General features: G+C 43.9%; 3 protein-coding genes and 2 long non-coding RNA genes across 6 annotated transcripts; 4 read left to right on the top strand and 1 right to left on the bottom strand.

The window, feature by feature from the left end:
* The first annotated feature begins 10352 nt into the window (after positions 1 to 10352).
* LMO2 (LIM domain only 2) lies at positions 10353 to 18152 on the top strand. The gene is made up of 3 exons (XM_006258461.4): positions 10353 to 10591; positions 14523 to 14738; positions 17138 to 18152. Exons 1-3 carry the CDS (start codon positions 10551 to 10553, stop codon positions 17355 to 17357), a joined length of 477 nt encoding a protein of 158 aa, XP_006258523.1. The 5' UTR covers positions 10353 to 10550; the 3' UTR covers positions 17358 to 18152.
* Positions 18153 to 22158: 4006 nt separating this feature from the next.
* LOC109280542 (uncharacterized) lies at positions 22159 to 37315 on the bottom strand. 2 transcript variants are annotated; one of them, XR_002086911.2, is made up of 4 exons: positions 37227 to 37312; positions 35364 to 35449; positions 24777 to 24907; positions 22159 to 22778 (listed from the first exon to the last, which is right to left on the bottom strand). It is a non-coding gene; the product is annotated as an uncharacterized LOC109280542 (long non-coding RNA). The 2 variants fall into 2 exon arrangements; XR_002086909.2 differs by lacking the exon at positions 35364 to 35449 and having other exon boundaries at positions 37227 to 37315.
* Positions 37242 to 70609, top strand: FBXO3 (F-box protein 3). The gene is made up of 11 exons (XM_006258462.4): positions 37242 to 37446; positions 44185 to 44274; positions 46864 to 47027; positions 50135 to 50249; positions 53845 to 54049; positions 57891 to 57936; positions 60412 to 60496; positions 61426 to 61548; positions 62470 to 62585; positions 63964 to 64154; positions 69496 to 70609. Exons 1-11 carry the CDS (start codon positions 37349 to 37351, stop codon positions 69619 to 69621), a joined length of 1359 nt encoding a protein of 452 aa, XP_006258524.1. The 5' UTR covers positions 37242 to 37348; the 3' UTR covers positions 69622 to 70609.
* A 3184-nt stretch (positions 70610 to 73793) lies between these two features.
* On the top strand, positions 73794 to 94453 carry LOC132248733 (uncharacterized). The gene is made up of 2 exons (XR_009460086.1): positions 73794 to 84768; positions 92218 to 94453. It is a non-coding gene; the product is annotated as an uncharacterized LOC132248733 (long non-coding RNA).
* An 8112-nt stretch (positions 94454 to 102565) lies between these two features.
* CD59 (CD59 molecule (CD59 blood group)) lies at positions 102566 to 119728 on the top strand. Its single transcript, XM_059722753.1, has 5 exons — positions 102566 to 102660; positions 106352 to 106381; positions 112474 to 112551; positions 115903 to 116004; positions 118418 to 119728. The coding sequence occupies exons 1-5, from the start codon at positions 102579 to 102581 to the stop codon at positions 118612 to 118614; spliced, it is 489 nt and encodes a 162-aa protein (XP_059578736.1). The 5' UTR covers positions 102566 to 102578; the 3' UTR covers positions 118615 to 119728.
* The last annotated feature ends 4124 nt before the right edge of the window (positions 119729 to 123852 follow it).

Genomic DNA, 123852 nt, shown 5'->3' with positions numbered 1-123852 from the left:
AGATTTCTGTCCTGTTAAGAAGTGTTAGAAGATCAGTTGAAAATAGGCTGGTGGAATAATATGTGTTAGTGAAGATAAAGAGCTGCAGTGCAGTAGCCTGAGTATAAAGCTGCAACAGGCACACAGCATAATGGGGTGTTCAGTGTGTGGTGGGTGAATTGATAGAGGGAACATAGAAAGTGAATAATGGGGTTTGAAAAATTAAAGGGCCATGAGGATGCTGAGCTCTAGAATCTGAATCTGAAGGAATTAACTTGGCTCCTCTCTGCTGTTTGTTTGAGCTGCCCTAGTGACCTACTGGTAACACAGTCAGGATGCTCACCTATGTTACTGTCCATAATAATAGTAGTAGTTGTAGTAGTAGTAGTAGTAATAATAAGGCTTTGCATAGCAATTTTCATTAGTACATCTCAAAGTGCTTTGCAAAGGTAATCACTATTATAACCCAATTTTATAGATGGGAAAACCGAGGCACAGAAAAGTGCAGTGACTTACCTAGGATCACCCATCAGACCTGTGGCAGAGCTGGGAATAGAATTTAGGTCTCATCAGCTATTGTCTATCTGCTAAATGACTTTGTCTCTTTAATGACTCTAGGATGAATGTACATATATATCTGGTGATACCAGGAGTGGTGCTTCTAACTAGTATCTAGAAGGGTGCTAAGAGCTGATGAGTAATTAACAGTAAGAATAAAAATGGTATATAAGGTACCAGCAATGTTTCTGTGAGTTTCAGGTGATGACTGTTATTGTGAATATTACCAGACGATGCCAGTGTTAATGCAACTACCAGCTAATGTCAAAGTTGTTATGTCTACCAGGTGACTCCATCTACTAACTGATATACTGGATACTAGGTGTACTAACTAGTACCAGGGATATGTTTGTAAATATGCTTTTTAACAAAGATCCTGGCAAGGAGTCATGTAAAGTCACCTAGGCTGTGTGAACATGAATGCATCCATTGTTTGCCAGACAGCTGGAAGATGAACACTACTGTGTGTGTGTTGTTCATCATTATTCTAAAAGACGGAGTCTTCCCAGCAAAGGTTTAACTACAGAGTCTTTACTTATTCAATAATTTCCCTTGGCATTTCACTTGAGAGAGATTCACTGTTTTGTATTCCCAGTGACTGGTCATTGTCTAAGGGCAAATCTTTTAGGACCTGAATAGAAGCCTATTTAAGTCAGAAGGTGTCTTTCCTTTAACTTTAGTGGATTTCAGGGCAGGCTGCTACTGAAATGAAAGATGCTTTTGCCCATTAACCAGAAAGTGCTCTCTCTCTAACAGACTGTCTGTACCCTAGTGGGGTTAATTTACCCTAGTGTCCATGACTTGTGTATGGGCAGTGCCACACCAGAAAAAAACTTCTTTACAGAGGGAAGGTACAAATTACTTGAAACACAACACAAAAGAGCAATGGCCTTGAGGAGGAAGGAGCTTACAGTAATTGATCTTGCTTGTGTGCAAGACAGTAAGGTCTTGATGGGAGCAAGAGAAATCAATAAAAAAGAGAAAAATAAAAAAACAAACTTTATACATTTCTCTGATGAAATATCCCTTCATCTGGCTGCCTGTAACTTAGTTTTCATCATCTGCCATGTGACCTGCAGTGGAAGATTTCTCTCAGCTGTAAAAACAAGCTGATTTCATCTTTGTTGCCAGTTGAAGGAAATAAGACAAAAATGTAGTCCCTAGATCTTCTTTATGCACCAAACTTCTTATCTGGAAAGCTAGATTCCACAGTAAACCTCACCCAAAGTAGGTATTCTTGTTTTCTTCAGTGTCTTAGAAGGTAGATTCAGCTGAAAGAGAAGGTTAATCCTGAATAAGACAAGTGTATTCTTGGTCAGGGGGGGATTCAATCATGATTTACCAAGAGACTTAAAGCCAATTATGGCTCTTCTCACTCATGGAAACTCCCTAACAGCCTATCACCATTTCCAGCTGTAGGAAACTTAAAAAGAATGATAGCAACTAGTTCCTTTTAAACTTCAGGAGAAAAGCGTAGAATCCTGTGTAGAAATGAAACCGTGCTTTGAAAGATGCAGTGCACATTATGAAAGTTACTCAATAAAAGAGCTTTCCAGATCCTTGACAAGATAGCAAGTAAAAAGAAAAAGGAATTGGTTTTATAGGTTGCTTTCACCTCTCACACATCCCCTTGCAGCACTTTACAATATCAATATCAACTGCGTTACATTGCAATATTATAGCCAACAGGTACTCAGCATTTTGTCTCACTTAGTTTTCATAAACTACCCTGAATTCTTTTGTTGACTCCAGAGGTAGACAGCTAGGACTTCAGTTAAACCTTTAATCAGAAGGTCTGTACTTCTGTACAGTTTAGGCCGGTGTCAAGTTTGGACATGAAAAAAAACTTTACTTTTTTATAACACCTTCATCCAGGGATCTCAAAGGAGTATGCAAACACCAAAGCATTAAGCTTCAGAACAGGTCATCTAAAATAGGCCAACCCTATTGCAGATAGAGAAACTAAGGAACCAAAAGGTGAGATGACATGCCCAAAGCCAGAGAATTAAGCTGTGGCAGAATAAAGCATAGAACTCAGGAGTCCTAGCCACCCAGTGCCTTGTGCTAGTCATCAGACACCTAGACTTGGCTTTGGAAGCTAATGGAATGCTAACATTAAATTCAGACTACAATCAGAATGAATTCTTGTAGCATCAGTTCATTAAGCTGCACCTTAGGATACAAAGCAACATCATGTTCAGCCATTATTGTTGAAAAAGCAAAGTTCCTCTTTGTTACTTACAGACTTCTCTAGAAAGGTGCTATCTTAAGTGGTTCAACACTGTTGGGTAATCTGTGGATAATGCTTAGATGCTGTCAGGTTGAAGATAATGCCAGGATCTACCTAGGCTAAGCTCTGTAACTGCAAAAAAGAGTCCTGGGATCCTATCTGTGGCAGAACACCATTGGGATGCTCACCACTTAGTGTGCTGCTGTAAGCTATGGAGAAGCCTGCAAGGTGAGCATCAGGGAGACCCTTCTGCCGCTGTAGTCATTTTAAGGGGAGAGGTGAGTGGCAGAGCACCTTTGGTAAGTGCCACTTTAAGGCTGAGAGCGGGCAGCTGGCAGGTGTGGGCCAGCCCTGGTGAGGCGGCTGTTTTAAGATCCAGGCTCTCAGGGCTGAGGTAGCAGTCTGTTGCAAGCAGCTGGGGAGCAACAACACCTGACTGAGCTGCTGCTCACAACATTGGTGGTAAGGGAGGAACTATGGGGATGGCAGGACGTTCCTACAGGCGTAGTGGGGCCCAGAGCCCCAGGAAGAAGGCTTTGGCCTAGTGAGAGCAAGGCCCAGGCTAACAAGGGGGCTAACAGCTAGTAGGCCTACAGAAGGGGTTAGGCAAGCCCCAAGTAGATCTGGCAGGGGCCAAGCCAGGGGCTCTGTGGTGAGACCCAGGAGGGATCCCTTTGGAGAATGGGGGTCAGCAGCTACTAGACTGACTTTCTGATCCCTCACACTGGTCAATCCAAGAGGACCCGGGCCAAAGGGTAGTTATGCATAACACGAGGGGCAGGCCAGGACCAAGGTGAGCTATCTGGCACCCTGATTGGCCTGGAGATGGGGTCAGAGCCCATGTGGGCTGAAGGTCCCTTTGATGGAAGGGATATCACAGCTGAAGAGGGTAGGGGTTAGCCAGCATGCAGGCTCCAATAATATTGGAATGGGATCAGAGTGAGAAGGGACATCAGCCAGGTGCCTTAATGAGGGAACTAGACTAGGACAGGTAGGCCTGCTTGATCTTGGGTAAGACCGAAAACTGTACCCTGCCAGGAAAGGGTGGTCTGGTGGGGCTATCCATGGCAGGACAGCTTCCCAGAAATGTCAGGCCAGTTATGTCGCCAGTGAAAGGTCGGTAGGGGTGCCTGATAACCCCAGCTCCCACCTTCTGGTGGGTCATTATGACTAGAGGGTAGTGGGGCCAGGCACACCCAGGAAAGAGGTTCCCGAGCCCATGGGAGTGTAAGACCCTGGAAGATAGTGGGGCCAAGTACACCTATCGAGAGGCACGAGTGTCTGTCGGGGTGTAATACCCTGAAGCCCCAGCATAGGGACAGAGTGTGGGCCTCAGAGAAGAGGCATGTGTGTTGAGGCCCCGGAGGCGGGGGACAGTGGGGGTATTGGAAAGAAGCAGCTAGGCCCAGGTAAGTCTTCAAGTGCCTGAGGCCGCAAGTGGGCCTGAGGCCAAGTGGGTGAGTAATTAGACCTAGTGAGGGAAAGAGAGTAATGAGTTACCTAATAAGGGGCTTTGGGTCAGAATTCCATCCAGGGAGAGGTGAATTGGCTGGTTACTGTTTGGATGAGTGTCGCGAGAGGGCCCAAGAGATTTCTCATTGGCTAGTCAAGGCACGTGAGTAGGCAAGCCTGATGGTCTATGGGAGCCACTCAAGGGAGCAGGGCAAGTTGAGTGTGGCCCAGTGTGGGGCAGCATGTAAGAGGCCCAGTGAGAGTGGGCAGAGTGCTAGAGGCCTGGTGAGAGTGGGTGGTGTGAATGAGGCCCATTAAGGTAGAGAGAGAAAGGACGAATGTATGAGGCTAAGCAAAGGGCTGTGTTTAGCCCAGCCACGAGCTGCCATTGAGAGCAATTCAAAAGGAGACATCTGTGAGGCATGGGAATTGATAAGGGAGGGTTGGAGTCATGGACAAACCCCTAGGCATTGGGGTCTTAAATGGGCAGCCTTCTGCTTTATTACAACCATTATTGTAACAAAAAGGCATGGCAGGAGAGACCAGGCAGACTGCCCTAGACAGGTGGGCAGGCTGATACTGTGACCGGGACTGGGAGATTGCTCCCTGTCACACCATCCGAGAGGAGATACAAAGCAGTAATTTTAAAAAAATGTTCCTCAAATTCCAACATAGGATGTGTTTTTTTTGGAAATGCACAAATTTACGTTTTTGCATGACTGACATTGCTGACAGGAGCTCTGCAATTTTACATATAATGCACTCACTAAGAAATATGCAGACAGGGGCAGCCTGTTTATTTGCAGCCCTTTAGTCCAAATGCTGCATGCTGAATGCAGTCAATAACATTGGATTTGATCTAGGCCTTGTTTCAAGAGCAAATCTACAGTGTCATCTATCTTAATGAAAGTTAATTGAAACCAACACTCATCCCTCATGAGTTTCAAGCTATCGATAGATATAAAAATTTGTTTTAAACAACATTAGAAAATGTGACAGCAAGCAGAAAGATACAATAACAAGAAAATGGAACACTAAAAATAGTACTGGTCTTTTGTCCCCATGCAGGAAATGTAGGCACCTCAATGCCTTGTATAAGAACATTTTTTTCAGATACAGAATTGGAATAAACTTGCATTCCACATTTTACAGATGGGGAAACTGAGCCACAGAGATATTAAGCAACCTGCCCACAGCACATGATAAACCAGCCTTAATCCCCAGGTCCTTCCTTATCCATTCCTTCTCACATGAGTGCATTGAAATATCCAGTTCCACTGTTCATAATCAGTAGTTATCATTTACAAACCTGACATAATATGGAGAAATTGAGTTGTCCCAGGAAATCAGTTACTTTGCTATATGCATTTTCCTCAGCCAAAAGGAGATGCTAGAAATCTGGCTCTTTCTTAGGAGGCTGAGAATTTCTTTACTTGGGTTTTTGCCTCTTAATTCACTGAGGGTTGGTTTAGGGAAGTTTAGGGAAAGGCATTTATTTTAGATGGAAATTCTACTCAACCATCTTGTTAATGCCAACTGTAGTTTGGTACATGCCCATCAGTACAGGACACTTCTTCCTGACAGTTTCTGTTAACCTTCTATCATTGTGCTGCTTGCTAAATGACCATCTCTGGTGCAGTTTGAAATCCCACCTGCCATAGGGGGTCAAGTGTTACCTTATGTCTTTACAGTGTAGTCTGTTTAAGGTGCCATGCCAAATTTAATCCTCATGCAGTAGTTTTTGATCACTAGTTGTTGTTTAATCAGATTGAGTTGGAGCTTTCTGCCAGTTAAGCACAGTGGAGTGATACCTGCATTATTTTATGCACCACCCAGATGATTCCTGTTTTTTCTCCCCTTGATTTAATCCTCATCTGCTGGCATCTTACTTCCATGGAAAAGAAGGAGAATAAGACAGCTTCTTCTCCTGGTCATTGCCCCACTATTCTAAAGATCTGTATGTAGGTAGTATCTATATGATTCATGTGGCACTGCCAGCACTTTTACATACCCTCCAATTAACGAACTGATTATGTCACCTTTGGACAATTTGTCCATGATGTGAAAGCCTGACCAGGACCTGTACCTGGCAGACAGCACAATGACAAAACATGTAAAAAGCTTCCTCCGGTATATTCACCATTAACCAGCTGCTTCCCACTTTCTTCAGTCTTTCATTTGTGGTAGAGGTTCCTATTAGTTAAATCCAGAAAAAGCATTTCAGTGAGCTTAACTTCAAGAACATGAGGGGCATAGTCCTATTTCATTTATGTGCCCAAATAGCATTTACCTTGCCATGTAACTGCAGTTTTTGACCCTTATGCATAGTTTGCGGTCCTCTTCTACATGTAGCCTAGACGTATAAGTGTTCACAAAGATGCTAAGTATTCTTAGTAGGTTGTGCCCTGGCCAGGCATCATATTCATGTAAATCCTCAATTTATATCTGGGAAAAAGCCAATAACTAATGGCTGTTAGATGTTGGAAGAGGGTCTCCACCAGGTTTTAGCATAATAAGCAAATCATTGAGGCTCTTATCAAGGAAACAGGGGTTACAGGTTATAGTCCCCTCCCTCCATCTCTTGGTTATTAGCAAAGTGGTCTACCACCTGGCCATGGGTTAGACATTATACAATTCTCTCTTCTGCCTCTTCTTCCCTGGGCAGCCAAGAAATAAAGAGCTATGTAGGGCCAGGAGGAAGAAAACAAGCTGGAGGCTATATGGTTCAGTGACATGCCTGATTCCCTGGAAAAGAGAAGTCCCTAGATTCTACTTTGGCACTTTGTGCCCAGTGGGACACAAACTTTTCCACTGTTCTCCATCCATCCACTTTGCCAAGTGATAAATGCAAGGTGCAGTGGCTCAGCTTTAAGGAGAGCAATGTGCATAATACCTAACCTGCAACCTGGTGCTTAGAGCACTGTTGGAAACAGAAGGTATAGACTCAACCTCCGTCTGAGTGAGGAAGCCCTGCAACCTAGATCTACCACTTTTTGGGGGAGTTCCATAACCCCTAGTCTATTGGGCTAAAACATGGGAGGTTACCCATTCTCCCTTCTTCAAATACCTACTTGCCACCAGTTTTTATCTGCCTACAGTTTTAGGGTTTTTGCTCACCCAGGTATACACGTATGGTGCTACATAGCTGCACAACCAGAATATAACCTACAGAGTATGCTCAGTAGCCATGTGGGTGCTTGGTCATCCTGTGTGTAAGCATCAAGTGTCACAAACTGTTGTTACACAGCTGGGTAAGTGCCATTTGAGGGCATACAGTGAAATAGGTTCCTGCCCAAAGTGTCTCACTGACTTGAAGGAGTTTTCTCTGCTTGACATCTACGTCCAGACCAGGGCAGAGATGCTCCATTTGAGGTCAATGATGTCCAGTGAGAAGTTTCTGCACCTTGCAGGATTCAACCCTACATATTTTGTTTGAAGGTTTTCACCCATTGTTAGGTTTAGACTGTGGCTGGACTGTATCCAATAGGTCCTTCCTTTATATTGGCATTTCCTTGTTTTTTGAAATAAGAAACACATTTTTTTTTATTATTAAAAAGACTTTTAGAACAAACACTTTGATCATTGGCCCACCTTGGGAGTAAAACCCCTTGGAAAAATCCTACTCTACACATACTTTGTGTTGAGTATGGAACTGTGAATCTGTATGATCTGTTTTCAGATTTAGAGTTTCAAATTCAACCAGGTTCAAGTGCATTATATTATATAAAAATAATAAGATACACTAGGCCAAATTCTGCTTTTCTGCTTTTATACCTGTGCAATTCTCTGGAGTCTGGCATTTAATTATGGAAACAGTTATTGCACAAAATTAACTGATGGCTGAATCTGGCCCCTTCCATTTATTGTAAAAAGTTAATTTTTTCCCCACAATCCTTGGTCCTTTTATTTTAACCATGATTTTTTTTTTAATTGCAGTCCTTATATATATTCTTAATCCCCCTTTAAACTTTGTTTCTAATCCATAAAGCTGCCATCAAGTTCAGGCAGCTGAATTATTCTGGCTTTTAATAGTTTAATTATTCTGTCTCTCAGAAAGGTTTATTTTTTACTCCTGATCATAAAGTCAATATATGTGACATTAAGTATTCAGAATATAATTCAATCCTGCCTATAAAGCTATTTTTCTTTGACCAAAAATATTTGATTAGCAGAGTGGTTATCACACTGTAAGAGTTTAAAGTGTATTAGAGACAGGCTATTTAAGGAAACAGGGTGGCATTTCCTAATGATCAATGATGGCTCTAAAGCTGTGGTTTTCAACTTTTTTTCATTTGCAGACCCTTAAAAAAACTTGCAAACAGAGGTGCAGACCCCTTTGGAAATTTTGAATGGAGGTGCTTTGAATTGTAAGTGTGGGTGTTCACATACTTTTGATTGATCATAATTATTTTTTATGGACCCCTTGGACATAGCCTGTGGACCACCAGGGGTCTGTGGACCACAGGTTGAAAACCAGCGCTCTAAAGATTTGATAAAGCCTGGTCCAAGCCCCTTGAATTCAGCAGGAGTGTTTCCCTTGACATCACTGGACTTTGAACTTAGCCCTTTAATGTGTTTCAGGTTCTTATTCCCCTGGTTGCCAAAGAACTGGGTCAGGGGGTGGAGAAAAGATTAGAAAAAAGTCACAAAATAGACTTTAGATGAAATTTCTGAAATGGGAATAATAGATAAATGAGGTATTCCTTGGAGTCACTAGTGCTTTCCACTGTATTTATAGGAATTACTGGAGCAGACAGTTCACCTACTCCAGGACCTTGCCCCCAGCAACAGCCAACACCTCATGCTTCATTCACAGGACAAAAAAAAAGGGCTGTAATTGCAATAATAGGTTTAATTTCAATAGCATAAATCACTTGGCACCAGAACAGGCTGGAGAGAACCATCCTGCCTTGCTAGGGAGTTGGGGTGAAGAGGGACAAGAGGCAGGAGAGAGGTGGCAGGTTCCGAAGGGTCTTCCCCATTTCTAGCTTAGGCATGATTCATTTCACATCAAGCCTTTCCATGCCAGAGCTTTTATAGCTCATTAGTGGCAAACACCGGCAAGATATAAATTTCTTATATTGCTACTAAGCAGGACAATTGTGCAGACACCAGTGACTATATGAGGCACAGAGGAGAGACACAGGCACGGATGACACAGATCAGGGTAGGCTTGGTTCTGCTGTAGTGTGTGCTTTATGCCCTCATCTCAAAGCCCTGAGCAAAGGGGGTTGGATGGGGAGGGCACTTAAGTGTCTTTGGCTGTGCCAAAGTAGGGGGTGTTTTATGCCCTGATCTGAAAGCCTTGGGCAAAGGTGTTGGATGAAGAGGGCATTTTGATGCCTTTGGCTGTGCCAGTAACATTGTAGGGGGTGCTTTATGCCTTGATCTCAAAGCCTTGGGCAAAGGGATTGGGTGAAGAGAGCATTTCAGTAAAATAGTAGGGGATGCTTCATTCCCTGATCTCAAGGCCTTGGGCAAAGGGGTTTGTATGAGGAAGACACTTAATGCCTTTGGCTGTGCCAGTAACATAGTAGGGGGTGCTTTATGCCCTGATCTCGAAGCCTGGGGCAAAGGGGTTGGATGCAGAGGGCATTTCGGTGAAATAATAGTGGGTGCTTCATGCCCTGATCTCGAAGCCTTGAGCAAAGGGGGGTGGATGGAGAGGGCACCTAAGTGCCTTTGGCCAGTAACGTAGTAGGGGGCGCTTTAAAAGCAAACCAGCCCTGAGGGGCATTTCCCAGAAGTGTTGCCCTCCGTTGCGGAGCACCCCCCGCCCCGCTGCGGTCCCAGCCCTGGCTCAGGCAGAGCCCGCCTGGCCCTTTAAGCCGGCGGCCCCGCGGGATGCTGCTGCGTGCGCGGCCGCCCCCGCCCGCGGGCCAGGGGGAGCCGAGCCGGGCCGGGCAGCTGTGTGTCGGAGCGTGATTTCCTTCCATTGTATCGGAGTCGTGCCGGGGGAAGAGGAAATGAAAGCGGGGGCTCGGGGCTGCGCTCGCTCGCCCTCATGATGCTGGGGCTGGGCGCCGCCTCTGCAGAGAGCCCGCTCGGCCCGGCGTGCCCAGAGCTGCCCGGGCGGGGGGCGCGGCAGTGACAGCTGGGCGCGGAGATGGGAGGGTAGCCGGCTCCGGAGGGTCAGCCCCGCGGACGCCCCGGCCCAGCCCAGCCCAGCCCAGCCCAGCCCAGCCCGCTTTGTGTGCGCGTCTGTGGTGCGGCAGGAGGAAATCCCGCCCGTGCCCTTGGGGGGCGGAGGGGAAACTCCGCGGGCGACCAGGCACCGGAGCACACCGCCTTGCCTTTGTGGGGGCGCATCCCACCGCCGCCCAGCCTGCCAATGTCCTCGGCCATCGAGAGGAAAAGCCTCGACCCCTCCGAGTAAGTGCCAGCTCCCCCTCACCCCTTTTCTTTCCCGGGGTGCCGGTGCTGTCCGGGACCTGGCGAGCTCCGGAGGGAGAGGTGAGAGAGCCCGGCTGCCTTTGCCTCCCCCGGCTGCCTGACAGCGCGCAGGGCTCTGGCGTGCGAGGATGGCGGGTGGGGACCGGCGTGCAGCCCAGCTTCTCCATTTGGAGCCGAAGCCAGGTCCTGGCTTCATCCCAGCACACGGGCTTTGGGAGGGGGGGAGCCACCAGCCATCCCTCCCCATCTCTTTCCCTTCTCTCCTGGAGATCCAGCGAAGCCCCAGCCAGACTTCCCCAAAGCTTGAGGAGTGTTGCAGTCTGCCCCATGTTTGATCTGCCCCCCCTCCCCAGCTGACTAGACTGAAAGGTCAGAGCTGTTATCTGATGGGTGCTCAACTTCCACATTTTCATCAGGCCAGAGGCAGTTTGAAACTTTCGAGAGATGGTATTAACTGCCTGGCTGGGGGGTGGCTGAAAAGAGGGTTGGAAAGGAGCTCAGGGAGGACATCTAGTCCATCCCCCCCCCCCCCTCAAAGCAGGGCTGTCCCCAGCTAGATCATTCCAGCGGAGGCTCTGTCTGCCTGGGTCTGCAAAACCTCTAAGGATGGAGATGCCAAAATGGACCAGGGATCTTGAGAAGAGCAAAGAATTGTAGGTAGGGGGAAGTCTAAAGGGAGCCTTGTCTTTCTTTTTGACTAGGTTTGTGGAAAGAGGGTGGTTACATTCAGGATCTGACAGGAGCCTTCTGAGCTGGCTCTTCCAGTGTATTTCCTGCAGGCATCCCTTCAGACCCAAGCACACGCAGACCCACGCTTGTGAGAAGCGTGTTAATTCAGCCCAACCATGTGGTGTCATGGCACTCAATTCCAGGGCTGCGCATCTCCATTGCAGCAGTGCCTCAGACTTGGTCTGTGCCTCCTTGGCATCGTGACAGCACAGAATAAAAACCAAAACTTCAACAATTCTAGTGTCCAAAGTAAAGCTTAAATCATTGTTTCCCTCCCTCCTATAAAAGGCTTCATTAATCTGGGATTTGTTTCCTGCAAAGCATTTAAGAATATCATCTTTTGAAGCCCTCCTCTCATGCATTGCTCACAGGGATGCTAAGGTAGTTAGCTAGTTTTTCCTCATATTCTGCTTTTTAAGGAATTATAATGTAACCTCTGTGGTAGTTTCCCCCCTCTGTCCTACCTGAATTTCAGCTACAAAATTGAAACATTTTTTTTTTATTTAGTTGGTGTTCTGGTGAATTATTACAGGCGGTGACAGTCAAATTCATAAAAAAAAATCTCCCCCTGAAATCCAATTCCAAATAAACTTCTACTAGGCTATTTCAGAATTTAGGATGCTAGTAGCCAAAATAGGGTTTCAAATAACTCAGTCGTAGATCCTGAACTGACAAGAAAAGGGACAAGAATAATATAAAATATCATAGGGCACACAAATCTTACAAAGAGAGATACATTTATGGTAGAGGAACTGCTACAGTATAAGTCCATTGGATTTGCTTTAGACAAATGCTGTGTTCTGTGTTCTTTAGAACATGATGTTTTCAAGTCGGCATAAAATTCCTTTGTAGTTCTATATGCAGTGTCGGTTGCACTGAATGGACCAGAGAAACAGAGCGTATGCTCTGAAAATCTAGGGCCTGATCCTCTGCTTGTAGCAACTCCCTATGACTCTGCTAGCAATGCCACGTGTAGTGGGCTGTGGGGAGAGAGGGGAAGGTGGGGGCTGGTAGTCATGAGACAGTAAGAGGACAGAACAGCATGCACTGTGACAGTGAAAAATAGAAGTGCTTGCAGGCAGACAGATTCTTTATCGGCACCAAATCCTGACTGCTCTGGGAGTTCTGCTTGCATAAAAACAGCAGGATCAGGCCTTGTTGGGAAGTCAGGGAGCACAGTACATATTTCAGACCCTGAAGAAAGTCCTTTTTACTTGAAAGCTATTTTCCCAGTAAATAAAGTCTGATGAAGTCCTGCATAATATAACTCGAGGGGATCGAAAAATGTTAGTATCTGCAGCCTGCGGGAAGTGCTGACTGCACTCAGAGTAGTTGTGCTGACTTCTCTCAGTATAGTTATGCTCTGTTTCCTCCCCCCCCCCCAGGTTTGGCAGGGTACAGGCCGCCAGCAAATTGTCAACAGACCGTTGGCTATACCAATAACTGAATGATGTACCTAAGAATTTAGGGCTAATTTCTGCAAGGCGTTGGGCACTGTCTGACCCCAATCCAGCAAACTACTTGAGTAAATGGATGGCACAAGTCACATGCTTAAAGTTAAGTGTGTGCTTAAAGTTCTGATCCAATGGAATCATTCCATTGGCTTTACTGAGCTTTGGATGTGGCCCTAAATGCTTGGTGGGAGTGGGGCCAGCATGCTCTGCTCCTTGCTGGATTGAGTCCACAGTCTAGTCTTGTAATTTTTGCTCATAGTATTGCTAGAACTTGCAAAAAGGCAACACTGAGACTTTCTTAAGTAAACATATTTGCAAAAAAAGTATAGCTTTAGCCCTCTTGTATTAGTGCATCTGCTCTTTATTTTAGTGCTTGTTACAAATGATAGGATAGGAATAAAATGTTACTTTGGAATTGTGCAAAAGTGCCCTTTAATATAGTACTACAAAAAAGAATGGGGAGGAGGTGGGTGGCTGATTTTCTTTCCCCGGTGTGTAAATCAGCCATAACTCCTTGAAATTCATAGAACTATGGTGGTCTAAAGTCCATGTAGTACACTGGGATCAGAATCAGGTCCTTAGTTGTTTTACTCAGAATAAAAGATAAATTCTGCATTAAGTCTGGGTGAAATTCGGGCCCTGCTGAAGTCCATGACAGGACTATTATTGGGTTCAATAGGGCCAGAGTCTCACCTGTTGTGTAAATTCATTTTTGTGCTATTAGAACAGATGCCATCACAAGGCTTAGACTTCAAATTTACCTTCCCTAGAGAGAGGTTAATCCCATGTGACCTCATGCTTGGAGGATACTTTCATATAACTCTCCCAAACTTGTAGCCCCTATTGAGGCAATATTCCCATTGATTGTGGCAACACTGAAGAGGGAGAGTTTCAAGATGAGGCCAGCAATATGGGAAGTGTGTATTCCTAAAAACAAATGCAATTGTTTTACAATAATGTTTGGGGTTCTCAGTCACCTAACACACACATCCTGGGGTTTAAACAGGTTCATGAAGTTGGGTTTTTGATGTTTACTGGTAAATATACAAACCCTTTTGAAGACACCACAAAAGCTGTTCTGTCATGAATACTTCTGCATTTTAATCTGGACAAAGAGAGCTATTTGAAAATGTCAAGAATATTGTAACAAATCTTTGGACTTTATAGCTATCACTATGCTATCTATCAGCATATGTAGACAAGAACGAAACATTTTTTTTTTTAAACAGAAACTCCAGATCTCTTGCTGCAAAAGTACAGTCCCCCAATCCCTTAGGTTAAGAAGAATCTCATGTATTTTGTAGCACTTGTATAGGAATTAGACTCAAACTGGGCAATTCTAATTCTGTCCAGTAGAGGAAAACAATACATGTCCATAGAAAATTAATTAACAATACATTCAATGTTTTTACACCAAGGAACAGACTGGAAGGTTGTATAGATTGTCATGTTCACATGCAACTCTTTGAACCAGAAGAAATGAAGAGCAAATATTTTTTTCCACTTGGGTGATTTCAGAAATATTAGCTATTCTCCTTTTTAAAAACAAAATTAAAGTGTACCCTTGTTCCCAGTGATATCAAGAGGAGGGCAGGGGACTGCCACTGACTTTAGCTGGAGGAAAAACTGGCCATAAATCCTGTTCTAATTTGGTCATGAGCTTTTTTTCTTCCTATTTAGTTGGTTTAAAGGGTTTTTCCTTCTCCAACGATTGCTCATTCTCTCAGGGAGCCGGTGGATGAGGTGCTCCAAATTCCCCCTTCACTGTTGACATGTGGAGGTTGCCAACAGAACATCGGGGACCGCTATTTCCTGAAAGCCATTGATCAGTACTGGCATGAAGACTGCCTCAGCTGTGACCTGTGTGGGTGCAGACTCGGAGAGGTGGGGAGACGACTGTACTATAAACTGGGCAGGAAACTCTGCAGGAGAGACTATCTCAGGTACAGAGTCCCTCTATCTGACAACATTCTGCTCTTGTTTGCTTTCTTTCTGCAGTTTCAAAGTTAGTTACAAATTTAGAATGAAGGTTGGATCCCCAGTGATGCTGCTGCATAAGAACTGTAAGGAATTTGCCATGATTAATTTATTCCTAAAATATAAAGGCTGAGGGCAGTTACAGATATGGTACCATGTTTGAGTGGTGCTGCCCAGATCCACAGCTTCAGCATAACTAGGTGGTTTTGGTGCCTGCATGGGAACACCTTCAGTAGATGTCATAGGAAATGGTGTTGGAAATTCAATAAGCAGACTCTTTCCTTTTAGTTGGTAATGAGCCAATGTCCTACAATGGTTTGAAGAGTATTTTGGTTCTGCAGGTGTTGCCTTTTGGATTCAAGGATATTATAACTGAAGCCCTGAGGACAATTGGTGATGAAAGATCTTTTGGCAAATTTGTAAAAATAAGGTGTCTTGGTGCCTTGGCCAAATTCCATATCTGCCATTACCATAATACCACTTAGATAAGAGATTCTTTACTTAACTGAACTACTGTGTGATGCTTCTGTGCATTTATTATCTAGTGGAGTGGCTGTCTTTCAGCAGTGAGTGAATTAATCCCTGTTTCTAATTTTGTGCTTCAATTTGTAGGTTTTTAGGATTCCTCAGGCTGCAAGGCACTACACTTACACAGTCCTATCATATTAAAATAATTACGGTCCCAGTTTAAGAAAGCATCCTGTTAACTTGAAGTCAGAAGGATAAGAATGTACTTAAACATTGCCTTGTGTACAAATGTTTTGTTTTTTTTTGTCAATCCGATCTTAATAGTTTGTGTGTTAGTAAATCACTGTCCATTTTGCACTTACAAGTATTGATAAATAAGATGAGTTCAATTTTATATATTTTCCATTAACTTGATTATAAAGAGCTTGCATGTTCCATGTTCTTGATTACAGTTAAAGCATATTGATTTTTGATATGCTAGGTATATATGCTTTTGCTCTGCTAGGCTTGCTGTGCTAGGCATATATGCTTGTTATAATGGACAAATTGGCCCCAATAATGAGACAGGCTGTAAATCTCCTGTGTATGTAATATTCTAACAACGATCCAGTCCTACTTCCACTAGCTGAATACTTGGTAACTTTTTAAATGAAAGAGTAACAGACCAAAGGAACAAGATTACTAAATCTCTATGCTATTTTCTATGCTGGGTGTTTTCAGTTATTTAAGTGTAATGTGTTCATCAGCTGTCTTGAGTTAATGAAAAATTTCACAACCTTCAGGTAATGTTAACATTACTTTTATTGGCAGAAGTGAACAGTGACATCTTCTGGCAGAGAAAATAAATGATTTCTTTTTCTTTTAGATCTCTTAGTTATTTTTAAGAGTTATTTTTTGAAGCAGGCTGTGTCTATAAGCACAGTAAAAAATATGTGAGGACAAATGGTTCTAAAATTAGTATGGCAACACAGAGAATGTAATTACATGAGAAAATATTTCAAACAAGTAATATTCAGCGTTTCCTCTACTTTATCAAACGTAATAAAAACACATTCTGCTTGTTTACTAATAGCAGGATTTATAAACTCCACAAGCTTCAACCTGCATTAGAAGATGACATTCATTATGTTGTCACACACAGTTGAACAGGTCATACTGTTCCAGTTGAGAGCAGCAATACATGCTGTGAGAGGGATATATATGTAGAGCATTCATTACAGGGTCCTTTTAATAGACAACATAATAATGTCTCAACAGGGTTTCTTAATATGGATGAAAAAGCAAGCCAGATAAGAAAATCCTTTGGGCTAGAATAGATTTCTAAAGGGTCATAGAGTCCATCTTTCTGAAACATAGCAGTCATTCATGAGTATATAAGTCTTTGAATCCGAAGGGATCTCAGAAAGGCAACAAAACTAGATTGTGTGTTACGATCACAGCGTCTGGCAACCCTGTCTTTTAACTGCATAGTAAGGAATAATAGTAATATTTATCAACCATAATGTAATTTCTGTTGCTGGATGAGGGGAGATGCAAGTATTAGGATGGTACACATTTGTTTTGAGATTCAGATAGGTGTCACTCCCATTGAAGTAACTCGTAATCTTTCAGGATCAGGCTTTTTTTACTTTTTATCATAAAAAAGCAAGTATATTCTTTTGAAAAGTAGGCAAGATGTATGATTCTGACAAATTTTCACTCCTGCCTTTGGGACCACAAGTTTTGAGTACCCTTGGTTGAAAGATTTTACCAAACAAATGTTTAAACTTCTATGTATCCTTGTAATGCAAGTGTAACAGTGCAACACTGGTTTCTGATGTTGTGTCTAAATTTTGCTTTGATTCCCACCCCACTTTTCTTCAAGAGTACCTTGCTCAACTCTTTGTTGTTTCTTTAGGCTCTTTGGCCAAGATGGCCTCTGTGCTTCCTGTGACAAGAGAATCCGAGCCTATGAGATGACCATGAGGGTGAAGGACAAGGTATACCATCTGGAATGCTTCAAATGTGCTGCTTGCCAGAAACATTTTTGCGTTGGTGATAGATATCTCCTCATCAACTCGGACATAGTATGTGAACAGGACATCTATGAGTGGACTAAGATAAATGGGATGATATAGCCAAGACATGCCTCATGGTCTTCAAAAGGCAGTTCACAGGTGACACAAATTCATAGCTACAGTGAGGAGATAATCACTTAAGCTATGTTTTTTGTCTAGAGTGTGTGTGTGGGGGGGGGATAGGGGGGGAGTACTGCAGAGTAGACCCTTATCAGGCAGTGCTACATAGAATCTAAACTACATATAAATAAAGAAAAGAGGCTGAAGCAATAGCAAATAGACTGACTTCTATTAGCAAAGGTGTATCGACAATAACTGACATTATCAGCCATGTGGGGTGAGTCAGGGAACAAATAGGGTGTGATAATTCTCATAACTGGAAATTCAGTAGTGACTTGTTATGTAAAAAGATATTATGACTTTGATACCTGCAGACTAGGATTGTGCAATTGATCTATATTTTTTTTTAATCTTTTTTTTAGTTATACAGTTTAGACAATAGTTCCCAGTGTAGACAGGAAGGATACTGGAGAGAGAGGGCCAGTCATTTATTTGGTCAGATTCCCCAAGGCCTTAAATTATGGATGGGACAGCAAGTGACTTTTCTGCATGGTACTTTTTCCCCTGAGAATGAAAAATGCATCCTTTAGCTCCAAACAATTCTTTAAGTAAATTCTAATGAATGGCTGTTTCCAGACACCACTGTTTCAAGATGAGATGTTCCACAGATCATTTCTATACAAATATAAATCTAAAGAGTTGTTCAACTATTTTATTAACGTAGATTATATCAATAAAGTATTTGTTGTGTGTAGTAATAATCTGCAGCTTTAATAAAAATGACAGAAAGTTTAAGTGTTGTTTCTTTTGACAACATACAATGGCTTGAACCTGATTTGGATGTAGTAGGCCTATTATTCATTTCATTTATTTGCAGTAGGATTCATACATTTGGAGCATTCTTGACTCTTATTAAACTTCCCAAGTGTGTGTTCCAAAGCACTAGTCTAAAGCAATGACATAGGAACCTAAACTGGCCTGAGTGGGTTTCATGGAACTCTTCTTTATGAGGAAGAAGTGATGTGACACAAAGGATATTCTGGAGTTGGCTGTCAAGCAGAGAAGGCCATTGTTGAGTTGCCTCACAATAAAAGCCAGAGGCTGTGTGAATGCAAAGGAGTTCATGAGGAAGAAAGGTCTCCAAAGAATCTGGCCGGACCTGCTTTCTTTCAGATTGGCTTGTAAGAGATCTACAGGCAATCAGAACCTCACGGTGTTTAGAAAGAATTACATTCAGGTCCCTTCCTTCAAAGCTATAGGCTCCTCACCAGATTTGTTCAAAGATTTATCATCATCTGTGCTACTGTTATAGGAAAGAAGACTAACCAGTATGTGATCTACTCAGAAGAAGATAGATGTTCATGCCTACACTGGCCAACACTAGAGTTTAGGTAGAATTCAGGGTCCTAACCACTTGGACAACTCCTTGCCCAATTGTTTTTACTATAGTCATCATCAATGGGCTCACTTGTTTATCACAAGTTGTAACTAGTCCCTACATATAATGTTTTACAATGAATGTTGTCAGAGTCAAGTTCTCTTCCTGGATAGAGTCTATAGTGCAAAGGAGCAGAAAGCTAGCAAATCTTTTTTCTTACCTTAGAAGGATGGATCCAAGTATAGGGACAAAATAAAAACGTGGTAGTGGAAAGAAAGTGTGGTAAGAGTCCTGTTTGGTCAAGTTGTTTTCAAGGGGTTATGCTGACATCTGAGTCCGTAGGGAGCTGATGTAATTAAACAATTCTTTGTACTCTTAAAACCCTTTGAACTATTTCCCAGACTAAGGCAGAAACATAACTAGCCACAGGTCAGGGATTTATAGCTGTGACCTTGCCACAATATCAATGGCTTCTATCAAGTGTTGAGCAAAGATGGACTTCTCTGCCAGCCTACACATCTGACTGATTAGCATTTCCTAATAAGCGTGAGAGAGGAGTGCTAGAGATCCTGGATCTTGGTGTACATAATGACTTTCAAACTGGAGGGTCCCTGAATTGTTGCTACATGTTTTCACTACGTTGTACCTTGCAGATGGTTACAAACTTCAGTTGACAGATTTGTTTATGTTAGTGGAAACCTGTAACAAAGTTAGGATTTTGACTTCTCTCTACTGCCACAAAAAGAGTTGTTGTGCCAGATACAGATCTTATTTTAAATAATGTAAATCTGTAGTAACTTCCTGGAAGTCATTGGAGTTATACCAGTATAATACCAGTGTTGGGGAATTCAGGAGAATGATTTTGTTTAATCCAAATAGATGAAAGTGTGGGTACTTAATTTCTTCTCACTTCATAGTGTATATTTTATGTATCTGGCTAATACATCTGATATCCTTAAACAGGTTTTGTTTCAGTCTTCCTCATCATGTCTCCAGTCCAACCTTTCTATATAGCCTGCTCCCAATATTCTGTACAGGCCTCTGCTTCTGGTGTTGGTGTCTTGTGGGATGCTTCAGCCACTTGCCACCCCTTGGCCCTGCATGGGCTGATATGCCTCACAAACCCCAAGGGATGGCTCTGGCTACAGGGCATCTCAGATGATCCATGATTTTTCTGACAAGCGCATTGGTTGGTTGCATAGAGGTCCCATGATTTCATGAGAGAGTTTCATCTGCCAAGACCCACTATCAATCTGTTCAGGCTCTGCCATGTGTGCCATTTGTAGCCAGAACTGGATGCTAACTCCTCACTGGGGTTAATTACTTCTGACTCCATTCAATAGCTTTGTTGCCTAGTTTCTCTCATTCTTTTTGCCAGAAGGTAGTTCTGGCTGATTCTGATGATGTGGTCAATGGTATGGTAGAAGGCAAAAATTTGTTTCTCTATGAGAAACAACAGTGTGCTGGTTAATGTACATATAGCGGGTAGTGGTTGTCTGAGTCGTGTACCTGCCAGTCAACATCACCTGCTACTTTCCTTCTGATGTAAGGGGGTGCTATGTTAGATAGTGTGTATAGGCAGGGAACTGGTGGATTATGCAACCTGTTATCATTCTGCATGTATCATTTAGGGTGGTGTCAATGTTTATTGTGATTTAGTTTCAATGATACTATATAATAAAGAGGCTTATCTGAGATGCCAGTACAAATTATTTCACTATCAGCTGAATTGATATTAAGTAGATTAATACTGAACAATGTTTTCAATAGCCCAGGGACATTGTGTATGGTTTTATGTTGTAAATAGGGGGATGGAATTTAGAAGATCTGTATTTTCTTCACTCCTCTAAGAGAGATTTCTCGTGTGACCCTTTGTAAATCATTTAAATATTCTATCTTGAATCTCACTATACAAAATATTCTTAGGCATAGGTGACTGGTGCCTCCTAAGTCTGGGGGGGGCACCAGGTTGACGACCGGGAGGGTGGGGGTCCCCAGCAGCTGATCGCTGAGCACGGAACTACCAGCGGTGAAAACAGTGAAACCCGAAGTGGACTTCTGCCAGCACTTCTGGTTTAGTGGCTGGGACTTCCAGGGGGTGTACGACCAATCTTGGGGGGGGGGGGGGTGTCTCACCCCTTACACATCACCATTGCTCTTGGAGATACAGTCTTCTCCCATTCTTCTGACGTGGCTGATGCATTGCAACCTTTTCTTCTTGACAGTGGTTTCTAGGTGTGTCAATCCTACACACTTCAATACCTCTGTATTTGGTATTTTGTCCTCCCACTTTATTTTCAGGATTTGACAGAGACATCTCATGTGGCTGTAGAAGGCGGGGTTGCCATCTACGGTGGTACCACGATGTGTGCAAAAATGATATGAAGTCATTCAACATCAGTGTAGAAAGCTGGGAGGTGCGTGCAGAATTCTGTCTGATCTGGAGGGAACATCTGGGTGCAACTCCACATGAAGTGGCTTTGATCCAGAAGACAGAAGTAAAGCAAAAAAGAAAGCAGCATGCTATAAATTGGACTCCAATTTAGACAATATATGGACCTGTGAAACTTGTAACAAGCTGTGTCACTTTCAAATTGAGTTTGTCAGTCACAAACAGATTAATCAGGCATCCAACTAGACCTCTTCCATGTACACCATGATCCAGAGGATTGACGTTGCCTGCTAGGAAATATTCTATACCATGAGTTTCCAAACTATAAAATGGGAATAATAACATTTCTTTTGTTATAGTCCTTTACCATCCATAAAAGGGCATTCAAACAAGTAAAACTTGATCCTTATTTATTTGGGAAGTTTTTTCATTGTAATATAAAACATAAATTTAAACCACTAATGTATTTATATTGTTATGGCATTGTGTGTGTGTGTGTGTGTGTGTGGGTATATGCACACCAAACAAAAGTCACTTGTGCCAGAATAGAGGCATCCAGATAGGTAGTTATACTGCTATGAGAGTAATTGTGTAACTATGTCAGTATAACTGGGAAGATTTTCCCCATGTAGATAACCACTAACACAACATGAAACAGGTCACGTGTATGAGGAGTTGGGGATTAGATAAGAGGAAAATAAGCAACTATGAAATATTAAAAGCATAAGAGAATGCCACCCTCCCCTCTGTGAACTGCCTTATTCGAGGTACTTTCTCCCTTCCACATTCCTTCCCCATTCCTGTAAGTTGCTTTGACTGTTATTACTGCTCTCTGTGTAAGCTACATGCATTTGCTCACTATTTGGTAAATCAGTGTAAATTGTGGTTTATAACCCACACTGGTTTTTCTACTCACTTTCCTTTCAGGCATAACTGAAATTACTCTTAAGTCATTGGTGAACTTAGTTTCCTTAATCCATGGAGAAAGGGATTCCTATCCCCTTAAGAAAAAGAAGCATTACCGGGATGGGTTAATTTAACACGCATTTTATTTCCAGCCCCTCTGCAACTATATTCTTTAAAGCAGGACATCTCTCCAGCAATTACAGGAAAAGAAAATGTTCCATCAACAATGGCAAAAATAAAAACAAATGATTTTAAAATGGCAAGAGGGCATATATAATGCTATGAACATTACTTCATCAGCTGCTATTCAAATGCACTGTCCTTTAGACATATTTAATATCAGCATTATTTTAAAAGGCATATTATCATTCAAGATTTTATTTCATTGTCCCCATTATTCAGTCGTGGTAAGAAGATGAGAGCATTACCATCAATATCACTTTTTAATTCCATGCCCTTGAATAAGGGCAATAAGAACCCAGCATAATAGAGTTTTCAGCAGAGAGAGTAAATGGGAAGCAGTTGTTAATGCAATATCTTTCCTGAGTGCGGGGTACAGCAGCTGTCTCTCCCATCTCTTTTCTCAAGGTAATACTGTGCTTCCAATTGTCATTATATCCAAGAATCAAATTATTTGAATTCAGAACACATCAGCACAAAACTGAAGACTCCCTGCCAATTTTGTAGCCTGCTTGGAAGAGAACATCACGGAGCATCACTCATTTATATGACTGCCAGTCTGATGCTGTAAATTCAGAAAACAAGAAGGCTTCAGGTGCTATACTTTAACATGTATTTCGGCTCCTAAATCACTCTTCTACCCCCACACCTACCACACATAAGGTAAGATTTCATCTCCAAGAGCCAAGGCTTTCAAATACATGTTAAAGAGGCTTTCAGACTCTTAATGGACTGAATGTAAATTGAAAATGAGAATATTAAGTCTATTAATTGATAGCAGTAACTTGTAATGGTAGGAGATTCATGACACATGGACAAGTAATCTGCAAAGATTTTTGTTGCTTTAAAAATACAAAGCAATAGCAATTGATTTAATTTGTAGCAGATTCATTTTATTCATAGAGGATACTGCACTGCAGGCAATGGTCATTTTAATGGATGTTGGAACAAATCATGTATCCTTCTGTTGCAAGCCAAAATAGAAATTATAATAAGCTCTGGAATAGAGATACTATATCAGAGAGATACTGTATCAGAGAAAATTTGAAAAAAAGGTCATCAAATTAAGATTCAAAAGTGGTATCAATCAGATGAAGGTTAAACTGCTGCAAGGTTAAGCCTAATCACAAGCAACCTGTGTCATCCTGCTGGGAGTCGTTCTGTAACAGTCTAATGAGAGGCCGTCTCCTTGAAAAGTACATAATATCGCAGAAGAACTCTGAGAGAATCATTAAGTAAAACAATTTGCATGTCCATAACACAGTCCATCCAAGGATCTCTAAGCATTTTACAGATGTTAATGCATTATGCTTCCAGCTGTAAAGATTATAACTGCCACCTTTGGATGACAAAACCAAGGCACAAACCCAGTGCTACCCAACCTGCCAGCCCTGTAGGCTGGACGAGGGGTGTGTTGTCTGTCTACAGGCCAGATTCCGTGTGGGACTGGCACATAGGGTTGGTCTACGGGTATGCCTGCCTGACCTTGAATGCCCAGATCTAGCCTTAGACCAACATGGCTACAACCTGCACCCCTGCAGATCTAGCCATGCATTGGAGCAACTCCATACAGTACATTCTAGCATACATTATCCAGCCCACAGAGCTCCCCACAGGTCTGGAAATTTGGGGTGAGGGAGCCATGGCAGCATTCATTGATGCTTTCCTGCTGCCAAATTTCCAGACCTGTGGGGACCCCTGTAGGCCAGGTAACAGCTCCACAGTTTTGAGTGGAGCAACAAAGCAATATTGCACAGCAAGTTTATAGCATTGCTGAAAAGAAAACATAGAACACTTGACTCTCAGGGCTTGTTTATGCTGTAGCTGTAGCCTGTCCCAGCACTGGAGGGCCTGAGCATACCCTGCCCATCTGATAGGGCAGGGTGACCAAGGCAACCACCCTAGGCACCAATTTGGGGGTGGGGGTGGGTGAAAAAAATGGCTGCTACTGGTAGCCACGCAACAGTGATCACAATTGTGTTGGTGGTGCAGCAGCAACTGCAATTTGCTGCCTGGCCGCATCACTATGCTGCCGCATCTGAGCCTGCAGACTTGCTCCAGGCCTGGATATTCCCTAGTGAGTGTGCTCCAGGCTTGTTCTCAGCATCTGGTCTCAGCTCAGGGGCTGAAAACTGAGGTGCTGGAAAAAAGGTGGTAAAGAAGAGCCCAGAGCAGCCACTGTCAAACACTTTCATCTCTAGAGCTTGTGGACTAAAGGGGGCAGGTCATAAGCAAGGTGTGCTCAGGTCGTCCAACACTGGGATCCACCACTGCTACAATATAGACAAGCCTGAGTTAAACTACTAAACCAAATACTGTATTTTTTTGGATCTCTGGTTATAAGGATATTGTTATTTGCATAGCCTCACGTGCTCTGTATCATTGCGGATGTTAATCCTGCAGCAAGTTTCCTGAATTCTGCAATATGCTGGTGGACATATTGTGGCAGCTGCAAACATTTTAAATAGAGACTTTTAGTGCATTAACTATGACAGTGAATAATGCACCAATATATACTCAGCTACTAGCAGAACAGGTCACCTGATGAAAACGATTGACTCACCTGGGTAAAGCTGAGCAAGTACATAAGTGTGTACAGAGTATCCATGAGGGCAGATGACTGTGGAGTGATATGGTTGAGAACTGCCCAGGTTTAGTGGTTCTTGCACTCATAGGGAACTAGAGGTTCATCTTCTGCTAGAACAAACAAGCATAATGATAGCATCTGATGAAGTAACCTCTTGTTCACAAAGGCTATGCATCTCTGATTCAGTTAGTCTATAGGTGCATCTCTACCCTGCTTTCTGCCTGACTTCAGGCTAACACAGCTAACTACTTCTCTCACCTAATGAACTGTACTACTTGAGTTGTTTTACACAGGAGTAGTCATATTTTATTACTGTAATACCCCCCATGATCTGTTCTTCTAGTGAAGAATTTGGAACAGTTGAAGAAGAGGTTATTGTTAAGGGATCCATCCAACCTTTACTCAGTGCTATGGCTAGTAAAAAATTTCCATCTACAACATTTTCCCATTTAAAATGGAATTTTTACCTAATCTAAATTTTCCATGAAGAACACTTTGCACTAAAATAACTAAACATTCAAATTTCAGATTTCCATCCCTAAAGCCTTCTTTTTTTAAACAAAAGCTGAAATTTATGTGAATAAACAAACACTACACTATCTTACCATCTCTATTCATTTATGAGTATACTCTGAGGGAGCGCCTACACGAGACGCTATGCTACCATAGGGATGAGCTACGGTGACGTAGCTTGTTGCTGTGGCAATGTAGTGTCAGTGGGCATGAACTGTGATGCTGATGCTACTGCGCAGTAGCAACGAACTACTGTGCACTAGCTTGTTGCTGCTGCACTGTAGGGTCAGAAATGACTTGTGCACTGCTGGGACTGAATGTAGCAGTGGTTACTGCACAGTCTCCAGCTTTTTGAATGTCTGTACTTAGCCTTAGTACTTGCTAAAGCAAGTACCAAATAACTGAGCAGTAACAACTGGGCAGTTGGGCACATGTGTATATGTGTCCTCAGTCAGCACAAGAAAGGTCAAATTTGTGCTTGGATTAATTCTTGGGTTAATTCAGTTGAAGTCAATAATCAGATGAATGTAGCTCTAGGAGTTTTACTTATACGTTGGTTCTCACTGGAGTAGGGTGGTGGCAGTACTGTAACTGTTGGGGTCAGTGTAAGGACCCTTGCCCTACCATATTTTACAGGAGTGTAAAATACACTTTTTACTTGTTGTTTAAGGACAGTCTCATACTAGGACTGCTAGATGTCACACCGTGTGACAGAGCCTTCAGAAGGCTGCTTGGGTTTTTAAATTATTTTGCTCCAGTTAAAATTCAGTTCACTTTTCTTTTTTTCTTGTTTTGTTCAGTAAGATTTTGAGAGTGAAAAGGATATGAATGAAGTCTGAAAGGCACAAACGGCTTTTTCTTCTCCTTTTTGTTAATTATGTCAGCATTCTATCTGAAGGACAAAAAGCATCACTCCTGTGTAAAAGCTGCCAGATGGTTGCCAGGCTACTAATGATTGGAAGGGCCAGATTAGCCAAATCCTGCTGGAGGCACAGGTGCAGCAGGTTAGCAAATGGGAACCTGAGACACAGGAAACAGGGGTTAAACCCCCCCCCAAAAAAAAAACCAAAAAAAACCTGAAAGTGGCCAAGAAGGAAGCTGAGGAGACACTGGTACTGGCTTTAGGTGCTCTGAGGCTCAAGTACCCACTGAAAAAAATTAGTGGGTGCACAGCACTCACAAGCCATGGATAACTGCTTGCAGACGTTAACCACCCCCACCTGCAACCCCACCCAAAAACAAAACAAAACAAAAAACAAAACATGCTTTACCAGAAGAAGCAGCACATTTCTTCAACCTGGCTCTGCACTATCTGTAAAGATTGGCTGCTTCAGCAGGGCTTTTTGGCACTTTTAGCTAAAGCTGATTCAATCAACTATTAGATAAAAGCACCAAAAAGCCTCACTAAAGCCTAATCTTTATAGATGCTGCAGACTTAGAGCCAGGTTGAAATAACATCCTACCTCCTCTGGGCATGGATGGGGCTTGGCATGGTAACCCACCAAGTTTAAATTGCCATTTTGTTTTGTTTTTTTATGTCTGCAAGTACCTACTGGCAAAAACCAAAGTCGGTGCCTATGTAAGGAGAGAGGTGTTGGTACATAGCTGACTAGTGGTTGGCAATTTTTCTTTGGGATAAACTCCTTGTGGTATCATTTACATTTAGCACATATTCTCTTTATAAATATGAGCCAGATATTTGGTGCGTGTCATGTATTGTCTCAATACTCGGATGTATTTTCTCCCCCCTTTAGCCCTAGTGGTTTGGACTGAGCTTTTTATATGATGGGGCAGAGAGCTTCAGTTACCCTTTCTTCTGACATTGTGGTCAAACAGAAATCTCTTTCCTGGTAGAAAGCAAGTCCTTTAAATGGGCAGCTGAGCTGTAGACATTGCATCAATTGAAACATCAGAGAATGGTCTCCTGATTCTTGTCTGCATCCTGCACACCCTTCCATTAGTACTATGGCCTGCATTTGAAGTTGAGTATCATTACCAATGTCAACCAATATGCTAATCAGCTTTTTTGTATCCTTACAGTGATTTAAGATACATTGTCTGCTACTCTTTCCTTTATTTTTTAAGGAAACTAGCCCAATGAAAATGGAATTATCCTGCAGAAAGAAAAATAAACCCCAACCAGTCAGGGTCCTCAAGCATTCTAAGCACTGCCTATGACAGTGCTGACATTTCAAGGCAATAACCCCTTGAAATACCTACGATGGATAGTTTAGACTCATCAAAATGAGGACCCTTTAGAATTCAGGGCAATTCTCTTGCCAAGTTACAAAGGAATGATTTGAAATATTGTAGTTATGCTTTATTTATGCCCAGAAGGTGAGTGGGCCCAAGGAGCCTCAGTGCAGTTCCTCTGAAATGGTTGGAGTTAGATCAGGGGTGAATTTGACCTAATATGTGAATGAGGAGCGTGCTATTTGGCTGATAAGGGAACTGAGAATGCGCATCAGCACACACAAGTTGTTTATATTGTAATAACTGTTTTTGAGTACTACTATGGAAAGAGTCTGGTCTGCATTGGATAGATAAGGGTTCTTACCAGAAGGGATGACCAGGGGCCACATGAGTCCCCCTGAGAACTTCAAAAGAGGAGCCCTCATTGAGAATGGATGACTCAAAAACCGCTTAAGGAGCTCTGGTGACTTTTATCTCTATGTCACCTCTTCAAACCCAGACCAAGCCAACAGAAATCTAGAGTTGTTGCTATCTGATGATTGTTAGGTGGACTCAGTTTTTTGTTTCCACTGAACAGGTGTCTGCATTCTAAGAAATCACCAACATGGTTGTGACTAACTGGCAACCTTGTTGATAAAAATGAGCTGATGTCTTGCTCTTATAAACAGTCCCTTTGGTTCAGAGAGGAAGCACAATAAAGAGGCAGTGTGGGAAAATATGCATGGTCACCCCATACAGTCCATAGTTAAAAACAGAGCTTCATTTTCCAGGCTTTCAATGTAGTGTGAAATACACGGGCACATTTAAATAATTAGGGTTCTAGTACCCTCTATGAGATCATCAAAATTATGTCACATTAAGGCTTATTGCTGATGGGGTCTTTTACAGTTCACAGATGTCCAGGGCTATATCATCTTATTAGCATCATGAGTCAGCTGAAGTGACAAGCGTTGCAAGTAAAAGGAGCAATAAATAGTCCTGAGGCTCCATTACTCCTTCCTTAACCCAAATTAAGAGTGGAATTAACTTTCTTATGCAGAATGACACTTAAAATGTCTTCTGTGAACTCTACCAATGTTAATCTACAAAAACAAATGAGCACATAAAATAAAAAGATATTGTATTGCTCTGAGATGAGGCCATCTACTGACCATTCAGTGCACTGTGATTCTGTACTGCATTATCTGACTTACACTTCTGGAAGCAAAGGCCTTGTCTTTCTCTAAGTTATTTGGAGTTTCCAGGATACTGCTGATCACCTGTACAAAAAACAAGCCCTGACTTTTTTTGGCACTCAACAACATTAATGTTTACAGTTGTAGTGGTCTCTTATATTCTGGTTTTAAGAAAAGAACACTAGGTGAAAAAAAACCCAGCTCAGAACTGAGCAGATGTGCAAGAAAAAAAGTTGGTTTTGACAATTTGTATCCCTGTGAACTCTGTCTGTCTGAAGAGCCCAGTATATTACAAACATCCACCAATTAGTATTCCCAGTTCCACCAGAGCTACATAAATGTTTTAGACCTATTATAAAGTCTATAAGTTTGGTAGTCAGCTTTAGTGCCCTTGATTAGATGACATAGGAATCTACATTCCAAACTGTGCAGCCCAGAAGAGGAGTAGAGGTGGCTTCATGCTACCTTTCATGTGCTTTCAAAACTCTGGGCAGGTGCAAGAGATGCATAGCTATCAATTATTTAGAGCAGTTCCATGGAGCCATCTGGCAACTCAGAATCATCTGAACACAACTACTGTGGACAAACTACTCCTGTCCTTGACATTCCTCTAAGTCAGGGGCTGCAAGATTCAGTGGTCTGATGCTATTATAGTCTGGGTCCTAAACCAGCAGGAAATTACTCCGCGGCAGATTTTTTTCCTACATTCCTGCCCCTTTATCTCACTTGCCTGGTACAGAATCAGGGGAAAAGCTAGGCAAGGGAATCTGGATGTCCTTATTTCCAGTGCTGTACTCTAAGCATTAAGCTAAACAATGTGAGCTAAATACTTGGCTGTACTGGTGCTATCCTGTATGCCACCTTTGCAGATTCCTGCTCCCTTTAATCCCTATGGCCATCAAGGCCTAGTGCAGTACAAAGGACTCACAGCGTGAGCCTGATTCCATTGTTTGCTATCATCATTTATTGCATCATGGCTAATTTTAGATTGTCACTGTTCAGAGAAAGGCACCCTATCTTTATGTGTTTCTGTGTTTCTGGTACTGTAATAATAAATAAGTAACCACATATAATAATGTCTCTGGAAGTTGTTATCCTTAGTGTAAATTTATCTATACATCATTTTATAGCTTGCTGGGTGGAGGCAGTACAGCAAATGAGAGTAGTTTCAGGGTCCAAATGGCATAGTTGGGGTTTTTTTTAAGCCTAGCTGTATAGGGCCATATTTTGGAGTATCCAGTACTGCAGCAAGTCATAAGTGTACCCTAGGTTGTGTAGCAAGTTAACAGAATTTAGCCTATCTGAATTCTTGGGTTTATTATCATTAATTAGCATTGCCTTCATTTGGACAGATATAAGAAGCAGCTATTATAGAGTTTTCTGAGCCAAACCTCTGTGCATAAAGGGTAAATTACAGTAAATATTAAACAACAATTCATAGTTCAATAATTCTTGTAAAACTTGCTTATAAAAGTATCTCAGTTGATAATTGCAAAGACCCCCTAACATACTGGGTGACATTAACAGAAGTGTCACTTGCAAATCAAAGGAAGCGATTCTGCTGCTCTATTTAGCCTCACCTGGAGTACTATGTCTATTTTTGGGTGTAGACTTCAAGAAAGTGTTGACAAATTAACAAAAGTCCATTGGAGAGTGACAAAAATGATTAGATGCCTAGAAAATGTGACTTACAAGAAAGGTTGAAAGAACTAGGACTATTTAGTTTAGAGAAAAGATGACTGAGGGGGAATTTGGTAACAGTCTTCAAATATCTAAAGGGCAATTAAAGAGAATGGAGATAGGCTATTTTCTGTGCCTATAGGAGATAGGACTAGAAGCAATGGCTTCAGATTGCAACAAGGGAAATTTGGGTTGGATATTAGGAAGGACTTTCTCACTATGAAGGTAGTTAAGCATTAGAACAAGCTACCTAGGCAGGCTGTGGAGTCTCCACCTCTGGATGTTTTTAAGAACAGGTTAGACAGACACCTTACTGGGATGGTTTAGTCAGAGATGATCTTGCCTTGAGCAGCGGGCTGGACTAGATGACTTCATGAGGTCCCTTCCAGCCCTACTTCCCTATGATCTTATGACAATCTAGGGCCTTTGTTTATCCACACATGAGGTGTGACATTTATAGCCACAGTTACGGTGCAGAATGGCTTCATTCCATTCTGGAAAGATCATCTCTGCAGAAAAAGTGGATGTTTAGTTTCCATTGTCTATAAAAACTGGCTTCTTTCTTAAAGCTGCTAACCAGTGCCCTTTGTTGTAGTGGTAGTTTTTGTTATCATTGCTGTTTTTATTTTTGTGATGTAGATGCATGTACAGAAGGAACTGGATCCACAAACCTCACTTCATAAAGCCACTGAACTGCTCAGGATTCATACCAGCAACCTTGCATTACAAGGTTACCAATACCCTGAGCCATCCAGTCCCCCCAAAGCAATAATTCTGTCCATTTGTTATCAGCCATTTAGGGGATTAAAGCTTTGATCTTGTGAAATGATTAATAGAATGCTGAGAGGAATATGAGGGTACTCAGCAGATCTCAAGAGGCGCTCAACACCTTGGAGGAAAGGCCTGAACTTGCCATTTCATGAGATTTGCAGCAAGTGAAAGGAAATGTATATACTAAAACCTCTGCCATCTTTTAAAGATGAAACATAAGATATGTGAAGTAATCTAAGCAACCTTCAGCCTGAGAAACATCTTGGACAATACATCTAGCCTTTTAGGCTGTACATAGGGCCAGGGGAAATGGAAGAAAAACCATGATGAATTATTAAATTACATAGGGAAGAACACACTTTGTCTGACATGATAAATTATCCCTCTCCACAGTCTGTCCAATTGCAGTTACTATGATGGAGAATTCAGGGTAAGTTGCAGGTAGAACTTTTCAATGCTAAAATCACATCAGTGGTCTTATTTCTTGTTTTTACTGTCAATTTCAAGAACAGGAACTTTCTCTTTTATGTCCCAATTGGCAATCTTAGAGTATGCAACTGAGAGGTGTTATTGCAGCTTGTAGAAACATATCTGAACTGACCTTAAACTAGTCATTTTGAGGAACAAAACCAGTGAAGCCATGGGAGCATGGGCTTTGGTGCTAGCTATAGAAGCCTGGGCTACCTACATTGATGGCTACCCCATGATGCATTTTGTGACCTATGTCTTCACTGCTGTTGCCATCTAAATTGTCTAGATTACAGCTAGCCCAGCTATGCCCACCTGTGCAGCAGGCACACCTCTAACTGCAGTTTAGGGACACCTAGTGGCAATCAGTGTATGGAGAGACAAAATAAAGGAATATGGAACTTGTCACTCATAAGTGCATCTCAGCTGATTTAACAGCTTTGTCTGCATGTTCCTGTCCTTCAGTAAGTGTCATGAAACCACAATCATTTATCCCTGGTTGAAAAAGATGGTAAATGATTGTGCTTCACTTCCACTTACTGCAGGATAGAGCAGATAGGTTAAACAGTTACAACATATTCAGCTGTAACATGGTAATGTCTCCCATTCCGCCTTTTAAAGTGATGCAATTGATTTATCTGTCCATACACTCCGCCTCAAAAGAGAAACCACCATTTGGAAACTATACCACTCTCATACACTTGGGCCTGGTATGTACAGAGGTAACCTGGCAGTAATTGTGGGAATGTGGTAACAGCATTTTAACCTCTATGGGTGTCCCCCCACATACAAGGACATGCATTTGCCATAGTTAAAACAGCAGCAGCACAAATTTGTACCACTGCTTTTTGTCACTGTGCACACCCCTGCATGTGGGGTTTGGTGCGGGGCAAATTGTCCCAGTTGGGGTAAGGGAGGCTGGGGCCAGCAGCCTTACTTCGGGTTCTGGGGCCTCCTGGGGCAGGAGCGGCGCTGGTTCAGCTGCTCGGAGCCTTGCTGGCAGCCAGTGGGGGCTCCGGTCGGCCAGGCTCCGTTTCTGGTGGCACACGCAGCTTCCACGTATGTTGCACTGCTTTTTATTCCCCTGGGTTTTTTGACACCAGGATCACCAGGTACATGTGGTTTGCAGTGCCTCACAGCTGTCTGGGGCACCACAAACTGCACATGCAGACATTCCCTGTACTACTACCTTGCAGTGTGGGGTTTTTTTGACCCCGGGAGATCTCAGGGTCAAAGAAACCCACACTGAAATAAAGCAGGGTGGTGCACATGGCAGCAGCATGGTTCATCCAAAACCAGCCACACTCCAGCTGCCATCCAGGCTTCCTTCCATGGCTGCAGCCCTGGGAGGCCCCCAGGTATAAGGCTACTGGGGCTAGCACAGTTGCTTGCCCCAGCCTCCCCTATCCCACCTGGGCTACTTTGCAATGTACCAGAGTACACATGGCATGGGTGTTCCTTGAGAACAAGTAGCAGTGGCACAAGGTGTTTTGGTGCTACTTATCCCTGGGGCAACAAATGTCTGTGGTCATCTGGATATGTCTTTTGAGGTTCTGTGAGGTTTTTTTGATATAATGTGAAAGATAGGATTAAATGTTTCAACCAAATAAATGATGATACTGACAACAGCAATAAATAAATAAGAGATCCAATATAACACTGGTCAGGAACAAACAGAAATAATTTTTGTCTGTTGTATGTAGACGCTGGGTAAAGAGCTACATCATCCACAAAATCTACGTCTTCAAGTTTCCTAGTGTCAACTTAAGAAAATCCATTGTGTCCCCTTCAGTGGGTTTTTTTTGTGAACAAGTCCCTGGTTGGTTAAAAAACAGGGGTGATCATATATATCTTTGCTCCCTATCTTAAATTATCATGTTATTTTTTAATTAATTTTATACAACATTCACCTTTTCCATAAAGGTTTGATACTACTCTGTCTTCCATTTCTAACTTTTATCTTGCATAAGTGTTTTTGTCAAAGCTATCAAGGACTTTTTCAAAGCCAATATAGTTAATGATGATTGGTGTTTTGTACCTCAGTGCATTTCCTAGGACTTTTCACAACACAAGTATTTGTTCAGTATATGAAATCTTCTTGTACTTCTCTCAGTTTCTTGTTTGTCTCTGATTTCATCTATCCTAATGTTGTCATCCCATAAACTTTTTTCTGGGAAGGACAGTAATGCCATACGGTGCCAGTTGTTACAATCCTATCTCTTTTCTTTAGGATTTGAATAATGAACCTCTTTTTCTGTTTGTTTTTGTTTTATACTTGTTTTCCCCATGTATAATTGCAGATGTTAAATAGGAACTCAGTCATTCTTTTAAAACTGGCCTTTAAAAATGTTGACAGGTATTTGACATGTATTTGATACATCAAATGATTTCCTGTTCTTTAGTCCCTTAATTATTCATTGGCATCTACTTTCCTTAATAATTTCTTTCATAGTGAATGGCTCTGTACTGATGTTGATAAGCTTTAGGGGCACTTCAATGCATGTAGCTGCAATTCTGAGTTTTAGTTTATTAAGAATTTCTTGAAAATGTTCTTCCTATCTTACCTTTTCATCCCCATTTGTTATGACCCGCTTATTGTTGAGTGGCAATGATTGGTTGCATTGTCAGGGTTTTTGATGATTCGGTAAACTGATTTAGTTTCATCTCCTGAGGCTGCATCTTTTGTTTTCCTGGCTTTGTTGTCTATTCATGTTCTTTTCAATTGTCTTGCATTTACTTTAACACCCCAGTTTTTTGTTCATAAACCATTACAAAATGGTGTCAGATTCATATGTTGTTGTCTTATTCAATTTTCAGTTGACCCTCTTGAATTTTTTGTTTTCATATTGTTACTGAACTTTTCTTTTTTTTTTCTTTTTTTCACAAATCACAGAATGTTATCTCACCTTTGTGGCATACCATATTGTATGATTTCCAGTTACCTTCATTTTTTTCTAAGTTTTATCATTCTCTGACTCAATGTGGTATTTCTATACTAAACTGATCAGCAAAAGTATAACAATGCCTGGTGCCAGTTCCAAGACTGGGTCAAGAAGAACAGTTAAGAATGAGTCACTCATTCTTGCAAAAAACTGGACCACTATAGGGCGAGATATCACACTGAACCCAGGGAGACTATACATTGACACACCCTGCAATATACTTTATTATACATAGGCTTACTTTGGAAGAGTTATGCACCATGGATAACTTAAAATAAACACACTGAAATTTATATAAGATACATGGCAATTACCTGACTAAACTACAGCAAATCAAATCAATCCTATTCTAACTGAAGGAACAGAGTCTCAATCACCGCAAAAGATAGGGTTGGAGAGGAGTGGATATAAGGGATGACTGTTACCTGGCAACAGTAAATGTCAAAATAAAATTACAGAAAGTTACAAAGAAAAGACCTCCACAGTAAGAGCAAAGTAATAATAAGTTTGCATTACTGGTGATAAAATCACTTTGGCTAGCAACAATGAAGATCTGAGAATACCTAATGTTTGATTGATCCTTTGGAATGGATCAGAGAGCAGTGAGAATGGTACTTGGCTGTTCGTAGCTGTGCCTACCTCCTCCTTGAGGACTGTTTACTACACACTGTGAAATCCAAAATGGCAAAAAAATACACAAAGCAAACTTCAGTAATATTTTAGTGCACTTTAAACATTCTGCATTTTTTCTCCATGGGGATACCTTTTTAAAACATAGATGCCAAAGGCAAAGTCAAGTTCACAGAAATGTAGACACATACAAACACTGGTGTCTCCCTCACAAGTCCTAACTTTACTGGAGGTGTCATGACAGTGTAGGGCTGCCTCAGGATCACACTACTGAGATCTAAAAATAGAGGAAAAATGAAAAAGGTGATGAGCTTGAGGGTATCAGTAGAACTATTCCCCCAGCTGGTAATTACTTCAAGTAAGTCTATTTTTCTCATCAGACACTTTAATACTCATTTGTCATCAAGAGTTTTTTTCCCTCCTGGAAAAGCATGTGTCCTAGGGATCCTAACCATATTATCTGAGACAGAGGGATAGGGGAACTAATTCAGATGCATGCATAAGGACCCAAAGGGTTTATAGTTTTCTCTGATTCAGTAACATGATGCCTTACTTTCCCTATTGGCAAAACTCAGGAGATTTATCTAGACACAGGAAGTTGTGAGGTGTATTTTACTGTTTGTAAAGGCTTTGAGATCCTTACTTTCAGAAGACAACGGGATTATACATGTATTTTTATGATGTTGGTTACAATAATTAGCACCTTAGTTTTCACTCCTTTTTTTGACTACAGAAAAAAATAGAGCAGTCCTTTATGGGAGGTGGACTTGATGACCTGTGGAGGTCCCTTCCGGCCTTGTTTCTCCATAATTCTGCTGCAAAGAACTCAGAAAGGTTGCACCAGAATATTTTGGATACTGGGGACTCCTATTTAAAATTTCTGGGCTTGTGAATCATGGTATGCGCACCTTAGACTGCTAATGTTGTGTGGCACCCTGTGGCATCCTGGAAAGGCTCTCAAGGCACCTCAGGGCCCCCCTGGGGTAGAATCCCTGGCTAAGCAGTCAGGGCAGCAGGTGGTACCACTAGGTCTGGAGGGGTGCCAGGAGGCCTCTGCTGAACGTAGGTGACCAGTGTCACCTGGGCCAGCCCCTGTGGGTGTCATGGCCTCGGCTGCAGTGGAACGAGGCCCCCTGGGCTGGGCATAACCCCGTGCTGGGCAGTGTTGCCAGGTATACAATAATTATCGCATTTGTACCATAATTAACCCCTTGTACGGTGTTCAATCAATAAGAGTAAAAGCGTTCAAAATATATGTATCTTGGGGCATAGGTTGTAGCCATGTTGATCTAAGGACATAGGCAGACAAGGGTCTTTGGGTAAATCCAGTATCTTTTATTAGACCAACTAAATAGTTGGAAAATTTTTTCTTAGCAATCTTTTGAGTTTACAAACCCTTGGTCAGGCTGAGGAAGCATCTGCAGTTGGTGCGTGCTCTTCCTGGATGAGCCACCTTCCTGGGTGGAAGAGCACACGCCAACTGCAGTCGCTTCCTCAGCCCGACGAAGGGTTTCTAAACCGGAAAGCTTGCTAAGAATTTTTTTTTCCAATTATTGAGGTGTTCAAAATGTACGGTAATTTTTGAGGCAGCTCATTGATGCAGCATATTCAAAACCCAAATCACTCTCACAGACTCTTAACTGACTTCTGGGCTTGCTGCCAGCGCTTTCTGACGACTGCTGGCCTCAGAAAGAAAGCCATGCATGAACTTTGATGACCCGGTTCTCACTCAACTCATCCGCGAGTTATAGGGAGCAATGTAAAGGAAATAAGGAGAAGGCTGCCTTGCATACGTGTTTGCAGATTTTTTTGCAACGTTTTTCAGCAAACACGAGAATTTTGAGCTTCCAATATGATCACGTCACATTTCAGACCTGGCAACGCTGGTGCTGTGCCTCTCCTGCCCTGCAGCCCCTTGGCTGCGCCCGGGCCGGCTCCGCAAGGTGCCCACAGCGCCCCTCCACAGCCAAGCTAGGAGCCTGTAGTTCCCCCGCCGGCCTGCAGGTGGCGCTGCCGCCCGGCGCCTCCTCCCTCCCCGCCTCGCCGTGACTTACGATAACAAACCGGCGCGAGGGGTGGGCGCTACTGCCGCACCAGGCCCGGGTGGCGGCGCGGCGGCAGGGACAGGGACCGGGACCGGGACCGGGACCGGGACCCGCACCCGCGGCCTCGTGTCATGTCGGACATGGAGCCGCAGCTGCTGAGCCTGGAGCTGCTGCCCACGGACCCGCTACTGCTCGTTCTCAGCTTCCTGGACTACCGCGACCTCGTGAGGTGGGCCCGGCGCGGGGGGTGGGGGGCAGCGTTTCCAGAGTGACGTGTCTTCCCCCGGGGGCGTTCGAAAGTGACGTGTCCTCCCCCAATCCTCCCCGGGGGCGTTCGAAAGTGACGTGTCCTCCCCCAACCGCGAGTGTTCGAAAGTGACGTCTCGCGCCCTCCCCCCCCCCCCCCCCGCTTTCGAAGCCTGGGCGTTTCCCCCAACGGTCGCTGGGGGATGGGGAGGGGTTGTGAGGGCCCGCGTTGGGGCTGGCAGGAGATGGTGGGGGCTCCCTAGCCCTGGGATGTGGTTGGCTGGCAGTTTTGAGGGGGGCGGCTCGTCCTCCTAGTCATCATCACCCCAGGCTGGAAGGGGAGTGAGGGCGGTTGCACACCGGCTTGGAATAGGGGTGTGACTGGTTGGACCTGTTGGGGAGCAGCCGAGATGGGGGAAAAAAAAGAAAGGCGTCGGGTGCCGCCCCGCAACCGTTGGTGGCACCGATAGCTGGAGGGAAAAAATAGGCACCCATTTGCCGCTGCCAAACGGTGAGGAGGGGTGAGCGGGGTGGACCTGAGGAAGAAGTTGAGGCAGGAAAACGTGGGTGTGATCCTGAGGTAGCGCTCGCTGGCGGGATGCTGCAGCCCTGGCGGCCTAGGAGCAATGTGACAGGCAAGGGTTTGGTTGGCGGGGTCGAGTTTGACGAGCTTTTGCAGGCAGAAGAGGTTCTTTCTTGGGTTCATCATCTTTTCCACGTCTTGGACCCGAGGAAGGACGTTTTGCCTTTTGAAAGCTCGTCTGATTCTGTCCCAGCTGTGCCATGAGGGAGATCTTACTTTGGACTAAGAAGTCCTTGTCCTTTCTGAAACATTTAAGCATTTTAAGGAGCCTCTGCCTCAGTGGCGAAGGAGTCCCACAACCCACCCTTTTTTCTGGCTTACAGCCTATCCTGGTTCAGCAGCGGAGTGAATGTGGTGATTTAAACATCAGATATCACATTTCATAATAAATAGAGAAAGGGCGAGGAATAAGCAGTTGTCAGTATACGTCCAAAGTTGTCACGGTTAGAGCGTTGTCTAGGGGCTGGCAACCACGTCGGCAAAATATCCTTAACTGCGGGGTTAGGGACGGTAGCCGGCAGTTTGCATACATGAGGAACAAAAGAAGTACTCTTAACTGCACAAACCTGTTACTAGCTGAAGATGGGGACAGTGAAAAGGGTGTAAAAAAGGTAAAAGTGGGCACTTCTGTACATTCATATGCACCTTACATACTGTGCATTTAGTTTAGTACTTGCTTAATAAAGTACTAACTAAACGTTCAGTACATCGAGTTACTGCACAGTATCACTGGCACATGTTTTTTTCGTGACGCTCACAACATAGCCTCATAACACTGCACAGTAGCTATTAGCATGGTTTTCGCTGTGACAGTACTGCGCAGTGTTGGTAGGCTAATGCACATTAAGCGTCTTGTGTAGATGTGCCCAGTGTTAAATATTTCTGTTCTGCACTAGAAATGAAGCAAAAAGTGATACTCATCCAGGGAATATTAGGCAGCTACTACAAATACACATTTCTAAATCAGCAGGCTTGGATAACTTGCTCCGTAGGAATTGGTTCAAGACCAATCTCTGGCCCACTAGTGTTCATGTTTAATAAACTGTGGAATACCTGGGATATTCTAGAAGACTGGAAGAGATGTTAATGTTGTGGTGACCCCAGTACTTGTAGTTAGCCTGGCATCAGTCAGTCCTGGGTAAAATAATAGAAAAGATGATATGGGATTAAAGGAGAGAAATGTCAGTCAAAATGTTTTTTTGGAAAATGTCTTGTCAGATGCATCTGATTGCATTCTTTCTGGTGATTACAGGTTTGGCTGATAAAGGTAGCAGAAAAAGCGTATTGCATTTACACTAAGTCATTTGTTTTGGTATTGAATACCGTTATGATTTAAAAAATTGGTGTTATGTGATATCTGTGTGTGTCAGTAAATGAAGAAATGGCAAACTGGCAAGTCTCAAAGTACTTGTCCAGGAGGAAGTCACAAATTGAAGTGTTTCCCATGGGATTCTGCAAAGACTGATACTAGGCCCAATACTGTTAAACATTTTCATCATTAAATTGCAAGTAAAATATACAGATCAATGAAAATTCATAGCTACTCCAAAGATGGGCTTAATAAGAAATAACGGGGAAGATAAGGCAGTTTTACAGAGGGCACGGGCACAGGTACCTTTGGAGCCATTTCAAAAGGGCAGCGGCCGTTAGGACGGTAAATGTGGGTAAGTCGGAAGCAATTTTGATCTCTGTATGTATGGACAAATGTACATTTAGAGGCATTCTAAAGGGGCATCAACTTTTATGTTCTAATTTTTACGTATGGAGAAGCCAGAAAATGATGCAGATGTAGCAAAACTGCTTCAATTTTAACACGTGATAAAGCTGTTTTAAAGTGGGAGTGGTTTTTGGAACATTTGCATTGTTTTCTGTCTTCTCCATGTGTAACAGTTGGAACGTAAGAGTTGATGCCCTTTTGTAGGTATACATGTCCATACCTGGAGATTGGGATTCCTTTGTAAGATTGGGCTACTCAGATAAAATTAATTTAACAAATCCAGGAACAAGAAGTGCACAATGTGGAGCTGTGCCCTGAAGTGTAGTGATCCTGAAGAGCAGCAGTTGGCAACCTTTTGCAGGTTGCTGGGCAAGAGGCAGGCAGGTACTAGGACCCCCCCTGATGTTGCCACTTCTCCCTGTGGAGGCATGGGAAGAATGGCCATAGTCATTGAAGATCTGCAGTGCCAAAAGCTTATAAGGCTGTGGGCTGGATCCAGTGGGTCTGTGGGCTGTAGGTTGTTGAAGAGGATTAAAAGAGCATAATGGGCACAACTTGGCTTCTTGTATGACGTTGTGGAAAGAGTGGAAGAAGTGGATGTGTAATACGAGTAGTGATAGGGGTGGAGTGCCATTTCTTTTTTTTTAACATCTGTAAGCAGCATTGATGAGACTGGTACTGGGCAGTTTGTGTTGAAAAATTGGAAAGAGTACAGAGAAGAGCCACACAATTGATTTAAGGGTTGGAGAAAATGTCTCAAATGAGACTTTTGGAGCTTAAACCACTTGATTTGTGAGAGGTCATGGGGTTAGGCTATAAAACTACATCTGTATATGTATTGGGTACAGAAGACCTCTTCAAGTAAGTTGAAATGGGTATAATAAGAATCAATAACTGGATCCTGAAGCTGCACGAATTCAGATTAGAAATTGGACATGTCCTATATTTATTTTTAACCCATGAAGATTATGGAGGATTTCCATCCCCAGTCTCTTCCCTGTTTCTCCTGCTAGCTTTTTTCCCCCCTCTATCATTGTCTTTTTACTGGTTGCTAAGCAACCAGCTCAGCCTATGTGACCTGGACCAGGTGAGAGTGGGGTGGATTTTCCTTTCTATTCTAAGCAGAGACCTCATGGCCGGGGAGGGCAGGGCCGGTAGCCCCTTTCACTCCACCATGTAGTGATGATGCTTTTCAAATTGGTTGGCTAGCAGCCAACAACTGCTGGCCTTCATTGGGCCCCCAAAGGTGATGTCAAAAGGTCTGTATAAGCCAAGACTGCCCAGGAGGTGGGGCAGAGCAGCCATGATGAAGACACACTCAGGAGCTGAAACATCTGCAGCTCTACTCACTTCAGCATCTTGAGCGAGAAACTACTGAAACCTATCTAGATGTGTAGCTTGCTGTAAAGTAGATGTGTGATCAAAGGCTACCTAGCCACACTGTTTGCTCTAGGGTTATTCTGTAATACTTCTCTATTCTGCACCCTTCCCCAAGCCTTCCCTCTGTAGCCACTAAAGTTCTTCACTGTATCAAGTGTGGTGGACTTGTTGGGAGAGGCATGCCTTTGTGTCCCCTTGGTTCGGCTGAGTAAGGGAGGCTACCTTTTGTGGTTCAGGCTAAAGGAAGCACCCCAAGCTTTTGCAGTGGGTCAAGCACCCTCAAGGTCTACAAGGTCTATGTACCCCAGGGGGCACAGGGCTGAAGACTGACCAGATCCCTTGGGTTGTGGCAGCAGTGCCCCCAGGCTTGTGGGTGTGCTCCAGGAAGGGGATCAGCCAGACATCAGGTGACCTAGGGAGGCACTCGGAGCTTGGCAGGTGGACGGGTGCAGTGAAGTGGGTGGCTCAGCTTGGGAGCGCCCCCTACTGGCCCGTCACAAAGATAACTGACTGTTGGAAAAAGCTACAGGGGTGAGTGGTAGATTCTCCATTTTGATTTGATGCCATCATATCAAGATTGGGAATGCCTGTCTGGAAGTTATTTTAGCTGGACACAGGATTAGGTTCTCTGCAGGTGAAATGGCTGAAATTCAATAGCCTATAATACTCGAGAGGTCCAAACACCTGAGCTGACCTTACATTACGCATCTATGAAAAATAAAACTATTTTATGTCTTTTATCACTGATCACGTCATTGATGCTTTGTCATATTTTCTTTATGCCTTATGTTTCTGCTGCTCATAATACTGTCCCCTGTGCCGGTGGCATTAAAATGTTCTTATTACACCTGTCTTATCACTTTGAAACTTTTTTGGCTCCCCATGTGCCACTGTTGTACGGTGCTGTGTGCTATTGCTGCATCACTTTTTTTTTTTGTTGTTACACTACCACTGCATGAAACTGATTTTGCAGGCTGGAGGCAGAACATTTTTCAGGTCTGTGGGTCTTGGAAGTAACTTCAGATTTTATAGCTACATTTGTTGTCAAGTTTTACAAGAGACAAGATACTGCATTAAAATCAGAATACTCTCAGAAATACAATATGGGTGGCAGCCGTGACTTAGTTAAATAATCATACACAGCTAACTTCAGGGGGTAATGCTACCTGCAATTAATTGACATGGTTTCATGTCAGAGTTAGAATGTAAGAGTTCATGTCCTTTTGAAATGGCTCTAAGTATACATGTGTCCATACTCTCTCTAGAGAGATTGAGATTGGTTTGTGTGATTGGCTTGTTTGGGTTAAAATAGTTTGATAAATCCAGGAACATGAAGTACAGAATGTGGATCTGTGTCCTGGAGATCAGTGACTCAGAAGAGCAGCAGTTGCTGGGCTAGAGGGACCCAGCTCAGCTCAGAAGTTCTTTGTCAGATATGTCCATTAGTTGAGTGTCTGTGGTATCTTGTGGTATAGTAGCATATCTGCTCTAGATTTAGAAGTTAAAAAATAAAATAAAAAGGGAGGAGTAACAGATTAAGCAACCATGGAAACATTTCTGACTAAACTTAGGTTGGGGGAAGGAAGGATACCTGTTTTTCTCAGGTCAAGACTATTTTTTATCTCACCTTGCATCTGTCTAGGCAGATTTGAGGGTTGTCTACAAAAGAAGCCAGCATTCATGGTGTTAATGTGGATAAGATCTTGCTTAAGAAAATGTGTTGCATGGAGCACATTAAACTTAATCTATATTCTGAGGCATCAGATTCAGGGAAAATAAAAGCTGTTCCTAAAATCTGTTAATTTTTCTGTAAAACGGCTATGTTCAGAGATTTTTTTTGGAATTAATCATTAAAATTAGTATTTGATAAAGCTTTGCCATTAAGCAAAGGATTGCTTTAGTTTGAGTACCAACTTTGTAGAGTTGCTTGCAACAGAACAGTAAGCTTAATAACTAATATTAAAGAAGTTTCCGAACACTTCTATTCCTTACTTTATAGATAGTGTAAATAAAGGTACATTCCAGTTTAAAAATATAATCCAGTTAATATTTCCCAATTTAGTCTGCAAAAACCTACCATGTCTTCAGATTCCTTCTTTATCTGTAACCTGTATTGTAACTAACTCGTCAACTACTGTTTAGGCAGGTAGTTTAGGAATTCTCTTGTGTACTTTAAAATTAAAAACCAAAAGAAGGAATAAAACTATGTAATGGTACAGATGCTTAGTCTCCAGTAGCAACTTCCTTGGAGCACTTTAACCCTGGCTGTTCCAGGATTATTTTTCTCCTTGAGCAGCCATTTTTGCTCCAGGAGAAAAAAACCTGAACATCTGCTTTTGCTTTCTACTGGGAAAGCAGAATTTCTGCTGGTAGAAACTGACTGTCTGTACTTAGCCAACATTTATTATTGCAGGGAAGATGAAATAAGAGCTTTTTGAGGATGGATGAAGGGAGAATCCTAGAGGACTTCATTGTAGTTTGAGTCTCTGTTTGATTTAAAAGTGTGGTTTGTTACCACAACTTGTACCTCTTCTTGACAGTCTTGTTTTTAACATACCTTATTTACTTGAATCCAAGATGAGGGTATATCTCCCCTCCAAATCAGCAAGGAGGAGGGAAAAAAAGTCTTGTCTTGGATTAGAGTACTGGCTCAGGGCAGGCCAAGTACATGGGGTAGGGGAGCAAGGAGTGAGAATCTGGCCCCTCAGCCCCTACCACTAAGATTACCTTCAACTAGTTAGATTATATACATGGGAAATTGTAGCAAATCCATCATTTTCCCTGTATAGAATCTAATTACTGGGAGGGGGTCATCTTAAATTTGAAGTTGTCTTGGTTTCTGTAAATAGTACTTTTGTCAGCCATGTTAATCATACAAGTCTAAGCATAATGTATAAAATTTCTTACTTTTTAAAATTGATTGAAATGTTATAACTTTGTATGTTTTCATAAAGTACAATATTTAGTATCATGCCTTATGCTTGTCCTTTGTTGTTTTACTGATTTGTGTAATCAGACGTACTACTGGTGTGTTTTTATAGCTGTTGCTATTTAAGTCGAAGATTAAACCAGCTATCCAGCCATGATCCATTATGGAAAAGACATTGCAAGAAATACTGGCTTATATCTGAGTAAGTATGGATAGTATTTTTATGAACAAAAATTTGATGCCAGAAAAATGTTTTAACTAGTTCAGCTGGGCGGCATCACTATTTCAGATGGTGATCTGTTGGTACAATATCACCAGAGTTGTTAGAGAAGCTTTATGCGACATGAGTTGAAAAAAGCTGGTGTTATCATCAGATTGTACTTGTAGACAGTTATTTAATATTGTACTATTTCTTATGTACATGCTGGGTTCAGGCCCTCTAGTGCAGGAAGCTAGCTAAGTAATACTTACAGTGCCATAAATGTGTGGGGAGTCTTGGATTAAATGTTGTTTGCATTCCAAAGAGTATACAAACTAACACCATTATTCTGCAAACTGCACAGATGACACTTGGCTTCATCAGACTTTCAGGAATGGTACCTTAGCGTAGGCTGGGGTGTGGGTGCATAGGTTGGATCTGGCCTGCCAATTGATTGTATCCGGCCTGTGTTTGCCCCTGTGGCACTCTGCATGGTGCTGAGCCCTGCCTGCTCTCACTCCATGTTTGCTGATGGAACTGTCCCAGCCTGTACACACAGTACTGCTGTCACAGCAGTTACCTGGGTGCTGCTTGGCTTCCCCCACCTCCAGCTCCTCTCCCTCTCCTCTGATTCCTTTCCCTGCTGCACTGCTCCGGGTAGCATGTAGGGCTGGGAAGTGTCAGTGGTGCTGGGTGCCACGTGCCCAGCTAGGCAAAGGGTAAGCTGCAGCCAGGCAGCTCCTGCCCCAGCGTGCAGGGCTCTAGCTTCAGCTGCTGGCCCCCTTTCACCCACTTGGTCACCCACAGGTGTCTACTTATCACACTACCTGTGGGTGCACCTGCCCTGTACCGCCCGGGCAAGCTTTGCTGCACATGCCTCCTGCCCCCCCAACCTGCAGCTGGCTCCTGGGATCTAGTGGGCAGGCATCCCTCCTCACATGTACATTCCCCCACATACCCTTCCTCCACAATACACAAGAGTAAGACTTTATTTTGAGCTATTATGTAATTACCTCTATATATACTACTTAATTTTGTCCTGATTTGTGTTTTTTTTATTTTTTGAAATAAAATTAAAATATAGTAGATGTTTTGATTTTTAGTATATGATTTGTTTTTTATCTATAATTTGTTAAAATTATATCTTCTGAAAGATTTTGTGTGTGTGGGTCTTGACAGCTCACCAAAACTCGTTAAGTGGCCTGCCAGCCAAAATAATTGCCCACCCCAGCATAGACAAAACTTGGCAAGTGATGGTGGCCAACGAAGTGTGTGAGCAGGGAAATGGGAAGGCAAAGATCATTAAAATTATTGTTCACAAATATTTGACATCTCTATAAATACAGTGACTGCATATTTAAATTGCTTGGGCTTAATTATATTCTATATATGTTCTTATTTAAAATAGGAATCGTTAAATACAAAAAGCAACCTTACTGTATTTGGAAAAATCATGTTTCTTAGAAGAGAGGTCTGTTCAAGTAGCACGTTATTGCATCTGAAAGCTGCAGTATTTGCAGTGTCTTGGATTGTATAGCTAATATGGTGGAAAATATACAAAGAGAGTGAATTCCATTGTTAGCTCTCTCTCTCGACTTCTACCAAGATGTCAATCTCAATCCGTATGAATGAGAACTGTCTGGTATCATTGCTCCTCAGCTGAGTGATCATTCAGGATGTCCAGGTTTTTTACAGCTCAGTTCCTTGAGGAGCTAGTCGTATACCTTGGTGGAAGGACCATGTAATTATACCTGAGTCCTGTGAATACCAGTGCTCACCATATGGTGGTCTGCTGTCAATTCATATTCTTGTATAAAAAGGCCTAGAGGGAATACCTATTTTTAAATTTCCTTTCAGTGATTGTTTTGTTCATCCTAAGTTTGTGAGGGGTTCATGTTTTTTAATGAGAATAAATACTACACACATTGTCAGTAACCAAGCCCATGTCCCTTTTCTCATAAAGATCTCAGAAAGGCTTTTCTTTTGTTATGCCCAAAAGAGTTAGTTAAAGTGCTAAATCTTACAAGTTCTATGTTGTGTTCTGTGTATATGCCCTTTCAGATTTAAATTCAGTCCTCAGTATTTGCATTTTTATTTTAAAACACGAGGTGTTTAGTGCTATTCAGCAAACAAAAATTGAATCCCACATCAGTTTCTAATGAACAATTCTTGTTGTATGTGGTACCTTTTGTTGTATGTGGTGCCTCGTCTGCAGAGGAACCTTCATTTCGTGACTTGGTTTCTGGTCCTAAATTTTACTTACAAAATGGTCCTGTTTTAAGAGCCCGCTGCACTTATCTGTGATCTGATCGAGTTTCCTTTAACTTCTCAGCTTTAAAGTGTCCTATCTCTTTTAAATAAATACCGTGTCTTAATTTTCCCTGGAAAAGATAACTGATCAAAATGTCAAAAACTGGTAAATAAATACATGAATATATTGAATACTTTGAATATATTGAAGCACAAGTCAGAAAGAATTGAACATATGCAGCTTAATGTGATTTTTAAAAAGTGTTCCTGGCTATATTTATTATAGCAGTGTTGATATTATTTGATGGAAACAAAAGATTTTTGTTGTTCATGTCTATTCAGGGAAGAGAGAACTCAGCGAAATCAGAGCTGGAAGGCTATCTTCAAAAGTTTCTACATTGACTTAGGAAGATATATTCAGTATTATGCTATGCTGAAAAAAGCCTGGGATGATCTAGAGAGATACCTAGGGCAGCGGTGTCCACGGATGATTGGTTCTTTGAAAGGTAGTGTGCAAATTCATTCTCTTTTTGTTATAAATCCAAGGCAAACTTATAGAGTATGTTTTATACTCATTCCAGCTTTAAAGTACTTGATGTGAGCTGAAATACCAGCTTTTGATAAATGGAATCTCCCCCTCCACAATTATTCCTCTCTGTTGGATATGAACTTATTCTGCCTTTTCTTACAGAGTTCACAAGCTTAAGCAAACATGAGTTCATGACATTTTCTGAAATTCTTCATATCATGGCCCAAGTGAGCCAAATAGAAGGCAGGGTAGATTTGCACCATATAGACTTAACAAAGAAGATAAATAAATATACAGCACAAGCTTTCATGGGCTGAAGTTTACTTCATCATATGCTGTGAAAGGACATGCACAAAGCAGTGTATAGGAAGGAGAGAAATTTTTAATACAAAAGAAGACAAGGGAGGGGGAGAGGAGCGAGAAAATGAGGTTCAGATTTGAGTTCCCTTAACAGAAGTGGCCTTTTGCCAGCCCTGTCTTAAGTCAGTCTGGAAGCACAAGTGTTTCAGCAGTTCACAATGTTCTTGGCTGCAAGAGAGATGTTCTTAAGTGTTTGGAACCCAAAACATCCTAGGTGAAAACAAACATCTAAATTTATATAGGAAACTGTTGTTATTGGTGCAAATTCCAGAATATAATAAAAATTGTCCTTTCTCTGTGTCTTCCTCAGTTCTAAACTGATCACTGTCCTGCAGTGGTGCACACACTCATTGTGCCCAAAGGCTATGGCAGGGATTGGCAACCCCTGGCACGCTTGCCAGATCATGTCATGTAGGGCCATTTTCCTTGGACGCCACAGCCACCCCAGGCTCTGGGTAGCTTCTGCCAGCCAGGAAGCTGCAAACAGCTGCATGGGGCTCCACAGCCCCAGCACCAGTTCTGTGGCTGTGGCAGCTGTGCATGCACCTCTGGGCACATGGCTGGGAAGGGACCTGGGGCAGTGCAACCTTGGCTCCTCCCCCACCGTCTGCCCAGAGGCATGTGTGCAACTGCTGTCAACATGGAGCAGGTGCCAGGGCTGCAGAGCCTGGCACAGCTGCTTTCAGCTGCCTGTTACTGCTGCCCAGAGCCTGGGCTGGCTGTGGAAGGCAGCTGGCAGGCTCTAAACAGCTGCAGTGAGCTCTGGAGCCTCAGCACTGGCTCGATGGTGGTGGCAGTGGGTGCGTGTGTGGCTCACAGTGTATGGCGGGAAAGGGGCTGGGGAAGCACAACTCTGGCTCCTCCCCTGCCGTCCTCCTGGAGGCACAGGCAGGCATGGCTACCATAGAACTGGTGTTGGGGCTATGGAGCTTGGCACAGCTGTTTGCAGCCTCCCAGCTGCCTGCTAAAGCTGCCCAGAACCTGGTTCAGCTATGGCAGGCATCTGGGAGGCTTCAAACAGCTGCACCGGGCTCTGGAGCCCCAGCATTGACTCCCTGGCAGCAGCAGGTGCACACATGGTTTGCAGCACATGGTGGGGAAGGTGTTGGGGCAGTGCAACCTTGGCTCCTTCCCTGCCATCCACCTGGAAGTATGTGTGCAGCCACCGCCAGCAATGAGGATCAGGCCCCTTGAAGCACTCCATCTCTAGCATGCCAAATTGAGGTATGGGTGGAGGTTGGGGTGATTTTTGGCACTCCAGCCAAAAACGCTGCTGACTCCTTGGCTTTAGTATCTCTTTAGGGTGGAGATCAAAGGGCAATGAGCTGTGGCTGGTGTGTATTCAGCATTGCACTTCTGTGACTCTACCATTTCTTGTTTGGGCAGTGGCATATATGTCATGTTATAGTATGGTATTCCATAGATTTCATAGACATTAGGGCTGGAAGGGACCTCGGAAGATCGAGTCCAGCCCCCCGCCCAAAGGGCAGGACGTCAGCTGGGGTCATAGGATCCCAGCAAGATAAGCATCCAGTTTCATCTTGAAGGTGTTCAGTGAAGGCGCTTGAACAACCTCCGGCGGCAGGCTGTTCCAGACCTTGGGGGCTCGGACAGTAAAGAAATTCTTCCTTATGTCCAGCCTGAAACGATCTTGTAGTAGTTGGTGACCATTCGTCCTCGTCATCCCTTGGGGCGCTCTGGTGAACAAACGTTCCCCTAGATACTGGTGATCACCCCTGATAAACTTGTAGGTGGCCATCAGATCACCCCTGAGCCTGCGCTTTTCCAGGCTAAAGAGCCCCAGGGCTCTCAGCCTGTCATCGTAGGGTCTGCTTCCCTGACCCCTGATCATGCGCGTGGCTCTTCTCTGGACTCTCTCAAGCTTCTCCACATCCTTTTTGAATTGTGGAGCCCAAAACTGGACGCAGTACTCCAGCTGCGGCCTCACTAAGGCCGAGTACAGGGGGAGAATGACGTCCCGGGATTTGCTTGAGAAGCATCTATGGATGCAAGCCAGCGTTTTGGTCGCTTTACTAGCCGCAGCATCGCATTGCAGGCTCATGTTCATCTTGTGGTCAGTGATGACCCCCAAGTCTCTTTCTTCCATAGTGCTAACCAACATAGCACTGCCGAGCCTATAAGGATGCTGCGGGTTTTTCTTCCCAAGGTGGAGAACCTTGCATTTATCGGCGTTGAACATCATCAGATTCTCATCCGCCCACTTGCTGAGCCTGTCCAGGTCAGCCTGGATCACCCGCCTGTCTTCTGGCGTGGATGCTGACACCATACTTGGTTAATACAGACATAACTAAAGAAGGTGCCATTCTATTGAGTGATCCCTGGTTTCATGTGTATGTGTTAGTCCAGGGGCAGGCAGTTATTTTGGGCAGAGGGCCACTTACTGAGTTTTGGCAAGTCATCGAGGGCTGCATGATAGGCAGCCAGGGGCAGATAAAAATTAATTTTCTAAATTTTTAGGGGCCCCGCAGGCTGGATAGAATGGCCTGGCAGGCTGCATTTTGCACACCCCTGTGTTAGTCCTTCTGTGCTACAGAACAGTAGCCTGCTATTGAGGTAATCGTCAGGTGGTAAACTTGCTATTTGCTTGAACAAGGTGGTTACAAATGTAGACTTTTTTTTATTTAGAATGTGTGAAACCTTAGATTTTTGTTTTTGTTTGTCTGAATCTACAACCTAAATTTCTTGTGTTTATATATTTTGCAGATAGTGTGCAGGAGGAAGACCTAAATGCTGTGGAAGCACAAATAGGTTGCAAACTCCCTGATGATTATCGATGTTCATTTCGTATTCATAATGGACAAAAGCTAGTTGTTCCTGGGTAAGGAACTAAAACTATTTATCAGCTTCAGTGTTTTGTCCTAATGAGTGCTTGCAGAGGTACAAAAAACTCCACCACACACAGTGCTTTACTTTAAACTTGGCGCATCCCCATGCTGAGCCCCACACATGCTGTGAAGAGTCAACGTGTTACTTCAGGTTGGCTTGCCCAATGCCTGTAAAGATTGGGTGCTTCATTGGGGCTTTTTTGGCACTTTTATCTAATAGCAGATTGAATCAGCTTTAGCTAAGAGTGCCAAAGAGCCCCACTGATGTGCCTGATCTTTACAGATGTTGCAGAGTCAGCTTGAAGTGCTGCTGTTTCCGATAAAGCGCTTTTTAAAAAAAGTCTGCAAGCAGCCTTATTTTCTTTATGGTGCTGTTTTTATTAGAGTTGGAAATAGATTGAGGGTTGAAATGTTTCCTAACAGCATTGAACATTTATTGGTGAATCTGGTCAGTATATATTTTGCTTCATTCTGCCTTTCAAAAAACAAGGTGCATGTTTTTTTCCAAGGCAAAATGTGTGCGTGTGTGTATAAAAAGAAAATACTGTATAAATTTTGTGCTTTGCAAATAAAAAATAGCAATATTGTTATGGAGATGAAAGCATACTGAAATTATCTTTTTAACCATAAGATATTCAGTTTTGCAAGTGACTTATCTTTCAGCCATAGTAATAATGTATCTTCAAGCCTCTGTATTTGGCTTGGTTGGCTAACCGTGATGTGAACTGACACAGGTACCAAAAATAGTCACAAATGGCAATTTAGAAAAAGATGGGGAAACTCGGATAGAATGGTGAGTGAGTGAGTGAAGTGGTGGATGCGTGTAGTTGTATCATACTCTGAAATCCCACTGGATAAGGAGAGTAGTGCCTTCTTAGTATCCTTTCTTTCTTAATCGTAGACTACAACTCCAGTAAGCCCATAGAGGGTTCTAAGCATAACTCACAAATCTGTTGGATCCTAGCTTAATATTACTACTTTCCAAGCTACGCTTTCAGTGACCACATTGAATGGCATGAGCATTTATTGGTGAATCTGGTTAGTATTACTATGTGCTGATGCACATTTTCAGATTCATCATGTGAGTCCTGTTCCGGTGACAGTACTTTAGAATAACTAGAACTTCATGCGGAGAGAGTTGGCTTTTTTTTTTTCCTCTAATGATTGATGCTTCCTGTAACGCAAGCAAAAAGTGTAAGAAATCCACAGAGTTTTTGTTCCTAGTTTCAGTTTCCGCTGTGTGGGATCCCTTGCTGTCAGTTATCCTGCGTTAGAATTCAAATGAAAGACTTTTCCTTTGGCCCATCAAACATGTCTTTTACCAGTCCATCATAGATTTCATAGACATTAGGGCTGGAAGGGACCTCGGAAGATCATCGAGTCCAGCCCCCTGCCCTGGAGCAGGAGGTCAGCAGGGGTCATAGGATCCCAGCAAGATAAACATCCAGATATCTCTTGAAGGCGTTCAAAGTAGGTGCTTGAACCACCTCCGATGGTGGGCTGTTCCAGACCTTGGGGTCTTGGACAGCAAAGAAGTTCTTCCTTATGTCCAGCCTGAATGGTCTTGGAGGAGTTTATAACCATTTGACCTTGTCATCCCTTGGGGCTCTCTGGTGAACAAATGTTCTCCCAGATCCTGGTGAAGCATCCCTTATAAATTTATAAGCTGTCAGATCTCGCCCCTCAGTCTCCGCTTTTCTGGGCTGAAGAGTCCCATAGCTCGCAGCCTCTCATGTTGGCCAAGTGTGGCCGGTCATAGGGTGTACGTGCACCCCCTATGCATTGCCATTGCCTAGTAATTGTCTTCAGCTCAGGCCTCCCATCTAGTCTAAATCCTGCTAATTCTTTCTGCATAACATTGCTAAGATCTGGCCTTTCTTATCAGTTGTGCAACTAGATCTGTTATCCATGCTGTCCTCAAATTAGGCTCCTATACACGTGCAGGGAGGCTGCTCCAATGTGCTGTAAATGCAGTGCATTGAAGCAGACTCAGTTTAGTAGAATCTGCTGGATCATGGTAATTATCATATTCCAGCAGATTCCAATGTCATGTGTATCGGCGTCCCTGAGCGGAAAAATGGCAGCGGGGGTGCATTTTAACTAAAGCTCGTTCAGTGAGCTTTAGTTAAAGTGTCTCTGCTGCCTTTTTTCAGCATGAGGACACTGATACATGTGATGCTCCAGGTGTTTTTAATTAGCACATTTTTTGGAGCTGCACTAATTTAAAGTACACATCTCTCCCTCATTCCCTGTTCCCCACCCCCACCCAGCATGTCTATAAATGGCTGTTATGTCTTAATCACTGTAATGGTCTTTCTCAACATATGCAGTCTTGCTTTATTCATACATATTTGGGATGTTGCAGTGATTGCTTTTCTAGCCCATTGCTTTGACCTTGACACCTCTCTTTTGGCATTCTTCCACTAGCTTATTCTCTACTGCATCAAGAATATGCTGCTTGTCTTCACTTTATCCATGTCTGTTTATCATTTATATCTCTTGCCTTCAATTAACTAGTGATGCTAACTTCTATTGCCCACTCGTTAGATTTTCAGACATGTGCCTTCATAATTTCTCCTGTGCTTCATAGGATTTTTTTTAAAGAAGCTCCCTCTACACATCTGTAAAGCCGCTTAATTATTTTTAACACTGTCCTTTGCTATAATGACTACACCCCCCCCATGGTATTGGTTAGATTGGTGATATGCTGATACCACTTTCTGTTGTGCTGATCAGTATTGTCTTATTTGTTCTTGTGCATCCTTGTCTGTCTGTTTTCTGGTCCCTGAGTAGGGTGCACACGCACTGTCTCTCCTCTCTCTCTTTCCTAGTATGAATGACATAGGCCTCCCCCACTCCTACTTGACACAGAAAATGAACAGGGCAATATTACCCTGTTAAATCACTTGGTATATAGACAGATGTAACAATTGTGTTGGTATCAAATGGTGGTGATATAAGCTGTAACTGTGACATCTTGCATGCTTCTGTAGGGATCTAAGTGTAGCAAAACAAATTTATGCAGGGTAAAAAATAGTGATTTAGCAAATTTATGTTGCTATAGGATTCTGCAGAGATGCATTTGGATCAAAACAGTAGATGTGTGTTTTGGAGGAGCACTCTCCCTCCTAGTTCAAAGAAGTTAAAAGGGGGCTTTTCTCTTTTTCTTTAAAATATTAAATTATTTCAGGCACAAGATTCTACCTGATTCTGTAGGAAATCCTATATCTAGACTTTACTGGCTGTAAGTATTGGGCCTAGAAGTATAGGTAGACCAGTGATTCTCAAGCAGGGTGCTGCAAGATCCTTTGAAGACTGCCATGAAGCTTGAGAAAATAAGCAGGTAAGCACAGGCGTAGGCTCGTCTCTGGAAGGAAGGAAGCACTGTAATATGTATGTTCAGTTTTCAAATAGTGTCACTCAATTCACAAGTTTTGGAGGGATGCCACACATCCAAAAAAGGTTGTGAACCACTTAAAATTCATAATTATTCAAGTAGAGTAAAAAAACCCAAACTAATCTTTGCTACGAACTAAGTATTCTTTGTTTCTGTGTCTCTTTTTTTTGTTCTTTCTATTGGGTGCTAAGGTTGATGGGAAGTATGGCACTGTCCAATCACTATCGTTCTGAGGATTTGTTGGATATCGACACAGCAGCTGGGGGTTTTCAGCAGCGGCTAGGTCTGAAACAATGCCTTCCTCTAACCTTTTGCATTCACACTGGCCTGAGTCAATATATGGCACTGGAGAGTGTGGAGGGTCGTAATAAACACGAGATCTTCTACCAATGTCCAGTAAGAAAGAAAAATGTTTTTATATTTGTACATGTACTTCTTAATAAAACTGACATTGCTCCTTTGTATTCCATAAAGTTCTGAAATATAAAAGGTATGCATAACTTAGTGTTTTTATACCCAGAGAGCATATCATGGAGAAAATTACTTAACCCAAGGATGTCTCAAGGATAGGCACGTAGATTACCCAAGAAGAATGCTTAACACACAGTGTAGCAGTGTTAGTGTGAAATATAGTTAATGATTATAGTGACTTGTAAGCAAATTTCACATAACGGACCAAAGGTATCCCTGTGGTAATTCATTTAACTTGATGGTACAATGCCAGGTCTGAATTTGTCCCAGTTTAGTATCAAGACACTTTTTTGGCGTCAGTGTGTGATACTTGCTCTCCATTGAAACAACACAGCATCAGTCCTCCATAGTTGAGATTTTAAAAAACTGACAAAAATTGAATCATATTGAATGCTCCAAATTCTCTTCAAGGTGCTAAAGTCATGGGTATTATAGAAAGCCCTCAAATCAGAGTCCAGCTGTTGTAATTTTGCATTGGCTTAATTCTATTGATTTCCATGGATTTACTTCTATTTGCTTTGGCATCAGAGGAGAACCAGGCCCTGAGTTTCCAAACAGCATAGCTTACTCCAGGAATTACAGTATAAAGTAGGGCTGTGCGAAACAGCACCATTTCGTTTTGACTTTTGTTTTGCCATTTCAATGAGACAGTGTTTTGTTTTGAGTTTCATTTAGTTTCGAAAGCACTGTTCCGTTTCATTTCATCTAAGTGTCAAAACAGCTGTTTCAGCGTTTCGCCCATAGACTTTAATGGGGAAGCACAAACTGCCTATAACTTTGTCATTTCTTGCCGGATTCAGATGAAACTTGCAGGGATTGTAGTCCCTTCTGAGGATATGAAGTCTGCCACGTTCCAAGAACATAGGTGCAGAGGTTTCAGGGAAACTGCACCTCAAACTGTTCGAAGCAAAACTTGTAACGCTTGCTGGCAGCGGCAGCCTCCTGTCATCCGGCCCACAGATCTGGGGGCCCACACCCCTGGGATGGCTGCAGGGCTGTGCCAGACTCCTTCCGGGGGTGCAGGACCCTGGATCCGTGTGCCAGATGACGGGAAGTTGCTGCTGCCACCTGGGACCGGTGCTGGGCACAGCCCGCATTCAGTACCGGGAAGAATAGGTGCTTGCGCTGGCCCCAGGCAGCAGCGGCAGCCTCCTGTCATCCAGCACACAGATTAGGGGCCTGCATCCCTGGGAGGAGTCCAGCACAGCCGTGCAGGGTGTGGGGCCCCAGATCTGCATGCAGGATGACAGCATGCTGTTGCTTTTGCTGCTGGCTGGGGCCAGCGGCAGCACCAATCTTCCCAGCGCTTGGCACAGGCCGTGCTCAATGCTAGTCCCAGCCGGGAGCAGTAGCCTCCTGTCATCCAGCATACAGATCAGGGGCCCGCAACCCTGGAAGGAGTCTGGCACAGCCCCGCAGCCCTCCCAGGGTGTGGGTAAGCCCCCGATCTGTGTGCTGGATGACAGAAGGCGGCTGCTGCTGCGTGGGACTGGTGCTGGGCGCAGCCTGCACCCAGCGCTGGGAAGACCCCATGCTTGCCCACTCCCATCTGCCCCCGCTGGGCAGTGTTTGATGCGGCCACTGACTGGAATCCATGCTGTGCTAGTCTGTGGTGGGACTGCTTCACTGCCGCCTCTGCGCTGCGGGGCTGTGTCAGACACCTCCTGGGTTGTGGGCCCTCGATCTGTGCACCGGATAACAGGAGGCTGCCACTACTGCTTGGGGCCAGTGGCAGCACCAAAGTTCACGGCGCTTGGCACAGCCCACGCCCAGTGCTGGTCTCAGGCAGCAGCAGCCTCCTGCCATCTGGTGCGCCGATCGAGGGTCCACACCCCTGGGAGGAGTCTGGCACAGCCCCGCAGTCCTCCTGGGGGTGTGGGCGGGCCCCCGATCTGCACGCCGGGTAACAGGAGGCTGCTGCTGCTGGCTTGGACTGGCGCTGGGTGCAGCCTGTGCCGAGTGCTGGGAAGACTGCTGCTGCCACTGGTCCCAGCCAGCAGAGATAGCATGCTGTCATCCTGCACGCAGATCTGGGGGCCTGCACCCCATGAGGGTTGCAGGGTTGTGCCAGACTTCTCTCTGGGGGTACAGCCCCTGAATCTGCGTGCCAAATGTCAGGAGGCTGCTGCTGCCGGCTGGGACTGGTCCTGAAGCCAAATAAGCCTGGCTTCGAAACTCTAAATGTTTTGAGTGCCCTTCTTTCATTTTGAAGCTGTTTTGAAGGCTTTTGTTTTGTTTCGATTTCACCGTTTTGAGTTTGAAACGCATCAAAACAGCTTTGAAACTAAACATCTGGTGAAATTTTGCACAGGCCTAGTATAGAGTAAAACATTTTAGTTATTGTTACGTGAGTCAACTTTTTTACCATCAGTGTCCTTTTTATTTTAAGAATTGAAAAATAGTTTTTGCTACTTTTGCTCATGTCACTGAACCAGTACTGCTTCCTAGTCATCAACAGAATTATTTATTAAATTTATGGTTGTAGACTTTGTACTATCAGGGTGTGTCCACATGTCGCCATGTGGTGATGTTGCTATGGTGCCATTCTTTAATACTTACAAAATGCCATGTACACGGCACACCGAGTGCTCCACTATGGTGACGTGGCTGCCGATCGTGTGTAGACCTGCGTGATCACTACGTTGCCATAGCATGCCATATGGCGACATCATGCATCACTATGTCATCACAGGGTGACATGTAGATGTACCCTTGATGGTACCCAATTGAACTCAAGCTAACTTCACAGTTCCACGTTGCATTTATAGTATTGGCAGTCCAAAATCTGCCTTTTGTAAAGTGGCAAATAAATGTGGAACTACATGAATGTGAATATTTTTATCTTCTCTCTTAAAATACAAGCAAACTTCTTTAAACTTCCTTATTGGTCAAGTTGCACATTTAATTAAAACTTCAGTTAAGTAAAGTAATACAGCAGGATTAAGTCTTGAGTTCAAATGCCATTATTTTTGAAGCTTTAAGGTCAAAACTATTCTTGATTGTTCTCATTATGCTAAACTATTACAGCACATATTTGCTATTGTAGTTTTCAGATGTCTGCAGTAGTAAGGCAGAACAGATAGTAATCATAGTTTTAGGTCTTAATTTTGGACTAGAATTAAGCTAAATCCCCTTGAAAAGTCTTTAAAACTGCTAGCATAACTAATTATTAATGGGATTCACAGCAAAGGCTGAAAGCAAGATGTAAAGAATTCAGTTTTTTCCTTTGTCAGCCTATTAGATCCTTAACCTGGTGGAGTTTTGTGGTTAATTTTCTGGAATGTAGCAGTGTGAGTTCTAGACATCTGGCATTGGTGGGAGGCTTGGAGGCATGCTATTCTCTTTTTGAAAATTTACACTAACGCTAACTTACGCTTTTCTTGGAATATATTTTGAGGACTTGGAAAATTATTTAATAATTTTGTTCATGTGGAGATTTAATAAGAAGGAAGTTATATCCACTTGATTTTTTTTTTTAATCTTCAGATAATTTTCCTAAAACTGATTTAAAATATTTTTTTTAAATGAAGAGCAGAGCTTAATTTTTAAATGGGAACATATTATTGGAATGCCAGTGATGGAGGCTGAACTAATTGTTTAAGACACTGCTTTGAATATCTCTCAGTGTTCCATTTGAATATTTAAATGAGAGAGACAGGTATGAGCCACTGGAATATAAAGAACATGTTCAGTATGGTATATTTTGGGTATTGATTTTTGTCTTGAGAGTCTAATATATGTACTTAAACTTATTTTGCTTTTCTAGGATCAAATGGCTCGTAATCCATCTGCCATTGATATGTTCATTACAGGTAAGAGTGCTTTGGAGCAAAATACTGTTGCCAAGAAAACCTTGTTTAAAGTATCCAATAAATTCATACTCTTAAATTGCAAATATTAGTAAATACCTGTTACAGTCCGGGTGGCATATGTTTACAACTTCGTGACCCGAACAGAATAAGCACTCCAGCTCTTCCATGTATTCTTATTACTGATCAAAACTGAGATGCACAAGTCTTCTGTATTAAACCTTGTCCTTCCGTACATCTTGCTCTGAACCATTCAACACACTGTGCCCTCTGACAAGATGAGCGTCGGACTTTAAGTTGGCTGTCAGGGAAGTCGTCAAACATAGACAAACAACATGGCATCTTTCCTGATGTGAATTTCCAGCTAGCATTTGCAGCTGTGTTGGGAAATTCAGTATATCTTGTCACTTAACAATGAAATATGTTTGATCAAACCTGTAAAGAGAGGCCTTCCTGGCTTTCTCAGGTTGATTCTAACTGCAGCATACAGAGTATAAACAATGGGGAAGGAAATATTGCAAAACCATCTTTTGACTGTGTAATGCTTTGTGATCATCATGGTGTACCATCTGCCAGGAGAGTAACAGCAAGATAAGCAACCAGCTAGATGAATCACTTTTTCATTAAGTGAAAGCAGTGTGTTAATTTGGGAAACTAATGATAAGTGCCTTAACTGCATCCTGAGAAGTATGCTATCCTGATATAATGCCAGTGATGAGTAACCATTTTGGACAGCACTGTACTACTGTTTTTCCTGGCTTAAATAAGAGGTAAAACGAGTAAGCCTTATTTTTGCAGTTACTGTGCAGTAGCTAATGTAGTATAAGTTATATAGTAGTAGTATAGTAATAAGTATATTATTTAATATATTATAAGTATAGCATAAGTTCATTTCATTTCCTAGCTTATCTTTATCTGCTTGTACCCTAGTGTTTTCTCAGATTTTAATTTTCATTCATTATGTATTTGCAAGCATATCTCTCATTCCACTCTAGAGCTGGCTGCACTTGCAGTGCTGAGTGAAGTAGTCGGTCATCTACCTTGTTTCTGAATATATTGTGTTTTAGGACTTTTAGATGAAAGGAACTTTTAGAAAATTAAAATAATGTGGGTGGTTTTTGTTTTTAGATTTCATCTTGATAGAGAAGCACTATTTTAGAATTGGTGACTGTGCAGTGAATGAGTTCTACTTGCCACAGTCTTCATGGACACTAATTTTTAATTGTGGACCAACGTGGCATTGTAGTCATATGGCACACTCATTTGCCTAAGAAAATCAAAGTTTAACGTGAGGAAAATGTTTCTATATAATATTTGTTTTAAATGGCAGAGTGAATTAGTGCAACATATGCCCTCTGGTTACCTACCCATTCGGGGCAAAGATAGAATTTTTAAGTGTAGTTGGGTTGATGACAGAAGGCAAAAGGAGGGTAATTCTTTGAGGTTTCTAGATAACATGGCAACCCCAAAGAAGGAAGGACCGTACAAATGGTGGGTTTTTGCCTCTGGTAAACTTTATGAGCTTAATGAGATGAATAGATTGTACTGTCATTGCCACTTGTGCCAAACCTGGGGAGTTTGGCACAAGTGGAATAATATGAAATTGTTAATTTAAAAAAAAAACAACCCAAAATATAAAGAGCTATGTATTATCCACTAATGGAAGTCCATAGTATGTTGCTTGAACTGATTATATTTCAACTGGCTGATAGAGGTCATTTCCATACAGGGTAAAATAGAATTGTTTTGAAAAATGTCTTTAATTAAAAGGACTCCTTCAGATCTGTCAACCTTGATATATAACAGGCCCCACTTTTTGTAATATTTACCAGTAGAAAAATCAACTTCTTTCAAAACAGTTGGCTTGCAGATTTGTTAAAAACCATGTTCTCTATTGGGCAACAAGTATGCACATTACTACATCTCTTCCACTCTGGAGCTTTGTTCTTGTGAATAGGCAGGGTTTTAAAACTTAAAAAAAAATTGAGAGTAGATTTCCTAAAATACTGTGTGCCCACACCAATACTGTAAATCAAACCCAATAGTAGACCATCACTTTGAACAGGTAGAGTATTAGATTAGCAGTGGTGCAAAGTGCTTAGGAAGCATGTATAGTAATCGTCTTAATTGTGAAAAACAATATCTTCTACTAGCAGCTATCTGAAAACAAGCTGGAGACTGACAACATGAGAATTGCGCTAGATGTTTCATAGTACAGCTAGATATTGTGCAGTCTTCAGGTCAAGAATCATCTCATCTTTAATTTTAACACAGTACGTGGAGATAATTGACCAATTCATCTCCCAGCAAAGGTTGTCTGCAAATAGCTGAACAGATTAGAACGTGCAATGACTGACTCATCAAGAAGATTTGGGAATCTATTATAGAGATATACAAGCTTCGCTGTTGTTTGTTATGTTTTCTGGCTCAGTTGTAAGCTTACTTGTCCTTGTGAAAATTTTTCCCTTTGGCATTTAGGTACTTCTTACTTGGAATGGTTCACTTCTTACGTAAACAAAGTTGTAACAGGTGGCTATCCTATCATCAGGGACCAGATTTTCAGGTAGTGTGACTTTGATCTTTAGTACAGCATTATTACCAGGTGCAGATGTTAATCTCCTTAGAATTAACGTTTTTAAAACAGCTGGGTGTGGTGGTTCATGGCATGAGGGTTGATGGGTGGCATATGGGAGGGATATATGAAATAGGAGGTGGGGGTTGCAAAATTTGAGTTAAAGTAATCCCGCATTGTCACAAGACTCAAAACCAGTAGCAACAGATTGAAGGGATTTTATTATTATCCACCCTAATCCATTTCTTGTGTTGAAACTTGAAGTGCAAAATAAGAGGGCTACTACTTACTAGTATGACTGAGATACAGTTGCATTTTACTGATTGTAAACAAAAACAGTATTTACAGTTGCAGTTCTTCCAGTGAGCTGGTCTGTCCCTGTTAATACCAATGTTACATTGAACAGACAATTGTGAAGAAGTTGAATTTGGAGAGGGGTTTATCCTAAAACTTAGAAGTGCAGTTCTAAATTCTTATACTTTTGTTACAGTTACATATAAACTGCCCCATTTGGGACTAAAGAAATGTTCTCAGACATAAATTTAGGGTTTCTGAAATGTTTACTGCATAAAGATATACCTGTTTTTGTTTTGAAGTTGCCCAAATCAGGCTTTTTTTTTTTTTGTATGCAAACATATCCCTCAATTTTAACACAAGCTTTGCACCATTGACTAATATATATGCCAAAGGAGAGTTGACTAGAGTTATTCTGAATGAAGTAAAATACAAACTATAAATATGCTGCATAAATAGGGGGTTTTTGTTTTCTTTTACTGGCACATGTAGAGATTTTTTTAACGTCCTTTTAGCCTCACAAAAATAGCTGGAAACTTGACATGTATCTATTATGAAAACTGAGTAGTTTTTGTTTGTTTGTATTGATCCCATGGAATTTGGTGAGACTTGAAACTCTTTCACAGGTACGTTCACGATAAGGAATGTGTAGCTACAACAGGAGATATTACTGTTTCTGTTTCCACATCTTTTCTACCTGAGCTCAGTTCCGTACATCCACCTCATTACTTCTTCACTTACAGAATCAGGTGAGGATAGCGAATGAGTTACCTTCTTTTGATGACAGGAAGAATCTTGTGTAAGGGTGGAGCTCCCAGATCATTGCAAGTGTGTGCTCAATAGTATAGTGAAGCATAGTATATAAGGGGTTTGGTATACAGCATGCAATACTCTAATTTTAATATAATGTTAAAATGGTTATTGATGATCACATCAAATCATGGGTTGGTGTTTATTTCCTAAAGCTATGTTTATTACTGAAAAGAAACTTGCCCAAAACAATATATAGCAAATGGAATTCCTTGCAATACTCCTGGCAGACAATACTCCATTGGCCTAAGGACATAGGCAGACAAAGTTCTTTGGGTAAATCTGATATCTTTTATTAGACCAACTCATATAGTTGGAAAAATTCTTCTTTGCAAGCTTTTGGGGATAAATATCCTTTGTCAGGCTGAGGAAATATCTGCAGTTGGTGTGTGCTCTTCCTGGATGGAATGAATAGTAAAGAAGCCAGAGGCTGATAGCCTTTTCTTTCTTTCTTTACTATTCATTCCATCCAGGTAGAGCACACACCAACTGCAAATGCTTCCTCAGCCTGACGAAGGGTATTTATCCCTGAAAGCTTGCAAAGAAGAATTTTTTTCAACCATTTGAGTTGGTCTAATAATAAAAGATATCAGATTTGCCCAAAGAAGTTTGTCTGCCTATGTCCTTAGGCCAATGCAGCTACAACCTATGCTCTTGTAATACTCCTGTAAGGGAAACTGGTAAGGAAGAATAATAATGAAATGGAGGCCATGGAGGGAATCTGTCTTATCAGATTTGTGTACCAGGGCCAGTTTAGTCTGTGCACCTTTCTCTAAGCAGAATAGTCTTCAACATTTACATGACTGTTTTTTAGGCATTGAAATAATCTCTAAACATAAAATATTTAATTTGACTCGTAGAATTGAAATGTGCAAAGATGCTCTTCCTGAAAAAGCTTGTCAGTTGGACAGTCGGTACTGGAGAATAACAAATGCCAAAGGTGATGTGGAAGAAGTTCAGGGTCCTGGAGTAGTCGGTATGTAACTGTGCAGATTAAGTTTCATTTCAGCATTTTGGCATAAAAGGGTTTTTTACTGTTTTGTGTGTGAATTGTGCTCATCCATTCTTTCTAGTGACATTGGTTGATTCTGACAATCAGAAGATGACAATAAGCCATGTCCCAGTGTTGATTCTGTTACATATTGTAATGTCACATGCACATACTGTATTTTCTAAATTCAAAGACAATCCTGAATTTGAGATGTGCCCACCCCCCCCCCATTAGATTCTATACATGGAAAAATTATAAATATGTTATAATTTTCAATGTATAGAATCTAATTTATTGATATTTAATTCATTCCCCCAGTACTGCAGGGGGAAGGTGAGGCTGAGACCCAAGGCTGTTGTGGGGCATACACAAGGGAGGGTAAGGAAGGGGAGAGGGGGACCGACAGGCAGCAAGGTGGAAATTGCCTGCCTGTCCCACCACCTACTCCCTACCACTTACCCCACAATGCTTCCTCCACCTGCCCCAATACTGCCTGTCCCACCACCTGCCCCTTCACCTCCTCCTTATTTTGTTCTTATGCTGGCAAGCTCCATCGCTGCTGGATCATTGAGTATGGCCCCAGCCCAGCCCTGTAGCAGCGGCATGGAGTTGGCTGCAGCAGGGACAGAGCCTGCCAATACTGGAGCATTGGTGCAGGGGGGGAGTGGGGAGATGTGGTGCAGGGGGAGAGCCTGGGTGTAGTGGGGGTCTGAGGGTGCAAAGGAGGAGCAGTAGGAGTCAGACAGAAGCTGTGGCTTCAGGCCAAGTTTGGTGCTGGAGCTGGAGCCACAGTAGCCTGACTCCCTGCTGTCTCATACTCAATTCCAGGACAAGGGGCTTTTCCCCCAACCCATGTTAAATAGTGGGGCGGGCGGGAAGAGGTGTGAACTCACCTTGGAATCAAGTAAATATGGTAAGTAAAAACTAAAACAAAATGATCTCTGTGAAAATGAAGTTAATTTGTAATTTTTTTTTTTACTTTCAAGTTGACTAAATCTTTTTCATCAAAACAATCTACAACATGGTTGTGGTTTGTATTTGTTTTATAAACTTACTATAGTGATTGCTTCTCAGGAAGTGAGATGCTTGTTGAAATGTGTGTGCATTTAATAAATTAATATGTGACTGAAACTTAAGTGAGAGAAGAGAATTTTCAGGTAACAAATGTAGAACTTTTCCATCAAGTTAAATTTTCTTCACGTGATGCAATTAAAGCACTCCAAATCATTCGTTACTAGCTCTGTGTTGTAGAGGACACTAGCTGTAGAACTTTTCACAGAAAACAATTGTTATAAGAGGGGAATATGCTTTATACACTTTCCTTCAAAACCTCAATTGTTCTTTATTAACTTTGTACTAACAGGAGAGTTTCCAATAATCAGCCCTGGTCATGTATATGAATATACCAGCTGTACTACCTTCTCCACTACTTCAGGATACATGGAAGGCTACTATACCTTCCACTGTCTCTACTATAAGGACAAGTTTTTCAATGTCACCATTCCCAGGTTTCATATGGTATGCCCAACGTTCAAGGTGTCTACAGCACGCATGGTAAGCAGAGTTGTAGTTTATGCTGTTTTAGATTTTCCTTCTAACCTTTTATTTTTGTAGAAAATAAGATTTAATGTTAGATTTCATGGGTAACATAACTTCCATACCTATTGACAAGGTGCAACAGACTCTGCAATGATGACACTTCTTTTTCTTTGTTTTTTAACTTGTTTCTTAATATTACTACTAAATTCTGTAACAGGTGGGCTTGAAGGATAAGAACTGTTGCAAAATCTGAAACTATACCAAAAACTCTGGGGTTAGGAGGGAGAATTCCTCTTTTTACCAGTATGAATTCCTTTGAACTTTTGGGATGACCTTGAAGCCAAGTAAATAGAGTAATGCAATTCAGTAGAATTCACCAGATTTTAATGTTTAACTATCGGCAGTAATCAGTCTTGAGATGATATCAACATTTAAACAGTGTGCTCCTTAGGGAACTGTGCATAGGCCACTTGGGTTAGAATACTAAATGCAGTAATAGTATTAGTAATAGAAGCTGTGTAGTACTGCCACTAAGAAGTAATATCAGAAGTACTCTGTTATCTGTATTGCCTGCCAAATGCATTAAAAATCTTTTGATCTGTAAAGTTGTAAGCAGTATTGGACTGTCCAGTTTGAAGGAATTGTCTCTTTCCAAATGCCTTGTTACTGTATTTGCAAGTGGTAGACAGTTAAATATAGCTAAGGGATCACAGGCATCAGAGCATAGTTTTTAAAGCTAGAGACAGACGTTACACACAAACTGGGTTAAGTGATCAGAAACTGGTTTAAGTCTGTAACAGAACAGACATTCATTGCACGTAAACCAGTTTGAAAATGTCCAAAGCTGGTTTGAGATAAACGTGGTTGAATGTAGTATCAGACTTAAATCCGTTTGAGCCAAATCAGTTAAGCAATGTCTGTTCCAGACTCCTTGCCTGGTCTAAGTTAAATCAGAGACTCCCAGCATCCCGGCATGCTCTCTGGGCTGGGTTCTGCTCCAAGAGAGCTGGGCTGGCCCCTCCCCTCGTCTCTCTAGCCAGAACGGGTGGGGCGTGGTCAGATGCTGGCCTTCCATGGCCCCAGAAGTAAATTCCTCCCTCGGTCCTGTCTCCTCCCCCTCCCCAGCTGGCAAGCCCTGTGGACCACAGCTGGGGTCTGCCAGCCCCAGCTGCACTGCCACAGCTTTCCTGTAGCCAGGCAGAGACGGAATTCCTGTAGCTCTGTCCGGCTTGCCTGCAGCCAGGGAGGGGATTAATTCCACTGGAGTGGGGAAGAGAGGCAAGCTAGTCCTCTGTGTGTAGATCCAAGACCTGCACCTGTGAGCCCAGAGCTAAGACCTGCAGTACCAGACTGAGAGTTGGAAAGTGTTGGCAAACACCTGACAATCATCATACATGTGCTGAAGATGAAGTTAAGGGAAGTTGCAGACAGTTTCTGGTTAGAAGTTGCACACCAAAGAATGCAGAGAGCTACATTAACATTATAAAGCAGAACCTGTAAAACCTAAACAAAGCCTTTCTGAATGCCTGGCTGTAAGGAGACACTCTGCCCTCAGGATTACTAAGACTTATGCAAGACTTTCTCGTCTTCCTGCTTTACCTTTTAAGTTAGAGTAAGTTGTGTATGCTGTGTGTTACTGGGCTGTATCTTAGTTTAGGCATAGATAAGTAGTAGTTCCCTGTTGTGTGCTTTGCAAATTGCTGTGTTCAGTACATGCTTGCTTCAGAGAGAGAACCTTTTTCCCATTCCCACTCAGTTTGGCAGCAGCTTCTTGCCCCCCCCATCCCCCAGGCTGGTGGCTGGCATCCTGTGAGTCCTGCTAGCCCTGGCTAGTTTCTGGCCATGCCCCCTCTGCTCCAGCAGGGAAAGGTGACAGCCTTGGAGGGCCTCTCTCTTCCCTCCCCTTTGGCAATGACAGGCAGGCATGCTCTAGCACTCCCTGGCTTCTGGCTTGAGCCACTGCAGGCACATACCTGTATTTCCTCATTTAACAGAGAATGTCTGTCCAGTTATTAATCATAGATTCATAGATGTTAGGGTCGGAAGGGACCTCAATAGATCATCAAGTCCGACCCCCTGCATAAGCAGGAAAGAGTGCTGGGTCTAGATGACCCCAGCTAGATACTCGTCTAACCTCCTCTTGAAGACCCCCAGGGTAGGGGAGAGCACCACCTCCCTTGGGAGCCCATTCCAGACCTTGGCCACTCGAACTGTGAAGAAGTTCTTCCTAATGTCTAGTCTAAATCTGCTCTCTGCTAGCTTGTGGCCATTATTTCTTGTAACCCCCGGGGGCACCTTGGTGAATAAATCCTCACCTATTCCCTTCTGTGCCCCCGTGATGAACTTATAGGCAGCCACAAGGTCGCCTCTCAACCTTCTCTTGCGGAGGCTGAAAAGGTCCAGTTTCTCTAGTCTCTCCTCGTAGGGCTTGGTCTGCAGGCCCTTGACCATACGAGTTGCCCTTCTCTGGACCCTCTCCAGGTTATCCGCATCCTTCTTGAAGTGTGGCGCCCAGAATTGCACGCAGTACTCCAACTGCGGTCTGACCAGCGCCCTATAGAGGGGAAGTATCACCTCCCTGGACCTATTCGTCATGCATCTGCTGATGCATGATAAAGTGCCATTGGCTTTTCTGATGGCTTTGTCACACTGCCGGCTCATGTTCATCTTGGAGTCCACTAGGACTCCAAGATCCCTTTCCACCTCTGTGCCACCCAGCAGGTCATTCCCTAGGCTGTAGGTGTGCTGGACATTTTTCCTCCCTAGGTGCAGCACTTTGCATTTCTCCTTGTTGAACTGCATCCTGTTGTTTTCTGCCCACTTGTGCAACCTATCCAGGTCTGCTTGCAGCTGTTCCCTGCCCTCCGGCGTGTCCACTTGTCCCCATAGCTTTGTGTCATCTGCAAACTTGGACAGAGTACATTTCACTCCCTCGTCCAAGTTGCTGATGAAGACATTAAAGAGTATTGGTCCAAGGACCGAACCCTGCGGGGACCCCACTGCCCACACCCTTCCAGGTCGAGACCGACCCATCCACCACGACTCTTTGGGTGCGACCCTCTAGCCAATTCGCCACCCACCGGACTGTGCAGTCATCCACATCACAGCCTCTTAACTTGTTCACCAGTATGGGGTGGGATACCGTATCGAAGGCCTTCCTGAAGTCTAAGTATACGACATCCACCCCTCCTCCTGTGTCCAGGCATTTCGTAACCTGGTCATAGAAAGAGACTAGGTTGGTCAGGCACGATCTGCCCGCCACAAACCCATGCTGGTTTCCCCTCAGCATAATTTGCCCTGCCGGGCTCTCACAAATGTGAGCCTTGATAATTTTTTCAAAGACTTTACCAAGGATGGAGGTGAGACTGACTGGCCTATAATTGCCCGGGTCCTCCTTCCTCCCCTTTTTGAAAATGGGGACCACGTTAGCCCTTTTCCAGTCCTCCGGGACTTGGCCCGTGCGCCACGAGCATTCGAATATTCCCGCCAGTGGCTCTGCAATGACGTCGGCCAGTGCCTTCAGCACCCTCGGATGGAGCCCATCCGGGCCTGCCGACTTAAAGGCATCCAGTTCTTCCAAGTGACTCTGCACCACCTCAGGATCTACGTATGGAAGTCTGGCGCCTTGCTGCTGCCTCTCTACAACCCCAGTGAGAGACAGTTGAAGCTGTGCAGCTTAGACTAACCTGCAAAGAGTGAATCAATTCCGGCTCAGGCTTTTTTGAATGTCTGTCCCTAGCTTAAGAGACATTTTTATTGAGGTTGTGGCAGAACTACACTTTCAAGAGAAGGGAGTTAATTTAATTTTCTTTGCCTTTGTAACCAGTGTAATGGTGATTAGAGCTTTTAGTGAATACACATTTTATATATTCAAATTAATACTGGAGTTTTTTCTTTCTGTGCAACCATGTTGTGGTTTGTCTTCTAAATTGGAGTGGCATTCTTGTTTGTTCATTATAAGAGAATTTTAGTTAAGTCATTTTAACTGGTGAACTGAGAGTCCTTTTTGACCTTTTAACATCTAGTTGGCCTTGAATAACACAGACAATGGAATTGTACCTGATGACACATGCAGTAAGCCTAATAATTTAAGTGAAAGGCTGTTCCTGTGAATGATTGTCTAATTGTAAGTTTTGGAAGTAGCTGGTGCACTTTGGCAATTGTTGTGCATCTACATTCTAACAGCTGTTGAGTTACAAAGCTGGAAATGGCTCCATTTACAGATAGTTCAGAAGGAACTTGGAGATCTTGTTGGCTTAATTGTTGAGCTGTGTGACCAAAAAAAGAAAACCCACTCTAAGGAGCCCTGCAAAACGGAGAGTAACACATTGTTTTAATCCAGAGGATCTCAACCTCTGGCCCCCAGAGCCATATCATCCAGCCTGTGGGGACCCCCATGGGTTGTGATCCTGTGCACTGGTGGTGCAGGGCCCTGATCCTGGCATGCAATGTCTGATCTGGCTCTGCACCATTCATCTGGTTCATGGGTCGAAAAAGTTGAGCACCACCGTTTTCATGAATAAACAGGAAGAACGCAGATTTCAGAGGCTCTGCAAAAGGGAAATGAAACTGTTCATCATACTGGCATCCACAAGGCAGGGCAGTGCTTTGTTTTTGGGGTTTTGTTCTCTGGCAAGTCACTGTTTTCCCAGAGTGAAAATTCATTTTAAATGTTTGTCCCCTCCGTTGGCAATCTTTTGAAAGTGATGTCACTAGGAATGGATTCAAGTTTTTAAAGATGTGGGAAATGAACAGTTGTTTGTTTTAGCAGTTGTAAATAGAGAGCCAGCAGAGGTCACACTTGTAACATGATCTAATTTTTTATTTAGTTTGTTTACATTTTAATAAAGCTGTGACTTTTTTTTTTTTTTACAAGGTGTAGAAATCTCTTGCATTCACTGTTTGATTTGGTAGTAATTTTACTGCTCTGCATCTAATGCTCTACAGTGGGCTTTGAATACTATAGTTGAGTGATGCTCTGATTTTTAGAGTATTTGTTCAAGTAAACGTATTAGTGGTTTACATTTTTGCTCTTGTGTACTTGTGATTATGAAAAAAAATAATTGATTTCAAACAGTCATGATCAGGTTCTGGATCAATTTGCGTGAAAGGTCAAACAGTATAGAAATGTGATTGAATTGTGTAAATTCAGTGTCTCATGTAAAGCCAGGTTTATTCTTAACAGCATTGAGTTATTTATAGTAATCAATCTGTATCTGTGATTAGTGGCTTTTTATATGATTATAAATGAGACATAAGATTGCATAATTGTTTTGAGACAGTTAAGTTGTTAGCTCTCGATCACAGCAAGTTAGGAAAGGACAGAATTAAAAACATGCATGTGTCTTGTTCATAGGAAACCAATCATAATGAATATGCTATGGATGAAGATGAGGATTCGACAGACACTGATGACTATGAAGACAGACGCAGAGCCTTGGATATGCCTGCCCCTTCTGTATGTTGTCCTCGTCATACCTGATAAGACTTAACAAAAAACTCTTGGTCACAGAAGTTGAGCTCTTTGGAATTGCTACATAAGAAAAGATTGAAATTTTGTAAATAAATGAATTTTTCTGCTGCTGAGCAGGGCAACTAGCATGAATGTTGGTGCCAGTTCTGATTTTCATCTGATGAAAATATAGGAATCTTTTTGCATTGGGAACTTTGGGGAAAAGAAGAGGGTCTTGGGTATTGTTCATTTTTTTTTTTTCCAAAGTACAAAGAGCTTGATAGTTTGAGGTAATCATATCATACATTTTATCACTATTGCCTATTTATGACCATATTACAAATGTGGTGTGGGGAGACTTGTTTTTATACAAGCATTTACGACTCAGCAGCAATAGATAACAAATGCAAAAAAAATTTATAAATGTCCTTTCACAATGAGTTTCTACTGTTGATAATTTCTGCTATGAATGAAATTTGCAGTTGGGCTTAGGTAACCCTATTGGGTTGAATCAGGTGCTCTTGTGCATTTTATATTAACATACAGATACCAGGAAATTCTGGTGACTGAGTGCATATACTTCTGCAATGAAACTGACTTTATTTTTCAGATAACCTGTCTTTCAGTTTAATTTTACAGGTAGTAACTCTGATTAGATAATACCCTTTGGAATGTAGTATAAATGCATAATCTGCTGTTTACTAACAAGCAGTTTGTTAATTATTACATCATATCAATTTGTAAATACAGTTTGGGCATTTTCTTTTTACACTGTTTGCTGTCAACATTTGTCACAAGTGACAAGTCCCATGTCTAAGAATCTGTATTACCACATTTTTCTGAATCCTATATGGATTTTTGTAATTATGCCTGATTCAGAATTGGGGCTTAACAATACTAGAAGCTTTATGTCTAGAAGCTTTATATTTGAAGGAACATTTTGTTTTATTCTTTTATTTTTGTTTTCATTGCTGTTAATAAAATAAACCACTACAGCCTCTGTTGCTTTAAAGTGTTACCTGGGACCTTTCTCACTATAACTTAGAGCAATGAGTTGAAAGTTATAAGCAATGTCACTTTAGCAGCTGGTTTCTCTCCAACTATAAGATAAACCAATATGCCTGGCACTCCTGGACCTAGATGAAACCCCTTTGGCTAGATTTTTCCTTGAGCATAGGCAGGCTGCAGCAACAGTAGGTTGTGCCAGCTGGTTTCTTCACGTGATCTTAATGCTGCTACTTTCTCTGGTGCTTGTTGTTTTATCTGCAGTGTCATTGAGGATTAGGATCTCATAGAACAGGATTAAGCAGAACCAGAAAATGCTATAGGAATCAGTCTTATATTAATTATTCATGCAGAACTTCTGTGGGAGAGAGAGAGACTCCATGGGTCTGCAGAATTTGGCCTTTGGGAGATAATCCTAATAAACTCCATAAGTAATGGGAATTGTTAAAAAAAACCAAACACTAATGAACGCTTTACATTAAGTGGAAGGAAAATAGTGTGTGATGTTAACAATCTTTTTCAGGATAAGCTTAAATATGTAGCATTAAAAGGATGAAAATTCTAATATTCATTGAGGGCACAAAGTTATTGTCTGTCGTTTAAGGGAACCCAGATACATGGATTGACTAAATATTTGTAGCACTTAATTTTTTTTTTATAGCACCTTTAAAAGTACTTACAGGTACAGACAGTGGACAGCACTGAAACTATAAATCAGCCTAAATGATAAAAAAAAAATGACTTTGAAGTGTGTCACTTTGAAGCTCTTCTGGTCACAGTTGTTCTCCTCACCAGAGTGCAGAAAGGCTTTGTTCTGTGTCCATCAGCACTCCACAGTTTATGCTTCCTGTTTACCAGGAAACCAGTGTGACTCATTAATGACTTGCTGTCATCTTGAATGTCCTGGGCTCATAGGTTTTGTCTTGCATGTGCCTTTGCTTTTTTTCTTTTCTTTGAAGCTTGATAAGGCATGATGCAGCCAATGTTTTCTGGCTACCACCCCAGAAACTAGTCTTCTCCAGTGTGCTGCAAATAGTCTTGAACATCTGCTCACTCACTCTGGAACCAACTTCCTAGGGAAGTGGTCCTCCCTCCTACCTTGGGTAAATTCAAAAAGAGGTTGGACGAACACCTGTCTGGGATTGTGTGATCCCAGCATGTGCTCCTGCCAGTGGTGGGGGGTCAGACTAGATCAGGCTTATCCAACATACGGCCCGCAGGCTGCCATGCGGCCCGCCAAGGCATTTTCTGTGGCCCGCAGTGCTGCAATGGGAAACGAAAGTAAACACTGTTTACTTTTGTTCCCACCCCTTTCCCCTCCCCCAGCCCCTCAGCAGCTTCCAAATGGCTGCTGAAGGGCTGGGGAAAGGACAAGGTTCCCCCACACACCGCGTCAGCTTGACGTTGCTGATGCGGAGCGTGTGGGAGGAGGAGAGCTGTGTGCCTCTCGGGACAGGATGAGCCCAGCTGGAGCAGCAGAGGCTCAGCTGCACTTTTCCCTACCTGCGCTGGTCAGTCCTGAGCGGCACACAGCTCTGCCGCCGCCTCTGCTGGCTGGTGCCGACCCGAGCGGGTCTGTCCCATCGGGAGCAGCATGCAGCTGAAGCTGGATTCCCACGTGCTGCTGGGGACGGGATCTGTGTGTGCTGCTCCAGATGGGACGGACCCAGCCGGGTCAGCACCAGTCAGGAAAAGTGGCATGCAGCTGAAGCTGGCTTCCCACGTGCTACTGGGGACAGGAGGAGCCCGGCTGGGTCTGCACCGGCCAGCAAAAGTGGCCGCGAAGCCGTGTGTTGCTCGGGATGAGACGAGCCTGGACAGAGTGCAGGAGCTGAGCTGCATTTTCCCCCTGCCTGCACCGCTCAGTCCCAAGTGTACATGGCTCCGCTGCCGCTTTTGCTGGCTGGTGCTGACCCGGCTGGGCTCCTCCTGTCCCCAGTAGCATGTGGGAAGCCAACTTCATGGCAGAAAACGGGATTGTGGGATGGTGCATCAGATCCTATGGTGCCTTTAACTGAATGTCTGCCAGGGACCCAAGTAGTTGCTTGCTAGTGCTTCACAAGAGGAACAGATGGACCCTCTCCCAGCTGTATGTTGGGAATGTCATGAGCAAATGTTCCCCATGTCATCGGGGCCCCGGCTAGAATTCCTGAAGGCCCTTGTACTGTGGACTTTGCCTGACTACCAGGTAGTCATATGGGTGGACCAGCCTCAGTAATCTGAGACCCCCTGGGGCAGCACAATGGAGAAGTCGTTTTTGTGGCTGACTTACTCTAAACCATGGTGTTGTCACACTGGGTCAGGTGAAAGAAACCAGGACTAAGGATCCACAGAATCTGAGTGTCAGGAAGCTGGGAAGCCAGAAGGTCAATCTGAAGAGCTGTCAGAAAACTGGAAGGTTGGGCAGAGCACAGAGTCAGAAGGCAAGCTGGGTTGGGTAGATAGGAGATCAGGTTAGGAATCAAGTTGAGAAAGAGGCTGGGTTAGGAAGCTGAAGGGTCAGGGAAAATGTAGTTCAAGGACAAGCCAAGTAAGGTAGCTGATGGATCAGACAGCTGGCAGAGGGATGAGGCACAGTTTAGGTATGGGTTGAGCCTTGCTGCCCACACACTTCCCCTTCTGGGTCAGGAATTTATATTGGAGTGTAAGGTTAGCTGACCCTGGCTAGTCACTCCAGTGGCAGGAAGTGGGTTGGTGACTAGGCCCAGATGGAGGGTTCTGTCCACCTGCCTGGCCTGTGCGCTCAGCTGGGGAGGTAGCAGACTGGGATGAGTGGTTAGGCCCCCAGGTTCAAAGCAATGGGCTGACAGGTGTTTTAGGCTCAGGATGGCAGTGTAGGTTCTATTGATGACCAGTATTGATGCAGTATGAAAAGCTCATGGGCATACCTGATACTGATCTCTTGTGCATTGGAGAGGCAAAAGAAATGTGGTGCTAGCATCTTGTGGATGGGTGAACCAGTTGTGGACTTGTCTATGCCAAAGTAGTTGGCAACAGACTGGAGAATTTTGGGAGGTTGCTAGCTTCCAGAATGTAGGTGACTGGTAGGGGGTGCACAGGGGTGCACGTGCCCCCCCTGACAGGGCCTGTGCCCCCCTGACAGCTGACACCGATGCTGTTGGCAGGGCTGGTGCCCTCCCCTTCCCCTCCCTGACAGGGCCACTGCTGTTGGTGGCTTCTGCGGATGCCCCCCCCCCCCCCCCCCCCCCCCCCCCGCGATTCAGGAGGCACCAATTACTCATGTTCCAGACAGCAGTTGTCTTCAGCTTCTCATTAGGCATGGCTACATGCAGGCTGGTAGCTTGGCCCTGGAGCTTTGGGGCCAGCTTGAGGAATGTGGCTCTACTTCTCCTGAAATTCTGCCACCACTCTTCGTTATTCCAGGTCTCCAGGACTGTCTGCTTGTCTCCTGGTTCAGACTTGCCCTGTCTGCAAGTGGTCCCAGGGGAATCTCAAAGCTGTCCATAAAGGAGTCCTTTATTTCTACTTTCTCAGATGTGTGGAGCATATAGCAGAACTGGAGGGGATGCCTTGAGTGCAAGGGTTGTGGAGCCTTGATTGTTATTCTTTGTCATGATAGCTCACAGATGTGCTGGAAGACTAGGGAGAAAAAGACCAAGTAGGCAATTACTGCTGCAAACTGTGGAGCAGAGCCAATACCTTGCAATAGTGTTCAGTGAGAGGCTGGAGAGTGAAAAGTTGGTAGAAATCCATTCTTTGTTCCCACTAGAAATGCAGCATGCATGAAATTGACCGGCTCTGCAGTGTCAGGAAGCATTGAGCAGAAACTGGGGTGTCAAATACCTGTAAGGCTTTGGCAATCTAACTCAGCTATTCTTGGAAGCCTCGGGGATTATGGCACAAGGGCCACCAACTTCCTCCTCATCAGCCTTCTAGCTGGTGTGGTGCAACAGCACTGGCTTTGGCATTTCATATAGCACTTCACCTGGGGGGAGATGGGTTGATGTGCCTTTGTACAGAACTAATGCACTCCAGATTAAAGCATTTCAAATTCAGGTGTGATTTTAAAAGGCTACATAAGTACTTTTTTCTGTTGCCTAATTAAAACCACTTGACCCTTCTCAGTTAAGGGATCTTGGTGTTTGTGTACAAATCCCTTCTAACTTGTGACTTGGTTCTTCAGTCAGATCCTGTGAAGACTAGTTAAGAGGAGGGCAAGGCTGCAGTAAACCCATCTATCTCATGGTCTTGTCCTTTTCAGCTTATTGTTACCTTTTGGCTGTAGGCTCTGTCCTTTGTAGCATCTTGATTAAGGCAGTAGCCCTGACAAGTGGAGTTTCTGCAGGTGGGACTCTGTTAAAGCCATCTTGAAAGTAATTAGGTTCCCTCTAGAGCCGGGGCAGGCAATTATTTCAGGTGTAGGGCTGCTTACTGAGTTTTGGCAAGCCATCGAGGGCCTCATGACAGGCAGCCAGGGACAGATAAATATTAATTTTCTAATTTTTTTAGGGGCCCCGCGGATCGGATAGAATGGCCTAGCAGGCCGCATCTAGCCCATGGGTCGCATTTTGACCACCCCTGCTCTAGAGGCCCTGTCCCTCCAGTGGTCCTTGAGATTTTTATGGCCCTAGAACCCTTGTTTCTCCCACAAAGGCAAAAAAGGATGCGACAGAAATGGAGGGAGGTTGTAAGTAGGAACTTCAGCCTTTTTCTCCTGATGTAGACACAGGGGTTTAATGGATAAGAATTGTGCCCTTGGCAACATGGGGGTTGTGTCCCAGTAGTCTCTGTCTGCTCACTAATCTCATGCTTCTCCCTGTTGCCCACTTTAGGAGATGTCATTGCAGGTGGACATGTCAATGTGGCCAGTAGCCAAGGGGTTAATGTAAGGACCTTGCAGCCACTCTTGTTGCTCAGTGCTGCTGATTTCAGTTGCCAGGGGGTTTTGCAACACTGAATTCAGTAGCATCTCCCTCTGCAGCTGTGGTATCTCCCACTGGGGTCGGGGGAACCCAAGGCTGAAAAGGGAATTGGGGCTGTGACCCCCATAAGCCCCCAACTGCCTCACAGGTTGCAAGTGACTCCTACCACTGCTCCCTGAGGCCAAAGCCTAGAGTCTGCCCAAGTTCCACAGATTCCCCTTGCTGGTGGCAATAAACAACGGTAGATCTGTGGTGCCCCTATTAACTTGGTGCTGGTGGCTCGTGCCCCAGTCACCCATCACTAGTTACACTAATGTGTGGACTTTCCTGCATTGCATGAGTGCCTGAAACCAAGGAAATGATTTGATCAGAAGTGAAAGGACCTGATGTTTAATCGAGTCCATGAAGTGCAAAAATTGTGCATACTGTGTAAACAGGGACAAAGTATGTTTGTAATGTTTAGTGTCCACTTGCATACATTCATGCTTTTATCCTAAGCAAACAGGATTGCTTTACAGAAGTGGTCAAGATATAAAAATGCCTGGATAGGCACTTTTATATGCAAGCCACTTTTGCAGATAGTTTTCATAAAGCTTGCCTGCAGCTTAACACTAAAAAAAAAATAATCTCCTGGACTTCTGTAGAGCAGGGAAGGGATAACTTGAATGCTCATTAGCCATCACTGGGGGGACATACATATGCACTTCAGCAGACTGAAGGATTGCTTGCTTAGATTGCTAGTGGCTGAGAATATTGTTGCCTGAATTGTACATTGAATCTTTTCTTTCCGTATTCTGGATTGGATGGGTTTTCTGCCAGATAGAGGAACAAGAGGCCTCCATTTGGCTTCCTATCATGGAGTCAGCTCAGGCAATAGCTCAAAAATTGATTAAAGTCATATTGCTTGAATTGTGCTTTGTGAATGTAGTGACCATTAGGAAAAGTCAGCTGATAGTTTTTTTCTATTAAGCGGCTACCCCATAGTATTTAACATATTAATATCACTTAATATTATTAATCCTAACTCACCTGTGAGGCAGGAAGCTGGTATTACTGTTTTAGAGATGAGGAAACGCATATACAACAGGGTTAAGTGAGAAGCCCTATTACATGATTGTAGTATAATATATGGCATTAGTAGAGGGAAATTTATGATAGGTAGTATATTAGTGGTTATTATCAGCAGCTAAATATGGAACACTTATTTGTCAATTATAGGCGACCCTCGCCATTTGTGGGGGATACACATGAATGAGAGCCATGTGAATGGCAAAATCCACAAATATGGCACTGTGTTCATGAATGTCATGACTGCAGTGTCCCTGGCGGCTGGGGGGGAGCACAGCTGCACTGGCAATGGCAGGAGCCTGGTGGCGGCAAGCGTGGAGCTCCTGTAAGTGTATTTAAGATGCGGGTTTGGCACTTGCGAATATTTGAAACCGCAAATGCCAAACCCAAAAATAGCGACCGTTTCCTGTACTTGTCAGTACCACAGACCAGTGAGGGCCAACCTTTTGGGCAGGAGTGCTGCAAATTAGCTCTATACCCTCTCCAAGTGCCATTCTGATCCCCTTTGCCTGCTTGATCTGCTGCTCTGCTTCCTGTCTCTTGCCCTATCTGCCACTGTGCTGCTTGTCTGTCCTCTCCTTGATCTGCCGTATGCCACACACAGCCAGCCCATGCCACTTGTGGTATGTGGTTCAGGTTGGCCACCCTTGCCATAAACTATTTCCTTAAGAATTAACGTTCACAGAGGGAAGGTAAAAACAACTGGCAAAGTGGCTGGAAGTTTAGTAACTGCATCACGCTAAAAGATGAAGCTTGAGCCGTATTCCAGTCATGTTGGTGCTACTGTTGCTTATGAAATTAATATTTTTGGTCCAATCACGTTGATGCTACTGTTGCTTATAAAATTAATATTTTTGGTATTGAAGTGTTTGGTTTGAGGGAGCAAAGTCAGATGTTAAAGCTGTCTGCTGGTCTTTATAAGAAGGCTCACAGCAAATGAGGGATTTGAAGATGAGAGACTGAATGGTGATAGTCCTGGAGGAGATGCTATTCATAAGGAGTGGGTGAAAAGTGGTGACTTCATGAGATAGGACAGATCTCCTAGAGTGCGCATCCCAGGGTGATTGCTGCGTAGACATATCTGGTGAGTTTCCTAGTGAATCTAGTGTGTCTTAAGATTTGGTCCATTTACAACGTGTTGAATTAGGTTGGATGATGCTTCAGATACTATCAGTAGTTAATGCAGTCCCTATATGGGAGCTGAACTGGGTTTTTGTGAAATTTCCCTAATGTAGTATGGTCCTGGTCACAACTACTGGACAGGTCACTCTCCTTTCACAGTTATAACGTCTGGTTGTTTGTTCTCTTTCTCTCCCTTGATTTAGAGAACGTTGCTTTAGAAAGCTTCATTACTTCAGCTACCAGGACAATGTTACTTAATGGGGGGGTCTGTTAATTTCTACACTGGCCTGGGAGAACTAGGACATATAAATAGTACATATATACTTGGGTTTATATGAAATAAAAAACTGAATAGGGTCACCCACCTCAGGAAAAAAGCACTTTGGCATAGACAATGGAAATCTCAATGTCTGGTCGATAATATCAGGAACTGGAGTCCAGAAGAAAAGGGTCTGGTTTAAAGCCTGTGGAATCATGCACAGAAGAACCTGAGTCACTTTGTATCCAAAGTGTATTCTTAATTCAACAATTTCGTAGCACATTGCTGAATTAAGAATGAGACACTTGGCTGTTTGCTGTGGCTCTTATTTCAAAAGGCACTGCTTTTCTGATTAGCTGGAGCTCATCTAGTCCACAGCTCATAGTGAAGTGGCACCTTTTGAAGTAAAAGCTGCATCAAACCATGCCATAAATACCCCCAGATACTTCCCAAAACCTCATCTTTTCAGGGGGGTTAGAAAACTAAGCCTGCAAAATATTCTGGTTCTACTGAATTTGCCACCCCCAGGTCTGGGAGTAAAAATGTAGCTCTGTAGTGTAGAGGGCTTCTGGTAATCCTGTACTTCAGGGCTTTTGCCAGTTGGGGCCAAGAAGTACTTTTTCTGTCCCTTTCATGAATGCCACAGGCTATTGAGTTGTGTGGGTTTTTGGTTTTTTCCTTTTGGGACATTCAGATTTCGGCCACAGCTAAGGCTAGGAGTTTTAACTGAAGTGGATTGATGTTTCTTCCAGTAACAGGAACTGAGGGGTTTCTGGCTAAAGGATCTGTCTCTTCCACTAAGGGTAATACCAATCACCAAATTAGGATTTTGATGACAGTTTGTGCTTTTCTCTAGCATGGAGCGTAGTCTTTTTCCCTAGGATATCCCAAGCAGATATTAAACAACAACTTCCTGCTGCTGCAGTGGTGGTACCATCATCTCTCTGGTTTTTACCTGAGGCATATTATGAAATGCTTTTGGTGCATGAAGGTTTGAGGATTCATTTGAGTAACGATTGCCTGTAAATACAGGGGACTTGACTTGATGGCTCAGGAGGCCTCTTCCAGTTTCAGGTTTTTATGTTGCTGTTCAGAGTAGATTCACTTTGTCTACCCAGCAGTCAGCCTGGGATGAGCAGAGCACTCTAGAAGATATGTCACACTGCTACTGATAGCCGAGCACGATCCGGGGCCTACACAACACACACCACTGTAGTGTGCTGTGTAAACATGTGTCTGCAGAGGGAGAGGTGTGAGAAAAAGCAATTTTGTGCCCAAAAGCTTCTCTAACATGTCTTCCAAGTTATACAGTTATTCCAATAACACCAAAACACACCTTGCTTCTTTTGAATTTCCTGTACCATCACAGCTACAATAATACTCCATCCCTACTATGAGGGATAGTTGCAAACTTCATAAGGAGATGCCTTGTTGGGACAGTTGTTCTTGCTGATATAGACTGCCTCTCAAATATGACTTGGCTCTACTAGTATTTCAGATGAATAATAAATGCTGGTTTGCTTGGAAAAGGCAGCCTGCATTACTGCAATTACTAAGGAATTTTTCTGTGGCCACACCAGTGTGTGTTGTAACCCAAAGGCCTGGTGTTTCAGTGAAAGGACCGTGGCATCTGCTATTATTAACAAGATGGGTCTGAGGCTGGCTTCAAGAGGTAGTTGGAGAGATTGTATAAATGTTGAGGCCTTGAGCAAACCTGTTCAAGCCATGTTCATGCCATGAAATGATCCGTGTAATGTACTCAAAGACAAAATACTGCCACTAGTTGACTAATGTAAATCAACACATTACATATTATTTCCATCTGAAGGCAATGACTTACAAAACATTTTTAACACTGTACTGCTACTCTGTGTTGAAAAGCCTCATCTCTATCTAGTTGTTTATAATTAAATAGAAAAATGTAATTGATTAAATTTGTGAAAAGATGGCAAAGGAATTGAATCTTCAGTGCTGAAGATCTTAACCCACATCTTGGTCTGATTCATAAATGGATGACATACATGAATAAAAATAGCTCTTGTAATTACACTACATATGGGATAAAAATGATAAATCTAAGCCCTTCCGCTTCAGGATTTAATGTAATGTCAGCTGAGGTCAGGAAGAAAAGCTTTCACTTAATTATACTAGACACATTTAACACCTGTTAGTTCTCTCCTAGTCCAGTTACAGTCCTATGTAGAGCAAATCTCTGCATAATTAAGCCTAGTAGAATCTATTCAGTAAACATTTCTTGCTATATTAAACTGGGATTTATTGATGCAGTGGACAGACTTCAAATGCTATTTACTATGAACAGCCAGGTTTCTCTGCAAATATATGGAGTGTTTCTACTGTCAGTTAGGTCTTGTGTTCTCTTTAAGGATCGATTTAATGATTCAGAGGCTTGATACTTAACAGAGATTAATGCTCCCAGCCTTTTCTTTTAATGTTAAATATGCAGATATCTTGGTATGAGATTGCTTCTGTGTGTGTGTGTGTGTGTGTGTGTGTGTATGTATGTATGTATGTGTATATATATATCTATATAGATATACACACGCGCACTAGCAATATACTATGTATAGTTGTGTGTGTGTGTGTGTGTATGTATATATATCTATATAGATATACACGCGCACTAGCAATATACTATGTATAGTTGTGTGTGTGTGTGTGTGTGTGTGTATGTATGTATATATATCTATATAGATATACACACGCGTACTAGCAATATACTATGTATAGTTGTGTGTGTGTGTGTGTATGTATGTATATATATCTATATAGATATACACACGCGTACTAGCAATATACTATGTATAGTTGTGTGTGTGTGTGTGTGTGTATGTATATATATCTATATAGATATACACGCGCACTAGCAATATACTATGTATAGTTGTGTGTGTGTGTGTGTGTGTATGTATATATATCTATATAGATATACACGCGCACTAGCAATATACTATGTATAGTTGTGTGTGTGTGTGTGTGTGTATGTATGTATATATATCTATATAGATATACACATGCGTACTAGCAATATACTATGTATAGTTGTGTGTGTGTGTGTGTGTATGTATGTATATATATCTATATAGATATACACATGCGTACTAGCAATATACTATGTATAGTTGTGTGTGTGTGTGTGTGTGTGTATGTATGTATATATATCTATATAGATATACACATGCGTACTAGCAATATACTATGTATAGTTGTGTGTGTGTGTGTGTGTGTGTGTGTGTGTATGTATAGTGTGTGTGTGTGTGTGTGTGTGTGTGTGTATAGTCAAGAAATAACATTAATTAGAAAATGAAAATGTTATTAAGCATGTCCCTCTTCATTTTACCTGAATAAAAGGAATGTGTGTGCTCAAATAAAAGCAGGTAGCTGTAATTCACAGGAAGTAGCCTCACAACATGTGCTACCCTGGTCAATTTTCCAGAAATATTGGTGAATCTTAACTCTGTCAATGAAGTTTTTGAACAGCAAATTATTCTAATGTTATATTCAGTGTATTTCAATTAGTGGTATTCTGTTACTTCCTTTGGATTAATCAATAGCCTACTGCATTTCACTGCAACAAAGCTTTCCCTGGTGTTCAGCCTATTGCATCATTTCGCCTCTGGCTACTGAACCAATTAATTCTTCTTGATGCTTATGCTCTTCAGATATTTGCTCATGTTAATTTGTTCACCTGTCTTCTGTACACAGAGAAAAATGGACTTTCATTTTGGATGAGACTTATTTGAGAATAAGAAAAGCAGTTCAGGAAAGAACTGAAAGAAATTTCCAGAAGAGGAAATGATCCTTCACCCACTTACAACCATCTTAGCACAACTGCTTTGAATACAAGCAATTAATCAGTCTGTGTTAGACATGCAGCACACACATTAAGTCATACATTGTACAAAGTTATAGGTCTAGAAGGGCAGAAAAGGTTCTTTGGGTAAATCAGATATTTTTTATTAGTCCAACTCAAATACTTCTAGGTCTAGAAGGGACACTCAGGTCATCTGGCCCAGGCCCAAAGCAAAACCAGCTCCCCCTAAGCCATTCTTTGCAGATGTTTATCTAATCTCTTGTTAAGAAAAACTCCAGAAATGGAGATCCCACAAGCTCCCTAAGTAATCTATTCCAGTGCTTAGCAGTCTTAAACTTAGGAAAACCTAATACCTCACCTAAATTTCTCTTACTGCAGTGTAAGGGCTACTGTTACTTCTCTTAACCCCACCAGACAAGAAAAGCAGTTTCTTCCCTCTTCCACCAAACCCATACAGGACAAAGATCAGACCTTGAGAGAAATATTCCTAGCCCTTCTTCTCTTGTATTTCAAACAGCCCCCTAACCTGGCCCAGTTTATCAGAAGCAAGCTCTCCCCTGTCCAACAGCCATCAAGTGAAGCACAGCCTTGACCCTTAGCAAGAAATGCTTAATCTATCAGCACATCACAGCCACACAACACTTGTGTAACAGGGAGCCAGAGCTTCTGTCCCAAAAAGAGGGAGACAGCTAATTTGCCTGCTGCCTAAGTGAACAAGCAGCCAAGATCTAAGCAGCAGCAGGGAGGATTGAGTGGCTCAAGGTAAACACTTGGATGAGCTTGCAGATATGGCAGTGGCAGGGATAGCTAAGGCAAACACCTGGCAGCTGGGCAGTCTGGAGAGAGTCTGAGGACCCTCTTCTGCCTCCAAGGCCAGAAGGGTGAGAACCAATAGGAGTGCTGCTTCAGCATGTGTTACCCAGAGTGGGCGAAAGTTTTTTACATTAAAGTGACAGCTCACCTTTTCTTTATATTTGTTTACCCAGAGCAGGAGTGTTAAGGTTAAAGCAATGGCTTGCCTTTATGTTTCAGTTTAGACCAGTGGACCAGGAGTGGCTACAAGGGGTGAAGAGGAGGCCACTGGGGTACCTTGAGGGATACACCAAGCTTTGGAGCCCTGCCAAGGACAGGACACCTTTCCGGGCATGAGCTAAGGCAGCACGTGACTGTTTATTCGAGACCTGGTGTTCACAAATTGGAATTAACAGTCACATGCTGCCTTGGCTTTTGCCCGGAAAGGTGTTCTCCCTGCAACCTCCCCAGAAAACGCCATGCTGGTGTTCCTTCCTCGGGAAGCCTTCCCCTATCCTGCCTGCCATGACTTGAATGTTTTCTAGTGGTGGGGAAGTGGCTTGCCAGGGTCTTCCATGACGCAGGGTCCCGGTGGTCACTAGCGGGGCTCTGCCACCCCTACACCCCATCCTCACACCACCTTGATGAGTTGTCTCAAATTTGCGACCCAGTACCTCTTCCTCCACTACCGCAGAACCTCACGGGTCAACGCTTCTCCTCAGATACCGCCTTCTGGGTCTGACGGTCTTCCTCCGTCTTATGTCGTTTTTGTCCACCTTCCTCGTGGGGCCTGAGTTAACCTGAGAGAAACTTAGTCCTGCCCTCAACACAACTGGCCATGTACTAAATTATGCACCGCCTCTCCCCCTATCTCGACCCTTTTCCTACTTCTCAACCCCTTCACTCGGGGAAACGAAAATTAACCATTCAAAAGAAAAACACTCCCTTCCCAGGCCTTTTGCGTCAGAGACCCTAGGTGTCAAGCTCTCTCTACCCCTTGGCTAGGAGTGAACCCCTACCCGGGTTCTCTTTTCTATCTTCTCCTTTTTCCCTTGCCTCTACAGCCCTGGGCTGTCTTGTCTTTCTGCTCCCTACAGCATTCTTATTTGGAGCCTGCTCTGCTCCCCTGTAGGAGGCCGGATCTCCCTCTCCCTCAGGAGGACTCCCAGAGTGCTGTGACATCTCTCTGGCTGCCTCCGCTGTGGCTCATTCTCCAAGCCAGGCTTCTCCTCCTCCCTTTGACCCACGCCGCTCCCACCTGTGGAGGCAACTCCCGTGTGGCGTCTGATGCTCTCCCTGCTGCTGGAACCTCTGCCGGCAGGCAGAGCCGCTTCTCTCTTGCTTTCGGCGTTAGTGGTGGGCTCCCGCCTTCTCAAGGTTTGACAAGCGTCAGGAGCCTCCTGCGGCTTCTCGTTCACTGCTCCTCCCTCCTGGAGATAATCCCGGGAGGGGCCGGGTGTCCCCGCCCTTCCCGGGTCCTTCCTCTCTCCCCCCTTCCCTTGTCCATCCGTTTCTTTTATCGCCATTGTGCGGGGCTCCCTCATGACATCACTGGCCGGCCTCAGCTGAGTTAAACGCGCAGCTAATGAGCTGTGCAGGTTTTTCTTTGATTCCTGTTGCATCACGGCTCCTGTTTAAGGTAAGTAATCTTTTCTTATTTTTCTCTTCCTGTGTGTTTGTTTTTCTCTCCTGGTACAGTTCTCCTTAATCTCCAGGGATCATGTTCAAATTCCTCATGTGATAAGACATTCCTTTGTAAGGAACTGTCTCCAAAGTCTAACCCTTATCACTACAGGTGCCCCCTTTGTGTCCATGCCAGGACAGCTGTGCTGCCCGCCGCTGCTGGTACACCACTGCCCTGAACCCTGATAGAGTCATAGCCGCTTGGGAGGGGAATGCATTGTTTAGTTTAAATTTATTGTAAATGGGGCTGGTTGAATTTTATGGGCATGAAGGAAGGTACGTGAGGTGCACAAGAGGCATCAATACAAATTCTGATGCTCTTTCTATCCTCCCTCCCTCCAGTTTTTAGATCCCCTCCCACTGCTAGCTGCAGGCTGATCAATCCCTGTTGGTGTGACAAGAGGCAGAAAGAGAAAGAAAGAAAAAGGAAGAGGATGGCAATACTTCCTTCAGGATACTCTCAACAATTGAACTATTATGCATTATAATTATAGTTGACTTTCATCCTGCCTGATATAGACTTCTAATAACAGGTAATACTAATAATAGGAGGCAATTATTAATTCCAGTAGTAATATATTAATGAGTTTATAGTAATATTAATGCTGATTTATTAATGGTCAATAATGATTGTAACGGTTCAATTCCTTATTACAGTGTTTCAAAGCAGGTAACCTTATCACCTTGCACACATCACACACATCCTGTGCCTCCACCATATATATATAGCCAATGCATGATATAGACTTATATTGTATAGACTCATAATTACAGTTTGATTCCTTCTGATGAGAAAGCAGATAATGAGCGTAAGACAGGTGATTATGCGCTCTCCTTTCCTCTTTCCCCCGGGAGGGAGGGGTGAAGAAAATGCCCACCACCTGGTTCAAGCTCTTCTCTAGGTCCCTCTAGTCCTGTTGAGAAGAGATGCATACCCTTCTGTTTTACATACAGCCCTTACTGAACTTGTATTAGTTCCTTCTCCTGGTTGCTGGCTACAAGTACTGCTGAGGCTTTTCTTCTGTGTACTACTTGAATTGTAGAGACTTTGTTTGCAGGCTTTGGCCCAAGCATCAGCTCAAGTATGGTAAGAGTTACACAAGTTCTGCAGATCCATTTCATATTATTCTAGCCCTCCTCCTGGTTGCTGGCCCTGTTTGCTAATCAGCGTATTATGGAATTGTAATTAAAGGATTGTTGCTGGCCACAATTATGGAGGCTTTCTTTTTGGTTGCTGGCTAAGACCTCCGGCAAATTACCTCCCGGGGTCTGGGTAGTAGGCCCAGGCCTGTGGGCTCTTCACCCTACTTGCCCATCTCTGCACCTCTCCGTTGCACCCTTGTAACTTTTGAATCATTGCTGGCCACAAAGCAATGACCTTATATGACACTTCATATAGTCTGTTGCCCTCCTTCTGGTTACTGGCAGTGTCCCAGCAAATTTGGGAAATTTTGTACATGTCTTTTGACTCGGGGAAAGTGTGCTGGGGAAAAATCCTCCCTGCCTTTCGTAGTCTTCTCACCCTCCTCCTTGTTACTGGTCATATCCTGCATCAGTACAAGCTGGACAAGTTGTGCAAGCACATTTCATTTATTGCTGCAGAGGGCTTGGGTTGCAGGTGGTGTCTTCCACTAAGGAAGCTTGAGTTTATCTTCTGAATTGCAGAGGCCGCCTTCTTGGTTGCTGGCCAAGACCCTGTGGTCCGGGTAGTAGGCTCTTCACCGCACTTACCTCTGCCTTACATCTCTCTATTTCTTACACCTCTCCATTGCACCCTTGGAACTTTGGAATCATTGCTGGCCACAAAGCAAGCAGTGCTCAGGAGCTATGACTACTGCAGTGGCAGAAGCTGAGGCTTCTTCACTGGCTTTGGCCTGAGCATCAGCTCGATTTGCACAAGTTCTGAAGGCCCACTTCATATAGTCCTCTTACCCTACACCTGTTTACTGGTCATGTCCCAGCAAATTCGGACTGGGGTACATGTCTTTTGATACCCACCCACCACTCTGTCTCCTCCTTGAGTTTCTTCTCTGACTTGCGGAAAGAAGGAAGATTTTAAATAAATAAATAGATAGTAGAAATCCCCCCCTCCCCCCACCTGAGGTGGATACATGGAGGGGTTGGAGGACAGGAGGGTATATGGGTGGGCGGGGGGGTGTGTGACACATATACTATAGGTGGTGGGGGGGGCCCAAAGAATTAAGAGGATGTTGAAAATTAATGGATTATTTCTCTCCCTGCCCATGCTTCCTTCCATCCCTCTCCCCACCCCACCTGAGGGGGCCCCTTTGCCACCATGCCTAGGGCACCCCCTTGAACCAGCTGTCTTCCTGAAGGGACATGTTCAATAACCAGGAAGGGGGTGCAGGATGCCTCCCTCTATCCCTCTCCCCCACCCAACCCACCTGCACACTCCTCCCTCCCTCCCTCCCTCCCTCCCTCCCTAAGCTTTGTGCCCAGCAAAGATTCCAAAGTTACAATGCAACAAAGAGTAGCATGGCCTGACTGAGCCAGCCAGCTGAGTTGGGCCATTCATCTGCACCTGAGGGGGCCCCAACCATGCCTGGGGGACCCTGGTAGGGACTCTTTGCCACCAAGCCTGTGGGCCCCCACCTGAGGAGGCCCCTTCCTCCCTCACTAAGCGTTGTGGGTATGTTTGCTTTCTTTCTTGCAAGAAAATGCTGGCGGCTGCAGACTAGCACTAGCCAAGCATTTGACTTCCGTCCATATGATAACAGCACACCCTGCAACTTTCCAATAATGCCATGACTCCATGAAAGTCACACAGTCATCAGTAACCAGGAAGGACCAGTAACCAGGCTAGATGTCTGCCTGCCTCCCTCCTTCTTGCCTTCCCACCATGAAGCCCTTTATCCATCCATATCATATCAAGGAATTACTCAAGGGACCATGGGAGCATATTGTGAATTGGTGTTTTATCCTATTGTATTACATTTGCTGGCAATGGCTGTACTGTGAAAAAATGTATTCACCAGTTGACTACCAATGGCATTGTGGAGTAAAAAACAAAACATCTATACTGTTTTAGCTTAATTGTGATTTCACAATTGAATTGATTGCAATTCAATTTCTTGTGGAAAAAAATAAAGATGAGGACCAAAAATTCTGATTTGTACTTGCTCCTGCATGATTTCAGGGGATGGACCTGGGAGCAGTTTGCAGCTAGCCAGGGGCAGGAGTGAGTGCAGTAGCTTTGTAGGCTGGACACAAAGCTGGTCAGGGCCCATATTTCAGATTGGTTGGACTCCCCTCTAGGCACCTCAGTAATGTGGTACAAATAGGTTGGAATTTAAACATAATGCCTTTTTGCAAAATGCTTCTGTATTCGACATAACTTGCAATAGCTTCTGCATATAGATTGAGGCCTGCTTTGCACATAAAACTTCAGTGACCTAGAGTTACACGGAGATAAGGGGTTACTAAAGGACATTAAGTTTGCCGCAGTTCCCCCTGTTAAAAACACGCATGTGCTATAACCTAACCCATAATAAGTTGGGTCTAGCCTGGAAACTTTGACATCCTGTGGAAACTTAGACGTAACAGTAAAAACTGTAAAGCTGCCAATAGTTGCATGACACGCTAAAGTTCTTTGTTTAGGTAAGCTATAAAATGAACCCTCGGGCAAAACCCGGGGTCGACTCCGATTTGAGTGACTCAGCTCCCTTGTCGATCTGTTTGCAAACAATAAACTTGACGTGGACCCAGCCTGAGTGTGTGTGACTCTCCTAGAGGTAAAATTGGACAAGCCTCCAGGGGCACGAAACTAGCAGTTTGTGCAACAATTTGGCGAGCCAACCAGGAGAGGCCCTTGGCCCATCCCGGGGTCAGACGACAAGACCGGCAAAGGTGTCTGTGAAGTGCGCACCAGACCGCTTTTGGAGTCTGTCACGGTCACTGGGAACGTGAGTCGGGACACCCGGGAGGTTAAAGACTCTCCACTGAATGAGTCACCCAGGCTGAGCAGGGTCCAAAGAGACGGCGCCAGGGTGTTGGCAGGAGTAAGTATTCGCTTTCCTTGTGTCACTTGAATAGTCTTTCGGGGATTTTTGGAATTTTGGATATTGGTTTTGGTGTTCAGTGTAGAGGTCTGGACATTAGCCCCAGGGACTTTGTTTTGAAATTCAGCAAATAGGTCTGAATAGACACAATGGGTTCGGGTAGCTCCCGAGAAGAAAACTCTGCAACCCCATTAGGACGCATGCTAAGAAACTTTAGTAAATTCAAAGGAGATTACGGGGTAGAAATGTCAAAAGAAAGATTGATTACTTTTTGTCTGTTAGAGTGGCCATCATTTGGAGTGGGATGGCCAGATGCCGGTTCTTTTGATGTGAATCTGACTAAGGCGGTGTGGGGGGAGAGGTAGGTCTGACTGAATGAATGTGCGTCTGTGTATTTAAAAAAATGAGCCACTGACCAGGTCTGGGACTAAGGCTGAGTCTAGCCGCCCCAATTCTGTCTGATAAGGTAGTGTCGAACGCAAGGCTCCTCGTGACCCAGTGGACAGATGTCTGAGTGATTTTGTTTTTCCCAAATCCGTTGTCCCAGTATCTTCTGTCAAGGGCAAGAGTGAAAGAATCCCTTTTGTGTTTCCCTCCCTCCTTCCACTGTATGAGCCGGTGTCGGGTCAGTAGCCTTGGGTCTGGGCAGTAAAAACTGCGGGGCAAGGCACTGAGCAGCCTGGACGTCCTAAATAAGCCTTTCCTGTGTCTTTCTGTGTGCTCAAAATCATGGTGACTGGATCTGAACCTTATTAAATACAGGTCAGTTTAAAACCTTATTGCCAGCTAGAATTTTGTCTGGTAAAGGATCCTATTTTTGTTTGAGAACATATGTTGTATTCAGGAAAAAACTGCTCAAAGCGCCCTCATCCAACAGCACGTCGGGCTCGTCGTAAATTAACTAAGATGCTGGGAGAAAGCCCTGGGTCCTCTTTAATTCTGATAGTGAGGGAGATCTGACTCAAGGGTTAAGGCGCAGGGATGAGGCTAAAACACCACCGGACACAGACCAAATGGATCGGGAAGAGATAGCTGACACAAGCCGTTCTAAAACACCTCCCCCACATGAGAAAAAAGCTGTAAAAGGTATTGAGAGAAGACGAACCAGATTGCCTGTGTGTAAGCCCCTCCTCACGAAAGTTGGGAATAACATGTTGGAGCATGCCTTTGTAGTTTAACAAAGCTGCAAGATAATATCTTCTTCTGTGAAAACCTGATTGTAATGCGGCTGCCAGTGAAACAGGGCTCAAATTACCAAATGGCCCTCCGGGCAGCCGAGGCTGTGTCAGAAGCCAAAGGAACTGAGATTTTAGAGAATGTTGATTCATGTATATGGGCAGATGACGCCTCCTTCAGGTTAGTGCAAGACTTGAGAGCTGTAAACAAAAAGATTTTAGTGGATCATCCTATGGTCCCAAATCCCCACACCCTTCTGACCCAAGTTCCAGCAGATGCCAAGGTGTTTTCTGTGTTAGATTTAAAAGATGCTTTTTTCTCTATCCCGCTACACAAAGATAGTCAGAAATAGTTTGCCTTTGAATGGGAAGATCCGGACACGTATCATAAGACTCAGTTGTTATGGACAGCGTTGCCCCAGGGATTTGTCTCATCCCCCCATATCTTTGGAACAGCATTGCAAAAAGACTTGGAGCACTGGAAAGAGAGAGACCCTGAGGTGGCGCTGCTGCAGTATGTTGATGATTTATTGGTAGCAAGTCCTGATGTGCAGACAGGAAAAAGAGCGACAGAATCCTTGCTGAATACCCTGGGAAAGAAAGGGTATGAAGTGTCATGGGAAAAGGCTCAAATTTGTCAGCCAAAGGTCACCTTTTTGGGTTATGAGATTGAGAAGGGGGCTCGGACTGAGTAGAGATCGAATTCAAGCAATACAGGATATGCCTGCCCCCCAAAACCCCAAAGAGCTGTGAGTTTTCCTGGGCCTAACCGGGTTTTGTAGACTGTGGATTCCTGATTATGGGGGAAAAGCCAAGCCCCTATATGAGTCCCTCACAAAGGAGGGTCTCACAAATTGGAAATGGACTAAGGAAAACCAACATGCATTTGAGTTATTGAAAGCTGCCCTCTTGGAACCCCCAGCGTTGATAATTCCAAATGGGCGCAAGCCCTATAGACTGTATGTGCATGTGAATAAAGGGGTGGCCTCAGGGGTCTTAACTCAACCAGTAGGCCCAACTTGGAAGCCCGTGGGCTACTACTCCAAGGTCCTAGACCCGGTGGCAAAGGGGTGGCCTGCATGTTTGAGGGCTGTCGCCGCCACAGCTACTCTTGTGGAGGAGGCCCAAAAGATTGTTATGGGAGCGGATATGAAAATACATACACCACATGGGGTTCCCCAGATCCTCGGAGGAGAGGGAGGGAAATTTTTAAACCCCTCCAGACAATCCAGGTATAAAATCTTTCTCCTATCTAATCCAGGCCTCACCTTCAAGCACACCACTGCTTTGAACCCAGTCACCCTGATGCCAGAACCGGGACCTCCATGCCATGATTGCTTAGAGGTATTGAGTCAGACAGTACTAATTCGTCCTGACTTGGCAGACGACCCACTTGAGGACCCAGAGGAGGAGTTCCTCGTAGATGGTTCAAGTAGTGTACATGGCGTGCGGCATACGGGGTGTGCTGTGGTAACCTTGACTGAGACTGTATGGAAAGAAAAACTCCCTGCAAATTGGTCAGCACAGGCAGCAGAGCTCACTGCCCTGACACGTGCATTGGTATTAGGAAAAGACAAAAGGGTAAACATTTTTACAGATTCGCACTATGCCTTTGCCACTGTACATGCCCATGGGTTGTTGTGGAAAGAACGTGGGTTCATCACGGCCTCTGGACAAAAGATTGCAAATGGGCCACAGATTGTAATGCTATTGGAAGCCCTCCGGCTACCGAAAGAGGTGGCTGTGGTGCACGTAAAAGCCCATGGCAAGGCTGCAGATGAGCGCCAGAGAAGGGGAAATGCGAAGGCTGACGTAGCAGCCAAAGAGGCAGCACAGATGGGAGGAGAGGCAGTGTTTCAGGGCTCGGCCCATGAGGTGCCCTTTTACTTAGAAGATTGTAAAGTAAAGTATGGCCCAGGATCAGATGAGCTAGCCGCAGAGCTCAAGGCTATTAAGAACCCTCAGGGATGGTGGATCGTACCTGGAGGGAAAGTATTAGTACCTCAATGCTTATTGGGAGATATACTCCACCGGTTACATTATTCCACTCACATGGGAGGCACTGCGATGGGAGACTTGTTAACTCGTCAAATGGTGGCTCCAGGACTTTATTTGGAAGCCCAGAGAGTGGTCTCTCAGTGTCCGACCTGTCAGAAGGTAAACCCAAAACCTGCAAGACCACCAGCCCCTATGGGAGGAAGACCATGGGCCCATTATCCTGGACAAGCTTGGCAGATTGACTTCGCTGAACTTCCAAAGTTCGGTCGTTACTGTTATCTGCTGGTATTGGTCGATCAACTAACTGGATGGGTGGAAGCGTACCCCACAAGAACAGCTACCGCATCCACAGTGACACGAGTGCTACTTCACGAGATAATACCCCGATTTCTGTTGCCTGAGTCTATTGAGTCAGATCAAGGAAGTCATTTTGTGGGGAAAATAGTACAGGAAGTGTCCAAAGCTTTAGACATCAAATGGAAACTCCATGCTCCATGGAGACCCCCAGAGTTCAGGCCAGGTGGAGTGCATGAATAGGACGCTAAAGGCTATGTTAACAAAAATCTGTATTGAGACTCATTTGAAATGGTCGCAGGCACTCCCACTGGCTTTAACTCGTATTTGTAGCACACCATGTAGAGGGATTAAATTGTCACCTTTTGAATTAATGTTTGGTATGCCTCCCAGAGTCTTGCCAGCGGGGTGGAGGGAACAGGTTACTGTGGACTTGGGAAAATCCGAAGTTTGGGAACATGTTATTGCCTTAAAGTCTTTTGTCTTCCCTACACAGGTTTGCTGCACCCTTCTAGAGCCTCCCGCTTGATGCACCGATCCACAACTTTAAACCAGGTGACCAAGTCTTGGTGCAGAAGTGGAGAAAGAATCCCCTCGCGGAAAGGTGGTAAGGACGCTACCAGGTGCTACTGACTACACACACAGCTGTTAGCTTATCAAACAGTGATAAGTGGACCCATTGCTCGAGGGTGAAGCCTTTTCATCAGGAGGACACCAACTCCCAGGGTATGGTCATTCCGGAAGCTGATAACACCTGGGAACAAGAAGCCAACAATTAGAAAAGTGAACCTGCTGGAGGTTTAAAATTACGGTTACAAAGATGTGGACACTAATCTATCTATTGGGATTTGTGTTCCTTTTAGGTATATCAAACCCAGAGCCGCGTTGCTGTAAGTGTTCCCAAAACTCGCGTACAACCCTCAATAAGGCTAGCCATAAAGCTTCAAAGTCTAATATAATCAAGGCCCACCTGCAAACCCATGGGTGGGAAATGCATGGGTGGCCCTTCTCAAGGATTCAGCCCGGGCTCTAACTAACCAAAGTTGTCTTTTGTATGCGCTTACTCCTGTTTCTAGTGATGAGGGAGTCCCTTTCTTGCCTATCCCCCTCAATAGGACTGGTATAGTCTCAGATTGGGGTTTTAACCGGAATTTCTCTTTGTGATACAATGGTTCTGGGAGAATTATGGTGGCAAAAGTTACCGGATCTATCTGCATTTCCCAACACGGAGGTGGATTTAGAGTGGGACAGTCAAGGTGCAAGGAAACATGGATTTCTAAGGAGATCACCCCCTGGGAGGGTGCATGGACACGTGCAAATGTCTCATATAACAAGTTTGACAACTGTAGCTGCCTATTGGGTAAGGAGTGGATTTCAGTTTGGGGCATTAATTGTACCCACTATCGAAATGGTACCAAGGTGAGTGGGAGTTCAACAAAAAGAAGCTCACTAACTCTAACTTTAATGAGCTCTCGTTCCACCATCACAGATGAAGCCTGTGGACTATGGTGGATTTGTGGGTGATGGGCATATAGACAGCTTCCTGCCAATTGGGCTGGGACTTGTTATTTGGGGGCTTTAATTCCGGGTGTTTGGATAACACAACCCAAAACTCATCGAACAAAACGCAGCACTGATATCTCCTTCAAGAGAATAGCGGCAGGAGGGGGCCAAAAGTGGAGAAATGATGAGTGGCCAGCAGAGAGAATCATTCAGTACTATAGTCCAGCAACTTGGGAGCCAAACGTAGTTGGCAGAGAGCCCACATACTTGACAAACCGCATTATTAGACTCCAAGCCGTAGTAGAGATAGTTACCAACAAAACAGCCGCAGCCCTGCGCCTGATCGGCGATCAGCTCACCCAACTATGTACTACAGTACTACAAAACCCGTTAGCTCTTGACTATTTACTGGCCAGTGAAGGAGGGGTGTGCAAAAAATTTAATTTGTCCGATTGTTGCGTCGAAATCGATGATAATGGTGAATTGATAAAAACTTTAGCAGATGACATGGAAAAGATAGCGCATGTCCCAGTCCAAACTTGGAACGGGTGGAAATTTGATTGGTTTTAATCCTGGCTTCCCCAGTTTGGATGGTTAAAGGGGGGTTTAATGGCTTTTTGTCTATTAATGTCAGGGCTCTGTTTGTTTCCCTGTATTATACCCTGCATCATGACCCTTGTGAGATGGACCGCTCAGTCGGTCGTCAACCGTGAAATGCTTATACATTACCAAGGGCTAGCCATCGCTGACGATTATTAAAATTAGAGTTAGAAAGCATCTTGAGGGGGGAGTTGTGGTACAAACACGTTGGAATTTAAACATAATGCCTTTTTGCAAAATGCTTCTGTATTCGACATAACTTGCAATAGCTTCTGCATATAGATTGAGGCCTGCTTTGCACATAGAACTTAAGTGACCTAGAGTTACATGAGATAAGGGGTTACTAAAGGACATTAAGTTTGCCGCAGTTCCCCCTGTTAAAAACACACATGTGCTATAACCTAACCCATAATAAGTTGGGTCTAGCCTGGAAACTTTGACATCCTGTGGAAACTTAGACGTAACAGTAAAAACTGTAAAGCTGCCAATAGTTGCATGACACGCTAAAGTTCTTTGTTTAGGTAAGCTATAAAATGGACCCGCGGGCAAAACCCGGGGTCGACTCCGATTTGAGCGACTCAGCTCCCTTGTCGATCTGTTTGCAAACAATAAACTTGATGTGGACCCAGCCTGAGTGTGTGTGACTCTCTCCTAGAGGTAAAATTGGACAAGCCTCCAGGGGCACGAAACTAGCAGTTTGTGCAACAATAATATGTCTGGGGATAGCCATCTGCTGCATAACACTTATCTCAATAGGGAGTAGAGTGCTTTTTGAAACTATGGCCTTGGCTAAGTAGCATCTCCCTGCTTAGCTGAGACCCATCTGATGAGGACATGCCAATACCTAGTGTAGGACAAGAAGGTATTACAAATGTCTTAAATTTGGATGAAAAGAACTTCTCCCACAATGCTTTCTTTTGAATACACTTAATTCTGGAGAGGCCTAGAGGTAGCTGAAGAGATTACCTTCGGCTGCCTTGGGTATGCTGCTCCTTGTTTCCCTCCTTCTCCCTGTACTTTGAGAAGGCTGAGAGGAGAGATATGGCAAGGGAGGACAAAGCAATGCTGAACAAAATTTGATGAGCTCTCTGCGGGGGAGGTGGGGGAGAAGCAGTCTGCAAAACTAGCTCCGAAAGATGCTGCTTGCAGGATTTTGTAAAGAAAACTTTGCATTGCAAAGAAAGCATTGAAAAAAATCATTTTTGTATTGCACCTCCCATAACAGTACAGCCTGCAAAGAAAAAAAGAAGCTGTTTTGGAGCTGTGGCAGCAGGCGTTAACTCCAACCCCCCACCCCCTTGGCAACCATGCATATGAAATGCATTATAATGCAGACTTACTGAAATCTTTAAAGACTTGCTAAAGGCTGTGGGAGGTCCATGCATGGAGAAGTTTTGCAGATTGTCTGTTTGCCACTGGGGGTGGGTGGAGTTGTTTAGCTTTTTTTCTTACAAGACATGCTTGCTGCACTGCACCCTGGCTAGCACTTAACAAGCATTCCACCTCCCTCCCTGTGATAACAGTCCACTCTAAAACTCTTTGCAGCTCTTTCCAGTAATGCCATGACTCCATAACACCCCCTGCAAGCACAGCATCCCCACTAGGGCTATGAGAAGTTTCACCAGCCGTTTCGTTTTGACACTGTTTCGACTCATTTCAAGGTCGAACCAGCAAAATCAAAATGAAACAAAGGGTGTTGAAACAGCCTCAAAACAAAATGAGGCTAGTCAAAACGTTTCAAAAGTCAAAATGTTTCAACCATAGCACTGGGGATGGGAAGTCAGTCCAGCTGGGCTGACTTCCCATCCCTGGCTGATCTAGCAAAACGTTGAAGCAGCCTTATTGTTTCAACGAAGCAAAATGGAACAGCTTGTCGCAGAGCACTAAGGTGCCCTGCTCCTAGAGAGGGGAAACTGCCGGAGAAAAGAGCCCTAGCAGGGAATAAGAGCCCACCTGCGGGTTGCCAGGGCAACTGGAGGCAGCAAATGACCCACACCTGACAGCAGTCAGCTGGCTGTAAGGGGCAAGGCCTGGCCCTTATAAAGCCCCGGGCTGAGGCCAGGCTGGCAGTTTCCTGCCAGCAGCCAGAGAGGCAGGAGCTCCCTCAGCCATGATGTGAGAAGCAGTGAGAACCACAGATACCGCTTAAGTAGAGTTATGGATGGCAGCTCTAGGGCGTTTGTGCAACGTGGTTTAGCCAGGCAGCTTTAAGTTGTAGCCAAGAGGCTTGTGTTTGTTTTGTGGTTGTTTATTACAATGGTGGTTTGGGTGAGGCTATAAGGGGTTGGAGGAGGCCTCATAAGGACCCACAGTGGTGTGGGGGTCCCAGTGCCAGTGAAGGCGCAGTGTACTCAGGGGGATCCCACAGTGGCGTGGGGACCCCAGCGCCAGTGAGGGCACAGTATCCTCAAAGGGGCCTCACAGCGGAATGTGAGAACCCCGGTGCCCAGGAGGGCGCAGCATACAGGGTGTATAGACCCCAGGCCTAGAGAGGGGCACTTTTTGAGAAGCCCTAGCATGGGCATGGCAAGCCCTACAGAGGGGCACTTTTGAGAAGCCCAAGTGTGGGCGCGGAGAGCCCCCGGAAGGGGGCAGCATTGAGAAGCCCAAGTGTGGGCGCGGAGAGCCCCCGGAAGGGGGCAGCATTGAGAAGCCCAAGTGTGGGTGCGGAGAGCCCCCGGAAGGGGGCAGCATTGAGAAGCCCAAGTGTGGGCGCGGAGAGCCCCCGGAAGGGGGCAGCATTGAGAAGCCCAAGTGTGGGCGCGGAGAGCCCCCGGAAGGGGGCAGCATTGAGAAGCCCCAGTACGGGTGTGTTGAGGCCCCGAGAGAGGGCGACGGCGCAGAGAAGGCCCCGAGAGAGGGCGAGGAGAGCCCCAGGAGTGGGCAGCAGTCTATAATGAGATCATGCATAGCCCATAAGGCTAGGGTGCTCTGAAGCACCTGTTTGCAAGACAAGACCCACGAGGGGTCCAGGAGTCTACAGGGCCAGAGGGTACAATGGACCGTGTCCAAGAAGACGTGAGGCAGCCTCCCAACTGATTTAAACCATTAAAGACATGGCGGCCGAGAAATAGAGGGTGCCCTTGAGCCAACTTGGCACGGAGAGGGGGTCTTAAGGAGATCACAGCCCTCCTGTAGGACCCCGCCATGACACAGCTGTTTCAAATCAAAATGAAATTTGATATGAAATGTTGTTCTGTCCAAACCTCGAAACTCAAGGCAAAACAGAACAGTGCCATTTTGCACATCCCTAATTCCCACCATGCTGAGCTGGGTGCGGTCTCCGAAACCAACCCAACTACCCACCCATGCCAAAGAGAACATGACACTTATATAGGGCAAAAATAAAACTTTACTGAAAATGCTGCAGCTTTAACAATAACTATGTAGAATTTAATAATATAAAATATATGCAAAATATCTTCACTCTTTTTTTTTTTATATCTTCACTCCACCCCTCTACTCCTCATCACTGTGCTGTGGGCTGGTTACTGCCCCCAGCGAGTTCTGCCTGGAAAGTTTTCTGCGAGGAGGGGGGAAAATTAAAGGAAGAAAATTAGGAGGAGCGGGGTTTGGTGCACAGACGAAAAAACAGAATTTTGCTCCTGCCCCCCCCCCCCCCCTCCCCCAAACAAGGTAGGTGGGACATATTACCTAAATATCACCCGGGACCCTGCATATCCTGGGTGTTGGGTCTGGCAGGCAGTGTCCTGCTGCCCTTGGACTTTTGGTCATGGTTCTGAAATGGAACGTGATAAAATTCAGAAGGTTTGCAATATTGAAGGAAGTCATGTAACCACTCACTCACTCACTCCAAAGTTTCAAACTACTTGTGAAAAAACTTACCATTACAGCGATGCTGCAGCTGTCGTCGGGATCTATGGCCACTGCAGTGGCAGCACATGATGGAGGGTGCAGGGGTTGCAGGTGGAGGATACATGCGGGGGTGGGAGTGGACAGCAAAGTACATGGGCAGTGGGGAGGACATACACTATATGTGGTGGGGGGCCCCAAAGGGAGCTGAATATAAATTCACCAGGGGGGACCAGCTGAAAATAGGTGAGGCTCTGTTCCCCCAGGCACACCTGGTTTAACAAGGAATAACGGCCACAAATTGATTGAGAACAGGTTCAGGCTTGATATCAGGAGGCATTACTTTACGGTTAGGGCTGCCAGGCTCTGGAATGGGCTCCCAAGGGAGGTGGTGCTCTCCCCTACCTTGGGGGTCTTCAAGAGGAGGTTGGATAGATATCTGGCTGGGGTATTATGATCCCAGCACTCGTTCCTGCCCAGGGCAGGGAGTCGGACTTGATGATCTGTTCAGGTCCCTTCTGACCGTAGAAACTGCAACAAATTAATAGGGGATAGAAAATTAATGGATTATTTTTTTCCCCCATTTTGAAATAATAATAATAATAATTGGTCTGACCAGACCCATTCCGACCTGCATGCTGTGAGGAAGGAGTGAGGAGTGAAGGAGGGTAAAAAAGAAAACACTTTTCTAATGGCTGGAGGCCGGAACACAGTGCCCCCTCGTGGCGAAGGGGATTAATTAGAAGTCTTTGAAGTCTCTGGCTGTTTACGTGAACAAAATCCACAGCTGGAGCAGTGTAACTGGAAAGTGCCACAAATTAAAACATCTCTGAGTAGTGTTAGTTTAAGGCACTAAATGCACTTTAAAGCAGCGGGAAATCCCAGATTTTGCAAATACAAACGCAGTTGCGTCGACATAAATGGGAAATTTTGTTTTGTCTATATACCCTGTGATGCTATACTAAAGAGCTAATTGGTCTAATCTTCAATAAAACACGCATGTAGATGCACCCACTGACACCAAAATTTGCACAGAATATCCAACTATTATTCTATCTGTTAGAGCTTGTACAATACAAACACCAATTATTATTGTTTTTCTTTTTTCATCTTGAGCACTCAGAAGTTTTCCTGCCAGCTGTCTCCTATGTGGAATGTTGTAAATGTATAAATTGGATGTAATTTATGAAAAAATTCTAACGTACAATGATTTACAACTATATCAGAGAGTGTTATGCTTCCATAATTATTCCCAGCTAACATACTTTCAGGTTTTTTTTTCTGATCATTTGATGCTTGATCCAAAAAACATTTAATTACCAATTGATGAATGTCTGAAGACTGATGCTGCACCCCAAGAACTACCAAAATTCTTACTAAAAGAAGAAGAAATCATTGTTACTGATTTCTCTGTCAAAAATGAAGTAGGAGAATAAAAAGGAGAGTATATTTTGATGAGATCACATTTTCCCTTCTTGTTGTTTAACTGCAGTATTCTATCTCTGACACTAGCTGGACACCTAGCCCAAGAATTTCACATGTGTTTCTCCATTCCACCTACACGTATCACATACTCAGAAAAACAGAACTTGCATATGGCTTTAATTTTTTTTCCACGTTCATTTCTAGTAAAAAAAAATTCCATCTGCATTATCTTGGCTTTTCTCAGCTCTCTATTATTTATTAATGTCTCACATGCTGGAATGCAAGTCTCTAGATTATGAAGCATCTGTTGTATTTCAATCAATCCCTGGCTATTCAATTTCTAACTGTTCCTGTTCTTCTAAAAGATTCTAGCTCAGCAAAGTATGTTCAGGTAGGCTGCTGCCAGCAAGTCTCTCAGGCCCTTTAAAAATTCTCAGATGATAAAGAGGGGGAGGGGGCAGATGGCCCTTCATTCCTGCAGCTGTGGATTTATGGTAGCAGTGGTAGGCACATGTGTCTAGTGCCACTTCAGGGCTAGGTACAGACATTCAAAATGCCTGGGGTGGAATCAATCGAAATTACATGGTTTTCTGCAAGTTTAGATCCATATGGAGCAGGACAGATATTCATTCTTTGGTGGGGCTGAGGGGACTTGTTGGCTGCCTACCTTAGACTAGGTTCTGTCATTTTTAAATCAGTCTATGCATACCTGTTCTGTTCTGGGTTTAGACTGACTTTTGATTACTTATACTAGTAAAAGTGTAATGTTGGTACCTAGCAGAAGTTCCCCCTTTCTCTGAATGAAGTTGCCTGCAATTTGCAACTGACAGACAGGGCTGTCCTGGGCCCTGCGCTTTGGGGGGCCCTGTGGAGCCGGGCAGAGTGGCACAGTGACTCTGTGCTGCTGCCAGCTTCACGTCTTTCCACTCAGCACCCCACCTCCCCCCCACCATCGAATCCACCACTGAATCTGGCGCATCTGGCTGCCCACCACCCTCCCCCCTCACTGAATCTGCTACCAGCCTCCTCATGTCTGGGGGTGGGGCCCCGCCCAGGCTGATTTGCCCCAGGCCCCGCACCCTGCTCGGGTCATCTCTGCTGACAGACAGTAGGGCTAGGGACAGAAATGATACATAAACTGGTATAAGTGATTGGAAACCAGTTCAATTCTGTAACACAACAGAAGTTCAGTGCACAGAAACCACTTCCAAAGTGGCTGAAACTAATTTAAGATAAACCTGAATGGATGTAGTATCATCAGACTTAACCGACTTAGGCTAAATTGGTTTACTGAACTTCCATCCTAGATCCCCCCAGATTCAAGTTAACAGTCCCCCAGCATCTCAGGATGCTGTACCTCTCCTGCAAACCTCTCCTTGCAGGGTGGGCTGGCTAGCCTTGACCCAAGCTTTCTGCTCCAGCCCAGCAGGAAAGTGTGCTCTAGTGCCCCTCCTCCTTCTCGTCTGTGCCACTGCGGGCATGTGGCTGCATTTCCAAAATCAAAGATGAATGTCTGTTCACTTGCTTATCGGTTCAGTCTACACAGCTTAGATTAACCTGGGAAGATTGAATCGATTGAGCCTTGAGCTGTTTGATTGTCCATACCTAGCCTAGGGGACAACAAAACTAGCAGCATGGAGGACATCCTTCAGCGCCTTCAGCTCTATGTGGTCCAATGGAAGGGGCAAGAGACTATAGGAGATTAGGAGACAGAAGCAGGGCTGTTCTCTGGAAACAAGGTAGGAAAGGCTGAGCTCTGGGAGAGAGCTGGGAGTTCCTGGGTGTAAGGACTATGCACACCTGGATGAGAGATGGTTTGGAGAACCATCTCTTCTGCCTTTGGTAATGATACAATCAAAAACTGAAGGCTGCTACATACATCAGGTCTGCTTATCTTGCTGACATCATTTGCCTGGTCAGCTACCTAGTTTGTCAGGCCCACTGCAGACTAATGTAACAGCTAATCCCTTTTGAACAGGGATTCTCATTCAGTTTCTCATTCAAGGGACAAGAAACTGTCAGAAAGCCTTGTCCTCTGAATGAGAAACTGCCTGCAGCTTCCTCAGGATCCCAACTGCCTCCATAGCATGCGATATCCCGGGCAGAGGACAAGTTTGTTGGCTCACAAGCACTGGCAGGGGAGGCCAGAGCAGAGCTGCTTTTGGTTGGGACAGGACCAGGCTGGATTTTTTCTTTTTAATGAAACCCAAGAAAAAGACAAGGAAAAAATCCTGTTAGGTCTGAACAGAGCAGACAGGCTGTGAGAGGCTGTGGTGGGTCTTCCTTCCCAGCCCCACCCTCACAAGCAACAAGACTGAGGGGGGAGCTCTAGATAGGAACAGCTCTCCTGGGGCTCCAGGGTGCGTGTGGGCACATCTACATGAGACACTTACTGTGCCTTAGCTTAATATCACTGCAGTAGTCACAGCACAAACCGTGCTAACAGCCTACTGCATGGGGTTATTAGGTTAATGTGCAGTAAGCTTCACTAAATAGTGCGCTGGCTACTGTGCAGTAACTCTAGGCACTGCACATTTAGTTAGTACTTTATTAAGCTAGTAACAGAACAAGGAGCAATGTCTCAAGCTCTAGTAAGGGAAGTTTAGGTTAGATATTAGGAAGCACTTTCTCACTAGGAGTGTAGTAAAACACTGGACCAGGTTACCCAGAGCAGTGGGGGAATCTCCATCCTTGGAGGTTTTCAAGACCCGTCTAGACGAAGCTTTGGCTGGGATGATCTAGTTAGGGACCATCCTGCTTTGAACAAGGGGTTGGACTAGATGACCTCCTGAGGTCCCTTCCAACCCTCATTCTCTATGATTAAATGCACGGTATCTAAAGCAATCAGGGCTCGTGGTAGTGGTGATTCTTTTTATGAGACCAACACAATTTTTGCAATAAAACCAGTCTTGAATTGCAAGCTTTTGGGTACACACACCCTTCATTAGGCAGCAGAGAAAAGATGGTATAAGTTCTGCTGGGTAGAAAGAGCCTTGGGGTAGAAAGCTACAGCACAGCAATACAGCAGATAGGTCTGCAGGGTGCATCTTTTAGAAACCTTGCCCAGGGTGGGAAAAATCAAATAGTACAGCTCAGCTGGCACGCTTCTTTTGGAACCACGTGGCATTGTTGATCTGGGTGTGCAGAAGCCCCCTCCCCAAGAGGCCTGAGGGGAAGCGAAGCCACCTCCTGCGCCAGCTGAGGGGCTTTGCCCTAAGAAGATATCGCCCTAAGAAACCCTTGCCTCTTCCATCCTTTCTGAACCATCAGGAATACACCACCACTCTTACCCGACCAATGCCCATCAGGCATTTTGCTTTGCACCCTTAATACCCCCCCCCCCCGCCCACACACTGTGGCGCAGGGGTAGAGGCTGCACTCCGCCAGGTGCAGTGTCGCCCGCAGCCCGGCTTCCCTCGGCCCCACCCTGCGGGTCTCGGCTGCCCGTGTCCCCGCCCCGCGGCGGCGGAGCCAATGGGGGTGCTGCGGCGGGGCTTGGAGGCAGCGGCGGGGCCAATGGGGGCGCTGCGGTGGGGCTGGGAGGTGGCGGCGCTGCCTGTGCCCCTGCAGTCGGCGGCGGGCGGCGGCGCGGGCGCAGGTAGGTGGTACCGCGGGGGTGAGGCAGCCTCAGGGACGGACCCGGGTCTGCCTGTCCCTGCTGCTCCCCGCGCCCGGGGTCTCGCCGGGGAGCAGCTCCCTGCCTGCCTCTCCCCTCTGCGGCTCGCCTGGCTGGGCATCTGCGGGGGGTCGCCTGCACCGGGTCTGCTGGCAGCAGGTGCTGGAGCCCAGGGCGCAGGACCGCGGCACAGGGGCGCTCCTGTGTCCCAGGGGATCCTTTCATCGGGGGGAGCAGAGTGGCAGAGCCGCAGTCAGGCTAGGCAGGGAAGAGGCTTCTTGCTCCCTGTCCCTCTTGCCTGAGTTGGTTTTGATCTTGGGAGGGGTTGGGCAGGCCTTCTAGTTGGGTTTCCCCCTGTCAAACCTCTATCCCGTGGTTCCAGAAGACCCCAGGGCGGGTTTTCCCGCCCGTGGGTTCGCTAGCCCTGCATTGCGCTAGTGCTCTTGCCAGCTTCCTGCAGCACGCTCCCCCCCCCCCCCCCTCCTTTCTTCTTTATCTTGGAGGTTAGGGTATGCGAAAGACTTGAGAATGACTTGTTCCCACAGTTGCAAAAGGCCAGGTGGAAATTTACCTTCCCTGAGGGGGAAAACGTAGGACAAATGACAGCAGTAGTTGGCAAGACAAATGGCGCATGGATCACATCTTGCGCTCTTGCTGTGCGGGAGGGGATGGGGGGTGTATTAAGGGTGCAGAGCAAAATGCCTGGTGGGCATTGGTCAGGTAAGAGTGATGCTGTAGTCATGATGGTTCAGAAACTATGGGAAAGGCAAGGATTTCTTAGGGCAATGTCTTCTTATTGGATCAACTCTGTAGTTAGCATCAAGACAAACATGCTTTGAAATGTAAGATGCTCTCTGTCTCTGGCTGGCCTGAGGTTTACAGCCTCTAGTGCTGAGTAGGGCTACCCACAGGGCATGGGCAGGAAACGATGCTGCCGTAAGGTAATTACTGGTTTCTAGTCTATTCAAAATTTTATCTTGCCTACACCTGGAGCTTCTTTCCCAAGTCCAGGAGGAAATTTTATATCCAAAAGATTAATATCTCCCAGTTATAAAAGTTGGTCCGATTAAAAGATTTTACCAAATGAGTCTTGCTTTGTGGACTTTTGTAGGCTTAGCTGGCTGTGCCTGAGTACTTGTATCAGTATCTTTTGGGGCTCCCACAATACAGTAAGTCCCCTATCTCCTGGTTGCAATGGTGAGCCTCACTTGTGCATTACAATTCACAAATTGCAGTGTGTTGCTTAGGAAATAAATGTCCATGTATTAGATTAGATTTTTTTTTTCTTGATTTGCTTGCTCCCAAGGGGCACACCTTTTTAAAGCTTTGTGAGCTACAGGTGACCACACTTTTATAAACAAGGACCAGGGCTAAGCTATAGTGTTTTGAAAAAGCACTGAAAGCAAATATGTTGTCTCTGGGTAACGTGGAGACGATGCAACTCTTTGGCGAAGCTATGCTGACAAGTGCTTCTCTGATTTAGATTATAGTTGTGGAAAACTCCTGTTGATGTATGTTGCATCTCTGGTGGTGGGTTCTGCTTGCATGCCTACAACAGCAGTGGCACTCTTGTGGCCACAACATCAAGCTTTTGATGAGAAGAAGGTTTGGGGCTGCCAATTTCTGTGTTGTAAAATTTATGGAGGTTCTGCACTTTGTGTTACCTTTTGGAAGAATCTTTGCTATATATCTTTCAGTATTGACCAAAAACAGTTTGATTGCGTTGAAAGGCACCAAGCTCTCTGATATTTTTTGGGATTCCCATCTGAAAACCCACTTAGAGCTTGGAAAATGTATGCGGCCAAGCAAATGGGAATTAACTGCTGATTGATGTAAACAAGTCCCACTATAGTTAAGGCAGAGAGAGATTCATAACAAAAAAGCTTCTGTGGGGGGGGGGGGGGTAAGCAGTTTTCTGAGGAAAGTCTTCTTGACCTAAATCTTCCCATTTACTTGTTTCCCAAACAAGGGACTTTTGTGATTGAGACTTGAAAATGTGGTAAAATTCCATTACTTTTTAGGTAGTTGTGCATGAAACAGAATCTTTCATTCCTGGGTAGCCCAATAACTCAAACGAACACTCTCTTTTTTTTTTTTTTGTGTTTTAAAAAAACCCAAAAAACCCCCAAAACTCTTCATCTACACTTTCCTTGTGGTCTTGCACTAAAATAGTGCCCTATAATAATGTCTGTGTCAATGTAATCTTTTAGTGTAGAAACTGAATAGAATCCCACAGGTATATTTTTTTCAGTGCTCGGCTCAGTGTAGGTCTTTTACCCTTAAATGAAGAGAGCCAGCAAATGCTGATCTAGAGAGCGGGATGTAGTCACGTGCCTATAGTTGACAGTTTTTGGACAGCTATCTGCCTGTTCATATCCATGGGCACATAAATCAACAAGGAAACTCATGATTAGATATTCTTGAAGCCTGTTAGTGAGAGACATTGGGGATGCCTGCCTGCCTCATGATAGATACTACTCATGGTAGATATTGGGAGTGTTGGCTTTGTGAAACTGCCTGATGTTTATTCTGATCCCTCCCCCCCCCCCCCCCCCCCCCCCCAAAAAAAAAAAAAATCCTCGAATGTGCCAGAAATTTAGTTTCATTACAGTATGCTAATATAGTTCAGGTAGATGGTAATGGAAATTTTTGAGCTACCATAGTGTTAAGCTGTTACAGTGTAGCAAAGGATGGCATGGGCTGGCTGGCCTCTTGATACATGGGCAGGCAGACACAAACAGGCAGATATCTAGCCAAGTGTTGTCAACTATAGGCATGTACATGCTGTGACCACAGCCATAAGGTGGGACCAGAGCCCCAGAAGTACAATGCCCATACTGCCTGAATAATTTCCTTCTGTTGTGTTATCTTTTAGAGCAGTGGCTCCCAACCTTTTTCTGCTGCGACCCTAAATCTGGGTCATGGCCCCTGCCCCTGCTGCTGACTCGCTCATGCCCAGTGGCACCAGCAAAGCCTGGGCTGAGCCGGGGATCGCAGGGGGCAGCGGTGGCGAGAGCCATGTGGACCGTGCGCTGGGAGAGCCCCGCAGGTGGGCAGAGTGGAGCAAGGGGCGGACCCCCCGCGACCTTAATTTGGGTTGTGCCCTGAGGTTGGGAGCCAGTTTTAGAGATGGACCTGATTGTATGCTCCACGTCAGTGTATAATGTAATTTCCACACCGGAAAAGCTAATTTGAAGGACCAGAGGCCTTCAGGAATTCAGGGGCTATCTGCACACCAGATGGCTTTGTTGCATTTCTTTGATAGTGTCAAATGTTTAGTGATACAGGGGTATAGGTTGTAGCTGTGTTGGTCTAAGGACATAGTCAGACAAAGTTGTTTGGGTAAATCTGATATCTTTTATTAGACCAACTCAAATAGCTGGAGAGATTCTTTACAAGCTTTTAGGTATAAATACCCTTCATCAGGCAGAGGGAGCATCTGCAGTTTGTGTGTGCTCTTCCTGGCTGGAATGTTAGCGTTCCATGGTAAACTAATTTAATTAACTGTTATAATACATTAAACTCAGTAACAGAAGTTATGTTTTGTTTAGAAATGGAAAGTGAATTGATTGCTAAATTAATGCCATTCATTGTCCAAGATGGTTCAGAAGAGAGTTCTGGGTGGGAAGATGCTAATGAATGCTGAGACGACTTTTTTCTTTTTCTTGTGCAGATATATCCTCCCAAAATTCTGGAAAGAGCGGTAAGAAGGAAAACAAGAAAGTTCATCCACTTCCACAAGGGAAGTATGATAGAAAATCTTGCAAAGCAGGGTGGATTTGATTTTTAAATCAATCACTGGCCAAGAAACTTCAATTTAATCATTGTTTTCTACAAAAAGTGCATTCTGGTTGTTTAATATAAACTTAATACATATGATTTACAACTTGGAGAGAGAGAATTTTCATTTTTACAAGGAACATGTTATACATTTCAAAGCAATGACTTATTTTGATATTTTTTCAGATTAATGTTGCAACTACATCAGAAAACTGAATTATGACATTTAATATTTTAAAAACTAAAACAAGCTTATGTATTTTGGATATTTTTCTTCAACAAACATGTATAATTATTTTTACAAAGCAAGCACATGTATTTTGGAATTCTTAACTATTATAGTTATGTGAAATGTATTTTTAACAAAAATCACATAGATTATTTCAGTCAGATCAATGCGAGAGAGTTAAAATACTGGGTTATGCAGCAAACTCTACCTTCATCTTCCTCTTCCTGTTTATTCATAAACTGGAAAAGAAAGACAGGCTTTCCTGCTTTTTCAGTTCCCAGGTGATTTTTCTCAATTTAGAATGGATTAGTCCAAAGGAAGAAAATATTCTTTCTACACCTGCAAAAAAAGCTACTGCTGTTAAAAGCTGGATACTTTACTAGAGTCTGATAGATCCAGGTGCTCAAATGACTTCCACCAGTTCACTGGTGTGATTTATTTTTATTTATTTATTTTTCTTTAAAACCTCTTTAGCAAACATATTTCTTGAATAGTTCACCCTTGGCCCTGAAATTTATTGTAGTTGGTATTATGGAGGAATGATTGCTGGATAAATTCTATCTATTATAAAAAAAAAAAAAAAAAAAAACTATTATAAAAAAATTCTATCTAATATAAAAAAATCTATTTTTATCTAGTATCTAGCTGCAGATAGTGCTTGATCCATTTGGGTTTTTTAAAACACCTGTAACTTAACTCTGCCATTACATATTTCTCTTTTCAAGGTCTCGCTCAGTTCATTCCAAACTTCAACAGGATCAGCAATAAGTCAGCAATTCGCCTGCATTTTATTCAAGGCTACGGAAATAGGATCCGAATAGTCAGCATACAATCTATATTTATTTTTAGCCCAATTTTGAACTTTGGCTATGACAATTCCATTTTTTGTCATGATTTTGTTCATAGATTGTCATTGGATTAGGTCAGTTCTCAATATATCGCTCAAAACAGTCCACTACGGAGTTCTATCACACATCTTGTGGGAGAGTTAGTTTGGTTCCCCCTGCTTTCTTCAGAGCAGCTTCTGCAAAGTGGTTGTTACAGAAGTATTTTGCAAATTCAACAACAATAGCCTTTATTTCTGGAGCACTGAAGTCTTTGGCTAAGAAGTGTATCAAATAAGTGGTGTAGCCATATGTTATTAGGTTGGGGCTTTTGTCTGTGACAAAGCTGTATACTAAGCATTTGAATTTTTTTCCAGGTTGTTATAGCTTTTACTACTAATTTGTGTAAGTATTCTGCTGTGTGTGCATTTCCTGATGTATCAAGTGTTTCTGTAAGATAAACAGTCCCTTCTGTTGTCACACAGGCACATACTACTGGATCATTGTGGACATTGCTCCACCCATCAAGACTCAGGTTAACAATTTTCCCCTCTAGACTTGTTGCACAGTGTTCAATGTCTTTCTCACGCACTTCATCCAGCAATATTGTCTCAAGTAGTATATCATTAGAAGTTATAATCCCTAGCCCATGATGATATCTTTGAGCTTTAACATATCTTAAATTAAAACTATATCTTTATATAGATGTGTGTTTTTTGTTTTTTTTTATAAAAAGCATCTTAACCAAAAAAAAAGATTAAATTAAAAAATCTGATATAAATAATGAATTTATTTATTTTTGGATCATTGATTTTTAACTACGCTGCTGCAAAGCTATTTGCTGTATGTCTTAGTCAGAACCTTGGTGACCTCATAAAAAAAATCTACATTATAGGTGTTTATAAAATGTGATTTAATAAAGGAGCAGGAGAAGCCAAACTGATCCTGAACCTGACAAGAGGCCTGAAATCCCTGGGAAGGAGAGAAGTTACTGACAGGTTGGGCCTGTCTTTTCAACTGGTTGGGACAACTAACAATACCTTTTTTATGTTTCACTCTAGCTGTTCTGCCAAACCATTGGTAGCCTGTTGCTTAATATTGTTTTTGTTATTTGACCACTACTATACATAGAATTTCTTCTCATTGGAACAATTTAGACTAGACATTAGGAAGAACTTCTTCACAGTTCGAGTGGCCAACATCTGGAATGGGCTCCCAAGGGAGGTGGTGCTCTCCCCTACCCTGGGGGCCTTCAAGAGGAGGTTAGATAAGCATCTAGCTGGGGTCATCTGAACCCAGCACTCTTTCCTGCCTGTGCAGGGGGTTGGACTCGATGATCTATTGAGGTCCCTTCTGACCCTAGCATCTATGAATTTGAGAGGAACCAAGAGCTAGGGTATTGGAGGAATAGTTGTGCAGGGAAGCTGGGTTGTAGACACTAGTGTGGAACTTGGGAAGAGGACTCATGCTGAAGAATCTTGAAGGGGGCTCAGAAAGACGGGATGAGGATGAAAAAGTGACAAAGTAAAGAGCAGTTATAAGGGACCTGGAAGTATGGAGTGGAGTGATGTTTGTGAGAAGGAGCAAAGAGGCAGGAGTATACTGGGAGGGAGTAGTGGGCAATCAGGGTGCTTTGTTGAGGGAGAAACGAAGAGGCAAGGAGTTCAGAAGAGGCTTAAATGTATTATTATGCAGAATTGAGGTCTAATTTCCTGTAAAATCAGAGTGGCTGTTTGTACATGTGACTGGGTTTCAGTTCTCCCTAAATTGAAATGGTGGGTTGTTTGGTTTTTTTGTTTGTTTACTTCTGTTAATTAAAAACTCACATTTTCAGTTTAGGGACTTCCATCACTGTGATTGGAACAGTGATGGCTCCTGTCAGCTCACCCCCACCACTGCAGGCCGGCTCTACCAGAGAAAAAATGGTGAGGGGCCTGATTTCCCAACCCCCCCCCGGCAGAACCTGCCTGCCTCTCCCGTGGTTGGGGGTGGGGAGCAAGTTTCTGGCAGGTCCCGAGCTGCAGGGTGGTCTGGTCCTTCCTTCCGTGGTGGCGGCACCCCCTGGGACTGCCTGGGCGGGCTGCTAACAAGTGGGTGATGCCACCATGGAGGGAAGGACTGGGCCCCCCTGCAGCTCAGGGTTCACTGACAGCTCCCTCCCCAGTTGCAGAAGACCTGGGCAGGCTTCATTTTGGGGGAGGAGGGGAAGAAAAGATCAGGCCCCTCATTGTTGTTTGTTTTTTCCCTCAGTGAAGCCTGCCTGCGTGAGCTACCGTTGAATCATGTAGCCCCTGAGCTGCATGGGGCTCAGACGGTGGCAGCATCCCCCAGGGCTGCCTGGGTGGGTGCTGCCTGGGGGCACCACTACCATGGAAGCAACGTCTATGGCCCCTCACAGTTCGGGGGCTGCCACCCCAGGCTACGTAACAAATTGCAATGGTGTACCGGGTGCTGGAAGCCTAGCTGTGCTCGAGGAAGCTCACGCTTGGTGGGCATCCAGCCCCACCATGCACCATCCCCACCACCTTCCCTGGCTGCCATCATACCCAGCTGTACTCCTACCACCATCCTGCATTGCCCTAGGGGCAAGTCAGCCTGTTCCCAGGCAGTGCCAGACAGCTGGAAGGCAGCAGGGATGGCGCCAGAGTGCTGGAAGCCCACCAAGCCCGAGCTTCCCTAAACAAACCTGGGTTTCCAGCAACCCCATGAACTGCTGGATTGGGCAAGGTGCTGCCTGCAACCTCGGGCAGCATCTGCCCACTTTCATCCTACCCAGGCAGCCCCAGGGGGCACCACTGCCATGGAGGAAAGCACTGAGCGTCCCCACAGCTCAGAAACTGCATGGCCCAATGGCCACTTGCAAGGCAGGCTCCACTGGGGGGGGGAGGTGTGGGGCCCACTTTCCCAACACCCCCCCGGGTGGAGCCTGCCCACCACCTCTCCCATAGCAAACTAAAATAATCAGATGTGTTTTACTTTACTATACAACAAAGTAATTTAAGGCAATATATGCCACTGAACATGTACAGTGTGATGAAATTAAAACTAAATATACCACTGCAGATGTAAACAGTGACACCATTAAGGTGGTGCAAAAGGGCAATTGAGTCTCTTTAAAGGCCAGTTACGTCACATGTACAAGCACCCAAACTTCTTGGGAATGGGGTAGTAAGTGGTTTTTCTGTAGCTTTGTACAAAGTTTTAACCTTTAAAGTCTACCTAATGGGGTTGCATTTCAGGGCTTGGGGCCCAAGAATTCTCTTCTAGTTTTTCATGGGCCCTTGGAAGCAGGGAAGTGGCTAATTAGGTGTGGTAAATAACTGGATAAAGAGCTAAGGAGAGATCTTAAGCAACAGCGTGGCAGGTTGCAGTTTCCTTCCTCTTCTGGAAGGAGGTGCTGCTGTACAGTTTGGTAGCTACTGCAGGTATTGGGGGCAGCACTGCTGAGAAGCAAGATACCAAGAAGCCTGATATCCAGGTACAGCTCTTTCCCTCTGCATCCCTTACTTTCAGCCAAGACTCCTACCCCCTCCTTTCTTCCCACCCCAAAGAACTGTCAGAAGTTTTGCACACATCTCCAGTAGGAGAGCCAACAGAAGGATACAGGCCCTCATCTCCAACTTGAACTAACTAGTAGCTTCTCTGGTTTTAGGAACAAATTTCTCCTGAAATGTATTGGCTTACTCTGCTGCTTTCTGTTTCTTTGAGGCATCTTGTGCTTTTTCCACTGGTTAGTACCCTGTTTCTGCATAGATAGACCCCTGTTAAGAGGTCTTAAGTGGCAGCTATAAAGTAACAGAGTTGGGTAGTAACAATATAAGAAAATTGGACTTTTCAGCAGGAAGAACTTCCAGTTCCCCTGAAATAAGAACATCTGCTTTTCTTCTCAGTGTTTTGCTAACTTCTTTAAAGAAAGTACTGCTTGCAAAACAAAATGATTAGTGCCACACTTATTCTGCTTGCATATAAAAGTTTGTTGTTGTCACCCCCCACCCCACCCCAGCAACAAACTGCACTAAATTTTCAGTAATATTAACTTGATCATATTGAAACATGTAATGTCTGGCTTGTCAGTGTACCCTAGAAAACTGTGTGGGTATGAAGTTGCAGGTAGAAAAAACTTGATAGGAAATTGTAGCAAGATAGTTTGACAGGTGGATTAGGGAGTGTGTTCTATTTTAATTCCTGGTGTATGGGTTGTGTGGTGTGTGGTTTTTTTCCCCTTAATTTTCTGGTTTCAGAATATACAAAACATGAATCTAGTTAAGCAGTCTGACACGCATTACTTGCAGGAGGGATCATTATTAAAGGAACTGGACATAAAACAGTCCAATTGCAACGGCAAAACTAGCTTAGCTTGCCTTTGCAGATAACTAACAGGATGGAATTGGACAAATTTATCCATGTCACAATGCTGTTGGTTTCAGTAAGGATATCTCAATTAAATTCATGCTTTTTCCTTCTGTTTCTATATTGTACTGAATCTTTTAGCAGAAAACAGGGAGGACAGCAGCCAGCCAGTCAGGCAGAGGTGTGTGACCTGCTTTTGTGATAATGGAACAATCCAGAGATTCCTCTTCTAGTTTATTTTATGCATTCATAAAAGATAGCATAGACAATAACTAAGTTTGCAAAATGCTTTGAAGATGTAAATGTTAAGGGTGAGCAAAGCCTATTGACATTACCAAGCTTGGTGTTGCATATAACTTCATTCACCCTCATAACTTCTCCTTTGTAGCAGGCTAGTAGTATTTCTATTTTGCAGAGGAGGAAACCAAAGCATTTCTGCCCAGGTCTGCAGAAAGACTGCCCATGCTACAGATTAAAAGTTGTGTTCTGAACCTATGACTGGAAGTCAAGTGTGAGACCTTGCTCCTTTTGGATAACATCCCTGGCTTTTAGATTTTTATGGACTAGGGACAGTATAACTGTATCTGATGTATGTGACTTTTTCCCTTCCAGATCTGGAAAGAAACATGAACAAAATGAATTGTATCCTGATCAGTGCTTTCATTACTTTGGTTGTTTTTTGCAGTTCTGGTAAGTATCTTAGTGCTTTCCTGCATACGTGTAAATATACCAAACAGGTATGTCACGTGGTTGTGGATCAGATTAATAGAAATCAGCATAATCTTTATGTTGTTTTGTCCTATGATGGCAGAAATGAGATGTGAATCGAGCTGAATATTTGCAAAGGAAGCTGAAACAAAATAGGCAGTAGTAGTATAATTTAAATGCGGGTGAGCAGGGCAGTAGCCCTTGGTACCTTCTTTTTTCCCAACAGGGTTGCATGAATGGTGGCGGCAGCCAGCCCAGTGACTACCCCCACTGCCATGCTTGCCCAGCTGTTGCTGCTGCCCAGAGTGCAGAGACTGCTGGTTATACATCTGATAGGCAGGATGTGGCAAGAATGTTTGTTCACATGTGCAACAGGTTATAAGAACCTTGAGAAATTTGGTAGGGACATACTTAAAACTTTTTTTATAGGACTTCAATTTGAGGAATGGACTATTACAAAAGTAGCTATAGCAGGGCAATGTTCTAAAAAAAATCTTAATGATCACCTTACTAGTTGGTTGATTTGTTTTGTTAGATTAAAGTTTTTATATAATGGGGAAAAAAACTGTGAACTTCTAAAATAATGTTTCTGAAGCTGTCTGGCTGTGTGAATAGGGCAGAGGTGTGTTTTTTTTTTTTTTTTTTTTTTTTTTTTTTTTTTTTTTTTTAAAGAGAAGGGAACTCCATTTTGTCATCTGTTCTTAACACTTGTTGCCTGTGTGTGCATGTGGTGGGGCTTTGTGGTGGTGGTTGTTGTTGTTGTTTCCTTCTCTGCCATGCCATAAGAAGGATTTTTGGGCAGCTAATCTTTACAGGTTTACCTGTTCAGCAGTGGTGTAAATAGGGCTGTGTGACCAGTGCAATCTCCCCAGGTGCTGACTTGGTGTAGGGGGAGAGAGTGGCAATAAAATGGCTGCTCCTAGCAGCTGTGCTGGTGGCTTGGCAGCAACCAAAAATCACCGCTGTCCCTGTGCCCTGGGTGCCTGGCCATGTCACTACACTGCTGCTTTTTTTTAAAAGAGGCACTTGTTTAATAAATATACTTGATCAAGGTTTCTAAAAGCATGGTGATTAGTCATTTGTGTTGCCTATTACTAGTTAGATAGTTAATTAAAATTGAGAATGTGTGAAATATACCCACATTTCTGTTGTATTAGAAATTGGATAGCTTTGTCCTAAAAAAGAAGCCATAATTCCTAAGGGGCTGGGGACTACTTCAAAAGGGCCTATGGGCCCTTTGGGGTTGCCTGCCCCCTGCTGCACCCCCTGCCTGAGAAGCCTGACTTACTTTTTAAGTACCTTGCTGTGCGCTTCCCGGCTACACTGCTAGCCTGCATGCTCCTTCACCACTGCAGGCTGTCCCATGCTGCACCACTCCTGCCCGCTGTGGCAGCGCAGGTTGGGGAAGCTTGGAGCCCCCTGCAGCTGCTGCAGTGAGGGGAGTGGCAGCTGGAAGGAAGCTTAGGAGCTGCAATTTTACCCATTGGGGGCTGCATGTGGTCCACAGGCTGCCAGCTGGACAACTCTGTTTTAGGATGTAGCTTGGATGAATTTGGGACATGGGAAGAAGGCATGAAAAACAATGCTATGATGAGAAGTGTGCGCACCAGGAGTACCACATCTCCAGTGTGGTGTTTTGAAGACTGGAGAAAATGGTCATAATTAATAGGGGTGCACTGATATTTTCTTGGCCGATACCGATAGATGATTATTGACCATATTGGCCAATACCAATCTGATAGCTGATTTACAGGAATGCAGCTGGGTTGCTTGGAGAGCAGCATCCTGCTGGTAAATTGGGGGTGGGGGACGGAAAGGAGCATAGGGTGGGGGCAGATCAAGGCCCTCATGGTGAGGGAGGGAGTGGGGCTGGGACTGGGGCTGTCCAGACAGGTTGGTAAATGTGAGATGGAGCTGCAGGTGGCTTGTGCTGGGGGGTGGGGGGGATGGCTTCCTGCCACTGTATACTCCCTGGGGGAGGCATGGGAGGGCATGTGTGCCCCACCCCGGATTTGTGCTTGGGATGGAGGCAGGCTGCCTGCTGCGGGTTGACAGCTATGGGCAGCATGAGCTTCTTCCTGGGGGGGGGGGGGGGGGGGGGGCTGGCTGGGCTCAGCTGTGTGGGGTAGGCGGCAGCAGCACTGGGAAGGGTGGCTACAGGGAATTTTAGGGTGGCTATAGCCCCCCCAGACCCCTCCCAATGCTGCTCGGGGCACTTTGCTGCTGGCTTTCCCTTGGGAGCCCAGCCCTGAGGAAGAGTGGTGCTGATCAGGCTTGGGGGCTACAGCCACCCCAAAATTCCCTGTAGCCGTCCCTCCCAGCATTGCCATCGCCTGCCCTGAACAGCTGAGCCTGCCCTGCTCCTGCCAACTCTGAGCACAGCCACAGTTCAGTCCCCTGCCGGGAAGTGGCTGGCTCTGCCTCTGGCCCTGAACCTGCAGCAGGCAACCTGCCTCTGTTTCTGCCCTGTGCACATACCTGTGGGGGTACATGCCCCCCTAGGCCTCCCCCAGGGGATGTGCACAGTGGTGGGAGTGCCCCCCACCCCGTACCCATCGGACATACCGCCTGTGGCTTTGTCCTGCTTCTGGCCCCAGGGTCACATTCACTGCCTTGGCTGGGCAGCCCCTGCCCCACTCTCTCCCTCAGCATGTGAGCCTCAATCTGCCCCGTCCATACTCCTTCCACTTCACAGACTTACCGGCAGGACGCTGCTCTCCAAGGTGCTGGGCTGCATTCCTGGCCATGTATATGCTGCAGCCACGCACACAGCATTTATTAGTCATGTTATTGGCTACATTGGTCAAAAAAAAGCCAATGGCCAATAATGCTAATTTTCCTTTTTATCAATGCCAGTACGATATGCAACTGATATATCGGTGTACCTCCTAATAATTAAGAGGAGGGGGAAGGGAAATGGGAGTGTGGAGGGAAAGAAGTTTAAAATGATGGAGAGAGAAGTAATAGAGGGAGAAAAGAAAAGGAACTTTATGGATACCACTAGTAATGCAAACTTTTATTCCAGGTCCACTCAGGCTACCTGTTGTGACAACTGGGTGCAAGGTTTATTTGCTTTAAATGTATTAAGCTATTTCTAAATAGTCTGATCGGAACATTGGAGCATCTCTTCCTATTAGCTTTATACTTAGTTCTCAGTAATAAAATTGAATGTGCTCTTCCAGGCCTTGAAAAACATTTATTCTTTTCTTTTAAGAATTTTGAAACTTTAGTAAAACAAACCTAGTAAGGGAGACGTTTGAGCTTTTGCTAGGAAAGGCACAGGTTCCTATATAATAATAATAATAATAATAATAATAAGTACTTCTTTTATAGGCTACTCTCTGAGATGTTATACATGTGATCAAAGTCCTGTATTGTGCAAGACCAACGGTACATGCATACCTGGTGAAGATGCTTGCCTACAGATCAGGTTTAGTATGTACACTCTTTATACACCTTTATTCTGTTGTGCTTACTGTTACTTTTATAGTCTGAAAGTAAGGAGTGTTTTAGCTTAACCTGAGGATGGAAATACATGCTGATTGATGTCAAATGCTGGCTTTTGAGCAACTGATGAAATGGTATAGGTATGGGTATCTGATATGCATTTGTAGTACGGACACATGCATCTGTGAAAATGAAATGTCAAAAAATGGCGTGAAAGAGGAGCAATGTAAGTTGGCTACTGCAACATACTGTTGGCTTACAAATTAAAATGACCATTTGAAAACTCAGTATGTCCACATAACAGCACAAATTTAACCAATCATTATGATACTGGCAAATCATTTATGTTGTTTGTAAAATGTATTGAAGTCTGGACACTTCTGTTTCTTTGGATTTTTATTGTTTCACGGTAATCTAAGAGCTGTTTTTTCCATGTGTTTGCTTTCCGTTGTGATAATAATAAATATTGTGATATTTTGTTGGTGTTTTCCATTTCACTTCTTCCTATTATTTGGAGAGAAAAAGTGTCTTACTAGCAAGAGATTTTAAAGCCACTGGAAAGGCCATTGTCTTGTCCTATCTATACTTGCTATGATAGAGTACATTTCTAGTAGTAAGGAAAGGTCAATAGATGCACTGTTTTTCCAGCACTTACTTACTACCATCCAAAATGATACCCTTTTTAAAGGGAGAAGGTTGCTTAGAAGAGAGAGAGCACTCTCCTTAGAGAAGCTCAGTTATGCAGTTAGCCAAATTGTATAGATAGACTATGAATGTAGAGATGCACTGAATGAGCTTTCATTGTGCAGTCTTGGTTGAAATGACTATAGCTAGAATTGTCTTTCAAACTTTTGCTTTTGTGTGTGTATAGACTAAAGCAAGCCTGCTACTACAAGGTTGTGTGGCTGTCTTCCCCTCCTTACCCCTTCCCTTTTAGGATTTGAATTTCCTTCAAACAGTATTCTTGAAGAGGGGTAGGGGAAGGAATCATTTGGAGTAAACAGCCTACAGAGTTGGAGTTACATGGCAACTTTGCCATAAGCCTGGTTAAATGAAAGCAAGATGTCATAGGATTTTCTAATAATTTTTGCAAGGAAGAAAGCATGAACTGTATATTGAGCCTTTACCTGAGTGCTTGTCTGCATAAAGACAATGACTAATTTTAACCCAAAGTAATACATTAAATTCATTTATCTCAATTGAAGTAACTGTTCCCTGTATACAAGTCCTCTTGTAAAGTCCGTAGGAACTGAAATAACTGCCATGTTGAAGTACTCTCTTCTTTCTTTTTAAATTCTTCCTCTGCCTCTCCTAAACAATGGAGGGATTAGCTCTGGAGTTTTTCCCCTCCCTCCTACCTGTACTGACACTACTAAAAATAGGGAACCGTAAGTTAGCAAATCAGTAAATACAGCGGTAACTATTAGCACAGCCACAAAAAAAGATTCTTTTCTACTTGGTATCTCAACTGAGGTCTCTTTCCATTAAGCCCTGGTACCTGTAATAAAATACAATATTTTAAAGATTAAAAATATGGGTGCCGTGAGTCTCACTTGGCACATATCTATATGTTCATTAATGCACAGTGGTTGCTATGCATTTATTTTCGTTCTTGTATAACCAAGTAGTAAATAAATGCGCAGTAACCAGAGTTTGCTGGCACTACTGCATGGTAACTTCTTTTTAGTGATGTTACTGCGCAGTAGTATATTAGCACTGTCCATGCTGTGACATGCTACTGTGCAGTGTTATTAGATAACTGCATAGTTAGCATCTTATGTGGACGCTTCCTTTGAGTCATCTTCTAGTATCTCTAGGTGAATGAACAGTCATTTGTCCACTCTTCTGGTAGCACCTGTTTGGTCCCAGCCATTGATTGTTGTAGCTGGGGTGAACCCCACCCCCTCCAAAAAAACCAACAACAACCCCCCTCCCCTTTCATTGTATCTTTGCAAAAATTCAGATTGAGTGAGGGGATTCCAAGGCAGCTTAACTTGAGTAAATCAGCACTGCAAAACGAGACATGGACTACAGTGTGAATAGAGCAAATTACACTAACAGCTGATAAATGGCTACAATACAGTTAGTGCAATTCTCATTGCACTATTAGCTCAGGAATCATAGCACCCCTCTGCACTTCAGGACAGGTCTGGCTCAAATTTAAAGTACCCAGTGAACCTGAGGTACCATGTTAGAGGGCAGTGCAGCAGAGACAAGAGACAAACTCATTGTCTCTTACATGTTCCCATAGTTGAGAGAGGCAACCAATAGAAAGGAGTTTGAACCAAACCTGGCAGATAAGGCAGTGATTCTCTTAATTTGCTTCTTGGTTTAAAAAAGTTATGTTGGATCTGTTTTTTAATTTTTTTCTCTCTCTCTCTCTCTCTCTCTCTCAATACAGCTAAAGTGAAAACATATGCCTGCTGGAAGAGTTCCAGATGCAACATAAATGAGATTGCCTCTCTGTTTCATGCTGATAACTTTGAGTACTTTTGCTGCCAAACTGATATGTGCAATAAGAGTCCAACCATAGTGATTAGTAAAACTGCCTTCAGTGTTGCCACCATAATGACTATGATCTGGATACTCTGTTTTTAATCTGAAGCTAGAAAGATGACTTGCTGTCACTGTTACTTGTACTTAACATTTTCTCAGTTCTAACTGTGTGGGGAGGAGGCAGGAACACATTATTACCTGTTACTTTTAAATCCTATTTCATAGGTTGCTTTCTGTTGAGGATAAATCACTGTCTACAGCAAACTGGGAAAAGGAGTATAAATATCTTATGCCATGTTTATGGAGAAAATAACTTGAACGGAAAAGGTGTACATAGGGTCACTGAAGGTACATTAATTGGTAGAAAATTATTGTTCTTTAATGTTCTATAAATTTGCAGTTATGATTTTTCTTTTCGCGTAAGTCTTAGCCTCAGATTAGTGCATTAGTTGTTCTGATACCACTTGCAACTGGTAAAAGTGTTTAATTGCAATGGTGTCAGATTCTGGTTCCTTGCCCAACTTGAAATGTTTTGCAGATGGATTGAGGCTATTGGAATACCAATTATTTAGTAGGAAAGCTTATGAACTTTTTATACAGCTGAAGGGTAAATCAAAGTATATTTCAAATATATGAGGAATGCCTTGCCTCCAAGTTTTATGAGCATGCAGACATGTACTTGCTACTTGAGTATCTTGTGTAAATTTTCTCTTTAGCTTATGGAAGCTTTCACATTTAAGATGCAAGTTGAGCATGTGCTTTGTGCAACAAACTGCTTAATGTATTGAAAATGATCTACAAAGCAGTTAGGAATTTAAAAGGAACATCTGCTAGACATGCCCAGTATGGATATCCTTCATTTTACTTTTATTTGGCTTCAAAATATATCAACAAGCAAGTCCTAAATAGGAGTTTAACTATCTGTATTCCAGACCTGGACTTGGAACTCTTTGAACTGAATTTTATGCAACATTTATAACTTGCAGTATTTTATTGCAGCTAATACAGTTAGGTATTGCATGAGAGACCATTCTTGCTGATCATGTAAATGTTCTTGACTTAATTGGGTTGTTCCTTTTTTCCCCTCCCTGCCTGCCTCACTCCCCACCACCAAATGTACTGACCCACTGAGTAACACGAGAAATACCTTAATGCTTTCATTGTATTTAGACACCTTTCTTAATTGGATATTATATTATGACAAATCTTCCTCTCATGTAGTGTGTTATGGTATTGTCTTTTTAAAGTGTTCAGGGGTGCTGTCTTGTTTTGAAGTTAGATCAGTTGCCAAAGACTTGTGTTCTAATTCTGGGTTCCTTGGCCTGTGATATCCTTGGTCTGTCTTGGTGACCAGTAAGCTTCTACTTTTCAGTCAAAACTGAGCAGATAATTGTACCATACTTTTCCTTGTGGAAATTAAGACAGTTTTGGACTTCTGCTGCTTTTGGTCAAAATTTTATTTTGGCTATCGCAGAATTCAGAACATTAAACAATTGCTCAGAATGTGAATGGCTACGGTGACCTTTTGGTTAATAAAAAAAAAAAAAAAAAAAAAGCCAGAAAAATAAAGAAATGTGAGATGTGTGATTTATTTCCCAGAATGCCAGCATGGTTAAACAAGAATCCAGGTGTTTCTAGGGAGTGAGCGCTGAGCCCATCTCATATTATTGGAAAATGAGAACTTTTAATTTATAAGGTAGCTTATTGGGGAGCAACAGCTAACAACGTGTGTCTACATGTGAATTTAAGTGTGGGCTTAAACTTGATGTGCATTAAGGATTCTTTGGCAGCTATCTACACGTGGTGGGACTTGGGACTAATTTTAGTCCCAGGTAAGTCCAGCCTTGTCATGTGCCCTTGTAGCCACTGGGGGAGGGGGAGGGAGCTCCAGCCTGTGGATACATGGCTGCCAGCACTTGGCAGCCATGCTGAAGCCAGAGCCAGCTGCCAGCACTTGGCAGCCATCTTGAAAGCACACCCTCTACAGTGTGATGCTTCCTGTTTTAGAGCAGTAGTGGGGCAGAGACCCAAGCAGCAAATACCTACCCTGCTTCTGCCACAGCTGGGCTTCACAGCCCTAAATGCCCCAGTTCCTGGCCCTGGCACCCAGAGAGAATCCCCCACTCTTCAGGGCTACTGCAGCTGTCCTGCTCGTCCACTGCTGTTCTGAGCACCTGGCACTCAGCCACCTTGCAGATTTGATTTAAATTACTGGTGAAGAAGCCTCAATTTTAATCATTGTTTTCTACAAAAAGTACATTCTTGTTGTTTGATATCCTTTATTTGTTTAATTTCTTGAAACTTTGCATTTTTAGAGAAAGGTAAGGGCCTGACTGTGTGCAGCACTGTACCTAGACTCCTTTAGTTACCCCCTCTCCCCCCCCGACATAATGATAACAATAATTTTAAAAATTACCATTTTGGGGCCTCCTTTCTGCCCGGGCCCTGGGCAGCCACCTGGTCTGGCCCTGACTGAGTGTACACAGACTTGCAGAGAGACAATAGGGCTGACAGGTAGGTAACCAGGTCTGTTATCTCTCAGCTCCATATACAACTGTTAACAAGGATGTTATCGTGTCTCCCTGTGTTAACAACAACCTCTCCCTGTGCCTGAAGAAGGCTGTTTGTATCCAAAAGCTTTCAAAGAACAATTTTCCCAATTATTTAGTTGGTCTAATAAAATATACCACATCTATCCAAAGAACCTTGTCTGCCTATGATCTCTGGAGACACAAATCCACAGATTGAGAACTGAAACTAAGCATTTCAGAGACACTTAATGGGATCTTCTGGACTGAGCACTGAGTCCCATTGAGTAGAGTGGGTTTCTTTATAGAGGAGCCCCATAAGTTTGGGCCCCTAATATAGTTCACAGCTTGTTGTGACTTATTTACAAAACTTCTAAAAAGGTTACATGAATATATTGTTTCAAATAGTATATAATTAGAAGTTATAATCCCTACTCCATGATGATATTTTGAGCTTTTACATATATAAAGTAAAATTATCTTTAAGATAAGTTAAGTTTTTTAAAAAAACCATCTACATAAAAAAATATGACTAAATAAAAAACAGGCTGGGGCAGGAGGGTCAGCATGCCTGGACAGCTCTAGCAGCTGGTGGTGGTGACCCTGCTGTGGCACTTCCACAGGGCCCTGCAGCCTCTTCCTCATGTCCAGATGTTGGCTCCCTGGCCACATCTTGTGCCGCTTGTTCCCCTGCCCCCCTCCCAGGGTGGGCCAAAACAGGCTGCTGGCAGCACTTGTTGCTGCTGCATCTGGCTTAACGGACTGCTCAATAAAGTTTTGAACTGTGTCCTGTCTCCCTGTGTGCTGGTGGGGGGCAGAAACCTGGGGTCAGGGGAGTGTGGGTGGGCCTGGCAGGGGCAGTGGGATGATGTGTTGGACATGCTCCCCACACTGGCTATCTGGGCCTCTGGTTGGCTGACCCTACTATGCTGGCCCTGGAGGGCTGCCCAGGACAGGGACACAGCTAGGGATGGGGCACCACACAGCAGAGGCACTTCACCATGGTGCCTGCCTGGCAGGGGAAACACCGTGTATCTGGGTCCAAGAAAGCAGTTTTGCTTAAGCATTCCTGGGGATAACTGTTCTTCTGGTGTGGTTTAGTACCTGCTTAATGCCCATTTTATGGAAATGGGAGGCTCCTCCCTAGCTTGCTCCTGCAGCCATATGGCTGAGGGCAGGCAAAACTTGGGGGCATCTGAACCCCAAGCCTCTGGGCTTGGGTCTGCATGTAGTATGCCTGCCAAAAAACATTGGGAAATATCTGAAGCTCTGGTGGGGTTGTAGGGTCACTTATGGTTCTGGACTGACTCATGGATTTGGACTTGATTTGGCTGATTTGGCTTGGAACATGAAAAGTTTCTTAAAAAAAAAAAAAAGCCTGCAAAGAGACAGAGCTGAGGTTGCACAGGAGCAGGAAGCAAGTGCTGGACCTGCTGCCATAGACAGCAGGGCCAGCAGCCCTGCAGGGGATTCTCAGGTCTGGGCAAGGGATGTAGCAGGCTTCAGCCCTTTGCCATACTCATCTGTGGCCAAGGAGCATCTCCAGCTAGAGGACAGGATGGGCAGAGGCTGCCTGGGTCCTGTCCAGGGGGACGCATGGGGCCTGGTGGGCTCCTGCAGAGAGCAGTGGCTCCAGGCTCCCTGTGCTGTGTGCTTAAAGACACAAAATAGCCTGCAGTTGGAGGCTTCCAGAGAGCAGCCCACCCCTAGAGCAGTAGAGTTGGCCAGCCAGGAGCCCCGGGGTTGGGCAGACCCAGCACTGAAGGCTCTGTATTAATGCATATTAATGCATCTACATGTGCGTTAATGTGCTTTAATTGTGCCTGTAGCTGGGAGCCAGAGTCCACCCCACTGCACTTACCTGCAGACAAATCAACACTGGAAAGGGGGTGGCAAGACTCGACTGAATGCAGCCATAGCCTCTTTAAGAGGGATGCAGGAAGATGATGTCAGGAGGTGCATGGAGATTAGATGACTTTGAGGCTCTGGATGAGGGGAGAAGAGACTCCCTACCATGGCAAATAGTGGATGTGACCCCTGGAAAGGGGCCAGGCTGGTAAGGAAACTTACCCGGGCTAGCTCAGAGGCACTGGTGAGCAAATGCTGAGCAGTGATCTCAGGAGGCAGTGGTGGACCACGGCAATGGTTCTGGTAGTCCCTGGGATGTTGACAACATCAGATTTGTAGGACCCACAGAAGAAGAGACAAGAAGGAAATGAGGCATTTTTGGAAGGGAGCCCACAAGTAGAAGAGTCGAGCCCCATTCAGGGATGAGATGTGACTTGGGCAGTGACAACCCCAGTCAAGGGGGTGAAGTGTAAGCCACGTACAGCAGTTCTCTTCTAGAAAAAGGGGAATACAACCAGTATCAACAGAGGTGGGACAGAACCCAGGCTGTGAGAATTGACAGCTGGGGAGGATTTTTTTGGAAGAAAGAGAGACTGCGTAGGGGGCATTACAACCTGCTGTGGGTGACCAGAGACTTTATTGATCTCTTATGGTGGGAATTGTAGCCAAGTGACCCAGGTCTTTGTATATGGGTCCATTAGATGACTGATTTCTTATGGTCGGAACTATAGCTAAGGGACTTTGGAGCAGGATCCACAGGAGGCGGTCCTGGAGTAGAACTCCAGGAAGTGGGAAATTTGTAGAAAAAGACTCCCCCCATTCTTTTAGTTGCTGTTTTGCTTTATTATAATGACAAGGGAAGAAAAGACTTAAGGACTGACCTTTGTCCTCAACTGGGCACCTAATCTCATACGGTGAATGGGATCATCATGAGTCCTAATGGGGAACCCTGTTAGCTGACCAG

Source organism: Alligator mississippiensis, chromosome 2 (genome assembly GCF_030867095.1).
Source record: "Alligator mississippiensis isolate rAllMis1 chromosome 2, rAllMis1, whole genome shotgun sequence".
NCBI lineage: Eukaryota > Metazoa > Chordata > Crocodylia > Alligatoridae > Alligator > Alligator mississippiensis.
The sequence above is the reverse complement of the archived record's forward strand: the minus strand, read 5'-3'. Positions and strand labels throughout refer to the sequence as shown.

Excerpts from the sequence above, each read along its gene's own strand:
- CD59 (XM_059722753.1), top strand. The coding sequence starts at position 102,579 with ATGGGGGCGCTGCGGTGGGGCTGGGAGGTGGCGGCGCTGCCTGTGCCC. Across the intron at positions 106,382-112,473 it reads CCAAAATTCTGGAAAGAGCG|ATCTGGAAAGAAACATGAAC; the intron begins GTAAGAAGGAAA and ends TTTCCCTTCCAG. Across the intron at positions 112,552-115,902 it reads GGTTGTTTTTTGCAGTTCTG|GCTACTCTCTGAGATGTTAT; the intron begins GTAAGTATCTTA and ends CTTCTTTTATAG.
- FBXO3 (XM_006258462.4), top strand. The coding sequence starts at position 37,349 with ATGTCGGACATGGAGCCGCAGCTGCTGAGCCTGGAGCTGCTGCCCACG. Across the intron at positions 37,447-44,184 it reads GACTACCGCGACCTCGTGAG|CTGTTGCTATTTAAGTCGAA; the intron begins GTGGGCCCGGCG and ends GTGTTTTTATAG. Across the intron at positions 44,275-46,863 it reads AAATACTGGCTTATATCTGA|GGAAGAGAGAACTCAGCGAA; the intron begins GTAAGTATGGAT and ends ATGTCTATTCAG.
- LMO2 (XM_006258461.4), top strand. The coding sequence starts at position 10,551 with ATGTCCTCGGCCATCGAGAGGAAAAGCCTCGACCCCTCCGA. Across the intron at positions 10,592-14,522 it reads AAAAGCCTCGACCCCTCCGA|GGAGCCGGTGGATGAGGTGC; the intron begins GTAAGTGCCAGC and ends TCATTCTCTCAG. Across the intron at positions 14,739-17,137 it reads TGCAGGAGAGACTATCTCAG|GCTCTTTGGCCAAGATGGCC; the intron begins GTACAGAGTCCC and ends TTGTTTCTTTAG.